At 39.1% G+C, this 143,714-nt stretch overlaps 6 protein-coding genes and 1 pseudogene across 8 annotated transcripts; 3 read left to right on the top strand and 4 right to left on the bottom strand.

The window, feature by feature from the left end:
- Positions 1-10,500: 10,500 nt before the first annotated feature.
- Positions 10,501-16,854, bottom strand: LOC134805337 (deformed epidermal autoregulatory factor 1). Of its 3 annotated transcripts, none has more exons than XR_010146266.1 (6): positions 15,847-16,854; positions 14,612-14,857; positions 12,101-12,318; positions 11,188-11,374; positions 10,826-10,881; positions 10,501-10,558 (listed from the first exon to the last, which is right to left on the bottom strand). XR_010146266.1 is itself a non-coding variant. In XM_063778668.1 (5 exons), exons 1-4 carry the CDS (start codon positions 16,529-16,531, stop codon positions 11,192-11,194), a joined length of 1,332 nt encoding a protein of 443 aa, XP_063634738.1. In that variant the 5' UTR covers positions 16,532-16,851; the 3' UTR covers positions 10,700-10,881; positions 11,188-11,191. The 3 variants fall into 3 exon arrangements, 1 of the variants encoding a protein (XP_063634738.1); XR_010146265.1 differs by having other exon boundaries at positions 10,510-10,646; XM_063778668.1 differs by lacking the exon at positions 10,501-10,558 and having other exon boundaries at positions 10,700-10,881; positions 15,847-16,851.
- A 349-nt stretch (positions 16,855-17,203) lies between these two features.
- Positions 17,204-51,841, top strand: LOC134805149 (uncharacterized). Its single transcript, XM_063778451.1, has 22 exons — positions 17,204-17,531; positions 20,096-20,209; positions 21,958-22,175; positions 22,544-22,749; positions 27,361-27,466; positions 29,227-29,351; positions 29,437-29,529; positions 29,613-29,705; positions 29,791-29,883; positions 29,967-30,059; positions 30,145-30,237; positions 30,321-30,413; positions 30,492-30,587; positions 30,671-30,763; positions 30,808-30,935; positions 35,516-35,600; positions 35,717-35,847; positions 36,677-36,735; positions 46,550-46,730; positions 49,235-49,326; positions 51,027-51,137; positions 51,649-51,841. Exons 1-22 carry the CDS (start codon positions 17,454-17,456, stop codon positions 51,839-51,841), a joined length of 2,574 nt encoding a protein of 857 aa, XP_063634521.1. The 5' UTR covers positions 17,204-17,453.
- A 16,113-nt stretch (positions 51,842-67,954) lies between these two features.
- Positions 67,955-69,594, bottom strand: LOC134804485 (uncharacterized; annotated as a pseudogene).
- Positions 69,595-71,533: 1,939 nt separating this feature from the next.
- On the bottom strand, positions 71,534-85,112 carry LOC134804126 (enkurin). The gene is made up of 5 exons (XM_063777069.1): positions 84,931-85,112; positions 82,838-82,962; positions 82,315-82,477; positions 81,013-81,229; positions 71,534-72,012 (listed from the first exon to the last, which is right to left on the bottom strand). The coding sequence occupies exons 1-5, from the start codon at positions 85,014-85,016 to the stop codon at positions 71,845-71,847; spliced, it is 759 nt and encodes a 252-aa protein (XP_063633139.1). The 5' UTR covers positions 85,017-85,112; the 3' UTR covers positions 71,534-71,844.
- A 243-nt stretch (positions 85,113-85,355) lies between these two features.
- On the top strand, positions 85,356-128,264 carry LOC134804149 (pyruvate dehydrogenase phosphatase regulatory subunit, mitochondrial). Its single transcript, XM_063777094.1, has 17 exons — positions 85,356-85,913; positions 88,697-88,909; positions 89,719-89,882; positions 91,212-91,345; positions 92,021-92,123; positions 92,888-92,989; positions 95,247-95,419; positions 110,952-111,144; positions 112,133-112,282; positions 118,210-118,373; positions 119,208-119,356; positions 120,974-121,181; positions 122,518-122,607; positions 122,929-123,108; positions 124,900-125,100; positions 125,788-125,894; positions 127,244-128,264. The coding sequence occupies exons 1-17, from the start codon at positions 85,666-85,668 to the stop codon at positions 127,365-127,367; spliced, it is 2,703 nt and encodes a 900-aa protein (XP_063633164.1). The 5' UTR covers positions 85,356-85,665; the 3' UTR covers positions 127,368-128,264.
- A 2,591-nt stretch (positions 128,265-130,855) lies between these two features.
- On the bottom strand, positions 130,856-132,479 carry LOC134804082 (cytochrome b-c1 complex subunit 1, mitochondrial-like). Its single transcript, XM_063776991.1, has one exon. It carries the CDS (start codon positions 132,462-132,464, stop codon positions 131,088-131,090), a length of 1,377 nt encoding a protein of 458 aa, XP_063633061.1. The 5' UTR covers positions 132,465-132,479; the 3' UTR covers positions 130,856-131,087.
- Positions 132,480-138,412: 5,933 nt separating this feature from the next.
- LOC134804549 (mitochondrial-processing peptidase subunit beta-like) lies at positions 138,413-140,528 on the top strand. The gene is made up of 2 exons (XM_063777654.1): positions 138,413-138,835; positions 139,155-140,528. The coding sequence occupies exons 1-2, from the start codon at positions 138,526-138,528 to the stop codon at positions 140,234-140,236; spliced, it is 1,392 nt and encodes a 463-aa protein (XP_063633724.1). The 5' UTR covers positions 138,413-138,525; the 3' UTR covers positions 140,237-140,528.
- The last annotated feature ends 3,186 nt before the right edge of the window (positions 140,529-143,714 follow it).

Here is a 143,714-nt window from a genome sequence, read left to right as displayed (position 1 = left end):
GCTGGGGGCTAAGTCCGGACTATACGGTGGGTGAGTAACAGTTTCAAACCCACATTCAACAATAGCTGCCTTGGCAATATGAGCAGTATGGACGGGGGCGTTGTCACACAGAAGCAGAACACCTTTGGTTAACTTTCCTCGCCTCTTTTCTTTGATTGCATCCTTTAATTGACGTAGAATGTTAGCGTAGTACTGTCGTGTGATATTTACACCTTTTTCTTTATAATCGATTAGTAATATTCCTTTACAATCCCAAAATATCGTGGCCATGACCTTGCCAGCTGAAGGGACGACCTTGAACTTTTTGGGATGAGCTGAACCCTTAATGTGCCACTGCATGGACTCTTGTTTACTCTCTGGGTCATAATGATGAACCCAGGTTTCATCTCCAGTAACTATTCTTTGCAGCACCTCATTAGGATTTTCACCGCACAGGTCAATAACATCGGAACAACACGCTACACGCATGTCTTTTTGAAGCCGAGTCAGCATTCGCGGAACCCATCTTGCACTTACTTTTGACATATTAAGATGGTCATGGATAATATCATGTACGATACCAATAGAAAGATTGGTTACTTGAGCTATAGATTTTACCTTCACTCGACCATCTTCCAATATAAGTTTTTCCACTTTATCAATATTTTCTTGTGAAGTAGCTACTACAGGCCGACCAGGTCTAGGGTCATCTTCAATACTCTCCCTTCCACGTTTAAATTCGCTTGACCACTTTTGAATGGTAGATAAAGAAGGAGCAGACTCACGGTAAACACAATCCATTTCCTCTTTTATGGTTTTTTGATTTTTACCCTGTTTTGTCGAGAATCTTATGACGCATTGATGTTCTAATTTAGTTAACATGGTCAATTCGCACATGATGTTCATGTTTGTTCAGCAATTGCAGAAAAACAAAAGAACATCTCGGTTCCAATTATATTTTTTTTTAATGTCAATGAATAAACCTTAGCGGCCAGTAACGAAAGAAATTTAAGAAGAGGTTGTAAGATATCAATACCGAGAATATTTTGAACGCCCCTCGTAGGTTCGCCTATCGGGACTTTGACGGTCTTTCTATATCCATTGGCCATTTATATGGCTCAAAATTGAGAGAGCAGTTATCTTACTGTTATCAACTCACTGAACACAATGTAGTATGTAGTATTAATGTAACAAGTATTGAAGTACAAATAGGGTAAACCTACCTATCGTGGACACGTATTACTGTAATAGACTTGGATAATTTAATATGTAATTTTTTCATTAAATGTCAATAATATGTTGCCATTGTATTATTGTCATGGACTCACACATTTAGAAATGTCTTAGAGTCCGTCTAAGCTAACTTTGCACCGAATTGAACAGAACAAAGTGAGGTAGTGTCATTATGCTCATTATAAACGTTATATTTTCATAGATATGAGATTTTTTGCCCAAAACTTATTTCTTTTCGTTTGGCGTGTCGATGTACCATCGTCCACACTTAACTGTACATCGGCGGGCCTTATGTATGTTGTAATAAGGTCCACCGATGTACAGTCATCTTGGCTAGGCATCAGATGTGTACAACACGTTTACTAATTTGGGATTTTATCCAATAACTATATTATTGGTCTATGGCTATGATCACAACGTTTAGGGACTTGGATGGACCTTAGATGGTTGTATTGCTATTTTTAGGTATTTTTAATTTACATGAACAATTTATTTAGTTAGATCAGGTAGAATAATTAGATGTAATACTATGAATTATTGTAATTAATTGATAAATAAATGCTAAAATCTTTAATAAACAAGATTTTTAATTGCACTTCTCCTGTTCTTGTATTGTAAGGTGCGGGGAGGGGGGGATTTAGACTGCGGGGTAATTTATCCGTAACGTAGTTAGTGTCACGCGGACCGTCCGTGCGGAACTTAATACATATCGGTCCGGTGCGGAGCGATCCGCACGGACGGTCCGCGTGACACTAACTAAAACCAGCCTTATTAATTCAGAAGAAAATTTTATATAATTTATACAAAGGCATACGGAGGGTTAAGCCACAATTAGGTAATTTATATTGTCAAAATGACATAGAAATAAAAAACATGAAACGTTGAACAAATTTTATTAAGACTGTATTACACCAATAAAACAACCTTAGCACTAATGTAGGTATTTACAGTAATAAAATAGTATTAAAGAAGTTTCGTTTAGGTTAGAAAAATTAACGTGATTTATGCAGCTGGTGAATTTTAGGATGGCGGGTTATAATATACATACATATGATTTCGCGATGTTTTTCTATCGAGCCAACTTTAATCTTTTAAAGTTTTAATTGGACTCTGCCCTTGTAAATATAGTCTATTTTCCGTTTATATTCTTTTACAGTACATATGGTGCTACTTTACCGCACTAGTGCGATAATAAGCATATTACGTACGTAACTATGTCGAACATTTAAAGGGCCATATATACTGTAAAACGTTGTACGATACATGTGCGAATAGATAATTCGTAACTCGTATCAATGTAAAACACTTCCTCCGGTCGTGTTTTAATTTATCGCCACTCGTTGCGGATTTCCTATTTTTCTCAATTTTATTGTAATGTAGTATTATGGCATTTGCCCTTGATTGAGATGGGTATAAATATTCACTATAAAAACTACAATTTTGCGTATCTTAAGTAATTTGTAGTAAGTACCTATACAATACATATATGTACTTAGGTATACATACACCCGCCGTCTTAAGGCTCACAAAACAGAAATTATTGAGGAATATCACAATTAGAGAAGCATTCGCGCTACCAGTGTTGAAAAATAAATGTGAAAATAGCTATGTACTTTTGTGATACCTGATAGCACAACGTTACTTTTGTGCTATTTTGCAATTAATACTATTATAGTATTTAAGTAAATTTAATTATAAATCGACTCACCAAACAATTCTATACAGGGTGATTCATGAGACGTGGGCAGGACTAATCCTGCACACTCAGTAACTGATAATTAATCGATCACCGTAGTATTTAGGTGAAACAACCACACTTTTCCCATTTTTTTAACTTTTTGGTGAGGGCAAATTTAATTATGTACAATCATGGTCACCCTACAAGACCGACCTAAACATAAAATCTTACCGTAATGACAGCATTTTGATTACGAAGAAAATAAACTGTGAAACTTGAGTGAGATACGAGTTTTCAAAAGTAACCAGACCGTGATGACAGTGATGACATTCAATTTGACACAGAATATCGGTAGTTTAGCATTCTAATTTTAGGGTGACCATGCATGTCGTAAATAACACTTTTTTCAACACGACTAGAAAATTAACGTTAACCTCACTAATACTGATACGAAACAGTTGCTTATAATTTACGAAATGCGCAGTGTTAGTCCTGCTCACGTCTCCTGAATCACCCTGTATATTGTAAAATTCCGATGTCCTAAATTTATACACCTATTAGTATCTTTTTTTTGGAATTGATTAGCTTTTTTATACGGGTAATGTTGATGTATATCAACGTATGTAGATTTCTGTTACATGATCATATTACAGCAAAATGTAAATGTTTTTTTAATTACCTCAATTGATTGAAGACATTTTAAATGTACAGATGTACCCCCTTATTCATAAACGTTTACTAAATTTGACAAGCCGATAATAATCGTTTGTCCCTTTCCATCATATCAATGCGTCGGAAAGGGACAAACGATTATTATTGGCTTGTCAACTTTAGTAAACGTTTATGAATAAGGGGGGTAGTGCATAATTGTTTCCCATCGTATTTTCTCGAAAAAGTTCGTATTTGTCTTGTAATTCAGTCAACCTCAGTACTTTTTGTACTGAGACTGACTGAAATAGCAAGACAAATTAGTACGTGAAAATAGGATGGAAAATAATTATGCACTACAAGTACTACAACTGTATTTCTATAGGAACCGTGCGCGTTGTAGGGTCTGCCATCTTGTGGCCTGAATCGGAAACATATGTGCACATGTACTTGCCAAATCAAGTGCTACCATCTACCGTTCTCGTCGATATGTTTCCTTGTGCATAGTAGCTAGGTTCTACCATCTTGTGGGCTACATCGGAAGCATAAACGACACATTTATCGCGCCAAAAATCTGACGGCTCCTATGCTGCCCCCTATAGCCTCTAGCCGCCAATACGTCAAACCTTGCCAAGCAAAATGAAATTTTATTTTGTCAACACAAAGTTCAAATTAGAATGGAACAGGAGACCTTTTTATAGGTCTCTGGGCGGCTAGAGGATAGATCATGCACGGGGCCTATACTGATTAATTGACAATCGGCGCTCAGGAAAGTTTTAAAATTACGCTGTCGTTAAAAACCATAAAAAAGAACACACACTAATAAGGACATAATTGTAAATTGTGTAAGACCGGTTCTGTCCAAAATAAATTTACATCATATCTTCACAGGCATACGCTTATTTACAACAATATAACTAAAAATATCTTCAACGACTACAGTAAATTTTGTTCTAATGATTGAAATAAAAAATCGACCTATTTAAAAAGGTGTCAATTGCTTAGGCGAACTTTCTGGTAACACTAGTATTTTATTTACTATAGTAACGGCATATCGTAGTGTTAGCTAAAAGAATGTTGATATTTATTGCAAGATTTGATTATTTTTTGACACTGGGCTACATGCATGAAAAATATTTTACAATAAACACATTCAACAATACCAAAATAATCCATCAATGTGCTACACGCATTTTTTGTGAATAGTTTAAAAACGTAAAATTGTAATATATTCTTTGATTACCCTAATGTATATTAAAGATTTATTGGTTCTTTGTTATGACGAGAAAAAAATTATGGTAACGCCATGGTATAATAATATACTCCGCCTGGTACTCTCTTCCCGTCTTTTCGTGGTCACGTGACTGACACAAGCCTACGTCATCATGCGACAGCGCTATATGATAATATGCGATAGCGCTATATAAAGTGGCAATGTTATTGTGATGGCTCCTCTTCACGTTGGGCCAACGCCAACGCCAACGAGGGACGCATTTATGCGTTAGAGGGAGCAAGTGATATTGCTATCTCATTCTACCGTATGGCTGCTCCCTCGTTGGCGTTGGCGTTGGCCCAACGTGAAGAGGAGCCATGACGTAGGCTTGTGTCACTCTGGGAAGAGAAGACCATGTTTTATTAGACTATGGGTAACGCATTTTATTACGGCGCGAATAACGAAAAACTTATTTTTGGGTTATTCCCACTAGTTACCACCAAGTTCTTACCAGTGGTAACTACTGGGAATTTTTTTCCCACGTTTTACCACTGGTAACTACTGGGGAAAAAAATTACCACTAGTTACCACCAACTCGGCTTGGTGGTAACTACTGGGAATTTTTATTCCCAGTAGTTACCACTGGTAAAAGGTGGGAATTTTTATTCCCAGTAGTTACCACCAAAATATTGTTAGAATTCAATACTAATAAAAACAGTATAAATAGTATAGTATAAATGTAGCGTGCTGTAATAAATAATTATGTGTCAGTTAGTGATTCAGTAAACTGCTTTAAAAGTGATCAAAAATATTAAAACAGTTTTACCGGTATAAGTGTAAAAACTAAAATAGAAGAGTCTCATTCTAGTTAAATAGAAATTAACTTATTATCCGGATTAAATTTATCTTATTAACTTAATTGAATAAAAACGAACAAACAAATCAGTCAAAATCCGACTGAACAGATTTCGTTTTATTATTTACCGCTACTTCATTTCGTTCTATTATAATACGACGCAAACCTGGAATATGTAGGTATTCATAATTTGTACTCAGGCTAAATAATTAAAGGGCATGGTTGTTATTAAAACCGCTTAGGGCGCGCTTCGGATGGGCTGGCTGCTCGGACTATCCAGCATAGGCTCGCATTCCAATTACGCTCGGGTAGTACATCGCTCGGTCATGTTACGCTGGTTGGCTCGATTGCTTAAACACCCACGCTAGCGGGATGGTAATGACACTCTACCAGAGGGGCATCATTTTTTTGTATTTAACTTTTATTCTTTTGGAAAATATGTTTATTGGAAGAACGTGTAAGACTGTAAGTATATAAAATTAAAATACTGTCGGTTTTTGACTGATTTGTTTGTATAAATATGTAATTCAATTTACAGTTAATAAGATAAATTTAGTCCGGATAATAAGTTAATTTCTACTTAACTAGAATGAGACTCTTCTATTTTAGTTTTTACACTTATACCGGTAAAACTGTTTTAATATTTTTGATCACTTTTAAAGCAGTTTACTGAATCACTAACTGACACATAATAATTTATTACAGCACGCTACATTTATTCTATACTATTTATACTGTTTTTATTAGTATTGAATTCTAACAATATTTTGGTGGTAACTACTGGGAATAAAAATTCCCACCTTTTACCAGTGGTAACTACTGGGAATAAAAATTCCCAGTAGTTACCACCAAGCCGAGTTGGTGGTAACTAGTGGGATTTTTTTTCCCAGTAGTTACCAGTGGCAAAAGGTGGGAATAAAATTCCCAGTAGTTACCACTGGTAAGAACTTGGTGGTAACTAGTGGGAATAACCCTTATTTTTCATGATTCATTTACATACACTTCGGCGCAGCCGTGAGTGCTGTGACGTCACAGGGTGCGCTTTGTTACTCATTGCGCGCGCTATATTTATGTCGTAATTTGGAAGTTTGCGGGATGCAATACCTACAGATGTAGTGCATCATTATTTTCACGGAAACGTACGAACGTATCTTGCTATTTCAGTTAGTCTCGGTACAAAAAGTACTGAGGTTGACTGAAGTAGCTTGACAAATCGTGACTACTTTAAAAAAAAGAACTCGTATATTTTTATGTCAATTAAAAGTAAAACGTGGTAACTATGTATGGTATGCATACAGAGTTACTGCGTTTTATCTTTGAGAAGCAGTGCGAGATACGAGATATTTTTCTTCATAGTGGTGACGAAATACGAACGTTTCCGAGAAAATGCGACGGCAAACAATTATGCACTACATTGTAGCAGGTTTATCAGAAACATTTGAATCTCTCGGGGAGTAGAATCGATTGAAAAATTCATGCATGTAGCTAATTTGGCCCCCAATGGTTCGACCCTTTAAGAGCCCATCAACGTGCACACTAGCGCCACTGTTAATAATCGTGATTATTTAAATTTAAAGACAGATATTTAAAAAAGGGGGCCGCTACGTAGTGTATTTTGTATTTAAGTACATTTTGAATACATCAAACTAGTTTTTATGTTGCTGGTTTCGTCGATCTATTATGAACTCAAAACAAAAAAACGGCCGTTTTAACTTTGGACGCATAGAATGACGAAACCAGCAACATAAAAACTAGTTAGATGTATTCAAAAGGTACTTAAATACAAAATACAGTACGTAGCGGCCCTCTTTTTTAAATACCTATCCTTAAATTTAAATAATCACGATTATTTAGGAGTGGCGCTAGTGTGCACGTTGATGGGCTCTTAACATTTAACTGATAGCATAGATTCTGTTCTGATTATAAGATGTGTAAACTGTAAGACAAATCGTGCTTCGAACTTGATAGCTTATGAATATGGCGTTGTATGGCTCCGTACATTATGCGGTTGCCAAAAGTTGCCGTTTGACAGTTCAGCTACCACAAGTCACAACCCACAACACATATGGCGCTGTATTAGCCATCATTTTCAGTTGTCAAATTCGGGGCAGTTTTTTTTAGATTTGACACATTTTATACAACCAATGAATCTTTGCTTAAAAGGTTGTTGTTCTTTAAATGTTGACATTCCTACAAAAATAGAGACTAATAAATTATGGTTGTAATTTATAATGACATTATAATGGTTATTTAGGGTGAATCATTGGGCAATTTACATATACAGGGTGTTTATCTAGCCACTTGGAATAATTTACGGGGTGAATATATAGGTTATACTAAGCAACTTTTACTATGGGACCAACCCCGTAATCGCGAAAACAAATTGGCTGTTTCAAACATTTTGGCGGTCTGACCTTGACATTTTCTATGGGAGAGTAATTTTTTTATTGTAATTAAAGTTGCTCAGTATGACCTATATTATATATTCACCCCGTAAATTATCGTGGGTGACTAAATAAATAAACAACCTGTATATCAAGTCAACATCCTTAAAGCACACTCTAATTCATAATTATTTACACGATCATACAAATTAATACTAAGTTAATATTTGGTAACGGAAGTACATTTTTACTAGCTATTCGGTAGCGTCTCTTCATAAAACAACTACCGTAAAACGGGGTGAAAAGACACGATTTTCAACTTCAAGGACGATTTTCGCCAATAATCCAAATGATAAAAGTAATAATTTTGATATCATTTTTTGAGTCTTGGTTAGTTCTTCAATTTTGCATTGTGAAATAAATTTTTACCTACCCAATGCAGAGAAAATCAAAGAAAACTACCTGTTTTCTCCATATCCTTAAAACGGGGTCGATAGACACAAGAAAGGGGTGAATAGAAATATTAAGTTTTAGTTGTCATAGGCATCGAATTTGGTCATTATTATGTGGATACTCTATTGGCAAATGGTATATAGTATCTGTTAAACAGCTATTTGACACAAAGTTATTTTTTCGTGTCTTATAACCCCCAAGGCGTGTCTTTACACCCCTTTGTTGTATCTAATCACCCCCTATGGCGTAACTGTTCACCCCATATGCGTGTCCACTGACCCCTTTATCACGTAGATTTGCTTGTTATTGGTTTTTTGCAAAAAAATGCTTTATTATAGAGAAAATTAGTGATATTATATATCATTTAAGTACTACAGATACTATATTATCAGGTTAGCTAACTTTTACTTAGTTAATTTCAAAACGTTTACCACTAGAACAAAGTTCAGACAGGCTTCATTTCTTACCTCGGCGAGACCTTACTTTAGAGTCAAAAAAATCTAACTTTTAGGCAGTTTGATTAAGTTCTTTTGGCATCAATGTAGAGAATAAATAGTCTACTATATACGCAATCCAAAAAATCTAATTTTAGAGATGTACGTTTTTAAATATAACAACTTGAAAGAAAAAGTTTAAAATTTCTCTATTCACCCCGCGATTTCTGTTGACCCCGTTTTACGGTACATCATCAGGTTTTTCGAGAAACTAACAAATTTTGGGTTAATTCGACCCAGAATCACGAGAACAATTGATAAAAAATAATAGAAAGGTGGTGTGTGTTGTAGGTGTCAGTTGTTTTGTGACGGTCAATATACAAAATGTATGTGAAAATGCGTCAAAACAGTCAATTTTTTCGGACACTTTTTTTTCTTTTTAAATTGAAGTCAAGTTATTCTGAGTAGAATTAACCCATATATTATATAGTTTCCGAAAAAAAGTAAATGATACACTTTTTGGGAAAATGCCCATGACTGAATATGGAAATGCCACTAATATTTTGGGGATTTGACGTTTACGGTGGCACTTCCACATTCCGTCGCTTGCCATTGCCACGTCGGTGCAGACTTATCCTTATTAATAAAACTTTACATTTACAAGCCTCAATTAGTTAATTTATGTTCTGCCCCCTTCTTTTATTTGTAATACAAAAGTCAATAATATAACAGATTGAGGGCCAGTTGCATCAACCACATTTAACGGGCTGATCAGCACGCAGCAGTCAACTATGAAACTTCTCATACAATAAAATATAGCGAACGTGTTTGGTGCAACTGACCCTAAAACAAACAAAATATCGAATTTTTAATCGAGTTAATGAATTAATAAAATATTTTACCAAAAATATATTTCATAATTAGAAATTAAATGTCAACCGTTTTTAAACATATTTAGAAATCTGTTCTCAGAAAAAAAAATTCGATCGATTAACCCTTTGAACTCCACGCCTATCGTGCGCGGCGCGTCATCTTGAGCCTAGTCGGAATGCACGAAGGTCAAAGGGTTAATAGCTAATTGAGGCTTGTAACGCCCTTAGCCCGGTTCTAACATCGGGAGCCCTTTAACTTTGGCCCTATACTCAATCTTAAATAACTTTGCCTAATCCAGGTAAGTGTGCGTGTATTTGAACCAGCTGGAAATCGGTTAAACATTTATCCTTAGAGCGTTTTCACATTATCCGATCCGATATTAGGTCTGGTAGCGGTATAAATGTCCGTATTCTGACAGAAGTCACTGTGAGTTCGCTGGCCCAATATTACAGGCTTCTATTCACTTTTATCGAACTGAAATTTGAAAGTGTCATAGGGGCACACTGATTACCAGTCCGCCGGACGATATCGGCCTGTCAGTTAAACGCAAAATTTGACAGCTCCGAACAACTGACAGGCCGACATCGTCCAGCGAACTGGTAATCTGTGGGCCCCTTTAGTCGAATTTCAACTACCTTGAAAATGTAACATAGAACTTTGTAATCTCGAGCCAGCGAGTTGTTAGGGCTTGTGAAGCCCCTATTCTGACAGGAGCTGAGGTCTGGCAGCGGTATAAAATGTCCGTATTCTGGCAGAAGTCACTGTGAGTTGTTATGACTTGTAGTGAAGCCCCTATTCTGGCAGGGGTTTAAGTCTGGTAGCGGTATAAATGTCCGTATTCTGACAGAAGTCACAGTTGTTAGGGCATTTAGTGGAGCCCCTATTCTGGCAGGGGTAGGTCTGGTAGCGGTATAAACGCCCGTATTCTGACAGAAGTCACGGTTGGGTCGGGTTGGGCTTGTAGTGAAGCCACTTTTCTGGCAGGGGTTTAGGTCTGGCAGTGGTATAAATATCCGTATTCTGACAGTTGTCACTGTTGTCAGGGCTTGTAGTGAGCCCCTATTCTGGCAGGGGCGGGCTTTGTCATCTCCGACGTAGGACACTCGGGCGAAGCCTCTCCAGATTAGGCTCTGTGGACAACAAAGTATTATTAGTTAAGTTTCATTTCTCTGTGCAGATAGTTATACTACAAAAAGAAAGCCCCTACGCCTTATGCCAAAAAATCCATTTCATGCCAAAAATGCCTTAAATCAGTTTGGAAAAGAGTGGATACTCTTTGAACTGTGGACCGATTTCTATCAAACAGCTAAGAACTACCGCAAGGAAACTCGCTTTCACATCGAAATCGGTCCATCCTGGTAGAGCATGTTGTTTCAAATCCCAAGTTTTTATTTTGGCAGTACATGGAGCCGGGGTGTCAATAAAGTGAGACCCACCTCGCTATTGGTGCTGGCTCTCCACGATGAGCATGATGGACTGGTGCTGGTCGTGGATGGTGGGCACGGAGCGGAGACACTCAATCTGGTGGGAGGCCCAGTCTTTCTTCTGGCAGTAGGTGGAGCAGTAAGGGGTGCGGCGGCAGAGCGAGCACTCTGCTGACGCCTCGCGATTGCAGTTTGCACACTGGGGATAAATAAAACTATCGTTTATCATATGTACATGCTTGTAACGACGAAAAGTGAAGCTCATTCTATGATCAGTTGTAGAAACTTTATGAGACACGCCATTATGTGGGGGTTTTCAGAAAAAATGGTACCATTTACTTTCTTTTTCGAAAAACCACTTCTACTTTAGAGTTATTTGGACTCAGAATCACGGGTACTATTGAATGAGACAAAGAAAAAAGTGCCCGCAATATTTCATACAAATCTTGGTGTCAGTTTTGTGACGGTCCATACAAAATGTATGTGAAAATGCGTCATAAAACTGTCTTTTTAGGGTTCCGTACCCAAAGGGTAAAACGGGACCCTATTACTAAGACTCCGCTGTCCGTCCGTCCGTCCGTCCGTCTGTCACCAGGCTGTATCTCACGAACCGTGATAGCTAGACAGTTGAAATTTTCACAGATGATGTATTTCTGTTGCCGCTATAACAACAAATACTAAAAACAGAATAAAATAAAGATATAAGTGGCTCCCATACAACAAACGTGATTTTTGACCGAAGTTAAGCAACGTCGGGCGGGGTCAGTACTTGGATGGGTGACCGTTTTTATAGATAATGGTACGGAACCCTTCGTTTGCGAGTCCGACTCGCACTTGGCCGGTTTTTATTTTTTGAGACTATCTTTAAAAGTAAATGGTACACTTTTAAGTGAAAATGCCCATGTTCAGTACACCAGACACCTACCTTCTTAGACTCAGCGTCGTCAGCGCTATGTAGCGCCGCATCGGCGTGCTCCACCGCGTGCAACAACGCCCCCGCCCTCTCCTGTTCTATCCTCGCGAGCTGCCGCGCGGAGACTCCCCTGACGTCCTCCACACACTGCTTCAACTCGGTGGCTAGTCGTGACAGTGTCGACCCGATGTCGTCGAGACGCTTCAGCACGCCACTCATGTCTGGTAGATCTAGCGGTCAGAATAAGGTACTTTATAACGTCTAAAATATAGTAAAGGGTCTTTGTTACTAAAACAAAGTACTGTTGTAGAGCATTATTATTTTCCATCGTATTTTCAGGGAAACGTACGAACGTATCTTGCTATTTCAGTCAGTCTCGCTACCAAAAGTACTGAGGTTGATTGAAGTAGCATGAGAAATACGAGAAAATACGATGGAATACAATAATGCACTACATCTGTAACACAGAGAATGCAAATAGAGTAGGAACGCTAAGCATGAAGAAAATCGTGCATTGACCTGCCTGTTCTTATCTCTATCGCACGCGCATAATTATTATATTACTGTACCGCTCGCACACTCGCATTGGCCGCCGGCATCATGGGCAACAAAGCCATTAGCTTGCCACCATTTTTATCATACACCACACATTTGTATGCAGAGACAAAGGCATTAACCTCCTAAAACCTAAGGTCCTACCTATAGCACCTCTTCGATGAAATTTAAATCCTATTCAATTGGAACATAGTCGCTTTTGCTTTGTTTCGTTCAATATTCCAACAACGCAAAATCAACTCTATTTCCTACACTATAGGTTCTAATTTCAATAGCAAATTTTGGATTTTTCATTTGTATGGCTAGGCCTTAGGAGGTTAAGGTAGTGTATAAATATTTCTGGCCCTTAATTCGTATCGATAATTTAGACCTTGACTGTACTTTTGTGTTTACCCTTAACTAATTTAAATAAAATTCTTATGATTCTAATAAAACAAGCAACGCAAAAGAATTCGCTTTGACGTTTTCTAATTCGCTTTGCCTTTTTGCCTGAATCAAGAAATAACTTCAAGGTTATTATATTTCAAATTTTACTAAATATAACGGCATCCTTGAAAACGTCGTGAGGAAACCTGCAAACATAAGTATGCAGGTTTCTTCACTATGTTTACATATATATATATATATATGTGTGTAATAATTCAGCCAATATACGTCCCACTGGTGAGCCAGGCCTCTCATGCGCGAGAGGGCTTGGACTATAGTCCCCACGCTGGCCCAATGCGGATATCACATCAGCACATCACATACACCTTTGAATTTCTTCGCGGATGTATGCAGGTTTCCTCAGGTTGTTTTCCTTCAACGAAAAGCTAGTGGTAAATACCAAGTGCTATTCCGAACATGTTCCAAAAAACTATTGTTACTCAACATACTTATGATGATGAATAGTGCTAATGTTGGCCTTTATCATGTGTCAACTGTCAATTTCTGTCAAGTGTGTCAGAACGAGACGAAGGCTATCCTTATCGCACTACTAACATGAAAAAAAAAAACGCAGTTAATTCGCTAATTGGTTCAATGTTGAAAAAATCGCATTGCACAGTAATTATTATTATAATCGCATGGCATTTATAAAATTTTGACGACCGGTCTGGCCTAGTGGATAGTGACCCTGTCTGCTAAGCCGATGGTCCTGGGTTCGTATCCCAGTAAGGGCATTTATTTGTGTGATGAACACTAATATTTGTTCCTGAGTCATGGTTGTTTTCTATGTATATAAGTATGTATTTATCTATACAAGTATGTATATCGTCGCCTAGTACCCATAGTACAAGCTTTGCTTAGTTTGGGGCTAGGTTTGATCTGTGTAAGATGTCCCCTAATATTTATTTATTTATATTTATTTATTTATTTATTTATAAAAAAAAAAAAATTACGTTTATTCGTTTGTTCTTGTCAAATATTAACCGAAAAAATTGATTGGGCCACTTTCCAACTAATAAATAAAATATCAAAGTCAAATTTCGCATTTATTGATTGGTATTTCGCAGAAGCATTGGTTTGTAAAATAGTATTTAAAAGATAAGATAAATTACCTACTGCATAAACTTTAGATTTAATTAATAAAATACATTCTATTTTAATATATTATGTTAAAATTGCCTCTTAGTAGTCTCACACCCTGGCAGGATGCATTACCAAATCTATAGTCTGTTTTTTTTTAAACTTGGAAGTTAGTTACCATGCCGCGGGATCTGACAAGCAAATTTTTAAACAGAAGTATATTTTCACAGTAATTGAGATAAAATCCCTCGCGACGGACAAATCTTCCGTCGCAAGATTAGCGCGGCGTGCCATATCTTTAGTCCCCTTCTCATTTCATGGTTTTTGCCCCCTCTTAAATGCTACTTGTTACGTATACGTACGTGTGCTGGCTTGCTAGCTAGAACCCAACTGGGGGTACCCGCAGATCTTCTCATTTACCCACATGTCAATATATAACACTACTATAGATAACAAACTCACTGGCAGTAGGATCGTTGCTCGCGTCCGGCGCCTCCAGCAGATGATAGTCCGCATTACTCTCCAAGCCCTCCGCTATGGTCTGCCAGGCCTCCTTCGAGTGGCTGTTGTTGCTCGTGTTGTGTATGTTGTCCATGTCGCTGTCCCCGAGACTGCTGTCTCGCTTTATCTTGGGCTTCTTCTCGGTGCCCTCATCTTGGTTGCGTCTCCGTCGCTTGTAGGGTGTGAAGAGACGGACTGGGCCCATAGCTGGAAAAGTAAAGTAGTATTTAGTTGGTGGTTTGTAACATTATAGACTCGAAAAAACAGGTAAATTGTGCGTAATTGGAAAGCCTTGGTGCACAAACAGGGTTGCAACCCGGATCCGAAAGATATGAAATTATATGGTACTGGATGCAGAATATCCAGATCCGCGGATCTTCCCATACATTTCAGATCCATTGTGCAAACCCTATGCACAAAACACCGTCTTTATGTGGTCGCGGCAATCAGTCTTGAGAAAAACAAGGAAGAATACAGCATAGAATAATGATTATAAAAACTTTCTACCAAATTTTGCTATGGCGAAGTTGGGCACCAACGGCAAAGTTAGGACTCCCTATGATACTTCTGCCAAGCCTGATTATCAATGAATTGCAATATTGATAGCAGGGTTTGCTTATCAAGTTGTACATAAGATCATAATAAATAAAATAAAAACCCTGGTACTCTCTCAGAGAAAATTTGTCAGTGCAATCATGTTTTGATTTAGTAAATACTACTTATTTATCTCCATTTTATTTGTACTTTGATTCTTTTAATATAATAAGGGCCGGACAGATTGCAACCTGACTGCAACTGTTGTGTGACAGTTCCCATACAAATTGCAGTTGGGTTGCAGTCCGTTTGTATCGTCTCTTTGAGGCTAAATATTTTACAGAAGGGGGACCAACCTATTACCCATATTCTTTTAATGTTAGTAATTCTAAGTTGTTAGAATACTTGTTAGTTTCTAGGTTTCATATCAATAAGATTGCAGGCATATTTTACCACTGTCACTTAGGAATGCTACTTTCTTGATTTCAGTAGTATTTTTAAACAACACTAAATAAAATGCTCCAAAAGCAAACAATCTGGTAGTATTCTAACTTACAGAACAGACTAAGTCTGTTCAATTCTGTTGTGTAAGTTGTTAGAATACTTATTAGTATCTAGGCTTCACATATTTACTAATGTGCAACTGGTGAAACACAACTCACCGGACTGATCGTCGCAGCACGCGCCGCATGTGCAGCTGGTGGCGTGCGGCGTCAAAACGCCCTCATCTATCAGCGCCTGGATGCTCCTCCCGCCGAACCTTATCGAGCGCTTCCAGTCCTTGCTCGACGCCCGCCCGCACAACGCCTCGAACTCGCTCGGCGTGTACCACTCCAGTCCGTACTTAATACACCTCCCGCGGCCTCCCGAACCGAACCGCTGCTTGTGCAACTCTGCAGACGTATTTTTACACCGCACCGGCAGAATGGGCATGTTCGCCGTCTCTGCCCACGAGCGCGCGCTCGCTCGCGCTGGCGCCTGGGAACCCTCATCGTGCCGCGGCGACGGCGGGTTTTGTATCACTATATGTGTCGCTTTTATATCCTCGTTCACCGGCCCGCCTGATATGAAGCCGTTGTCCACGCAGAGCATCGGCTTAAAATGCCCCGGCAGCTGGTCAGATGTGATCACATTGAAGGTCGTTCCCGTTATAAGAGTCCCGACTGGTAGGGACACGGGCACGGTCACCACGCCGTTGGAATCGGCGAGACGGGCCGCTTTGAGCGCGCCGCCGTCGCGCTCCAGCCTCTCGACTTCGCGCTCGCTCGCCGCCGCCAGTGGATCGGGCTCGGTCACTTCGGTAATGTCCGGCATAACGACGTCTACCGAACCCCTGTTCTCCGCCATCGCCGAACGCCGCCCACCCGATACTCCCCGACCGCCTCTGCACTTATTTATCGAAGCACATCAACGTTTCAACGAATTATTTGCACTCCGGATGGAAAAATGAACTTCGCTCAGCCACAGTCCGCCATAATTAATCGAAATATGAAAACATTTCACACACGTACGCTCCGAGGTTATGGCGGCAAATTCGAAATTCAATTGTAATCACTTTAGACAGGAGGAAGCAGCCTATTTTTTTTATTTAAATTATTGTAGTACGGTTCCAAATACTTGTAAACTTGCATGACAATCATAATTTATGAAAACTAAATCAATATTACTTTTACACTTACACTACTCTCTGCTTTGAGTGCTTTGCAAACCATTGCAAACAGTAGGTGTTGTGTTGAGTGATCAATGTGATCATACACACACAGTTGATTGGTCATAATTATTTTCTGTATTATATGATAGTAGCCCAGAATAGTTTTACAGGGTAATTTACGTAGTTAAATTTACAGATATAATACGTCCTAAATTAATTTCTTATTCATTTATTTTTATACGAAACGATTATTGCGAACGCTTCTCAAACTAAATTATTGATTTTTTGAACGCCATGTTCTTACGCAATATTAACCGACAAAATTGGGCAGGGCTGCGTTAAATGCCGCTCATGGATAGGTGATACATACATTTGAATTCTGCTGGCATACACGCGTTAGCTTTCCGTTTTACGACACTCGTATCTGCCAAACAAAATAATAATAAAGGAGGGAAATATTCAAATATATTATGGTATTTGCTAGTTATCTCCTTATTTTTCGTTAAATATCATGTAAGAATGTTTTGTGTATTGTTTTATTGAGAAAATGTGAATGTTTTGTTTATAACGGACAGGTAGTCAAGTGTCGTTAGAAGTTTAATCGAAAAGAAAATTAAAATGGATGAGTTGCGGTCGAAACATAAGTCCCTGCACAATGCCGCTCACCACATCGCCTTGGAGTGTATTAATCCTCAGGTACCATTACTTTTTAATATGTACACATATATATTTACAAACTACTAATTAATGAAAACTATATGTAGGTTCGTTCAAAAATCTACCTGCCTGCTACCTGCGCACTTTTCAATTTATTGACGCTGTTGCGATTATTAGTCGCGTTGAGTGGAAATCAAATACAAAATTAACAGCCTGCTTAAATCCAACAACAACACACAATACATTTGTTTAATTTTTATAACAAACATTTAAAAAAGCTAGGTAACTTATATTTCTATTATTATTGTGATGCCTACTAAGGTCAGTGGACTTTACTATACCTGTCCTTTGTTTTCTGCAATTTTCCAAGAACCTCTTTATTGTTGTTTGTCTAAAATCGCTACCTGCTGACAATCTACGCTGCATTGCATTATTGTTAACTCGTTATTTTTTAATCTGCCAAGCAATTCATTACCTTCACAATAGTATTTCTCAATATATCCTGTGTTTAAACCAGTGTTGGGCAAAGTTACCTTTTCTCTCCCTAAGTCTCTTTGATCACATATTTGAGCAAAGAAGTATTTTGTTGATTTAATTTAGCTGTCTGGTAGGGGTCACTGACATTAGTCAGACAACCAGTATTTTTTTGAATGTAGATACATTCAAAAATGTGTCCAAAGAAATTTGCTGTTCGAAACTCCTGGTATAATGATCCCTCTATGATTATATTGGACTGTTTTTTAAAGTACGGACACCATGTACAAAGAATTTTCTACATAGACCTGCCTGACCCTATCTCTAGTCACGTTTACACAGTTGCATAGATCACCGCCATTATGGGCAGGACAGCAATACAATAGGGTATTTGACTGTATCAAAAATAAATTATTTTACACCATGCATAAAATAAAGCACCAGAAGATTAATAGAGAAACGTAGATAGCAGTTATAGATGGTGAAGCAAATCTTGTCAGTAGAAAAAGGCTCGAAATTCAAATTTTCTATGAGACGATATCCCTTTGCGCCTACATTTTTCAAAATTGCCGCCTTTTTCTACTGACAAGATCTGATCGACCAACTATATTTTTAGACACAATTTCTATTTTAAAACCCATATAAAACTATAAAGAGTAGGTGATTTGATTGTGACGTCACATGCTAGTGTTTCATATAAATTCCATAGTAGCAGAATTGTATTGACAGTTTGAAAAAAGAAACTGATTCGACTAGTAGTCAAACCTACTACGCTTGTGTGATTGAGATAGGAACAGATGGGTCAACGTACGAAATTCTTCATGCTTAGTGTCCTTATTCTACTAAAGCAACCATTTTAGTATATTTTAGTAACTGGTAAGGGCATTTATTTGTGTAATGAACACAAATAAATATCTGTTCCTGAGTCATAGGTGCTTCCTATGTATGTGAGTATGTATTTATCTATACATAGAAGTATGTATACTTTCTTCTAGCACCCTTACAATGCGTACAAGCTTTGCTTAGTTTGGGGCTCTAGGTTCATCTATGTAAGATGACCTCTATTTTTTTTTATTTGGGCTTAAAAAGTGTAATTTATTGTTAGTTTATAATCATGTTATTATTTCCAGAGAATGAATTAGCATAGAAACATGAAGAACAGGTTGTACCCGGAGCATCATGGCCTGCAGACGGATAGAGTACATAATACTTACTAAAACTGTTGTGGCACACGCTTTTAAGAAACATTAACATTATAGTCAGGCCACGCTAAGTTTTCATGTGCTATGTCAAGTATGGCAATAGGCAGGTCTCGTGGCGTGCCTCGGTCACATTGCCTCGGGCGAGGCACGTCTCCACCGACTGAGCTGTTTCACACGGCAATTTTCTCGCGAGGCTGCTCGCTCTGTGTGGACCCGCCTAATCCCATATCTTGTATCCCTTATTATAGCTTTGTCTTGGAAATATAGACTTTACAAAAGAGATGCCTGTTTAATATGCATCACTTTGAGTTACTGGATCAAGTTTCTATGTTGTTGGTGTTTTAATCTTACAGATAAAACTAATTTTTTTTCTACAAAGTCTATATTTTATTCACAAGTGTGTTGCACAAAATTAGGATTATTTCTGAAGAGTGACCATGACCATACATGACCAATTTTACTTGAAGCTAAATGTACAATATTCCAATTTTGTCTGTCTCCTAAAATGCATTTTTTTGCGTTCAATATGGTTTCTTATTAATAGCTGGCTGGATTTAATTTAACTAGAGTCTGTGCGGAACCCATACATTCTACGACTCTTCTCTTTCCGCACAGACTCTACATTGTCTTTAATGGCGATTCTAGTTATTTAGTGGAATAAAGGATATCCACCAAACCAATGAAAAAAACCAGAAAGTTAAGTCATTGACCTTTTGTTCACCATACATATTTTATACTAAAACTTCACTCACACGCCAGCATTACGGGCGCAAGTATAACATTTATAAGTAACCATTTTGATCAGCATTTTAGTGTTCAGACATGTCATTCACCGATTTCGCACACCACTATGCTTCCTACACATGTGTGATACGCACAGGCCTGTTCACAGTGTGTGTTGTCCCACCATGTCTGTGCTCGGAGCAGTCGCACTCGCCGTACCATGTGCACCCGTACCCGAGCCCCGTGCGGCTGCAGCACGCCTTCCAGAGCCAGAATAGCCCCAAGATGTTCCACCCTAAAGGGCTCAAGCCTCATATCGTAAGTATATGTCTGTCTGTGTTGTTCCAACCTGTGATTCCTGTGTGCTCGGAGCAGTCGCACTCGCCGTCCCGTGTGCACCCGTACCCGAGCCCCGTGCGGCTGCATCACGCCTTCCAGAGCCAGAATAGCCCCAAGAAGTTCCACCCTAAAGGGCTCAAGCCTCATATCGTAAGTATATGTCTGTCTGTGTTGTTCCCTCCTGTGATTCCTGTATGCTCGAAGCAGTCGCACTCGCCGTACCATGTGCACCCGTACCCGAGCCCCGTGCGGCTGCAGCATGCCTTCCAGAGCCAGAATAGCCCCAAGATGTTCCACCCTAAAGGGCTCAAGCCTCATATTGTAAGTATATATATATGTCTGTCTGTGTTGTTCCATCCTGTGATTCCTGTGTGCTCGAAGCAGTCGCACTCGCCGTCCCGTGTGCACCCGTACCCGAGCCCCGTGCGGCTGCAGCACGCCTTCCAGAGCCAGAATAGCCCCAAGATGTTCCACCCTAAAGGGCTCAAGCCTCATATCGTAAGTATATGTCTGTCTGTGTTGTTCCATCCTATGATTCCTGTGTGCTAGAGCAGTCGCACTCGCCGTACCATGTGCACCCGTACCCGAGCCCCGTGCGGCTGCAGCACGCCTTCCAGAGCCAGAATAGCCCCAAGATGTTCCACCCTAAAGGGCTCAAGCCTCATATCGTAAGTATATGTCTGTCTGTGTTGTTCCATCCTGTGATTCCTGTGTGCTCGAGCAGTCGCACTCGCCGTACCATGTGCACCAGTACCCGAGCCCCGTGCGGCTGCAGCACGCCTTCCAGAGCCAGAATAGCCCCAAGATGTTCCACCCTAAAGAGCTCAAGCCTCATATCGTAAGTATCTATATGTCTGTCTCTGTTGTTCCATCCTGTGATTCCTGTGTGCTCGAAGCAATCGTACTCGCCGTCCCGTGTGCACCAGTACCCGAGCCCCGTGCGGCTGCAGCATGCCTTCCAGAGCCAGAATAGCCCCAAGATGTTCCACCCTAAAGGGCTCAAGCCTCATATCGTGAGTGTGTCTGTGTGTTGTTCCATCCTGTATGCTCGAAGCAATTGCACCCGCGTCGTCAATAGTAGCGGATGAAACAAGGCACCGAAAGTATCTACCACCCTAATTTTTTTTTTTTCAAATAGAGATAAATCTATATAGAGTTCGCATTCAGAAGTAGGGTAATTCGCCACTGTTAGTAATTGGCCTCTCAACCAATTTTTGAACAAGCAGATACGTCTGCGAGCGATATTCCAAATTTTATATTAAAGGAAAACATGGAAAAAGTTACGCTTCCGGCAGGACTTGAACCCGCAATCTCCGCAATCTGTGCGTTGGTGCGTTAATATAAAATTGGGAATACATATTTATTTTTGTTAAGCTGTTGACGCGTAGTCTGATCGGCTACTTTGGATGCTTACTGTACCACCACCAGCCTAAAGCTTGACTGTATATTGTGAGTACCAAATATTATCGGCACCTTATGACCACGAGACCATGACCAGCCAGTCACGACCGGTATGCCAGTATAGGTTATCGTCTGAAATAAAACTAAGGAGTTATTGCACCTAAATTTATTTAGGTGTAATTCTTGTATTCATTCTTTGTCTATATGACAAAGCAATAACAATTTCATTAACTTTATGTTGCCACTAACACACTTTACTGAAATATGCTTAAACATAACTTCTTTTTAACAACACCTAAGTCACCTAACACCCGTTCTATCTCCAGGACGGGCGCGCGTACAGCACACCAAACGACAGCCCGATACTCGGGCGCGCCCTCTGCCTCACGCCCCGCGGCAGCCCCCTCCCGGGCCGAGTCTCGCATCTCAGCGACAAGTTTCAAGACTCGCTCACTCTGGCGTCGGACACGGACGCTCTCGTCGCTAAGATCAGCACCATGTTCCCTACTGTCAGCGAGACGCATATCAAGATACTGCTGAAGAAGTAAGTATATTTAACAAGAAGCGAGTTGATATAAATCGAAAAACTAATACCAGACATAGATATATGTAACTTCAATTGTATGGGAGCGGCTTTTTGGCGGCGGGATCTTGTGACTCTTATGAAGATCACAAAGTCAGCCTTAACTATGATCAGTTGTATAAAATGTCTTAAATGACCTTTGCCCAGAGTTTTGGTCCCAATAAGGCGCTACAAAATTCTATACATATCATATTTTGTTTGAAAGGAGCCACTTTATCCTTTGAAGCACAAACTACTCCTATAATGCTTAGATATTTATGGTTTTACCTCACCAAAGAGCGCCGATGACTTTAAATGTTGTATTGAATACGTATGCATCTTTTCCCCAGATACTACAATCGCGAAGCCGTCGTAATAAGCGCTCTCCAAGTCGAGAAGCATCCCATAACGACCCCGGGACCTCTCACCATGTCCCCCATGGCGGCTCGCATGCAAAAGGGGGCTATGGGGGTCTATTCGGCCCTACAACTGGCCAAGGGAGTGTCAGGCTCCATACACTCTGCTCATTTTACCCCGCTGACTGGGACACCTCAAGGTAACATTATGAAACAGACTTGAAAAGCCAATCTAACGAGATTGTTTATTCTGTCTCTCATTTAGTCGGCCTTAGTTTAGTAGATTATCTTTTTCCTTTTATGAAAATTCGGTGCCCTATAATGAATCCTGGGCCTGAGGCCCGATTTTAGAATTTCGACCGCTCGATTTCGTGTATTTCGTTCAATAATATCTCCAGTGCCCGGCATTTAAATTCTACTAATAGAATTGAAAACGAGAGGTCAATACCACTCGATTCCCAATTTCTATCGCACGTATTTCAAAAGTTAGCGTTTCTCCGTTTTCCACCGATTTTCGATTGCCGAAATCGAGCGATCGGAATTCAAAAATCGGCCCCCTGGGAGTGTTTTCCGCCCTGGAGTTGGCTATGGAAAGGAGGAAGGGAGGGTAGGGAGGCCAATTACCAGCCATTTAATTTTTTTTAATGTTTTTTTCTAACTCATTATTGCATTGGTGGGCATCAAATGAATAATCATTTCTTCTCGTGAAAACTCGGTAATCGGACTTCCAAAAGGTGTGGACAGCATCTACGGAAATTGGCGTAGGTATTTAATAATGATTAAAAACGAAACTTTTGGGATTGCCGAATGTAAGAGATAAGGCCTTTTTACACATTGATTAGTGTTAGGTAAGCCTTTTTATACATTGGTTAGTGTTTAGTACGAGTTAATATTTTGCTGCTTTCGATTTGTGGCAAATGAAAAAACTCGCACTAAACATGAATCAATGTGGCAACAGGCCCATAGAGAGATATAATGTCAAATCGTAGATTTTGATCATTTAGAATTGATAACTTCATAATATGGTTAGATGAGATCATGAGATTTGACTTTTCATGATGTGACCAACTGATCATTTCATGAAATGATTGCCACATCATAAAATGATAAATTCTAAGATTGGGCCACGACATTTGAAAAACCGCAATCAAAGTCTGTACAAAGATGAGTCAGGCTTTTATCTGCGTTATCTCGCAGATATAGATAAAAATAACAAATCTATATATTTTTTATATCCAAATGCATAAACTAGTCGGTCTGTTCGTTCAGATTAATTTAGATTTTATTGACGCTTAATCCCTAGGTTTATATTTATATACTTTCTGATATAAAATATTGTCTAAATGTTGTGTGTAGGTAAATCGCTTATTTTCAACTGTTTATTTATCGGACCTATTTCTCATGCTGACCGAATTGTCCAAAAGGACTTTCTTCTTGTCTTTCCTTTCCAAATATCCAATATAACATTTTTCTGGTCTTCATAATTCACTTTACCAACATATTTTATCACGAAGCGCTGGTGGCTTAGCGTAGAGCGTGCGACTTTGAATCCGGAGGTCGCGAGTTCAAACCCCGGTCAGATGGCAGTCACTTTCGTAAAAAACTAGTGCATATGCCAATTCTTGGGATCAGTTTGTCAAGCGGACTCCAGGCTCCCATGAGCCGTGGCAAAATGCCGGGATAACGCGAGGAAGATGAATGAACATATTTTATGATTTTATCGCAGATCGGACAAAGTCTGGGCGGTATGCTTAGCAATATAACTGGAAACAACGTTAGTTTACTATAAACCGTGCTTGTGCTAGAAGTGTTAGCTAGATAATGGTTCAGCAAAAAATCATGTGGCTATCTGATGAGGTGTTCTATAAGTCGTCCAGGAAGTTCAAGTTTCATTGCGCGTTGGGTAAATAATGAACTATATTACAATATTAATGCGGTGGTGGCCGAGTGGATCTGACGTCCGACTTTCAATCCGGACTATCCGGAGGTCGTGGGTTCAAATCCTGGCTCGTACCAATGAGTTTTTCGGAACTTTTGAACGGAATATCATTTGATATTTATATACCACTAGCTTTTCGGTGAAGGCAAACATCGTGAGGAAACCTGCATACATCCGCGAAGAAATTCAAACGTGTATGTGAAGTCCCCATCCCGCATTGGGCCAGCGTGGGGACTATAGCCTAAACCCTCTCGTGCTTGAGAGGAGGCCTGTGCCCAGCAGTGGCGCGTATATAGGCTATATTTTTTGTTATTACAATATTTTTAATCCAGCCTCTTTATTTAATAGGGCTACAAATATGCAGGCAGGCATTTTTTCACAATGGTTTAAATTTCAACTCGATACCGCTACGCGTTACCGTTCTTGATAGCCAGACGGACGGACGGATGACAAAGTGAGTATAAGGGTTCCGTATTTTCCTTTTGAGGCACGGATCTCTAAAAAAAGTTCCTTTCAGCAGATTCAGCTATCTCAACATTTTAAATTAGTTTTTCTAGAGGAACTTTCAGCAAGTCAAGCTTTCGTTCTTGTTTCTGGTAACAGAGTAAAATATTGACATTCTTGTACAGCATAGCCCTGTCCTATAAACGCCAAATCTCGCTAATAGGGGATATTACTGCAATGTTTTGTCGCCAGAGTGCAGCACTACCGACTCAGTAAATTCATAGACTAACTTATACATACTGTGCCTTAAACTGTTTTTTGACAAGTTTTCACAGACAATAAAATATGACATTGATGCATCAAGGCGGTTTGTTAACAAGGGCCTACCGGTAAACGCGAAAATCGAAATTTAGTTATCTGCCTCTTTATCGCTCGAATATGCAAGAGTGATAGAGAGATTAGATAACGAAATTTCGATTTTCTTGTTTCGCGTTAGGCCATCTGATTGGCGTGACGTGTGATGTGTCAATGTGGTTTGTTTACTGTATGTGCCACACTGAAATATGAAACCTATGGAAGTGAAACGTCAACGAATAATGCGTGCCACTGTGACGTCATCTTAGAACTAAACATGGCGGTTTTAGTGCTGCCCAGAAGATTTTTACTGTTACTAGGTTTTATCGATACATCGATAACTTTTTAACGTTCTCGGCTCATTTTATTTAAAATACTAAGTATGTATTATTTGTGGAGTTTATGTTTTAATAGGAAGTAAGTAAATAAATAAAAATTCTTTATTAGTATATTGTTATGTGAAAAGATACTTTGATTGAGTAATATGTGTGGAGTCTAGGACAATTTCGTGCTTCAAATTTGACAGGTAAACGAGATGACGCTGTACTACTCAATACATATTGCGATTTTTGCGGTAACTCTGATTTTCAAAAGTTGACGTTTGACAACTTAGTGACCGCAAAACACATGGCGCAGTACAGCGCCATCCGTTTTGGATGTCAGAATAAGTGTACGTGTTTTTCTTGGACTTTACCTCTCCATTACAATCAATTTTGTTGTGTTGCTAACCCTAAAGTCTGTAACACACTACCGCACTGCACCTCGACCTTGGTGCGCCGTATCTATAAGTGAGAGCGATACAAAATTCAAGCTTATTAAGCGACGGGTGAAAAAAAAAACAAAACACCTTCAGAACATTTTTTTTATTACAAAAATAAGGAATGACTTCCGCTCTTCAACTTCTTCAACATTTATTCAGCAAATAGGCCACAAGGGCATTTTTATACGTCAACATTGAATTTACATACAAGCAAAAATAATAACAATACATTAACCATTTTATAAATTACAACTATATGTAAGTATATGGTCTCTTAATGTCGAATCATATAAAAAAAATATAATAATGATATAAAAAAGCCCGCAGGGCAGCTTGTGGAGTAACGACCCCACGGCCCCGAGTTACCCTAGTGCTCCCGAGAGTCGGTCAGGATCTCCATCTCCAGACACTTTATTTTTATGTTCATTTCTTGGTAACCTATAAAAAATGATTTAATTATTAAATTAAGATAATTTAGTTGGTTTGAAGCGGGGTAGCATGATAAAATAAGAAAATATAAATAGGCAATCATAATATATCGATATCAAAGTCGATAAATAAAGTACAACCCTAGCTGAAATGTTTACATTATTTAAGCGTAAAAATATAGTAAAATAAATCCAATCACTTCATGATCTATAACTGCACAGAAGAACCTTGCTATTTATAATGTGAAACATCCTTACATTTCCCAGGAACATTAACAATAACCAATATTTTTCATGTAAATGATAGCGTACCTGTGTAAGGTTAAAGATGGCAAATTTGGTGGTTTTCTTATGCCGCACCCTAATACACTACACACTGGCATATTCGCGACGTAATTATTCACATTTGGCTTCAATTATTTTCAATCACAAGCAAAATATTGAAAGATAATTAATAATTTTAATTTTCACCACGACTTTTTGACAGGACAAGTACCGGCTGAACTGACAGACAATGACATTTGCGTGACTAAACATGGCGGATTTTCGGCCGCATTAGGTATTTACGTATTTTCATGGAACACTTTATGTCCGTACTGAAATACTGTCACCTTTTTTGCTATGGGTTACAGTACTGAGTAAAAACGAGATAGATATATATTTATGTGTGTGCCGTCAAAATGGGTGCTATTTCTATAAGCAATTGTACGTATAGAACAATATGTCTTGTCCCTATTATATAGGTCTATGATGTGCCACAAAGGTGCCCCCTACGCAGAGCTTTGCCTAATATTCCCTATTTGTATTGAAATGACAGGTGTCATCCTAATCCTACCCTTCGAGTTTGAAATATATAATACATGGATGACAGTTAAGCCTCTTGCAGGGTCTCCGAGCCTGCTGCGGCCAGCGTCCGGAGCCTCCAGCCATTACGGCGCCCGATCAACCAGCAGTCAACCCACGCGGCACCAATCACCGAAGATGAAGCTTAAGTAAGTAAAGAATAGGTGTACAGAATACACACCTTAGGCAGGCGTGGCTCACTCCGCGATTTCGTCGCGTCACAACAAGTACATCCGTCCCACACCAATTTTGGTGGCTAGCCATAGACCGCGCGTGGCGCTTGTGCCACCTAGCGGTCATATCTGTCCTAATCGTAACAGACGCGTTTTGTTAGAGAGTGAATATTCTGTACCTAGTACTATTATTTATTCTGTGCCTTAAGGTCGGTTGCACCAACCGTCTGTCACCGGTAAAGTGATCACTAAATTTTAACATACGTTTGTTGTATATTTGTAACCTAAAACTTATATTCGGCAACCCCAAAAGATTAAAAATACACGCTAAAATCAAAACAGGAAATAGTACATTTCAATGCAAGTGTGGAAAGTATGTTATTATTTACGAGTCCCTAGAAAAGACACGGGAGTGTTATTATTTACTAATAACACTTTCACACGTATATTGAACGACGTTTTTTAATACATTTGCGAAAAAATCACAATAAAACAAATATTGGTAACATGAGTATTACACTTACAATTACGAATTTTCCCTTGAACTTGAATGATGTTGTATATTATCTATTATTCAGCACTATAAACTACGTTCAGCGTTGATTTACATTGCCTAAATTAATCACAATAACTCATTTAATACAAAAACACTCTTACAGTTGCAATTTAAGATAATTATTTTGATACAACTAAATTTCAAGTAAAAATGGCGGGCGCCGGTTTTACTTTTTCATTTTTTCTGTTAACGACAAACGCCAACGTGGCAATGATATAGTTGCATTCAGCCAAATAATAAAAAAGATTTTAGTGAAATATCGTATTTTATAACGTATTATTTATATAATAACAAATAAATATTTACTTTATATCGTGTAACAATACTTTTTGTACCTACGTAATAAATGTGCAATGGCAAAATAAAAATATATAAAGTTTTTGAATATCCAAACTCTTTGGTGTGGACGTATCGAATACGGTCAAAATTAAATTTAAAAAGCTGGAAAACTAAAAAGCACTAGTTCGCAAAAAACAACTTTGCGAACGCTAAACAGCTACGTAAAGTAGCACTTTTTGAGCAACTGTATCAAAAAGGTTTTTGATTGCCTTACAAAATGTTGAACTGGCAACTATCATAGTCAAGTCAGGATTTTTGTAATTTAATTGTTCTTTTATTATTTATCAATTGTCAATGAGTAAGTACCACAGCTTGGCAAAAAAGAGTAGAAATTAGAAAGTGGCAACACTGTAGTGTCGTCCCGTTTTCTTATATAAATTGGTTTGAAAGGGACGACACTACAGTGTTGCCACTTTTTAATTGCTACTCTTTTTTGCCAAGCTGTATGAGTAGTATAAAATCCGTCGCTTAAAAAAACTCAATTTTTATTGTCATATAAGCTTGTTTACATACTATTGGCCGGGATGTGTAAATTTATACATGAAATAAATCATTACATAATGGATCTACCTTTTTTTGCTAAAATTGCAATTTAGTGCAAAGTTGCCATCTATGGCAAAGTTGCCGTCTAGGGCAAAGTCGCTGTCTAGGGCAAAGTTTAATAAAATTTGCCCTAAAATACAACAACTCTGTTAAATACAACTTTGCCCTAGACAGCGACTTTGCCCCAGATGGCAACATTGCCCCAGATAGCAATTTTGCCCTATATTGCTACTTTGCACTAACTTGCAATTTTACCTAGGGCAAATTCGCAATATCTTACCTAAATATGATATGACAGATACCTGAAGAGCGTATTCCCGAAGGCGGAAGAAACGCTGATTCTGGACGTGCTCGCGAACAAGGACAACAACGTGCAGAAGGCTAGCGAGGAGCTGCTGACCATGGGGTTCACTAAGAAGGCAAGTCGCTCCTAGCCAACATGACTCTCTCTCTCTCTCGCTTCTGAGAGCGTTTTCACATTATCCGATCCGATATCGGATGTCGGAAGAAACGCTGATTCTGGACGTGCTCGCGAACAAGGACAACAACGTGCAGAAGGCTAGCGAGGCGCTGCTGACCATGGGGTTCACTAAGAAGGCAAGTCGCTCCTAGCCAACATGACTCTCTCTCTCTCGCTTCTGAGAGCGTTTTCACATTATCCGATCCGATATCGGATGTCGGAAGAAACGCTGATTCTGGACGTGCTCGCGAACAAGGACAACAACGTGCAGAAGGCTAGCGAGGAGCTGCTGACCATGGGGTTCACTAAGAAGGCAAGTCGCTCCTAGCCAACATGACTCTCTCTCTCTCTCGCTTCTGAGAGCGTTTTCACATTATCCGATCCGATATCGGATGTCGGAAGAAACGCTGATTCTGGACGTGCTCGCGAACAAGGACAACAACGTGCAGAAGGCTAGCGAGGCGCTGCTGACCATGGGGTTCACTAAGAAGGCAAGTCGCTCCTAGCCAACATGACTCTCTCTCTCTCGCTTCTGAGAGCGTTTTCACATTATCCGATCCGATATCGGATGTCGGAAGAAACGCTGATTCTGGACGTGCTCGCGAACAAGGACAACAACGTGCAGAAGGCTAGCGAGGAGCTGCTGACCATGGGGTTCACTAAGAAGGCAAGTCGCTCCTAGCCAACATGACTCTCTCTCTCTCTCGCTTCTGAGAGCGTTTTCACATTATCCGATCCGATATCGGATGTCGTAAGAAACGCTGATTCTGGTCGTGCTCGCGAACAAGGACAACAACGTGCAGAAGGCTAGCGAGGAGCTGCTGACCATGGGGTTCACTAAGAAGGCAAGTCGCTCCTAGCCAACATGACTCTCTCTCTCTCGCTTCTGAGAGCGTTTTCACATTATCCGGTCCGATATCGGATGTCGGAAGAAACGCTGATTCTGGACGTGCTCGCGAACAAGGACAACAACGTGCAGAAGGCTAGCGAGGAGCTGCTGACCATGGGGTTCACTAAGAAGGCAAGTCGCTCCTAGCCAACATGACTCTCTCTCTCGCTTCTGAGAGCGTTTTCACATTATACGATCCGATATCGGATGTCAGAAGAAACGCTGATTCTGGACGTGCTCGCGAACAAGGACAACAACGTGCAGAAGGCTAGCGAGGAGCTGCTGACCATGGGGTTCACTAAGAAGGCAAGTCGCTCCTAGCCAACATGACTCTCTCTCTCTCGCTTCTGAGAGCGTTTTCACATTATCCGATCCGATATCGGATGTCGGAAGAAACGCTGATTCTGGACGTGCTCGCGAACAAGGACAACAACGTGCAGAAGGCTAGCGAGGAGCTGCTGACCATGGGTTTCACTAAGAAGGCAAGTCGCTCCTAGCCAACATGACTCTCTCTCTCTCGCTTCTGAGAGCGTTTTCACATTATCCGATCCGATATCGGATGTCGGAAGAAACGCTGATTCTGGACGTGCTCGCGAACAAGGACAACAACGTGCAGAAGGCTAGCGAGGAGCTGCTCACCATGGGGTTCACTAAGAAGGCAAGTCGCTCCTAGCCAACATGACCGTCTCTCTCTCTCTTCTGAGAGCGTTTTCACACTATCCGATCCTATATCGGATGTCGGAAGGAAGTAAAATGTAATATAATATGTGTTTCTCTGTATTTATTTATGCATATAAAAAATAAATCATTATTACTAAAAAACGATAGATAACGCAAAAAAGGCGGACTTAATGCAAACAGCACTCTCCTGCAGCTGTTTTTATCATTGCCACCTTCCGACATCCGATATCGGAACGGCGCTTCCGATAATTTTAGCCATGTCGGAAAACTCTCTGACCGATTTCGGCCACAGGGACTGCATTATATCAATTATCCTCATGCGTGATTTTTTTTTAAATTTAAATCATTATTTATATCGTTAGAACACCAGAAAGAATAAAAATACTTTTATAAACCTTCCCATAATATTATTATAAAATATTTAAAATGTTGAAAAATTTTAAGAGATTGAAACGCTCATAATTTTTGGCGAGAATTCGACAGAACTGATGACGTCACTCGGTGTAGACGCAACTGAGGGCCCACCGCCTACCGCGAACCACGTTCGACTTGTTGCCTCCCTGTCACACTTACGGACGAATTTACAAATGCGACAGAGAGGCAACACGTCGAACGTGGTTCGCGGTAGGCCCTCTGACGTTTGCTACTTAGTGGTTTCACTCTTGGTTGGTCTTAACAATTTGTTTAAACGAGTGATGTCACGTGGCGTTTCAACTAATGGCGTTGCGTTTCGCTCACTAGCTTTACGCGGGCAAATTTTTGTACTCTTATTTATTATTTTACACAATTAAATGATAATTTAATAACGGAAATGCATTAGTAACATGATATAACGGCAACCAACATCCGAATAAAAAATATTTCGTTCAAATATAAACTTCATAATAATGCAGCCTATATACGTCCCACTGCTGGGCACAGGCCTCCTCTCATACCCGAAAGGGCTTGGGCTATAGTCCCCACGCTAGCCCAATGCGGATTGGGGACATCACATACACCTTTGAATTTCTTCGCAGATGTATGCAGGTTTCCTCACAATATTTTCGTACATAAGTTCCAAAAAACTCATTGGTACGAGCCAGGATTAGAACCCGCGACCTCCGGATTGAAAGTCAGACGTCATATCCACTCGGCCACCACCGCTTAGAAACTTCATGCATGAGGCTAATTATATGCCTAGGAGCGGGACCTCCCGTGCGCCCTAATGTGGCTGCAGTATCCAATCTTCCAGTGCTCGTCCACATCGAGGGCAGGAAAGGTAGTAGGTGGTCGGGCCTTCAGAGCATCTCGTTTACCGTCCTCCTTCGCTCTTCGAAATCATCTACCTTTGATTGTCTTCTTCTTCGTTACACTCTGACAGAGTGGTCGTGGCCATTATGTAGACTTTTGAGCGACTTGTTTAATGACACCTCGCTGTTCCTCCCGTAGACCTGCTTTCCGTGAGCATTCGCTTACTGTGGCCGACACACTGGCTTTGATTTGGTCGGTCCATCTCATTGGCGATCTTCCTCTAGCCCTGTCACCTCCCACTCTTCCTTGCACAACTAGGCGTTCTATGGATGTTCCATCTCGCCGATACACGTGTCCAAAGAAGTTGAGGATTCTTTGATTGTACGGTCACATAATAAATAATAGTACTACCCTACAGAAATGACACTTCCTCCAAAACCGAAGTTTGACAGCGATTCAGGGACGAATCATGGTGTCCCTTTCTAATCCCACTATCCCTTTCGGCTATTTTGGGTTGTCAAAATTCAAGTCATTATCTTATCTGTGGGCGTGCACGCAAAGGGACGTCAAGTTGTGCCATCCTTAATAATTGCTCGGAGCAATGATGAGCCGAATGGAGCCGAGAATGCCCGAAGGAGGGGTTTCGCCCCACTGATACGGTCACGGACTTTAATTGCTGAGCCATTTAGGGTTCAAGCTAATTTGGTTGTCAATACTAACGGTATGAACTGTCCAATGCAAAGTGAACCCTAAATGGCTTAACAATTAAAGTGCGTGAGTGTACATTGACAACGCCAAACGAAAAGATATTTAAAATAAGTTTTTGGCAAAAATGTCATTTTTGGTACAAGCTTTTATCACTGACTGTACTCTTTCCACAGGCAACTAATATTCATCGAGACAATTCTAACAATCCCAAACAGAAAACACTAAATAAAAATTTCCTTCCGACTGGCACCAAGGTTCTCCTTGTTCAGGCTCTTGTGTTACCTATTGTAGACTATGCTGATGTGTGTTACGCGAATATCACAGAAGTCTCTCTGAGCAAACTAGATCGGCTTCTTAATAACAGCATCAGATTTATTTTCGGACTCCGCAAATATGACCACATATCTGCATATCGCCGTCGACTTAACTGGCTTCCTATTCGTGAACGGAGGTCCTTACGTATTCTGTGCACACTATACACTCTTTTATTTGATCCAAATACGCCAGACTATCTTGGATCCAAATTTCATTTTATCACCGCCCGAGCAGGTTGCACCCTTCGTGAGTCCCGTAGTCTCAAGCTTTCTTTTCCTTCTCATCGTACCGGTTTTATCTCTAACTCCTTCACCGTTCAGGCGATCCGGCTTTGGAATGATCTCCCACTCAATATCAGACAGGCTCAAACCAAGCTTTCATTTAAGCGCATGTTACGCAAGCATTTTTTCGACAAACTCACTGGTTGATTGTCCATCGTAGGCATAGTATTCTTTGCACTGGGTACATAAAGCAATATATATGTAAGTTTATTTAATTATAGTATGTATATGTAAGTTTATTTTCGTTAGTATGTATTATATATCGCTATTTTTTAGGGTTCCGTACCCAAAGGGTAAAACGGGACCCTATTACTAAGACTTCGCTGTCCGTCCGTCCGTCCGTCCGTCCGTCCGTCTGTCTGTCACCAGGCTGTATCTCACGAACCGTGATAGCTAGACAGTTGAAATTTTCACAGATGATGTATTTCTGTTGCCGCTATAACAACAAATACTAAAAACAGAATAAAAGAAAGATTTAAATGGGGCTCCCATACAACCAACGTGATTTTTGACCAAAGTTAAGCAACGTCGGGAGTGGTCAGTACTTGGATGGGTGACCGTTTTTTTTTGCATTATGGTACGGAACCCTTCGTGCGCGAATCCGACTCGCACTTGCCCGGTTTTTTTGTCTTAAGTTACCTATTCTGCGTTTTTTTTTGTTTAATGCCTGCACCTACTACTGTTTCTGTTTAGCCTGGTGGTTGACTGGTAGAGAATGCCTTTAGGCATTAAGTCCGCCATTTGTACTTTATTTGTTATATTGTGCAATAAAGTTTAAATAAAATAAATAAATAAAACACTGGTTTCCGTTGTTTTATCACAGAGTTACATGGCCACCTCCTGTCTCCATCGACAGATCAGACCGACCATGTCATCATAGTATTGCATTGTAATCCGATTTACATATGCATGCAAAATTTCAGCTCAATCGGAAATCGGGAAGTTGATCAAATTTAGCACCACGATTTGACCTACACTAACATAGAGTTAGACCAAGAAAAGTCTGCAGCGATGTTGATAGCCCACGCAGTGCAAGTGTTATTTATACGTCATAATTTCATAGAAGTTTGACGTTTAAAATAACACTTGCACTGCGTGGGCTCGAAATCGTTGCAGACTTTACTTGGTCTTACTCTACTAACGTATAAAATGTTTCGGGATGACGGATGCTACGAAAACTCACGTGAGTACATGGTATAATAATATACTCCGCCTGGTACTCTCTTCCCGTCTTTTCGTGGTCACGTGACTGACACAAGCCTACGTCATCATGCGACAGCACTTTATTATAATATGCGATAGCGCTATATATAGCGGCCATGTTATTGTGACGTAGGCTTGTGTCACTCTGGGAAGAGAAGACCATGTTTTATTAGACTATGCGTGACTATTTCCATACATTAGGGGTTGTGCACAAATCACGCAAGGTGTTTTCGGCTACTTTTTGACCAACCCCCCCCCCCCCCCCCCCCTGGTGATATTTGGTGAGGTTTTTGGCTACCCCCCTCCCACATAACCTCACGTGTATTTTTTTTGAAATGTGTATTTCACGTGAAATTTTTCCATCCGGCCGGTCGAGGCCACGTGCTCCAAAATTTCGTAAAATAGACTCGCTATTTTGAAGTGCGGAGTGAAGATTTGAGTATGTTTAACGAAACCGAGAAAAAGTATCTACTCATGTGGTGGATATTTTTTCTTAGTTTCGTTCACTGTAGAAAAATACAGTGAATACAGTGATGTGAGGTCTCCTTATACCCCGCCTCCCCCAACGTGATCTGTCGTGATTTTTTCGTGTCCCCACTCCCCTCCTATCGAACCTCGCGTGATTTGTGCACAAGCCCTTATTTAAATTTCGATTGGCGTTTTCTATCTACGATTGTCGTCATGGTTAAGCCTCCTGGCTTTGATCGCTTTTTCGTAGTTAACATGTAACGTAGCTACACAAAAGAAGGCCCTACGACCAGATAATTTGATCTGTGTTACACCTTACAATTAAAACGAATTGTAATTTTATTTTCCACAGGAGATTGTAAAGAAAAAAGAAGAAACGCCCCAGCCTGTAAAAAAAGTTGTCACCATCGTGAAAACAGCAGAGGAGAAAAACGAATGTATGTACATTTTTTTCTTTTTAGAATGAATAAAGCGAAGAGAAAATGTGAACGCAAAATAGAAGTTTAAATATTGACACAATAGAAAAAACACAAAAACAAGTCTATTGTTACAGTAAAGAAGAAACTCCAAAAGAAATACAGCTCTGTGGCTGAGCGCGTCATATCCATAGCGCTCGACAGCGTCGATTACAATGAGGAGCGCGCCGAGCAGATACTCGCCGCTGTACTAACGGAGGAGCCCAAGGTACTATTACTCTCTTACTCTTACATTACTACAATATGAGTGAACAGGATAGCAATACACAGCTCGACAGCGTAGATTACAATGAGGAGCGCGCCGAGCAGATACTCGCCGCTGTACTAACGGAGGAGCCCAAGGTACTATTACTCTCTTACTCTTACATTACTACAATATGAGTGAACAGGATAGCAATACACAGCTCGACAGCGTAGATTACAATGAGGAGCGCGCCGAGCAGATACTCGCCGCTGTACTAACGGAGGAGCCCAAGGTACCATTACTCTCTTACTCTTACATTACTACAATATGAGTGAACAGGATAGCAATACACAGCTCGACAGCGTAGATTACAATGAGGAGCGCGCCGAGCAGATACTCGCCGCTGTACTAACGGAGGAGCCCAAGGTACTATTACTCTCTTACTCTTACATTACTACAATATGAGTGAACAGGATAGCAATACACAGCTCGACAGCGTAGATTACGAGGAGCGCGCCGAGCAGATACTCGCCGCTGTACTAACGGAGGAGCCCAAGGTACTATTACTCTCTTACTCTTACATTACTACAATATGAGTGAACAGGATAGCAATACACAGCTCGACAGCGTAGATTACGAGGAGCGCGCCGAGCAGATACTCGCCGCTGTACTAACGGAGGAGCCCAGGGTACTATTACTCTCTTACTCTTTCATTACTACAATATGAGTGAACAGGATAGCAATACACAGCTCGACAGCGTAAAATTTGTTCCCTAAGTTGTATTTATTTCTCAGTAATTTGAATTTAATTTAAGCTTTACAATAAACTACTCCATTGTGACCTCTTTTTCAGATCAAAACGGAGCCCACGACGCCGAAACGGTCTCGGACACCTGAAGTGAAACCTCCTGGGTAAGAATATGTAAATTATTGATTCACTTAATTAGTAAATACCTACTACACTCATCTACACGACTCATCGTTACATTTTAATGATGCTTAATACCACAAACATTGTGTTGGGAATGAATGATATGGTTATCATGGGCTCGAACAATTCATGCGGATGACGTCAAACCACTCATAGAATGATTTCAAATAGTATTTTCATAAACAATTTTAAATTTTTTTCCGTCAATCAATTGAGGAAGAAAAATTCATTAAAGCATTTAAGTCTGTGACAACAATTATACATAGACTTGTTAGAAAAATAGTTTTATATCTGTGTATAATTTAAATAATAAAATAAAATTGTCTTTTTTTTATAATGTAGGTACCTTGCGGTAACAAGTTTCGTAACATTTATTTTATTCACGACATTATTCTGCCATCTTGTATAAATTTCATGGATTCCCGATTATTTTGGTACTTCGTGGAACATGTCACACGGAAGTTTAATTAAATATAAACATCATCCTGTGTGCAAAATTACGTATTTTTTACGTCATCCGCATGAATTGTTCGAGCCCTGGACCCCTATTCGACAAGCGACGTTTTACGTATCGTGTTGATCTCCCGTTGATGTGGGAAAAATGTTCCCGAATACATAGAATGTCAAAATTTGACATATTACAATTCACAGTTAGGTGGCAACCAAACCAAACCGAACCACCCCGAGTTTAGAGTTGAGTTTTGGTTGTACCAAATGATATTATCCACCGTTGACGGAATCAACACTTGATAGAATCAACATGAAATAAAATCGTTGATTTGACTCGGATGCGAAATCTGACAGTTGGATATGTCGAATTTCGCCCCCTTATGATAATTTACGGACATCAGCTTGATGTCTTGATGACTTGATGATGATGGCTTGATGTCTGCACCGGTAGCACGGTCGCATTTTTATCGGTCGTCACCATGCATGTCACGTTCTAACAAGTATGTAAGAGTGACGGACATAGTGACAGGCGATAAAAATGGAACCATGCTGCGCCCGGTGCACCGTTCACGTTCGATTAGGCCTGAAAGTCTGGCAACGCTCCTACGAACCTCATAATTTCATACAGTAAGGAGGCTAAGCTAATTACGTGACCCGCGATTTCCTATGGGCGATTGTGCACTACAATGAATTTTACTGTCCGGCAGTCCGAGTTTTTACGGTCAGAGAAACACAGGGTGGGGTAAGAGAAACACAGGGGCAAGAGACACACTTGTTGAGAAAATAAACAGAGATACTTAAAGATATTAAAAACTAAATTAAATGATAATACTCAAAATAAAACTAATGGCTGATTTAAACGGCGCGCGAACTCGCATGCGATTTTAGTTTCATTGCGGACTGTTGGTTACCATTGGTTACGTACAATTAATCCTAACGATCAAAAACCGCAATGTAATGAAACTCGCATGCGAGTTCTCGCATCGTGTAAATGAGCCCTAATGCACAAATAAGATTTACAAATACTTACGTACTGATGTAGTGCATAATTGTTTTCCATTTTATGTCCTCGGAAACGTTCGTATTTGTCATGCTACTTCAGTCAACCTCAGTACTTTTTGTACCGAGACTGACTGAAATAGCAAGACACGTTCGTACGTTTCCGTGAAAATACGATGGTTAATATTTATGCACTACATGTGTAGAAGGACTTTCCTTATAATATTTCTCTTGCCCCGAGCTAAATAACTATTTTTCTGTCACCCCACCTGTGCCCTGTTTATCATAAGCTTGTAACTTGTAATACAAGTGGAAGTCCCTTTCTAACAGAAGCTGTCAAAAAGAGACTTCCTTATAACAATGTTTATCTAAATCAAGGCACAAGCACAAGGCCGATTTTCATTCGCCGAGCTTTTTATCTCACTCTAATGAATAGTGCTGTACGTTTCTTTGTGAACCTCCAGTACTGTTCGATCATACATCATTCTTGTGTTTCGACAGTGCGTATAATTTTGTAACGTGGATGAGTGTAACAATTGTGCCTACAACTTTGCCCACCTTTTGTAACTTTGCCCATATACAAAAATATATGAAAAAAACAACTGTAATACTTATCTATTCTCTATTAGTTGCATGAAAGTCATTTGTTTTTTGTGGGCAGTCACATTCAGTTGGGTATACTTGTGTGGAAGTTTAATGACGACTGCGCAATGTAGAAAAATGCAAGTCTATCTCCGACTAGCGTTTGTGTTTTCTCGGTAGTTTGTGTGAATTCCAAGCGACAAGCAAGGAAATACGACTAACGCTAAACATGTTTCATCACGGCCTCGAGGCACCAAAACAGTGATAATTTACTATTGTGTTACGCGAGCGTTCGGGATTAACTCTATTATGTCGTGAAACTATTCACTTTTTACTTTGCAGGTTATTTGATTATACTAAAATGAATTTTCAATAGGAAAATTCACCTACTGTTATAAACTGAAATTACTAAAGAAAAAGTAACTAAGCCCTCCAGTTGCCAACACTTGATTATAACAGGGCTTGTCAACTTTCGACCACATCTAGGCCACCCAATACCCATTCACTATCTGTGTCCGGTTCGATTCCGGTCTTGGCCACTTTTTCTGCTTGGTCACTTGTTCTTTAATGTTCGACATCTATTTGATTCGTTGCCTGGTTGTTTCCTTCTATGACAAAAAGAGACAGTTTCACGGCACTTTTCATACGGCACTGATACGGTATTATGAACTAGGGAGGAGTGGAAAGCGGTGCAGCCGTGTGTTATACCCGTCGCGCGACTACCGTACGTCTAAATTTATTACTAGATCCCGTCTCTTTTTCAGTCACGTAAACTTACAATTACTCAGGATTATGCTTCTAAGGTTCACGGCCTACCCGTAGTTCTAATTACTTCAGTGTACACAGAAATACATTTATTTTGTTTTATTCGATTTCAGAATTAAAGAAATTCAACCATATTTTCAACACCATGGTTTCAAATATAACTTTCCTCATAAAACAAAACCTTATTTTTTTTGGTTTTTGCTATACGGCATAACAAAGCTTTTGGTATATCGTTTATGCTTTATGACTTTTGTGAGGTCAAAGTTATCGTTGAAAAATATGTAAATACGAAGTTTAGTGACTTGAAATAAGAGGCTGACTATCTATTTCGATGCGGCTGGTCCATATGTTGAAAGTGCTCTAAATATATAGGTATTCATTGGCCATACATAGCATTATTTTGTATCAAATTGCAATTTAATTAAAACCAATCTCTTACTTTTAGATTTCTTATACAAAAAAGTAATCAGATACTTACCTTAACAAAAAAAAATACTTGTTACAATACTTATTTTTTGATAAAATCGTTGCAGGGAACATTTTACTATAAGTACCTATACATACTGATAGCTTCTCCTAACATGTCGACCAGCCGTGATGTCTTCCCCGTCCCCAAGCGTAGTAATTCTTAGGGCCGACCTACAGGCCCATATGTACTTCATGCATCTTGCACTTTATGTATCATGGCATAACGTCGCTTACATTTTAAATGGTCGCCGAGTAATCAGCCATCGCAAGGGCCTTTGTTCCTGTTTTAACTCATTCACTGCTACAGTACAGTTGATAACATTTCCCGGTATATAGCGAAAACGGCAGCGTGTCATGATTAGCGCTGAGTGAGTTAAGCGACAAGAACAGATCGTAGAATTTAATTTTCATCAGTCTTTGGGCCCTAGCTCGATCCCATATAGGATGAATAAATCGTAATGCGAAACCTACGAATCTGTGGATATTGTAAGGATCATTATTTATTAATAGCTTATATTTTGATCATTCTTAATTTTGTTTATGAATAATTTATAAAAGAGTATCAATTGACTCATACTTGTCACTGGTTCCCGCCATGTTGAATTGTTATAAAAAGTGGGTACAGCAGTGACAAGTGGCCAGTTCGAGTACGGACAAGTTAGAGTGAAGACGTCTTGAGTATTTTATTGTAAATTGGTTTTATTATGTTTATAACAAATGAATAAAGTTAAAATATTGGTACAAGTATTAGTTTTCATCATCAACCCGGTAATAACCCAACAATTTCAGAAGTTGGATCTAACAAAAATCGATAGGATTTTTGCCACGCCGCACGAACGTAAGGTTTTCTTTTCTTTTTAGTTTGTATCAGTAAGTAAACTATGTTTACCGGAAAGTGTATTAAATTTTGGTAAGTCATTTCTTTATATATTTTTTTACTCCCTTTCATTTTAAATAAAATTGGTTTAAGAACCTACCGTCATATCTGTATTAAATATACTGTATATATTATTAACGATCATGATGATGATTTGCCCAATTTTGGTATTTGTATGTGTAGAAAGAACGTACGAACGGATGCCAGGTAGTCTCACTTATAATAAAAATATGAAATTTAAAATCTACAGTTGTCATTTAAGCGTTTTTGAATATTACATATGAGTCAGTGAAATTTAGATCAAATGTCATTATAATGTTTCTATATTATCAAACTCGATTGTATGATGGTGTACCACATCGATTATTTCAAACTCAGGCTAAGGACTCATTATTTAGTTCTGTTGCGTAGCAAAATAGCATAGTACAACTGTAGTAGCAAACTACAGTAGGATATTGTTTTATGTACATTAAGATTTACGATCTGTTGCACCTTTTGAGGTCAGTTTGCGGTACTAAAATTGTATGAATACACTGGCTTTGTAACTGTGACACCGATGAGTAAACTAAAAATTAAATCTTGCCAATTGAATACCTCTGAAGCAAACCCCTGTTGAGTTTGTATTAGCAATGCCTCTAGTATGAAGTTTTTAAACGCGATTGGCGTCAGTGTATAACTTAATATTGTTACGAATGCATCTAAGATATTGCTTTTATTAAAATGTTGGGCATTATAATATATGCTGCACAAGACCTTATTTAAAAGAAAATAACGTGACGATCTAAGTCCAAATTGGAAACCATAATGCAGGGTTACGTTATGTAACTTGTGTACCTAGTGCTATTAGCTATTACCATGTTTTTTTTTAACCTAGTGCTTTTATACCGATATCGGTTTTCATTCAGCGACGCTGCCCAACGCAGCATTACTTATGAAAGCCTCGATGAAGCTAAATTACTAGAACACGTAGTTATAATTATTTTCCCTTCTTGTATGGAAATACAACACCTTTATGACATATCGGATATTAAACGTATTAATAGTATGAATCAGAGTTGGGCACTTATAATTGCAATCTGTGATTAAACTAAAATAAAGCTCAGTCAAATGATTTCATAAGGAATAAAGGAAGTAGCGGTCGTAAAACGAACCTTATTCTAACTTTATCAACTAAAACGTTAGTTTGAATAACCATGATAACCATCTGCTCGAATAATTAAAATACTTCCAAAACCATGTCGATGATAAATCCATAAGTGTCATGTCGAATTCAAGCTAATTGGTAAACTCATGATAAATTGACAAAATAAGTTGCCGTTATTAAACATAACGTTACCATTCTCATTTTAATAATAATTTAACAAATTTTGCCCAACTCTGGTATGAACATACATTATTAAATCTCCATGTCATGGAGCGTATGTCGTTTGTTGAATACACGAGTAGTAACTCGTTAACGAATGTACTTATGTAATATTTTTCTATTGTTTTTCTATTGCACACTCCTCAAGATACGTAACTCGTAACTTTGTGCGCTGAGCATTAAGTATTTTTTGTGTCAATTAACACATACTAGATGTCGTGAACTTGCATCTCAATGGATTCAATTTAATAACCTGTCACCTTTTGTTTAGACTGTATGATTGTATGTCATCAAGTCTTAATGTAATCAGTTTTATCATAACAACCTTGTAAGGGCCAGTAATTTTGGCAGGAGTACTTAATCAATGTATATAAATGTATGTGTGTTACCATGATGATCATGGAGAAATGCGAGGTCGATGGGACATCGATATGCTTAACTATTTGATATAATATTTGATTGCGAGCTACGCATACTTTAAACATTTAGAAACTCATTTACCCCTTTATTTATAGGATGTGAATATTTTGAATGACGTTAAGTCTTGCAAACCAATAATAATCTCCTGTGTTTTATCTGACAGGACAGTATCGTTTGCTACATTTTTATTATTTTTGTTTTTCTGTAATAAATTCGTAATAAAAGTAGTAAATTCAAATCATACTTAGGTACTTAAATAAAAAACAAAGGACCTTAATTGGAATAATAGTGTATTCTGTGGATATCTTTGAAGTTGCGTGTAGTACTGTAAAGTTGTAACTTAAAACTACGCTTATGCGTAATATGTAGAGTCATATGTAGAGTCATATGTAGAGTCATATGTAGAGTCATATGTAGAGTCATATGTAGAGTCATATGTAGAGTCATATGTAGAGTCATATGTAGAGTCATATGTAGAGTCATATGTAGAGTCATATGTAGAGTCATATGTAGAGTCATATGTAGAGTCATATGTAGAGTCATATGTAGAGTCATATGTAGAGTCATATGTAGAGTCATATGTAGAGTCATATGTAGAGTCATATGTAGAGTCATATGTAGAGTCATATGTAGAGTCATATGTAGAGTCATATGTAGAGTCATATGTAGAGTCATATGTAGAGTCATATGTAGAGTCATATGTAGAGTCATATGTAGAGTCATATGTAGAGTCATATGTAGAGTCATATGTAGAGTCATATGTAGAGTCATATGTAGAGTCATATGTAGAGCCATATGTAGAGTCATATGTAGAGCCATATGTAGAGCCATATGTAGAGCCATATGTAGAGCCATATGTAGAGCCATATGTAGAGCCATATGTAGAGCCATATTTAGAGCCATATGTAGAGCCATATGTAGAGCCATATGTAGAGCCATATGTAGAGCCATATGTAGAGCCATATGTAGAGCCATATGTAGAGCCATATGTAGAGCCATATGTAGAGCCATATGTAGAGCCATATGTAGAGCCATATGTAGAGCCATATGTAGAGTCAGAGCTATACGTTGAGTGGTTTTCATATAAAGAGTCGATGACATATGTGCAGACACTAGTATCAGTAGATAAGAAGCGCCATGTTAATCTTGTGGAATCGATGTGTTTGTGTAGGTATACACAATATACAACGCACGTGGATGGACGTGTGAGACTTTAATGCGCGTGGATGAACGTGCGAGACTTAAACGCACGTGGATGAACGCGTGAGACTTGACGCGCGTGGATGAATGCGCTAGACTTTTATTCCAACTTTCATAAATATATTTACAACAATTTAAAATAATTAGTCAACCATATATCAGTATAATTTAATCATAAAAACATAATAAACAGTAATAATAAGCAAAGAAAAATTAATAAAATTTCTACACGTCTCTTATTAATATGTTGAGTTCTCATCTGAGTGCAGTTTAGATTAAAACGGTATGAATTATCATATTATGTGTGTTATACACGAGTTGCTAAAATCCTAAGATTGTAATAATACTTTTATATTCACAAAAAAAAAGAGACGAAGGAATTAGATAACGACACTTGATTAATAAAGGAAACAACGATTATCGCTCGTTCGTAAATATAAAATGACATGTAATGGAAATCGATATACGCGTAGATTAATGATACCCGTTTTCTTAATGTTCAACTTGAACTTGGCTGGGCGCGTGAGCCATAGAGATTAGACATTCATAATGTAAAATATATATAAAACCAATGGTTATTACTGAGGAATATACGGTAAATTCTCTGCAAAAGAAGTAAATGTTGTTATGTTTAACTCATAAGTAAAGCTTTTAAATTTACACGGGAACTCATTTCTTCCATTATTTAAACCACCATAGTACAACATCATTATGAACTTTTATATATCAAATAATAATTGATAAGATGCTTCGCTTTTAATATACTGTCAAACTGTTCAATATTACTTGACAATTAAACATGATTATTATGCATATGTGAATTTACATATTTTTATATGTATTCTAATACCGTGTTCGATAATCGATCATTCATAAGAAAGTCCCATTTATTTGAATGTCAATTTCAATACAAGTTATAAAGTTACAAAAATTAAATATATAGTTTTTATTTAATGAGGCTTCAGAAAACGGTTCTTAATTTGTCTCACATTAATTATGTAAGAATATCTCGATCTAGTAAAATAGTATTATAAATAATATGCAAGATAAACTGTATTCTATATAGCCACACTTTATTGTGTCCGGGGTTTTATACGTGAATTATAACAGTAATAATATTTTCCTTATGACTAACGAATTAATTTATTAATAAGTCTTATTTTCGTAAAACCAGAATAATTTTAATAATAAACATACTCCAAGCATACATACATAATTACATGCATTAATTGTCGAATCTGATTTAATTGGTATTATCATTAATTCTTTAGATATGTCCGAATAAGGAATTATGATAACAAATGCACCGTAATACCTATTAGACTTTAGTTTCTGAAAAAAAAAAAAAACACGCCTATAGCTGGAAATTAAATATTTGGTATTCAAACTCAACTACAATAATAAACTTGTTGGTTCAGATAAAACCTGTTGAAAAAAAAAAAACATAGTATTTCTTAGTCACTTTGTAACATGAATATTATTCGATCTAGATTCGCTAAGAGTATTGTTATAATGACCAAATACTTTTAAAAATAAATCGCAATGTAGATGTTCATCATTCATGTGGAATAATGAATTAACTAGTTTATGTCTGATGTTTAAATCCATTTTATGTGATGAGGAATTTGTTCTTGTAATGAAGTTATGAACTTCTGTAATAAAATTATTCATTCGTTCATTCAAATTTATAAAACCTAACGGTTACTTAGTTTATGTTCTTATACCTACTTGATGGATCTTTAATGGCTATATTTATGACCTAAGGCGTGTAAGCGGTTCGAATGAGGATTAGTCGGTCGCATTCATATTAAAATATAAAACTTTGACTGTTGATAATAACAGGTTAATAGAACTACCTCTACAATAAGATATCTTAATAAAAAAAATCGTTGGCAACAGGTAACGTTCGAAGTAATATCAAAAGTTTGTGTTAATTTAAATCAACATATTATATCATCAGATAATCAGTAGCCCAAACAAAAAAAACATAATCTGTCACTTTTATGATTGCATTCATGTCTACTACGGGCTGGGCCCGAAGATATAAAATCAGAACCATGCATTCTTTATAGAGATGTGACACTTATGTCCTATTTTCATTATTAAACCTTATTGCGCAATACATGATATAGTGAATTGTGGACTATTTTATTTACAAATATTATAATAATTAATACAAATTAGGTACAATTTGGTAGCCATGTCGTTTATGTACTAAAATAATTGAAACGTGAAACAATAAATTCATAACATGCTTAAATCGATATAACGATTAAAATATAAAGATTAATGATTAAATAAATCAATGAAATAAAACCACGAGTATTCAATAATAATTTAAAAAAGAAAGTTTTAATTTCATATATCTAAAGAAAGTCTTGAAAGTTTCAGAACGACCCAGGAGCGTCCAGGTGAAAGGGCCAGGGTTTGGTATTCCATTACCACCCAGGAGTGCCCAGGTGAGAGGGTCGGGGTGTGGAATCACTTCCGACCCAGGAGTGCCTAGGTGAGATGGCCAGGGTGATGTCATTCCTGTTTCTTAGCAGAACTAAGATGCTTCTACGCAGAAGTACGATCGTTAACTACACGGCAGAGTCTTCGAATGCTGGCATCATGGCACGCGAAGCTGCGGCTAGTAGTGTCACGAGATCCGGTGCCCCGTGTTGCGCAGCATCAGCGTGGTTGGCGGCATCTTCATCGAGGACAGCTTCAGATGTGTCGACGGCACTATCGCAGTGGGCAGAGCTTGCGTGGTCGGTGGCACCATTGCAGTTAATGAGAACGTGGCGTCGGTTAGGCAGACGGCGCAACCCGCGGTGACGCAACTATCTTCTGTTGGGGAAGTGATCCATGTATAGCGGTTTGAATATTTACGTGCGAAAGTGAATGGTGTTGTGTACGTATATTATATTATATTTCTTGATCATAATTATTGAAATTTAACAAGTGTTAAAGAAAACTTAATAATGCTAGATTGCGTAATCTTACTATTACATAAAGAAACATAGTGTACCGTCTATTACGCTTATCGTATGAATTTTCTATTGTTTAATATTTTGTTATATTTCTGCAGGCCGAACTAATTAAATTTATTCGTTTCTATGATGACATATAGTTTCTATAACCTTGATAACAGACTTGTGAAAATTCTTCGAAAACCATAATTTGAACGATTAATAATATTATGTTCTGGTATCGGCCACCTATTTCCTAATTATCATTAATTATCATTTTATTAATGCCTAATAATTAGCAATAATACACATTATAATTATAATCTTATTAATAGTATATATCGTGCAATCATGAGTGCACATGAGTATTACGTGTTTGTAATTTTATTTTCTCTTGTTACTTACTTATTATTATTGAATAAGCATATTATGTGCATAAATATCATTCACATAGTAATATTGGATCAGTGAATCTTGGTTTGTTTTAATGTATAAGTACATTTTGATTAATTATTTTCATAAATTTGTCTTTATTTTTATAATTTTAACTATTTTATATTAAGGTTTGGCGAAGGGTCTCGCCTCGAACAGGATGGCCGAGCTGTAAGGATCATTATTTATTAATAGCTTATATTTTGATCATTCTTAATTTTGTTTATGAATAATTTATAAAAGAGTATCAATTGACTCATACTTGTCACTGGTTCCCGCCATGTTGAATTGTTATAAAAAGTGGGTACAGCAGTGACAAGTGGCCAGTTCGAGTACGGACAAGTTAGAGTGAAGACGTCTTGAGTATTTTATTGTAAATTGGTTTTATTATGTTTATAACAAATGAATAAAGTTAAAATATTGGTACAAGTATTAGTTTTCATCATCAACCCGGTAATAACCCAACAATATTGATATATCTCGTTGGCGCGGCTACGGTTAGGTACTTATGAAGACATCAACGCCGAAACGTAGTTGGAACGTCACGTTTAAATAGATAGAACCGAGAACACACGAAGTCAGTGAACCGGGTTTTTGGTGGATTTTTTCGTTGGACGTCACCATACAGAAAACGCCAAAAAGAGTTCGTATCCTCCTATCTTGGAAATAACTGAATTTCTTTCTTCTTAGTAAATTTATTCAGAACGTGTATTACGTGCTATCACAGTGATTTGCTGTACTCATCGTTAAAATCGATAAATTAAGAGAGAATATTTAGATTATTAAGAAAACACATTGATGTTAACGCAGGCGTGTTTCGTTACTGGTATCTAACCTTAAGCATGTTCTCATCACACACTCCTACGACGTGTATAAGGAACTTTTCTATCTTAACGATTGGTGAGCTGGGCCGTTTCTTAGGTTTGAGTTACGATTTAAGGTACACCTTGGATTAGCGGCTTTCGCATGTGACCTTAGCATGTTAAAATTAATTTTTATATACTCTCTACATCGCAACTTTGCCCGGTCTTTAAGCTTAGTTACAAAAACATGATTTTATTACCTTCTTGATACAAAATAAAATAAAATAAATTAGTCATGTGACATGGACGGGCAATGTTGAACGGATTTTCGAATAACATACAGTACACATTATAAATAATAATTGAAAAAAGTATACGAGTAATACAGATCAACCTAACACTGTTATCTTGCTTCGTATCCTATAATTTTACTTCAATATGATAATTCTTAAACATATTAATGCTTTGCCTGTTGTACATACATAGTACACATGAAATTGTTTACAAATAATACATCGATTCATCGAAGCTGGTGTAAACAAATTAAAACGTGTGTATAAAATAATCTACTATATGGGTGTATGTTAATGTGAATAGATGGTTATATTCAGTCAAAAAGCGTGAAGATGAAGATTATTTGAGATTAATATATTTTTTTCCAACTTGATGGTTACTACCAATTTGGCAATATAGTTATGTAAACCGTCAATTAAAATTAAAAATCGACGACGGCCTGTATTATTCGCGCATTTTAACAAATACTATAGGTACTCAATAATAAGTGAAATTGACTCACCCCAGCTTATGTGAATTGGACTAAAACATTTCTTTAAATTATTTATAACACTTTACCTTTGTAAGTTGATGTTAAGAATATATACTTTTTACTCAGTGCATTATTTAAGATCTCTGTGTAAATATATACTTAAATTGACTTAACATCTAAAAATCCAATTTCCGAAAATGATTTTACTAACCTTATTATAGTTATTATATTTATTGTAATATTATAATTTCGAAAGCAACTCTTGTTTGTTTATAAAATACCGACGTACTGATTCCATTCTATCTTTCATTTACATTTGAATTTTGTCAAATGTCAAAAACGAGATATAAAAAATCATTCCTGGATTGGATTTTTCCTTTTGATTGGACTATTAAATAAAACATAATAAGCAACATACGCTTCACCTGTACAGGAATGAGACAGCAAGCATACACGACACGCTTGACGTATTAGATGACGTTGTGACTTCTTGGTAAATATCTTCTTTTCTTTTGCATGCTGTTGTCTTCTGTTTAAGGACTTGTCAAAGGGTGTCTGTAATGTCAACTTAACAAAAATAATTAACAAAATAATACTGTATTTCTTGCATTTTGTATATTAAATAGTCTAAACTGTTTTATTTTTCGAATTGATTTCGTTTCCGTATACCGTCACCGGCTAAAAAACTGTTCAATCAATTTCATAATGGGGCTTTTGCATGCCTATGTACGAATACGAATATAGCAACTTAGCAATTAAAAGAGGAATCCCAATTTTGTTAGGAATCATACACATTTTTATTTGCCACCGTGTTTTATCTTTGCCTATTTGCAGCGTTAAGAATACTTTTATATTTATTTTCTGGGCAAAGTTAAAACGAATGGGAAATAATGACAGGGTTTTGACTTACAGTAGCACGAAAATAAGTAGGAGTAGGAATTACATGTGTAGTGGAGTGTGATTTTACATATAGTTTGTGAAATGTCGTTTTTTTTTTGTGATGTGTTTTTAATGTTGTGATGTCAATTGTGCGCCATTTATATTGTTACAGTAAGCATGTTTAATGTTTGTTTAACACAACTGGATATAATATAATGTATGTATATAGCTGTCATTCATGATCATCTTATATTTAGTTTAGCAGTAAATATTATTTATTTATTTTTCAATATTAAAATTACACTTTAATGACTTAGAAAAAATATCATTTAAAAATCACTTAATATTTATGAAGAATTGCAATCTTTGAGGTAAACCTCCTAAGGCCCAAGGTCCTACCTATAGTACTTATTCAGTTCAATGAAATTTAAATCATATTCGATTGGAACAGAGTTGCTTTTGCTTTGTTTCGTTCAGTTTTTAATCAACGCAAAATCAACTAATCTAGTAATCTACTTCCTAAACTAAAGGTTCAAATATCTGTGGCAATTTTTGCATTTTCATTTGTTAGGCTTGGCCTTAGGAGGTTAAATCATTACAAAACCAATTTAAATACAATTAGTTTATCATAGTATAGAATAGTAAGCAAATAACTTTATATGAGTTAATAGTGTTAATACTCAATTCACGGCTGCATGAAAAATCTTAAGGCTATTTTAGAAACGGTTTTGACTACCTAATTAGTGTTACATACCACTACACATCGGTAACTCGTGGCACTTGACAGTTTCTAACAGACTAGTGATGTGATAATGTTCTTCCTATACGATTCAAGAAAAAGAAACCACTAAAAAAGGAATTAATTAAACTAATCTTTTAAGTGCTACCTAAATGCCACGAGTTACCGATGTGTACATATCACATTCCATGTAAATGAACATCCCTTTGATTACCAGTCTTATACCGCTCCTAAAATAAGCAGTTAGTGATAAATCATACTTGTGTTTATCATGCAGTAATATCAAGTTCTTTAAATATTTGTTATTAGAAAATTAGGCAAGCTTCGTCTTGAGACCACCTGAGGCCCCGTATTTGCATATTTGTTATTTATAATGCATACAGCAGAAGGCTCATCTTAACTCCTTGAATTATAAATATATTTTCTTGTTTTACAAGCCAGAAAACATTCATGAAACATGCCCACAATTAAATTCTGAAAAGTAATCGTATTCATTTCAAAACTGCATGTAACCGCAATTGTGATGTCATGTTTTCAAAAAACAAGCTACTAATTACATTGCGTTTATGTTGCAGGCCGATCTTGAAGACGAGCGTCGCCGACACCAAATATAAGTCGCAGTACACGGTAGCGGGTGCCGGGCCCAACCCGGTGCTCAGGCGTGGCCCGAAGGACAATCTTTTACTGTAAGTATGAATGTATAACCTATGGTTCCCAGTTGGTTTTATATGGTCCATTGTATTTGTAAAAGAGTCATGGTTCTTGTTGAAGCTTTTAAAAGAATACTTTAAGTATTGTCATAAAAATATATATAATGAATTTTAAAGCTGCTGCATGTATAAAATACGAAGCGCGACGTTTTATATTTAAGTAATGTATGATTGGGTAAGTTATGCGGGCTGTACACACTCGTCGGGGACCCCGAGACAGGTCGAAAACCAGAGTGTACATGCTGTTCCCTTCTCGTCTCGCTCATCCTTGTCTCGTATCGCGCTTCTCCGATTGGATCGGAGCGGTCCCGAGACTCGGCGAGAGGCTCTCGACGAGTGTGTACAACCGATATTAACCTTCCAATCCCTATCAATCTTATATAATATAGCAAATATATTAGCAGTGTTCTAATAAATATATGGTGGTATTTTTTTCCTTGACTGACGAAGGTAGCTTGAGTTAAACGGAAATCCTCACTTTTTCCAGTGAGGACTACATGGCCTGGAAGGGCCCTAACCCCGACCTCCGCAAGGGGCCCTGCGTGCGGCCCTCGGGCCCCGAGCCCCGCGAAAGGGGCTTCTCGTTAGCGCGGGGGCCCGCCGAGCTCGCCAGTGGCCCCGCCGGTCTAAACAAGGGCTCCATATATCAGAAGATGAATAAGAAGACGGCAAAAATGTGAGTATGTTTTACACCGATAGCATTGCTACGAGATATAATAATATTAGTGTAGTTATTGTTATTCAGTTTTCGTAATAATATAGGAGTTTTGTATTTATTTGCTCGATTTCATATTTTGGTTAGACTGCATCAATCATTTTAATCATTAAAGTAGTGTGTTATGTGCGCTGAATTATGCGTTGAAGATCTTCAAAACACATTTTCATTATTCAGTGAATTCATTCATCAATAGTACCTATTTTCAGATCATTCATATTTGGTATTAATATTCTTTATTTTTTGTTTTTAGCGACCCATTCATAAGAATGTTATGGCCAGAACACTTCCCGTCGCCTTAGTCGTAGCGTTAAGCCATTGCAGTAGCTTGAGTACGTTTTCTCGTTTTTTGTTTATCTTGTTAGAACCAGCTTCGTTTTAGTTTTATTTAATGCTTTACTATTACGGTACAGTCAACGGTAAAAATAAGGGTGTACAAATCATTTCAAAAATATGTCCCATAACTCTTATGTCAGTGAATTTTTGAGTAAGTTGTCTACACCCATATTTTTACCGTTGACTGTACTTATACCAATAAGTTCTATGTCTGTGCTTTAATTTTATTTTTGTCTTTTTATTAGTGTTAACGGATTAAAATAAGTGATATGTGCATTTAAATAACATTAAATCTTATTAATACGAATTACTAATCCAAATCCGTACTTTACACATACATATGTAGCACTAATATATTGGATAAATAAAAATTAATATGCCCAACTTAACTTCAATTTTACGTCATACTTTATGAAAAACCAAAACATTATAATCTGGGCAAAGTTTAAACAAAAGGGCAAAGTTGTAAATAATGTTTTCTTTTTCTCATTACGTTTAATTGTTTTTTTGTTACAGTGTTGCATAAATCGGAAAGTATTATAATTATAAGTAATGTCCAGGTATGATCCATTTTATTAATGATTCTTGAATGAAATGATTCTTATTATAACTGTATAGTTTTTGGCCCTGTTATATACTACACTAATTTGGGTGGGACCCTTACAACGGGTAGAAATAAAATGAAACGTTTTGTATAATAAATACGTGACCTGTAATAGATCTCAATAGTTTTAATATTATTGTTTATTTATTATAGTTTTAACATAAATAAGTCAGGGAAATAAGTTATTAAATTAGGTATATTATTGTATGAAAGGTTTCTTTGTTAGACGTACTCGTAAGCAATATGTCAAAAGAAATATATAGTAAATTTTTAGTCCTTTGTCACTTTAACTAGTTCAAATTTGCGAACTCTTGATGATGGATTAGAAGTCTAACCCCCTTATTCTTAAACGCGCTACTAACCTCAATTAGCTAATAATCGTTTGTCTTTATCAGTAATCTTGACTTATGTATTTGTAAGAAAGGGATAAAATATAATTTAACTAAATCACGCCCGAAAAGTTTTATGAATAAGGGGGTTAGTCGATTAAATCTTGCTACTGTGACCTTAGAGAAATAAGTATCATTACCATAGTCTAATAAAACATGGTCTTCTCATCCCAGAGTGACACAAGCCTACGTCACAATAACATTGCCACTTTGTATAGCGCTATTGCATACTATTATATAGCGATGTCGCACGTAGGCTTGTGTCAGTCACGTCGTCGGAAGAGAGTACCAGGCGGAGTATATTATTATACCATTGAACGCAGTAAAATCTGTAATGGCTCTTCTATACGATGGGCCAGCGCCGGCCACTCCAAGGGACGCAGCCATGCGGTAGAATGAGATAGCAATATCACTTGCTCCCTCTAACGCATAAATGCGTCCCTTGGATTGGTCGGCGCTGGCCCATCGTGTAGAGGAGCCTTAATTTTAGAGTGCTCGCTTTGCTACGAATTATACAATGAGTGTATATTAGATAATTATATAATGAGTGCTCACTCCATACATCAGTTTCCTTGCTTAATAACAATATGTTGTATAACATTGTTATGGCAGGTGTCCGACCTCTCTACAATAGCCCAGTCTCATTGTCCACCCAAACTTCAAGCTATAGACCGGTATACTGTTCACTTTTTCTACAATAGTCCCAATGCCTGCTGCGACCGGTTCATGGGTGTCTATTGTTGCACCTGTGAACGGGTTCCAACAGGCGTTCTACATGACATTAAGGCACTTGTCCCACCAAGAGCGAGTAAGCGATTAACTATCGGCGATTTTCTCGCCCAAGAAACGAACAAAAGATTAGGATCCTGTGTTAGTAAAAGAGACACATAATAGTTCATCGCTGGCTGTTCACTCTGCTACTATAGTAGAGCGAGTGTTCTCGCCGGCAGTAGTTTGTCGCCGCGATAAGATAAAACTAGCTCAGCGGTACTCGCTCGGCGATGCTCGCTTCGTAGTTAGAACTCAAGCTGCGAGACCAATCAGTCTGCGTGTTCGGCTACGCTGCACCGCCCGAGCGAGTGACGCGAGTAATAGCCCGTCGCACTCGAACACTCGCCTAATAGCCGAGCGACAAAACTATTGGAGCTAACACTCGCTTCACGCCGCTCGCCCACTCGTTTCTAGTTTATCGTTCTACTCGCTTATCGCTCATCGTCGGCGGTGGGACAAGTGCCTTAAGCTCTCTAAGTGGCCTCTATTACGTGTTGGATATATATCTCCACGCAAGCCTATCAGAAGACCGGGATTTATAGGCCCGTGAAATCGAAGGGGGTACCTAATGATTCTCCGATAAACTTTTAGCAGATCATCGATTCGCCGACAACGATTCGCCGAACATCGTTTCGCAGAGTCATTTATTTGTCAATGTAACTTCTGGTCAACTAACGTTACGTAGACTCTTGGTTCACATACCGTTCAGTTTGCTTCTGTGTAAATTCGCAGAACTATTATTGGTCGATTTCCATTTGGCAGAATAATCGTTTCGTTTAAGCAATGTTTAGTCGAATAACGTTTCACATTTTACATATAAGTCGTTATTTTCGAAACAAAAGAATGAAATAAAATTTTATCATTTTTTAAGTAAATGCGTTAAGTATATGTATATAAAGTTACGAAGAAGTTAGCGAATATGTGGTGTCAAACTCGTGGTAAGGCTACAGTTGCACTTCATGAAATTGGTGGATTTCAGGAGGAAATGATTGAGTTACTTTAGAAAATACCGAAATCATAATACACATGCCTTTAAAAATTGAGGGGTTCCGTCAATTCCTCATGGATTACAACATCAGATCAGAACCAAAATTGTTATGGGAATACCTCGTAGGTAACTTTTTTCAAACAAAAAAAGAATAACTCAAATCGGACCATGGGTGCTGGAGTAATCGCTAAACATACTACTTTAAAAAAATCATCATCATTATCATCAACAATCATCATCAGGTGCACTTCATCAATAATTGAAATCTCACCTTATTTTATAATTTTTTTTTAGCATTAGAAAGAAGGTAAGCGAAGTTGACATGTCTTTTAATTGAAAAACGCTTTTTAGGGTTCCGTACCCAAAGGGTAAAACGGGACCCTATTACTAAGACTTCGCTGTCCGTCCGTCCGTCCGTCCGTCCGTCTGTCACCAGGCTGTATCTCACGAACCGTGATAGCTAGACAGTTGAAATTTTCACAGATGATGTATTTCTGTTGCCGCTATAACAACAAATACTAAAAACAGAATAAAATAAAGATTTAAATGGGGCTCCCATACAACAAACGTGATTTTTGACCAAAGTTAAGCAACGTCGGGAGTGGTCAGTATTTGGATGGGTGACCGTCTTTTTTTTGTTTTTTTTTTTTTGCATTATGGTACGGAACCCTTCGTGTGCGAGTCCGACTCGCACTTGCCCGGTTTTTAAAAATCAGTAACTAAGTATTACTTATGAAAGCAGAAGAATATAAATGATCGTATTAGATTCGTGAATGTTACATATTTGCCATGACTTATTTTTAAAAAGAGTTTTTCAATTAAAAGACACGTCAAGATTGTTTACTTACCTTTTTTCTAATGCTAAAAAAACGAACATTCAATATTAATGCCAAATGAACATTCGACCTATTGTGTTTCGACCAATGGTTTCTCGGGTAATTATGACAGTTACTAAATGATTATTCTACGAATAGTAAATATGCGTATCAATGTTCTGCTTATTGACTACTCTCGCAATCGACTATTATGCGTAACGAGATTCGGCGAATCGTTACTCTGCCAAACAACCCGTCTGCGAATTGTTGTCGGCGAAACAAAAATCGGCGTATTTTTTTTTCGGAATATCAATAGGGCACCAATCGAAGGAGATACAAATAATATGTTGTATGGGAGTGTGAGGTTGGGCGTTAAAGGAAAACAACTAGCTTCGAGTATAGACGTATAATGACTTAAATAACACGTACGTGCACTTATATACGTTGGCTATGCTTGTGTGTGGGTGAGGCATAGCACACACACTACAGGAGGTATGGTAATTCGTATTATTAATAAGTTTAAAACTCGCTTATTTTAATACTTATTTCTCTATAGGGTTACTGTAAATGAACCCTTTGACCACCAAATATGTCCACAGACACGCACGGTTAACGTTTCATATTAAACCTTAATCTATCTATCTAATACCTTTAAACGAGCAATTCTTGTTTATTTAGTAAATATACAGGGTGTTTGGTACATCGTTTGCCAAATGAAAACGGCAGATAGGTTGAGTCATTTGCTATCTTCCCAGGCATAGAAATTTTTAATTTTGCGTACGTTATTTTTTCAGCTCTATGCCAGTTTATCGTAAATTTCAAATGTTTACTTGCGCAGTAGTAAAAAAAACATAGGCAATTTTTTTTTCTAGGCATGAGTAGATTAGATAGCAAATGACTCAACCTATCTGCCGTTTTAATTTGGCAAACGATGTACCAAACACCCTGTATATTTCGGGGATCTCGGAAACGGCTCTAACGATTTCGATGGAATTTGCTATATAGGAGGTTTTCGGGGGCGATAAATCGATCTAGAGCAAAGCTCGGTCACCCAGATATTGCATTCTGTAATAAGGTTTACTATGGATTTGAAGTATTTTGGAGTGTTATTATAAAGTGGCCGTGGCGTTCAATGGGTTAAAGCGACATATATAAGCGATATGTATTTTGTTACTTTAGAATAACTAAATTCCCCTAGATTAGAGTATCGTCAGTATCTATCGTGCAATATGGTTTTATATTAATGGTTATGTTTTTGTGTTAAACTAGATGTTTTGTATAACCTTTAGTTATGTTATTTCAACTACCGTACTCAGCGATACATATTGCACATCGGCCTTTGGAAATATTAATATTGCGGTGTATATCTTAGTTTGACACTAGGTACATTGTAAAGTACCAGCCGGGCTAGCACATGATTGGCGCGACAGTATCTCGCCGCGAGATATACTACCCGTCCCTCTTTAATTAATACAGTTAGAAAAAGACGGATAGTCTATCTCGCGGCCTTTGACCGGCCAAGACGTCAACTGACGCGCGCGGCTTCAGCTTAATATCATGTGCAGTGTGCAGTCACAAAATAAGTAATATAGCCTGGCAAGCCATTTCCGTCAGTAGGAAAAGGCGGCAAATTTAAAAAATGTAGGCGCGCAGGTAATCGGCCCATAGAAAATGTTAATTTAGGAAAAGTCCTACTGACAAAGTTGTTTGACCGGCTATCTATAGTATTATCATTCGTCTCGTGCATTCTGACATGGTTTACCATGACACCCCGCGCACGACAGGCGCACAGTGGATGGAACCACGGAATACTTGTGGTTGGACATGAGATTTTTTTGTTTTCCGACGATAACTTTTTATTGTTCTAACAACGGCCTCCTAGCCTAGTCGGTAGTGACCCTGCCTATGAAGCAGGAGGTCCCGGGTTCGAATCCTGGTAAGGACATTTATTTGTGTGTTTATCACAAATATTTGTTCCTGAGTTATGGATGTTTTCTATGTATATAAGTATTTATACTATGTAATTATATATTATATATATCGTCGTCTAGTACCCACAACACAAGCCTTATTGAGCTTACTGTGGGACTAGGTCGATCTGTGTAAAATTGTCCTATAATATTTATAACACAAATCTACGAAGTTCTGGAAGGATCTTGGGAATCTGTTCACAACTATCCCTCCCAAACTACGATTTTTTATCAACACCGTATAAAGTTATCATCGAAAAACAGAAAATTCTCATGTCCAACCACAAGTAGGTACGGCGTCGTTGCACAGTGAGGCGTGGCTTTCAAATGGTCAAAGAAAAACCTCGAGAATTTTTATTGTGTTTTTAACAGCATAATGTTATCAAAAGAATATTTTTCTCGTGTACCGTACGTGTAAATATAAAGCGGATGATTTTAGTTTAATTTTTAACATGTGTAAAGTGGTACAAAATGGCGTAGCCGCAGTCAGATATGTTTTGTGGTATATTTTGTCATATGTTTGCATTAGTAATAAGACTAATACGTGTAAATAAATTCTAGTAACTGCATTAGGAAGGAAAAAAATATTCGCGGCTTTAGTTTTGTCATATAATAAATTATCAATCTTTATTAGCACATTTATAATTATTACTAACTCTAATTACTTATTTACTTCAAAATTTTACCGCATAAAGTGCCTGATTTAGAGCCTCGTGCTTACTTCTGCGTAGGTCTTACTAATCTTGACCTGGTAAGGCCCAATGTGCATTACAATGTTCACGTTTCAATAGCATTTCTTTTGTTTCATTGCTTTCTCAAGCAAACGAAATTCATCCCAATTTACAATGCAAAAAGGTTCACATTTAAAATAGAAAAGAAGGTTTAATAAAATGGAGTATAACAGGATTGTCAAACGGCAGCGCATAATGTACGGGGCCGTCTATCTGCTCCAGCTGTCAATTTTGCGCGAACAATATTTTGTGCCACTTTACGCATTATGTAAACTAAAATTAGCCACGATGGACTTTCTCTGAAACGTTTAGAGATACTATCAAAGGACATAATCAAAAGACCTGCCCTATAAATTTAGGGTTGGGTTATATTTTTTGGAATTTGTATTTATGCAAGTATGTTAGTTAATATCGTGTTAATGCCACGTTTAAGGTTCTTATAGACTACCAGTAGACATCCGAATCAAATTAACACTAAAAATTACACTTATAGAGCTTAACTTTAACCCTTTGGACGCTTTACGTCATAAACAAAAACGTCGCTCACACGCCATGGTCACGGCCGGAAGCGAGCTAATCTAAACTTTACTTGAAAGTGTGAAGGTTACTTTTTCAGCGTACGCCATAAGACTTATGTGTTCATTGGCGATGTGGGCACGACTAGTTTATGACGCCTTTAGGTGTTCTTGGCGTTCATAAGGTTAAAGACCGCTATAAATGTCAATATGTGTGAAAAACTGTTTTAATTATTTTATTAAGAGCTATAATAAATTAATAAGTCCCCAATATATTTCAAACAACTTTAGAACGTAAGTTAAACATTGTCGCGCGTCGCGTGAAGAAAAATTGTTTTTTCTGTGTCTATTTTATTTGGTTCGGATAAATTTATGGTGTCTTTATGAATAATACTAGTCAAATAGATAGATAATAACATTGCTACGCGAGCTACGTACAACATAATATTGTAACTTAAGTTATTAGGCACTATAATATATAATTTTACGTATAAAAGTTATAGCCATGAATATGAATTATAAATATTGCCTATGCTCGCGTGGCAACCATTTTGAATTTATCTTGATAACAGTTGCCAAATTGAAACTGTAGTACGCTCGATTTTATATTCTTTAGGTATCAGAGTCACAATGTGGGTTGTGTTACAGCGTTTTGAGTAAAAGCGGCGGCAGCGTAGAAAATTCTTAATGGTTGATTTAATACTATTAAATGCAAGTAGGTACATAAATAAAGTGTGAACAAATATATGTATGTACCTATGTGACATTAGTACCTATGTTAAAGTGAAAAAAAAAAAATGTTTACCTTTTAGTAAATCGAGCGTGCTAAAGTCGAGATACCGATTCGTTGTGCCCGTTCTTCCGCCGCACTTAGACTGTAATATAGCTAGAATAGTATGCACCGCCCAGGTAGACTCGGTACCGTGCCGTGTATAGTGTGTAGCTTTCAAATAGAGCTCGACGGCTAATCCTATTGTCTATTGTTAAGTAAAACCGCACGTGCTACTTACCTGCAAAAAAGGGTCTTAATTATTCTATTTGGCACTAGAATAATTAAGACCCTGAGCGCGGGCTAGTCCAACGCTCAAAAAACCAGTGTAGGTGCGCTCTCCGATAACGCGCCTTTGTTACGCATCTCGATGACACATTTTAGACTGGTTCTGTAGCGTTTGACTCGCCGGCACTCAGTAACCAGTTTATGCAGGTGGTTGTGGCACGTGGCACGAGCGGTTTTACTTAACAATAGAATTAGCCGTCGAGCTCTATTTGAAAACTACACACTATAACCGCGGCGAGATAATAAATGTTTTAAGCCAAAGACGGCCACAGAATCTTACCATCGCCTACACTGTTAACTGTACATCGGTGGACCTTATGCCTTTTGTAATAACTTAAGGTCCACTGATGTACAGTTAGGAGTGTTGCTGTTTGTGCGGTCACAGATTAATTTCAAGCGTTTTCAGATATTTTTGCGTTCAAAAGTATAAAGCTATTTGATTGTTCTACATATGGAAACATATAATAGAAACATATCTCATTTTGTTAAGCAATCAGGGAATGGTAGATACTTTTGACGCATACTCTGATACATGATGATGATTACACTACATTTTGATGCTGACTGTACCTAGATTCATTCCAATAGCTCGATTACTCGATAGTTATTAGCAATTTATTATAGCTAGGTAACCTGAAAGGTGATAGACGCTTTGTACGCTCCATTATACGTTACAAGAACACAGATATGTCACAAAAATGTATAAAAAAATTAGGGGAAAAATTTTGTTCACATTTATGTACCCATCACGCTCCGCGATTGTTGCGTCATTTAGAGTCACTAGCTAAATTGGTTTTTCAATACTTACACTATACAATTTCCAATTTAGCAAGAACCCTGAATGGCATAACAATCCCTTGTGGTGACTGTACCTACTTTATAGCATACAACATACTTAACCTTTGACCGCCTAGTTATTTTTTTACAAAATTTAGCCGTTACTTCTTGACGTGTTTTTCGCTCTTGTTGCGCAGACATAAAGCTCTTTATATCGGCTTTTGCCAAATGCGCGTCGATATATGGGACGTTATCTACGAAAAGGGACCTTATTGTCGATGGCGCTTACGCCATTATTAACGATGTCACACATGTGTGTGTTTCTCAGATAGAAATACAATGTCGCACGACGCTGTGCAGCGTAAGCGCCATCGACAATAAGGTCCCTTTTCATAGATAATGCCCCATATCTGGGGAGACCCTAAGGCTAACCGCAGACGTACGAAATTTTCATTCGGTTTCCGTACGCAATGACAGGTGGGAACGGGACGTCGCTCAACACATGCATAGCGCTACATCGCTTGCGCATGTCATTCCGTACGGAAAATTCCGTGCGTCTGCGTAAGCGGTCAAAGGGTCACACTCACACTAAATTTCTGTGTTCTTGAGACGATTGTGGACTACCGCTTCTCCATACAAACGTAGTCGTCATTTCAGGGGCAAACTATCCCTCCATCCCATCGAAACTGCTAAAATATAATCCTACTTATTTTTATACAGTGACTACGGTTAATAGGTATATATAGTGGTTTTGTAAATAATTAGAATACCTACGTTACTTTTACAAGGCGTTGGATAGACACTGTTTTATTTTTTAACATTTTATTAACACGTTGGCTGCCATGAGCATCACCGGGGAGATCACGTAATCTTCTCTGTGTGGTCATGCGACTCATGTCATGAGCATCCCCAGTGCACTGACATGTTTGTAATGCAGTAACCATTGTTACTGATTTATTTTAACAGGGGTTAAATATTTGTGTAAAGTGTTTTACTACTACTTACTACTACTATTACGATATTCACGCTTTGGATTCCATATCATTGAAATATATATGGAGTTAACCCATCTTATATTCTATGATTATTTGTAAGTCTTAAAGTAGGTACCTGCATGGGAAAAAGGCGGTACCTGGGTCAAACAAAATTAATACCTACATTAGTATTTCTGGACTTAATTTTAATAATTTCGTGGTTCGGGGAACTTGTTATCACTCAGCCGTAAAAAATATCTGGAACAAAAATATATATGGAATAATAATAGGACTTTGTCCTTCAGTACACCTGCATGAAATAAGGTATTTTTCGGGCAAGTATGATGAAAAACATGGTGTGTAACTCAATAATAGACTCTCGTACAGTATTCCACTTATGCTCTGGTTTCCTAGGATAGCGGTGCCGTCATATAGCGGCCGTCTCCATATAAATACTACGACATCCATATTTAGCCGTATTATTTAGATGAAGGCACCGCTATCCTAGGAAAACCGATCTCTACCCCCCACGTTGCACAATGTACTATTAAATTGTTCATCTGGGCGCCGCCTTTTATTTCCGTCCCGTATTATTTAAAAGCGTAAACATTTCCTAAACGCTAGGTTCCGAAATATCAGAGTTTCAAACTTATGACCTTAATATCTCACTCACACTCTAAAGATCCTGGGGGCGAGAGCGAATCTTCGGACTAGAAACTCTATTAGCGCGCCCGTGAGGGACAGGGCTATAACCGCGAAAACCGAAGTTCGCAAATTGCGGGCATTTTTCTCTGTCACTCTAATTACGCTTTCATTGGAGTAAAAGAGAAAGATCCCCGCAATTTGCGAATTTCGGTTTTCGCGGTAGCCCCTCAGAACATGATGCCTGTGCCAGCGGGACAGCAATATAATTACGCGCGTGCGATAGAAATAGGAAATAGCTGGTCAGTACGAATTTTTTTGTGCATAGCGTTAATATTAACTAGGTTATTTTAGACCTCTGATATTTTGGCCCAGTGTGAAAAGGACATATCCCGAGTGCAGCGCTCGGTCTAGTCGCAAATTTAGTCAATTAGCATAACCATAATAGATATGTAGGTGCAATTCAACATTCCATATTTTTGTGAAAATGTAAATGATTTGTCAAAATAAAGTTGTTGGTTTGTCCTATTGTCGTTGTTTTTATGGAATACAGGTGAAATCCCCCCCCCCCCCCCCCCCCCGAAAATTTCCATATCATATCCCCGCCGGTAGAGAAGAAGGGAAAAAAACACATTTCTGTCTGTAGCATGGGTGATGTCAGTGGCGGATTTCAAGGCCCAGACCCCAGTATATTGCCTGTAACTTCTATGAAATTATGACGTTTAAATAACACTTGCACAGTCTGGACTATCTATCAGACTCGCTTCACTCGCTGCCAACATAGCTTGCTCTAACTCTAGTAACCTTTTCACTACGGAATATGTTATATATTATATAATATATATTCTGTGGTTCATATTTTAAGTGGGAGTTATAATATTCTAGTTTGTACCTATTAATAATGTTGGCGTGTGCGTGTAATTTTATACTATAAGTAATGGCGGTCTAAAGGCTAAGGTAATAATATTATAATTGTACATAACATAAATAAAACTACAAATAAAATAATTTTTAGCGAGTTTTCTTAGTAACATCTAATAAAAACAGTTGAATCACAGACATTGCTCTATATCCATAGCATGTGTGGTTGCCACTAAAACACCATCACAGGAGAGGACAGATCTAAGTATATTTATTTGCATTACCTAGGTACATTTTCAAAGTTATAAATGAGATTGAAATCAAGATTGTTGTATTAGAATTTAGTTGTTATACTTATAATAATAATAACCAAAGAGTTTGGTTGTAGAAGAGGTAACATGGCTATGACTTAAATCAAATAAATTATTATTATTTAATTATTAATGACAAAGATATCACTTTACAATAAATGTGTTAATTGTACACTTATGCTTAGGTACATATAAATAACAAAAGTAATTAATTCATAACTGAACAGTTGCTTGAAAAGAGAATGTCACATAATCAATCTTTAAGACAATTTTCCATTTTTATGAATATAGTCTAATATAGTAATCAAATTTTAATAATAGCCACGTCAAATTAAGCCGTATTTGGGCAATCTGCGGAAATAATTCGTGTAGTTTTGAAAATTGGTACAGGCATACCTTGTAGTGTCCAGATAAACATATTAAAAGTCCTCGAGGGTAGGGGGTGTGCTGAGGGTGATGTGCGGGGGGGGGGGGGGTTTAAGGTACCTTTTTTCATATTTTTGCTCATATCTCGAATATCTGTACGAATAGCATTATAGATACTTCGGACAAAAGTTTTAACATTAAATTTCCTACAAATTTGGTTATGTTTATTTTTACTCTGCGATCAATACTTTAGGAGCTACAGGCTGTTAAAGTTAAATAAGAGATAAAAAATAGACGGTTTAAGAAAACGTCGTTTTTTCGTAATTGTTCATCATAAATTTAAAAATTAGTTTAGAATAAGCAAGCTAAGCAACTTGCTGATAAAATATTAAAAAAACGGCCAAGAGCATGTCGGGCCATGCTCAGTGTAGGGTTCCGTAGTTACCCGTCCGTCAAAATAGACTATTTGCAAAAACTCAAAAACTGCTAGACCGATTAGGTTCGCTATATTTTTCCTTGAAAGTCTTTACTAAGCTTTACTTTTACGATTTTTTTTCATATTTTTTGGACCCATGGTTCAAAATGAAGCTAATGAAGGTTGGGAGCTAAAGTGGAAAACACAACTTTTTTTTCTTTCAGATCGATTATTTCCGAAAATATTAAGTTGATCAAAAAATGGTCCTTAAAGACCCGTATTCGTTTTAAAAGACCTATCCAACGACACCCCACACATACACACACCACACACATAGGGTGGAAGCGAAAAAAAAATTCAATCCCACTTTAATGTAGGGCAGCGACCATAAAAAAATATTTTTTTCTAATTTTTATAATTAAATTTGACACGAATATATAAATCAGGTACGCTGACAAAGTCGTAAAATATAAACCAGACAATATGTCTGCCTATCGCACCTCCCCTGAAAAGGTAGGGGGTTCCCGCCCCTGAAAAGAACACTATTGGTGATACAAATTTTACTCTATTCCTATGTACTAAATAATCTGTATTATTTTTAATTACCTTTAAATTTGAACCTATAATGTCTTTTATTTTATATGGTCCTAAATATAGGTCATTTAATTTATTGTAACATTCATTCTTAATCAATACTAAATCACCTATCTTAAAATTAACAATGTTTGACTTATAATATAATATTTAATATGTTACCTACATACTTTGATTTAAAAAAAATATTTCTAACACAAACATTGCATTTCACACTTAATATTTCACATTTCAAAGTTATAATATACTTGTCTTACATCCTGCTTTATCCAAGTCCAAGTAATCTAAAAAAATCTTCTCAAAAGATGTTGTAGCTGTGGTAGGTAGCTATAATTATAAAAATATTATCTCGCGTTTGTCTACTGCTAAACTTCTGCGTTTTATATAATCCAGTTTTTCCAATGATACTCGTGCTTCTAGATACCGTCAATCCGTTTAGTACTACCAGCATGTCCACTAGTTAGTAACAATAATAATCCTTTAGTATAACTTCTATCATTTCCCAATCGGTAATTTTCGTTAACAACGAAATAATTCATACATAACCTAGGTAATTCATCTTGTCCCGCGCGAAAGACCTTACTTAGTTCACCTCGTAACATAATTTTTTTTTGAGCTCATCTTTAATATATAACAACTGTACTATATTCAACCTTTTCCACAATGAGCCATAACCCTAATGTCTGCATTGGGACCTTCCCATAACATAATCAAGTCTCGTAACGATACGTCTAAGCGTGCCTTCGTTCATGGAGAATCTTGATTCATATAAATTGTAGAGTTCACACAAACAACATTATCAGTATCATTTTTACGGTTCGCTATTACGCATCTTCCATCAATCATTGTCCTACTCAATTATTTACTCGAGCAAATTATTAATTATGTGTCCTTTTTATGATATCTACTACTCTAGGCTGGGCAAGCTCCAAAGACGTAGTACCAGAGTGTCGTGTCCAACTGTCCAGTTTATTTGTTTAAGTATAATCCGTTAGAATCCTAAACTAGCAACTCTTAACTTAAGTCTGATAATTTCCTTATTTGAACAAGTTACCACTACGTGATTACTAGTATTATAAGACCACATATTTACATAATCTTCGTTAGACATGAAAAAAAAAACAAATTCATTACGTTTGTCATCTAAGTCACGTGCTGAATAACATTGACATTACACCCCGTCTGACCTACAGAAACTGTTCGATTTCTGCCTACTCGCGAAAATACCCCCGTTCTCGACCTTGCTGACTCGCACTAATCGTACCGCGAGTATAGTTTGAGTGTGCAAAAAATAAATTCGCTACAATCATTTTTACAATGCAAAGAAAGATGCGTCGTTACATAAAAATCGGTAATTTTCGATACCGTATCCGTCCTTCTCCTGAATCTCTAATCGTAAATACTCAAATCTCTCTACCGTTTTTAACGCGACTATTAAAATCCACAGCTGCAACTTCTTTACAATTATCTTTAACTAATAAATACACTTATCTCCTGTCAATAACTTATTTCTACTTTTATAACACGTAATACTTCTAATAAATCCTTAAAGTTAACTAAGTAGAAAAATAATACACATAAAAAAAATACAAAACGCGCTAAATACCCTTAAAAATTTCCACCTCGCTCGACGCGACGCTCCCAGCACCCGGCAGCAATGCGTAACCAGACGCGTAGCCTCCATCTCGGACCTCCGTCAAATCCAAACCCGCCGAATCCAATGAAGCGATGTTGATACTGGCCGCGGTCACTATTACGACCTCATTCTTCGGTTTCTGACCACCCATTTTGGTACTGTTGATTACCAATTAACAAGACAAACACTGGGTAAGTCCGACGCCGCCGGCTTGTCCTCAAAGTCCTCCTCACTGTCGTCGTCCATGATGATTTTATACTCGCAGTATCCTCAAGTCCTCACGTGTCACGGTCGCCATGTAATAGGCGGAGCGCCGGGGTGGAGGGGTTGATTCACCAAACACAGTTTACAGGTTAACAGATGTATTGTCTTCCAGCTTGTACACTCTAATCCCCCTAATACTTACTATTCTATCATTATATATAATTATTCTACGTGACCGAAGAGGAAATCCCTTATCGAGTGGAGGCGCAATATCTACATTTAATGTGCTGATCACTCAATATGCACAGACGTGCCAATATGAATGTCTGCCTATCGCACTCCCCTACATTAAAGTGAGGATGTAATTTTTTTTCGCTTTCACCCTATAGTGTGGGGTGTCGTTGGATAGGTCTTTTAAAACGAATACGGGTCTTCAAGAACCATTTTATGATCAACTTAATATTTTCAGTAAGGAAAAAAGTTGTGTTTTACCCTTTAGTTCCCCTAACTTTTGAACCATGGGTCCAAAAAATATGAAAAAATCGTGAAAACATAGCTTAGTAAAGACTTTCAAGGAAAAATATAGTGAACCTAATCGGTATAGCTGTTTTTGAGTTTCGGCAAATAGTCTATTTTGACAGACGGGTAACTACGGAACCCTACACTGAGCATGGCCCGACATGCCCATGGCCTGTTTTTTTTATATTTTATCAGCAGGTCGCTTAGCTTGCTTACTCTACACTAAAATTTTTATATATGATGAACAATTACAAAAAAATTACGTTTTATTAAAGCGTCTATTTTTTATCTCTTATTTAACTTTAACAGCCTGTAGCTCCTAAATTATTGATTGTAGCGTAAAAATAAACATAACCAAATTTGTAGTAAATTTTATGTTAAAACTTTTGTCCGAAGTAATTATAATGCTATTCATACAGATATTCGAGATATGAGCAAAAATATGAAAAAAGGTACCTTCAACCCCCCCTACATCCTCAGCACACCCCCTACCCTCGAGGAGTTTTAGTATGTTTATCTGGACACCACAAGGTATACCTGTACCAATTTTCAAAACTACACGAATAATTTCTGCAGATTTTTCTAATTTGCTAAGGCTAAGTATAATAAAGTTTCATATTTCATTTCTGAGTGTTAGATATAGTTACTATACTAGGCATATCAAGTTGATATCCAACCTTTTTAACTGTTATCATACATTCATGTCCTGGATACAGGAATCTGTGTAATTCATCATCCCAAACTTGTTTCTCATCGGCTGTGCAATAGATGGCCATTGCCGGTCTCAAAAAATAATACTCCCTTGACATTGTTTTCAGTCTAGTTGCATCCATGTCTATGTCGGCCTTAATACCCCAGTCAAATAGCTGAGCGACAGCTTTTTTCTCTGGAATAACAACATCCATTATAACTGCTCACTCATACCTCGAATACCAGTTGAAAAACACAGCGACAGCTTTACCACGCTTCAAGTTTTCAGCAGCAAAGTCCTGCTCTAAATGATAGTATTCTCTCAAGTTGTTTAACTCCTTAACATATTGGTTGTGATCTTCAATTTCACAAACATAAAAATTCTTTAACGAATTTCCAGATTGTACTCTCACATTTAAAGTATCTCCTACTTTAACTTTTTTATATGTATAGTACAGTTTTGGGTGGTCTATGATGGGCATTCGGCTTATAACATTGTTCCCATAACCGAAACATGTGTATTCTGTTAATGCCTGATATTATTACACATAATATTATCACTACTTGTAACGCAGAGTCCCTTGTGAATAAAATAGATATTAAATAATAAATTTAGATTTAATTTATTATGTAAAATTAAAACATCAACAAAGAACAAAAAACACAGACAGTTACGCAGCATGACACTTGATAGAATAGTATTTTCAAATACGATTTAATATGAAATTACAGAATACAAAATGCGGCCAGTACTCTGGCGCCAAACCTCTTTTGACCATTCTAACAATGCCAACATAGTTGCAATGTCTTCAGGGCATGTATTGATCAGTTGCACTATGTATTTGTCTCCAGAAATTCCTTGGACTATTATTTTAGCTCTTTCGTCACCTACATAGTAGACCATAGCTTCAATCGCTTCTTCATCAAAAGAACCATTGTTCTTTGGTTGGCAATCTCCAAGTTGACAATGTAAGACAACAGATGGCACTGGGCATTCATTTAGAGGCTTCCTCAAATTTTTTATAGCAACAGCTTGCTCGGTAAACCCGTAATCTAGAGTGAATATGTCATATAAAGTTGTTTCATTCTCATTTCTTTCGTTTCTAATTTGTCCTCTAAGATGATGTTTATTTGTTTTTGATTTTTAAACACATCAGTTGAAGTTTCGTAGGGTCAGCAGGTCCTTGATGTTGTTTTAAAATAGGCAAGTAATCTCTGAAAGCTGTTGGACGGACGTAGAAATCGCCAGGATCGGTTATATGTGTTACGTTCACCCAATGTTGTGAGCCGATGGAATATTGTGTAGTACTAAGTTTCTGCATTAATTCTGTCAGAGACAGAGAGACAGCCATTTTTATTAGTTACCTAAAACCAAGGAGGCATTAATTAAGACAAAAACAGTGATGTCCTTTTTGAAATGGTTGTAGGCTATAAAACCTCACTATTCTCACTTAATTTAAAAAAATGCTTTGATATAGATCGACATGATGAAAATTTAAGTTTATACTTACAGTGCTATCCACGCTGTTTCCACGGGAAGTAATCAGCTTTCAATATCAATACTAATAGAAAATAATAAGTAATAATAACATTGCATTTATGGAGGGTAGAGGTACTTTTGAATTGAACTCATTGTGTGATTAAGTTTGAAGTGACACTGACACTTCAAACTTTTGTGACACTGACAGATCCCGGTCATGTCGGGGCATGAATCTAGTATTAAACTGGATTGGGCATGAGTGGTGGGAATAAGTGACAGAACGGGATAGTCTTACGTATCTTTCAGTAGGAGTAGCAGAGAAAGCGCTATTATTGTTTGTCCTTATCACAGTCTCACATATTTTTTGTTCCCCACCTTTTTTTAGTATGGATAATGGTGGGCAACAAATAAATTCGACCAATCACAGTGTCACATTTGCGTATGTTTTGTCCCTCACGGAGGCACGCGTATACCACTTCTATACGATCCTACCTTCTATGTGTCGGGGAAGTTTTGTTTTTTTAGGCCCGTCCAGACGGGATAATCAAATTGTCAAGGTATGATCAGAAAAAGAATTGGCATCAATCTCATCTAGCGTCCACATTCACACGTACACAATTTCTTAGTGGGATTGGTGAGCCAATGCCTTATAATTATAAAATTTAGGTATATTTAATTTTATTCCTGGTTAGGCCAAGCGCGCACCACGACTTTTTGTCGCGCGATAATTTAGTCGCAGAAATGTAACGTATGTGTTTATATGGCAGTGCGCGCATATGCGACAAAAAAATCGCAGCGATTTTAAAATTGTGATTTGTCACATTTTTCCGCGACTGCTCGCGACGCGATTGTCGCAAAGTGAATTGCAGCATACGGAGTTGTATGGCCCTGCGCGCACTGCGATAATAAAATCGCACTCCGGACCTCAGTCGGCACTTCGCTCTCCAAGCCTCAACATGTCGGAAACTGCTTCTCCGAAGGAGTCTCAAGATGAGACGCTAGATGTTGACCATTTAATTATGGAAATAGAAGGAGATCACCTTCTTTGTGGTATAAATACTCAAAGTTATACGGCGAACGCATATTAAAGACACGTTTCATGACAAACGACTGGTACGAAATCCATGTTGAGAATGAACAAATCGTCGACTTTTTCATCGCAGTGCGCGCAGTGAATTTTCTGCGATATATTACAGCGCGATTCTAAAATTAAAATCGTGGTGCGTGCTTGGCCTTATGGATGTTAAGGCTTCTACAAACGTCGCTATTAAGTGGTATCCAGACGGGACTGACCAAATCGGTTGATTTTATCAGAAATGAAATTGGCGTCAAACTCCAATTTTAGATTTATGGTGATATTAGAGCCCTCTGAGCCCTCTATATTGAAAAATGCCCCAGAACGAAAATACTGGCCTCACAAATTGGTATTCTTGCGTCCGTACCTCATTTTATCGGTAATATCGGTCATTATCGGCGGTTGGATTCGGCGAGCCAAATTGGTATTTGCGTCCGCACCTCCTGATTCAATCGGGCAATTCAATCAGATTGGCGAAAAATTGACTAATCTGGATATATACGCCTTTAATCGCATTGACAATAATCCAATACGATATTATAGCTCTCTCGTTTCACCGCGTTATAGCGTAGGTATCTAGCAAATAGCCTTATGTAGGTACTAACCAACTTATTTCCAATACAATTTGTCCACAGCGGACAGGTAAAAGCCACAACGTACCTAAAGCCCCCATTCCCACGGGCGCTTTTACAACGCGCGTTAAAAAAGCGTTTAAATGACACAAATGGATACACATTGGATACATGTGTTTTTATTCACACGGTGGCGCTTTTTATCAAGCGTTGTTGGATTTTCGACTATAAGCCTTTTTTAACGCGCGTTGAAAAAGCTCTCGTGCTTATGGGGGCAAAGGATGCGATAAACGCTGGCTACAGAAGGCCTACCGCGAACAGGCATCTCAACGTTGAATTTCGCTTTCGAAAATGAAACAAATACCTATTCCACACACAGTTTTATTTCACACGCACATTCCATCACCTTTCCATATAATAACATTAATAAATAATAACAAAAGAGATTCTCTGACAAGAGTAGGTACTTACTCAAAGGCCCCTGTACACAATGGGCCAGCGCCGGCCACTCCAAGGGACGCAGCCATGCGGTAGAATGAGAAAGCAATATCACTTGCTCCCTCTAACGCATAAATGCGTCCCCCAGACTGGCCCACGCTGGCCCATTGTGTACTGGGGCCTTAAAATTAGAATCGACCTCCTGAGATAAATTTATTTGCGTCCGTATTATGTACACTCAATAAATGTAAATATACGGGTTAGACTCGACGAGCTGTATGTCCTTCTCGAGCTGTTTCAGCTCCTGCTCCATCTTAACTTTCTTCGTGATCTTCGGCACCGTGTCTGTGAGCATCGGTAGCTGGAGGAACGCCTTCTGCTTCAGCTGCCATTTGGCTTTCAGGTCCTGGAACAACACAAATCGGTAACCTTTTTTACCCGACTGCGCGACGCAAAGGAGGGTAATGTGTTTATCAGCCTATATATTTACCCGACTGCGCGACGCAAAGGAGGGTAATGTGTTTATCAGCCTATATATGTATGTATGTATGTATGTATGTATGTATGTATGTATGTATGTATGTATGTATGTTTGTTCCTATGTGGCACTCCAGAGACCAAACGCGTGAACCGATTTTGATAATTCTTACGTCAATCGAACCGTCTTACTTTTGCGTGTGTCACTAAAGACATGACAGTAATCAAAATTCAATATGGCGACAACCAGACGCCAAAATTGAAAAAAAAAAAAAAAAAAGTTGACGAAATATGTCGAGTGGGGTATCACTGAATAGGTATTTAAAAAATAGTTATAGGTTTCTTTTACAGTTTTTCATTTAGAGTGACCATTTAAAATCTATAACGTTATAAAGTTATAGTAATTCTGTTCAGTATTAATACTGCACTGCGCGACGCAAAGGAGGCCAATTGTGACTATGTGACTAATGACTATCCTATAATATAAATAAAAATATTATAATGAAGCCTATATGTACGTACGTATTTATTTAAGTATGTATGTATGTATGCAAGTATAAAAAGTTGACATACTATTTGCTATATGTCAAGTGGTGTCATATCGTTATGTATAAGTACCTATTTAAATTATATTTTTTACGTTTCCCTTATCATTAAATTTGATTAGAATAGGTTCCTAAGAAAAATTTAATAAGCTTCGTGACCTAAACGCGGTACTCGGTTGAAAAAGCTGTCATTAGATCACGATTGTATAAAATACTATTGACAAACCCAGAGTGCTTCTGCTTCGAAAGATAGTTTTAACGACCTAAAGCGTCACTTACAGGCTACAGCTTACGGTGAGATATTACTTCATTTGGAATAAATCTTCTATACATATAATAAAGCTGAAGAGGGTCGAAAGTCTGTACATGGAAGATATTTGAAAAAAAGTTGGCTGGGAATACTTAGAATTGATAACAGAACACGTTCCAACAGTTTTTAGAATTTTTGTCTGTCTGTTTATCTGTTTGTCTGTTTATTTGAACGCGCATCACGTGAAAACGGCTGAACGGATTTTGATGAAAACTTTACTAATCTGTCGAGAAAATCCCAGGCCAGGTTATAGGCTACAACACTCGATTGACTTAAGTTTGCTCCTGAATCGTATGCCTACTTAGGAAGGAGGGGCAAACTTTTTTCAAATATGTGCTAACACTATAGAGTACCCTGGTAAACTAACAGATGGCGCTGAATTTAATACGATGTGGCATAAATAAGCCACCGAGGAAGGATTTTGCTAAATTAACTCTAAGTTTAGAAGACCCCTCTTCTAAAAATTCAATCAATCGTACGGATAAAACAATTGAATTGATAATTGTGTTGATTTAATAATACAACAAAATTAAACGACAGTAAATTAATTGCCCCCTCATTGCACAGTGCCATCTTTTGGGGAGCTGAGTAAACATTAAGTAACCAAGACAACTAAAAATGAGTTTACATAGTTACGTTGTGGTAAAAAAATAAACACACATATCAACACGCGTATAATTGCATAAAATTATTTAAAATTATTTATTTTCTCCGTCATGAATTATACCTAATCGTAATTATATCGCATCAAATCCATGTTCATACGTATCGCCTCCTTAAGCACTTAATAATGGCCACGAAGGTGGGTACTTTGAAAAAAAAAAATCATTGACCTCTGTCATTTGCAGTGCCGGATTAACCCTTTTAAGCAAAATAAGCACTTGCTTAGGGCACCATGTCTAGGGGGCACCAAAAATTATCGAAAAATTTACGCGTTCGCTTCGCTCGCGTTTTCAATAACTTTCTAAGATATGATAAATGTGACATTCGGTTGGCGACTGCAGCAGCATTACTCTGCTGCAACGTTACTGTTGCAGCACTGTCGATTTTCGTGATAAAATGATGTGACTGATTTCCTTACTAAAAATAAAAATGTACAACTGTCTATCAAATTGCGTTTTTGAAGTGAAAACTTCTTTAGCGGCGCTGAGCACTTTTTGAGGTGGGGTAAAAATGATAAACTCGTACCGTAACGACATTCAATTTTCGTGATATAATGATGTGACTGATTTCCATACTAAAAGTAAAAATGTCCAACTGTCTATCGAATTGCGTTTTTTTATATCGAAAAATTGTCGCGCTCGCTTCGCTCGCGTTTTCAATAACTTTCTAAGTTATGATAAAGGTGACATTCGGGTGGTGACTGCAGTAGCATTAGGTACTCTGTTGCAACGTTACTGCTGCGGCACTGTCAATTTTCGTGATAAACTGATGTGACTGATTTCCACACTAAAAGTAAAAATGTACAACTGTCTATCAAATTGCGTTTTTTTATATCGAAAAATTATCGCGCTCGCTTCGCTCGCGTTTTCGATAACTTTCTAAGGTACAATAAAGGTGACATTCGGGTGGCGACTGCATCAGCATTAGGTACCCATACAACCATTTCCAGTCGCCGTTACGACGCGGTGTTGACACATCTTGTGTCGACACCGTCTGTTTCGGTCACAATTCCAGTCGCAGAGTCGTCGCCGTGTCGACACAGTTACCAGAAATGGGGAAGGGTCGACACATGACACAAAGTGACATAAAGTGTGGTCGCCGTGTGCACACATTGTTTCGGGTTTGCGACTACTTTATGCCAAAATCATTCGTTCATTCGTTCATTTTGTTCCTGTCAAATGGAAACTGTCAGATGGAAAAATACTTAAATAAAAATAAGTGACATTAATACGCCATCTCTAAAACGGATTACAAGACGTAATTATATATTGTTTGCATTTATATTACAATATGACTTAAATTATTATGGGGAATTAAACTGCTCGAGTGATTTGATAAACTAAGTGTAATATAATCAACGCGCCACCACATTGTTTTAGTTTAGCCGGAAATGAAATTGTTTACTTCTCAGTGCCTGTGTTCATAACTATATTATTTGAAGCATTTTTAGTACTTCGATGCGTATACTATACTTAAATAACAGAAATAACGCTTTACATACTACGAAACTTGTTAATTATGATGTATAAATATGGTTTAAGGCTGAGAAATATTGCAGTCACAAAGTAGTTGCAATGTTTCGACTTTGTGTCGACTCTGTGTTGACACATGACACGCGCTGTCAAAAGTAATAACAAAGTTACTGGATTTGCAAAATGGCTCCTTGTGTTGATTTGTTTTCAGATATTCTCAAAGTGTAAAAATGCCGTGGTCAGAGATGGGCATTAATCGATTAACTGTTTATTCGACTAATTAATGGAATAAAAAAGTTAATTCTCAAATTTTAATCGCGATTACTTTAGTCGACCTAACATAGATTGAAATTGAATTAATCTGAATATTAATCGAATAAATTATCGATTAAATCTCGATTGAAAGTTGACAGGGGGCCATTTTTGTACGTAAAAATAATAGAAATGTCTTGCATGCAGATGGTAGCAAAACACTTTGTCATAAAAGTCGAGATGGGTGTCGATATATAGGTTTTAGGGAGTGCCGATTTCGAAAATAATGACCATTTTGGAATCCGAAATGGCGGCCATGCACTGTGTCATAAAAGTCGTCATGGATGTCGTTTTATACGTTTTAGGGGGCCCCAATTTTGAAAATGATGACCATTTTGGAATCCAAAATGGCGGCCATGCACTATGCCATAAAAGTCGTCATGGGTGTCGTTTTATAGGTTTTAGGGGGCGCAGATTTCGAAAATGATAACCATTTTGGATTCCAAGATGGCGGCCATGCACTATGTCATAAAAGTCGTCATGGATGTCGTTTTATAGGTTTTAGGGGGCCCCGATTTAGAAAATGATGACCATTTTGAAATCCAAAATGGCGGCCATGCACTATGTCATAAAAGTCGTCATGGGTGTCGTTTTATAGGTTTTGGGGGGCGCAGATTTAGAAAATGATAACCATTTTGGATTCCAAAATGGCGGCCATGCACTATGTCATAAAAGTCGTCATGGGTGTCGTTTTATAGGTTTTAGGGGGCGCAGATTTCGAAAATGATGACCATTTTGGATTCCAAGATGGCGGCCATGCACTATGTCATAAAAGTCGTCATGTATGTCGTTTTATAGGTTTTAGGGGGCCCCGCTTTCGAAAATGATGACCATTTTGGAATCCAAAATGGCGGCCATGCACTATGTCATAAAAGTCGTCATGGGTGTCGTTTTATAGGTTTTGGGGGGCGCAGATTTCGAAAATGATAACATTTTCAATTTAAAAATGGCGGCAATGCACTATGTCATAAAAGTCGTCATGGATATCGTTTTATAGGTTTTAGGGGGCGCAGATTTCGAAAATGATGACTATTTTGGATTCCAAGATGGCGGCCATGCACTATGTCATAAAAGTCGTCATGGATGTCATTTTATAGGTTTTAGGGGGCGCAGATTTCGAAAATGATGACTATTTTGGATTCCACTTTTATGACAAAATACGTAGCCGCCATCATGGATTATAAAATGATCATCGTTTTCGAATTCTGCACTCCCTAAAACCTATAAATCGACATCCGTGACGACGCAAGTTATCTTTATTTTCAGATCTAACAAATTGCTACAGAATACAAAGGACAAAAAAGAAGCGAGGAGGTAATGAAACAAGCAAAAATACAGATGATTCCTCGACGCAATTGGGTGATTCTTAAATTGCGTCCAGATTTTTTTTGTCATAAAAGTTTATATTTTTCACATATTACTCTCACAAGTTCCGTGACATTTCGACTTTGTAATTTTTTAAGTAAATGTTTTTGTTTATCTATGAGGATCTCACTAGAATAGTATAATCAAGGTATGTTTATATTTGATGAATGAAATAGTAACGCAAAAAAAAAAAATATTTGTGTCTTATATTCCTGCCGAAGACTTTTATTTTACCTTTTCCTTCTACACAAGTTTGGCCAAGTAATAAGAATTTAGGGCTCTCAATTTTATTTTGACTTCTACAACAGTAAAGCTACGAGGCCATGTTTTGGTATCGTTTTCGTATAAATTCGCAGTACCAAATTTAGTTAAGGTATCACATTGACACCATTCCGAAGTAAAAACATATAAACTTATTAAAATACTTTCTTTTAAACTCCTCTTCACGCTTAAACTGCTGAACAGTTTTAATTTAAATTTGGTACACATATATTTTGAGTCCCGAGACAGGATATAATAAGTTATCTCAAAAATCATCCTTTAAAGGTGTGAAATGAGGTGTAGGGGGGGAATTCAGAATTGACTTCTTGAAGTTAATACTGTTTAAGTTTAGGTTTGAAGTCATGTTTTTTCATCATTTTTAACTAAATCAAAGATGTAGACCATCCCAAATTTCATATAAATCGGTTCAGCGGTTATTGATTTCCCGTACAAATTTCCACGCCACTTTTCATACCTTCAAAAGATGATTTTGGTTATAAGATCTATCCTATGTCCTGTTCCGGGACGCAAACTATTCCTATACCAAATTTCAACGAAATCGGTTCAGCGGTTAAGCGTCAAGAAGAGTTTCAAAAAAACCGGCCAAGTGCGAGTCGGACTCGCGTATTAAGGGTTCCGTACATTAAGTCCGACTCGCGCTTGACTGCACATTTCTAATAGGTTTTCCTGTCATCTATAGGTAAAGAACTATTTTGTGTATTCAGACGGACATACATACAGACGCACGAGTGATCCTATAAGGGTTCCGTTTTTTCCTTTTGAGGTACGGAACCCTAAAAAGATTTATTTTTATTTTGTGGAATGGTGTCAATGTGATATCATAAATGGATTCAGCACCCCAGATTTATACGAAAACGATACCAAACACGGCCTAGCACCTTCACTGATATAGATATATCAAGATAAAATTTAGAGCCCTAAATAAACTTTCAAGAGCGGATATCTCAAAAACTATTCAACATATCGAAAAAATTGACTGAATAAACTTGTAACAAATTAAATTAACTTTCATTTTGAATAAGTGGCCATGTCGCTGAGATGCATAGTTTCCGAGATATAATCGAAAAACGGGAAAATGGGACCTTCAAAGCCCCCTCTCTCCCCCCCGCTCAAGGGCTACGGCCGGGGACTTTTGATATGTTCACCTCCTAACTTGTCAAACCGAGTTACGGAGTCAAAAATTGTGTTCCGAGCATTTCCCTCTACAACTTTTGGAGCATTCGTTGCCTGACCTAAGTAGCTTATTGAATTTCTTTAAAAACTTTTCTGTAAAAGGTTGACGGGTGTTGGGTGTTTATATGGTTTCGGTCGATTATTATCATTTGCATTGCCCATGATGACTTACTAGAATTACGAGCACACGAGACACTAATAGTAGTTTGACAAACCTTGGTTTTCAAGAGGTATTTTATATTGACATTTGCTGTCAGATTTAGTCGCAAACCGCACGCAAAGTGCACACAAATGTGTCGACACCTTGTTACGGAAAAGTGTAGACACGGCGACGACACTTTGTTTCGAAACAATTCTAGACACATTGTGTGGACTCTCGTTACGACACATCTGACATTTAGTTACCACTTTGTGATTCTGCGACTGGAATGGTTATATGGGTACTCTGATGCAACGTTGCTGCTGCGGCACTGTCAATTTTCGTGATAAAATGATGTGACTGATTTCCATACTAAAAGTAAAAATTTACAACTGTCTATCAAAATGCGTTTTTTATATCGAAAAATTTTCGCGCTCGATTCGCTCGCGTTTTCAATAACTTTCTAACATATTATAAAGGTGACATTCAATTTTCGTGATCTAATGATGTGACTGATTTCCATACTAAAAGTAAAAATGTCCAACTGTCTATCGAAATGCGTTTTTTTTATATCGAAAAATTGTCGCGCTCGCTTCGCTCGCGTTTCCAATAACTTTCTAAGTTATGATAAAGGTGACATTCGGGTGGGGACTGCAGCAGCATTACTCTGATGCAACGTTACTGCTGCAGCACTGTCAATTTTCGTGATAAAATGATGTGACTGATTTCCACACTAAAAGTAAAAATGTACAACTGTCTATCAAATTGCGTTTTATTATATCGAAAAATTATCGCGCTCGCTTCGCTCGCGTTTTCGATAACTTTCTAAGGTATGATAAAGGTGACATTCGGGTGGCGACTGCATCAGCATTAGGTACTCTGATGCAACGTTACTGCTGCGGCACTGTCAATTTTCGTGATAAATTACAACTGTCTATCAAAATGCGATTTTTATATCGAAAAATTTATACCTTACTGTATCGTCCGACGACAAAGCTATTAAAAAAAAAATGTTCCTGGAGTAGGCGTAAGAATCGAACCATCGACGACAGAATTCGATGCACTTCGTGGACAGGGCAAAATAGAGAGAAAAATGTTGCCATTGATATTGTGCTGGGGTGTTACTGTACATAAGCTACAAGGAACGACTTTAGACCGAGCTGTGGTCGATTTAAGTTCTCGCATTTTTGCAAAAGGTCAAGCATATGTAGCTTTGAGCCGCGTTAGGTCTCTAAATGGATTAATTATCAGTAGTTTAGACCACCGCAAGCTACTTAATAATCCTCACGATATTAACTCCCTCAATGAAATGACAAGATTGCGAAATTTGCCGTCTTTTAATATTAGGTCATTACCTATGAAATTGGCGTTTTGTTCGGAGAATTTCAACGAAACACGAATTTCCATACAATTAATTTTGCGGATATTTTTTTGATGGCTAATTCAAACCAAACAAAATTTTTCCAGTAATTTTTGACACCTTTAAGGTATGTTTTCAATATCTCCATTTCTTAAAAATTGGTACCATTAGAAAAATATAAGTAATTTTAATACTCGAACCGACAGCACATGAAAAGACCTATTTTCAAGGCTTAATTCTGAACACTTAACAATAAAAAATAACAATTAATTGTATGTAAAATCGTTGTTTATTGAGTGCACTGTAGTTTTATTGTAATTGTGTATGTACTTTTGTAAAAAAAAAAAACTAGGATCAGACTTATATCTATGAACAAAAACGCCAATTTCATAGGTAAGGACCCAATACTAACTAAAAAGTGTTCAATAAAAAAAAGATAATTTAGAAAATAAAAAAACCCGACTGCAAAAAAAAGCTATCTTTAGAAAAAAATAAAAAAAACTGAAAAGAAAAAAACAAGTTCAGTAGTCGAGAACATTGAATCAGTTTCATGATTAATATTTCGTATGTCAATTTGGACCTTGGAGTTTAAAAATAATGTCCAAATCGCTTGTGACGGATCCGGAACGAGGCATACGAATCGTTATGACACATATAAAACAAACTATACATACTTATACGAAACAGCAACTTCAACAGTCGGGACCCATTATTGTCGTCAACATTAGTGCCGCAGCCTAGACTTTTAATGGGTCCCGACTGTTGAAGTTGCTGTTTCGTATAAGAATGTTTAGTTTGTTTTATCTGTGTCATAACGATTCGTATGCCTCGTTCCGGATCCGTCACAAGCGATTTGGACATTATTTTTAAACTCCAAGGTCCAAATTGACATACGAAATATTAATCATGAAACTGATTCAATGTTCTCGACTACTGCACTTGTTTTTTTCTTTTCAGTTTTTTTATTTTTTTTCTAAAGATAGCTTTTTTTTTGCAGTCGGGTTTTTTTATTTTTTATCAAGTAAAAAAGCACACCTGTGACACCTCAGTTTCAGTCAAACGTGTAGGTCAAAATCAATTATAAATATAAATCAAAATCACGAGGCCTATTGAATCGATCGATCGAGTAACTAGGTACACATGTAGCATCGACGGCTCCCCAGTTAAAAGGAAGCAACTTCTCATAAACTCAGAGCAGTACCTATATCTACTGTACCTAGGTTAGGGTCTCGGCTCTTTCTCACAGTAGCATTGAGCTACTTACGACCCGTACGCACCATAATCCCTCAATATACATTTTCCTCGTACCTTGAGCAGTTTCTCCCTCTCCTCATCAGCAAGCTGCTTGCACAGACTCTCCTTATGATCATCAGCGTACTGCATGGCTTCCAATTCCATTCTGATTCTCCTGTTGCGACGCACCAGGTAAGCCGGCATACGCCCGAAGTCCGGTCGGAGACAGTATTCCGGGACTTCACCTGAGCCCTTGATCTTCTTTATGTGGCCGTCGCGGGTGTCTACTAGTCTGAAAACGTTAATATTATAAACTGAAATAAACGTCATATACTAAGAAAAGGGCCTCTAGTGCCCCAGGCTGGAATCGAACCAGCGTCCTCTGCTATCGCGGCAGGTGCCTAAGCCACTCGGCCACCGGGCCACAGCGGCATAGGTCAAATTTTCCAAGTATATGCACTTCTTACTGAAGGCTTATGGCTTATGGAACGTTAATATTGGTCAAGAAGCTTATTAGATTTGACGCACACACACACATCGCACTGACGCTCGCGCATACAATAATAAATGAATATATGTAATTGATTCCTTCTTGTAAAACTTTATACCTGTGTGCTTGACCACTGCTTCTTAGCTAGTCGGTAGTGACCCTGTCTTGAAGCTTGAGGTCCTGGGATCGAATCCCGGTAAGGGAATTTATTTCACTGTTTATGACGAGCAATCGTAGGTCGGAATTATAACAAAAACTGTCTACTTCATTCAATAAGAGTTTTTGAATGAATTTGCATTTGTTGATGAAAATAACAAATCGCTATATGTATGCCTATAACCTCGGAGTAATTAACAATGGAGCCGCCATTAACAGGCGTTCCCCTCTGTCGAAAATAGGCGGCCAATGGTCAACCACATGTCAACCATATGTATGGACTAACGTTTATCTGACATGACGTACCTATACATTTGATGTGCCCCTCCCCCGCAAAAAACGGCAGACTATTTTGTACCGAAAATTTTAGACATGGCGTCTCCGTTGGCTATAACGGCTATAACATTTGAGGAATTCCTCATAAATCCCATCATCAGAACTGGATTATTACAAAAAATGGGACCAAAATGGAACTATACTGTATACATATACTTTTAATCAGAAAAATTCGTTTACCAAATCGGTTCAGAAATGATGGCGAACAAACATACAAAAATTACGGTCGAATTGATGGCCCCCCTTTTTGATGTCGGGTAAAAGTAGAACGTACATCAGTCAGCAAAACTACTACCTAGTTTAGCACTCTGCATACAAATGTGTGTGCAGGGGTACCAAGCTAACAGCTTTGCCGACTGTACTTACGAGTATTAAAACAAACAATAAAGTCATACCTCGGCTCCACGGGTTTACCCTTAACCTTGACGGCTTTCTTAATGTTGAGTACCCTAAAGTTGACCTTAGGTTTTTCTGGCCCCTTTCCTGGCGGGGGTCGCCTCGGCACGGCGGGTAAGTCGCCCTTGATGCATTTGTGGTCCGACTTCTTTACGGGTGGACCTGGACAAAGGGAAGTTATATTAAATAAGTTTTTGTCTCCATAATCAACCCGAAATTCAACCTAGGACATCATAGGACAGTATCAGTTCAGTATCTACATCTACAACGGACAGTCTGGAGCATTGATGATATCTATAAAAAAAAGATATCTATATATCGGTGGCGGATCGTAAAATCAGGCAGATCATGAAATTCCTAGGTAATAAGAATATCGTGAATCGTGAAAATCACTGTCACGTTCTATGAGTCGACGGAGCCCCGCTACGTGGGGCTCCTATTTCTAGACAGTTTGCCCTTCCAAGTTTGCGTTCTAAGACTTCTAAGCCTAACTAAACCTACTCAAGATGAAAGAGAACTCACTATATCCTTCCCCCTTCTTAAGGAACTGGTCAGGAGGGTTGACAGGCGTCTCCGCGTACCCAAATGTCCGACGCAGTTGGGGTATCTTTCGGGCCTTCAGCTGTTTCTCTAGCTCAGAGTGGTACCTGGTGAACATAGGCAAATATTATGATCTAAAAGTATCCTGCTCATGCGGATCCTGGGCTCATGAGTCATGAGAGTAAAGATTCATGAAATGACCCCCCAGGCCCCATGGCTGGATTAAAACGGCGCTACTGCATCTTGATATTCTTGACAACCGCGCGTTTGTATCGCTATTGTATTCGCTTCTGAAGCGCGTTGCATAATGCGACAAGGGCATGTCGCATGTTCACGAAACGCCGCAAAAACTCTCCATGTTCGACCTCTCAGAGTCTACAGGACCGGGAACGCAACAATGCGCTGGTGCCTGGTATGTATGAACCTAATTGTTAAAATGTCCTTCGCGCTACGGTTTTCCACGGCAGACCCGAGAGGTAAATTATTGAATGACTACGCTACGCAATAAATAGTTATTTACGATACAAGTGCGGAAAAGAGGAACTCGTGTCGATTTAAAACACTCCCTTCGGTCGTGTTGTAATTTATCGCTACTCGTTTCGAATTACCTTTTCGCACGTGTATCGTACAACGTTTTACAGTACATATGGCCCTTTAAACTTTTGACATACGCACGAAAAGTGTAATTTTACGCACTAGTGCGGGAAAATAGGACCATATGTATTGTAAAATATTTTTCATCACACTCGCTCAGTAAATGTGGAATTGCACGCAGGTTTAGCGGGAGTTATAGAAAAATCGTTCTCTCTAGGGAGTTATGAAGTTTCTAGTGCCATAATTAACAGTTTTTTTTTCTTTATACTTAATTTTTGTATTCGCAAGTGATGAAAAACATTGTGTGTAACTCGGGGCGTAATAATATTGCAAACTCGAGTCTATAAATCGCTCCGGCAAGCCGTCCCGATTTAACTTACTCTCGTTTGCAATATTCAACTTACGCCCCATGTTGCACAATTTACTATTACATTAAAATATTTTAGATGTCTATGAATCTACACTATACCTATACCCTCTTATTCATAAACGTTTACTAAAGTTGACAAGCCGATAATAATCGTTTGTCCCTTTCCGACGTATAGGTATGATGGAAAGGGACAAACGATTATTATCGGATTGTATGTAAGAATACAATTCTGAGAGATGAGAAGTCGGATTTGTCGCTCGACCGATCCGCAATTTGTACTGAGCTAGCAAAATCGATAAATCCAACAATTACATGACTAAAATATAATAATTGTGTTTGAATGTAATTAAACGTATGATATGTAAAAAAAATATTACATGTGAAATGTAACACTTTCTTTTTGTAAATTTGATGTCCCTGACCTCTTTTTATAACAAAAAACCGAGCAAACAGGCATTTTTGTGCAGCAGTGTTCACGCGCGCGTCTGGACTCGGTCTAGTGAAAAATCCAAGTGCAACTAGTTTTATTACCCGCGCTAGATTAGATTGACGCGCTAATCTTGTAACCTCGGCAGAGGGGAAATAGTGCGAATGCCGCCTCCCTTCCGTGTTGCTCGAAGTCAACTTTAGTAAACGTTTATGAATAAGGGGGATAGTTTTTGTCGAACCGCGAGTTCTCAGTTCGAGGCGAACTACTAGTATTATAAATGCGATGCGAAAGAACGTAGGTAACTCTGCCTGTCTGTCTGTTACCCTATACCTGTCAACCGCTGAACATGCGCTGAACCGATTTAGATGGTATGGAGATAGTTTGAGGTTGCGGCCCGAGGGAGTACATAAAATAGTTTTATCTAGTTGCATTATTAAAGACGGTCTAATTGGACCAATTATCACTTCATCTTGACGTCATCATCATCATCATCTTTATCTCTAGGTAGTCTAGTTAACACAACATTAGGTAAAAGTAAACAAAGTGTAATCACTAGAGAGAGATTGGTGTAGGTAACTAAAGTAAAAAATTAATAGGAACATTAATTTACTGTATGAGTATGGACATTTTCTTTAATTTAGGTTGGTCATGGGTTGGTCATGTAGGAGGTATTTCACAAACCTGGGTGTCTTCGGTGGATCCGGTGGGGGTTTGTCGAGAATGGTGTAAATGACTTCGTTATGGTGTGCGATTTCCACTATCGACATGCCTTTACCTATATAAAATAACTAGCAAAAATATATTATGATTTACCGTAAATATACTAAGGCCTAACGCCAAACACTCCACCGGTTTCCATGGAAACGAGTTGAAAAGTATAATGGAGACTTGGACACAAACCAAACTTGGACAACTGTTTTATAAATTGTTTTATTTAAAGCGAGAAAACATATAATAGTTACAATTAACTTAATTAGAAGACATATTGTATAGGTGTTAAATTAGAGTTAGAGTTAAATGTTAGCACAATTTCGATAATATTTAAAACTGAACGCTATATTGGCGCACTACCTTACATTAATGCTTTCAGCTTTTGCGGGTGGCAAAAAAAGGAACTAGAGAATATTCGATGCAATTTCTTTGTGTTTCCATTGAAAATGGAAATGCGCATGTCCAATGCAATTTAATTTGAATGCTGGCGCCACACCACACCCGCAGATAGATCGTGATTGGCTCGAGGGTTGGACTGGGAAATATTTCATCTGACAACACAGTTACCCAATTGTCAAAACAAAATGTCTTTTTATTCGTGTTGATTCTTCCCTGAATATTATTTTTAGACATTTTACGTTTTATCCAATGCAGTTTTTCCGGAAAGATCTTTTCATTTTCATTTTGAGGTGATAACCGGTGAAGATGTTGATAAGACGGGTGCACAGGCGCGACGTTTCGCGGTGCATAAGCCTATTCGGCGCGGGGCACCGTCAGTTTTCGAGTCGCTTAGATGGCCTGGATCATGAAGAGAAGCTGGACGGGTGCCTGGAGAAGCTGCCGGCGGAGGCGAAGGTGGTGATATGCGGCGGGGGTGTGATGGGGGCGGCGGTGGCGTACCACCTGGCGAAAAGAGGCTGGGGCGACAAGACTATACTTATCGAGAAAGAGAAGTAAGCGTTTTTGAATAAATTAACTTTTGTAACGTAAAAATCTGCCGGTTAAGCCTTATTTGCCGTTTGGAAGTGAGTTTTTTGGATGTTTAGAATACTTTTTTAGCTAGTGCTGCCAAATGTGTCGTAAATTGGTGATATGATAATTTGTTCATTGATTTTTTGGTGCCAATTCGATATGTAGGTATGTAGTGACAGTTGTGCATCGGGCGCTAGGAGGTCGGTTGCGTAGTGCGAGCCAATTGCATTCACAATTGCATTGTTAAAAGATTTGCTTCTTGTCACCTTGTGAGACTTCCTTTCAATGCTTTAGACAGTTTGAATAAGGAAAATGCTGGCTTGTTGCGCAAAAGTGCAAGTGCATATTGAAAATAGATGAATCAATACAAAGAAATCTTAAGCACCTGTGGATATGAAGGTAGATTTGAATTGTAGTATTGATTGGGTTAATTTTTTTTTTCAATTAATTAAAATTTTAACTTATCAAGTTATCATACATCAAAACTTTACTTTGTAAGTATGTTTTATTAGGCTCTCAATGTCTTTAATTAATTTTACCATTTATTCTGTATTGAGGGCCCAATTTTGAATCAATGGTGGGTAGTTTCATGTCAAAACCAGGACCCTATTACTAAGACTCCACTGTCCATCTGTCCGCCACCAGGCTGTATCTCATGAACCGTGATAGCTAGACAGTTGAAATTTTCACTGTGATGTATTTCTGTTGCTGCGGGGTCTGCCTCGCACTTGTCCAGTTTTTTTATTTATTTCTATTTTTTTTTACTAGTTGATGTTATTGCATGTAAATTGAATTGCTGCATCTTTGCTATTTCTATAATTTTGCGTGTTTTTGCCCCTGCGACTTTTATTTTGTTGATATTGTCATTCTGTTAATGAACAAATACATTTTATTTAAGAGGTAATAGCTTCAGCCTGTAACTTCCCAGGACTCAAAATACCAGATCGCTATATATACAGGGTGGAAAGGCACGACGATCCTTCCCGGAAGTATTAGGTCGTTTAAGTGATACAGAGACTATTGGTAATGGTAAGAATCGTTAATTGAGTAAAAAATAAAAATTGCAAAAATACTACTTTTTAACTGTGGTGATAACCCTATAGCATGTGCACATGACGGCTAGATTAAGGATCTCCGTCGGGAAAGCTCGGGACTTTACACTTTTTTCCGATCGTTGACAGTATCGCAATGATGTATGAATGACGCATAAATGTCAAATAAATCAAATGCATGCAAAAATATTACAAACAATTTTATTACTTTCTTAGATAATTACTTTTTTCCAATATTTAATACTATCTTCTTTTCACATACGGTGTTCAAATGTACCTCCGTGTATTACAACGCCGCCGCAGCCCGTACCCGAGTATGTCGATGCACATGCGATATAGTGTATGCTCTTCGTCATTTATCCTCCGCAGAAAGCACCAATTAGCCTTTGTCTCATTTCGTCCGCAGTTTCACATTCCGTTTGGTTTGGTACACCATATCTTTTACACAGCCCCACAAATTTAAATAGCCACGAGCATCTAACATTTTTATTTGAAGAATATGACATTCAATAAGTATAGTTCAATGAAAATTTAATTTCAAACATCAGACGTCTTGTCTATTTCCTACCACGCAAGAAGGTTTGTTAGTTAGGTATTTAAGAAGTATTTATTCTTGATTTATTCTTAGTATTTAATTTTTGCAAGTTCATTTGGTGCAACTAACACAACCTACTTGTTATTTTTAATTATTTTAGATAGTTTCCAATTATTCGAAAATAATTTTGTGAAACGTGTTAAGAAACTAAAACCTTTTTATCAGTCAAGGAAACCAGAGATATTTATAAGACGATTGCGTACTTTTGAGTGGTTGTCAATGTCACCATTTGAACTGTCGTTGTAAACAATGTTGTGGTTAGTATTATTAATATTAAGGAATAACATAACTATTTCATTCAAGTATTGAACAAGTGGAACCACTAAGAAAGCGAAAATCCTGCAATGATTCTTACCGTGCTGTAAGCAGACCTAAAAATGGTTAGATGGCAACAAATTAGCATAATTTCCTGTCGAATACTGATTGTTTACAAGTAAGTTCATTGACCCTGTCACCTGTTAGGGTTAGAACAAAGTAGTTTTTTGCGTGGATGTTTAAAAGGTCATAATTTAGAAACGGTTGCCCATATTAACATAGTTTCTATAGAGAAAATATAGAGCTTAGGCTAAACTATCTCCCATTTCCGGAAAGGATCGTCGTGCCTTTCCACCCTGTATATATATATATATATATATATCTAACTATTCCCTATAAAATGTCAAGTGTCAAGAGGTAACGGAAAGACAATATTAGTAGGAGTTTTGATATGACTAACTACATAATTTATAACTTCACAAGGTTTCCTAAAAGGGGTACTAATATTTTTTATATAATTTCATTTTCTCAAAACATAGGTTATAGGTTCTCGCGGGCTTGGTTTCCGCAACTCGACTTCATATTATTGCGCCTATTTTGCATGATGGGTTGGCGGCACTATTCTTGCCAACCCAACTCTACCAAGAAGCCTAGCAGACCCTTGACGTTGCTGACGACTTCTGGGAGGGATCCGGTGAACCGAGGTGTTGTGCCTGGTACTCAAAACATATTTCTAGATGTTTAAGTAATGACGTTAAGCGGTTTAAGCGTGAAGGTAACAGATAGACAGGAGGAATTACTTTTGCATTGATAAATTTTAAAATATTATGTAGGGATAAACTATTTGTATTTGCTATCACAGGGTCGGTGCCGGCAGCCGCTGGCACTCCTCAGGGCTCATTGGCGCTTTCAAACCGTCCCTGGCCCAGGTCAAGCTGGCGCAGTCCTCTATCAAACTCCTCGAGGAGTTGGAGACGGCTGGACGGAACACGGGGTGGAAGCAGTGCGGGTCCCTGCTGCTGGCGAGGAATAGGGATCGCATGACGGTATATAGGAGGATGAAGAGCCAGTCTGTGTAAGTACGTATACCTACTATAAGCCTGTGTGACGCACAGGGCCTTCGGCCTTCGCAATAAACGGAATCAAATAATCCAGTGCTAAAATATCAGGAACTCTCAAAAACAATTTCTCCAAGCTTGTACATATTTTCCAAGATGGTGGTGGTTTCTCGAGGTCCCCAAATGTCAAATAGTGTGGACATGAAAAAGAGACCTTTAATTAACATACATACCAAATTTCAGGACTGTTCTAGAGATTTCGAGGTTAGTTCTAGTGCTATATTAGTAAGGCCAGTCAAGACGGGACAATTTTTCACTCAATCTGATTAAATTGTCTAATCAAATTAGGTGCCAGGTGTGGACCCAAAAAAGAAATTTGAGGGCGCAGATCGCTGTGCAGAGTCAGTCATACCTACTGGGTGTAGGGTGATATGTGAATACGAGTATTATCAAAGTTTATAAGACATTTCGAAATCATCCACGTGGGTTTGGGCGATCCACTTACGCAAGGAACAGATATGGGTATAACATGACATCTTCTCAGTTACACTTTGGTTACACGTAAGATGCCGCTCCGGAGATTTTGCCCGGAACCGTGTTATTTCCGGCTCAGCTGTTATCCGATTGAATTTTATTCGTTCGCTACAAGTTTGACAAGTTTAACGGCGTATACAAATTTTACAAGCCTCTCGTATAACCTCAGCCAGCCGTAACATAAAGTATAATGTAAACTCGATTGAATTTTAATAGCGTAAATTATTTTTTAACCAACTTTTTTACAATTAAAAATCGTACATCGTATCGTAATCGTAAATTTTTCGTACAGTTCATGGGGCATCCCTTGCGAGCTAGTCTCCTCCGCTCGCTGCCGGGAGCTCTGCCCGCTCCTGAACGTGGAAGACATCTTGGGCGGCCTCTGGATACCTGGCGACGGTGTAGCTGACCCTCATCTAGTTTGCATGGCGCTTATTAGAGAGGCTGTAGCTAAGGGTAAGCGATGACGAAGCCTTAAGCCGGATACTCATTAGCGAGCCGTAACTGTAATCGTACTTTGGAATGCGTACATCGTGCCTCGTACGTCGGGCTACGCCCGACTCTTTTAGTATGAGGGCGCCGAAAGCGCCCAGCTTTGGAACGCGTACATCGTGCCTGGTACTTCGGGCTACGCCCGACTCTTTTAGTATGAGGGTGCCGAAGGCGCCCGGCTTTGGAACGCGTACATCAGGCCTCGTACGTTGGGCTACTCCCGACTCTTTTAGTACGACTCTTTTAGGACGATACGAGCCGTAACTGTAATCGTTGCATGTACTTGTAACCAAGAAACATAGTGTGTACGTGGTTCGCAAATCTGCGAACGGTTACGGCTCGCTAATGAGTATCCGGCTTTAAAGGGGCAACGCCCCTTCTGATCGTGGAAAACATTTTAAACAGTCTCTGCATACATGGAGATGGTGTAGATGATCCTCATCTAATTTGCATCGCGTTGATGAGACTGATGAGAGATATGTGTCTTTAGGGGCATCGCTCCATTCTGAAGTTCATGATATTTTAGGCGGTCTCTGGATATTTAGGCATGGCGTTGATGAGAGAAACCGTGGATAAGGGTAAGTCCTAAATGTATCAGTCAATCAATCCATACTAGAGGAGCTACGCATAAAACGCCGGTTGTCAACGATATGCCAGGACCAAATGCTGTCATACTTCGGACACCTCTCACGACGCTCTCCAGATAGCCTGGAAAGAGTAATAATGACGGGCAAAGTTGAAGGCACGACACCTCAGGGCCCTCCTCCTACTAGATGGTGTGCTCAAATTACGGCACCTATGCAATTAAAACTGCACAAGGCCATGCGCTTAGCGGGGAACAGAACCCTATGGAGGAACCTGGTCTTCAACAGAAGGATATGATGTCACGATCCTCAGTATTGAGGGACCGACTGAAGAAGAAATGTATCCAGTGGGGCATCGCCCCGTTCTGAATGTTGACGGTATTTTGGGGGGTCTCTGTGGCGTCGCTGATCCTCATTTAGTGTGTATGGAGTTGATGCGGCGTTATGTTTCGTATGTGGTTTTATTGAGACAACCATAAAATACCTACACCAATTAAATAAGCTAAATCTCAACGTCAGACGAAAGAATCTTATGTCTATAATATGTACTCTTACCCCCTTATTCACAAAAATTTAGCAATCCGCTGTTAAGTTTTACCCTTTCTACCAAACATAAATGTGTAAATTACAGATAGACTATCCACGGCTGACTTGAACTTGGCATTATTTTATTATATTATTTTGCGAAATAACTAACGAATGCCCTCAGGTGTCGGCGTAATGGAGAACTGCTCCTTAACCGCCGTGCACTCCAAAGACGACCGAGTGGCGGGCGTGGAAACCAGCCACGGGTCCATACAGTGCCAACACTTTGTCAACTGCGCGGGCTTCTGGGCGAGGCAGGTGAGTGATGCCCACGAGGCAGGTGAATAGGCCGCGAGTGCGTTTGCTTCTCCCGAGGCACGTACGAGTATACACAGACCGAGCTGCTCGCGGGGCGATTTCCTCGCGAGGCAGCTCGTTCTGTGTAGACCCGCCAGAAAAAGCCATTGGTCCATACAGTGCGAACACTTCATCAACTGCGCGGGCTTCTGGCCGAGGCAGATAAGTGATGCCCACGAGGCAGGTATAATTGAAATTATCCGAGGCGATATTTCGGCTCAAACCTTCCGTTAAACGAAAGGCATTGCTTCTTTTATGCAGTGCGGCTAGCTAGAGTAGCTAACGAATCTCTTATGAGTGAAAAGAACTAGCCCGTTTAAAAATCAATTTTACAGTAACTAAACTACTTATGGCGTTATTCATAAACGCGTTACTGGCCTGAATTAGCTATGAATCGTTTGTCTTTATCTGTCATTTTGACTGATGTATTTGTAAGAAAAGGATAAAACATAATTTAACTAAATTAGGCCCGAAAAATTTATGAATAAGGGGGTTAGTACTTATACTTGTATAGTTCAAATTGGTATTTGACAGGCAATTTTATTAATTGTGGGTTGTGTTTTGCACTGTTAACATTGCGACATACTTATGTTTTGCTACAATGTATAACAACTTATATTTATTATTAATTAAAAGGTGGGACAGCTCGCGAAGCCCCAAGTGAAAGTGCCTCTACTGCCTTGCGAGCATTACTATCTGCACACGAAACCGATTGACGGACTCGACCCCATGACACCAGGTAAAACTAAATATCTTTTATGTGATTTGTTGAAAAAGTAATTTTTTATACGATTTCTTTTATCTCAGACTGTATTTTTTCTTAATCCTTTGACCGCCACCGACTTAGAGGATATAACGAACGGAGACGCCATGTCTATAATTTTCGGTACAAAATAGTCTGTCCATTTTTGCGGCGGAGGGGCACATCAAATGTATAAGTAACGTAAACATAGCCATTAGCCATGTCAGACAAATGTGATTGACATGTCGTTGACCATTGGCCGCCTATTTTCGACAGACGGGAACGCCTGTTAATGACCACTCCGTTGGTTATATTCTCTAAGGCCACAGTCGTCAACTGACGCGCGCGGCTCCAGGCCAATATCAACCTTCATGCATTCCGACTAGGTTCAGTTTGGCGCGCCGCGCACGATAGGTGGGTGACGTACGCGTTTGCTAATAAGTGTCATTTTGTATGGGATTTAGAGTTTCCTCCAGAGACAACGTCCCGCTTGGCGCGCTGTTCAAAATCCAATACAAAAATAGACATAACGCAAACGCGAACGCCCATCACGCTATCGAATGAAATTTACACTAGGGGTTCTATGTGGCTACCATTAGTTTGGCACTCACATGAACGCTATCGAGAACGTAACTCACTTTCTATGCATCTCGCTTGTACTCGCATATTAGTGCGAGCGAGAGGTGTAGAAAGTAAATTTACTGATGTTGATGACTAATTTAATGTCTTGTAGTTGAGATGAAAGTATTTCATTCCCGCAGTGGTACGAGACCCGGACGGGTACATATATATGCGGGAGAGGGACGGCTGCATTCTAGCGGGCGGGTTTGAACCTGTCGCCAAGCCTGTCAACGAGGAGGAAAGTAAGTTCTTAAAAAAACTTTATAAATAAATCGTCAGGGGACAACCAGAGGGCCAATTTTTTAATTTAGAGCGCTCTATTTCATGTGGCTCCCTTTAATACTCTCTCCACTACTAGGCATTTAAATTCTAGTAATATAATTGAATACGAATGGCCAATACCACAAGATTCCCAATTTCTACCGCTCTTATTTCAAAAATAGCATTTCGCCGTTTTCCACAGATTTTCGAGTGACGTAATCGAGCGGTCGAAATTAAAAAATCGGTCCCCGGAACTAAGGAATTGCTGCCACAAATTCAGAGCCACATTGAACCGTACTAGTAACAAAACAAGGTTGATTTTAGTTTAAACATTTTTATGCAGTTAAGTAGTGAGCTTTGCAATATTATGATTACTGACATCATATTAATAGATGCGTGTGCGATGTGTTAAGTTAGTTGTGTGTTACCGTATGCTATAGACTTATATGTGTACGAATTAAGTACAATAATTACAATACAATACAATTTATACAGATAATTTTCGTAACACAAATGAATCAATTAAGTTAAGACTAATCACAGCTTCTTAACTGCGCTTAATTACGTACAATTTTATTTGCAATTCAGTCATATATATATATTTTTAGACCACTATATACTCTGCTAACAAATATTTTGTATTTTTTTGTATATTAAACATTGTTTTTAGTTCTTACTTTCCAGGCTTGCATATCAAAATAATTAACCTAACGAACTTATTTACCCCAGTTGTCCTACATTCTGTCCTACAAAATCTGTCTATTCCAACACCGGTCTTGAAATAACCCAGACCTCATTGAAATCTGTGTCGACATCTAGACCTTAAACGGGATACGAAAATTTGAAATGACTACAAAGTTATCTAACACCGTCGGTGATGTGACACACTTAGACTTGTCTAGTACTGACTGTATGGACGCCGGTTTATAGTTGGCCGCTGGCGACGGCGTATGTATGTTGGTAAACTAGAATAAAATAGGTCAGGTTAGTTTACAGATGTCTTCGATGTTTTTAATAGTTCAGTGCATTTTGTAGAGCCGACTAGGGCAGTCGGAAGCGCAGGTGATGTCACAGAAATATAAATACATATAAGGTGAAGCGCTGGTGGCCTGGCGGTTAGAGCGTTCGACTTTCAATCCGGAGGTTGCGGGTTCAGACCCCGGCTCGTACCAATGAGTTTTTCGGAACTTATGTACGAAATATCATTTGATATTTGTTAGTCGCTTTTCGGTGAAGGAAAACATCGTGAGGAAACCGGACTAATCTCAATAAGGCCTAGTTTCCCCTCCGGGTTGGAGGGTCAGATGGCAGTCGCTTTCGTAAAAACTAGTGCCTACGTTAAATCATGGGATTAGTTGTCAAGCGGACCCCAGGCTCCCATGAGCCGTGGCAAAATGCCGGGACAGCGCGAGGAAGAAGAAGGAGAAGTGGTTTGACAACTAAAAGCCTGTCTCTAATTCCTGATCCATTTGATCAGAAAACATGATTGCAATGTCAGTGACTTGACAATTGTTGTTGGTATATTAACAATATAAAATGCCGGTTTCTGCCTTTATTACCTGTATAAATCGCAGTACAACCCATGTACAACCATAAATTCTAGTAATAGGTTATTTGACTACTAGTCAAATCAGTTTCTTTTTTCGAACTGTCAAAACCATTCTGCTAGTATGGAATTTATATGAAACACTAGCATGTGACGTCACAATCAAATCACCTACACTTTATAATTTTATACGGGTTTTAAAATAGAAATTGTGTCTAAAAATAACTGCTGTCTACGTTTCTCTATTAATCTTCTGGTGCTTTATTTCTTGCATTGTGTAAAATAATTTATTTTAAATACAGCCAAATACCCTATTATTGGTTTACTAATCAAATTTTAGATTTAATTTTAGCATATAAACCACATAAAATAATTAAATACGTTTCTTATGTTCTGTTAAAGTGGTATCCATTCATTTTTTATATTTCTTAAATATTTGATATTTATGTATATTTTCCTCGCAATTGAAGTAAAGTAGAGATTATATCATTCGGGCATAAATGTTTATTTTATCCTCGACCATATACATATAAAGCACTAAAAGGTCGCATGTTCTAGTCTTGCCGGAAGCGGTGATATTTTTCCTTTATTCCTTTAATATATACATTAGTGATATGGCTGGCAGACGTATCTGCTTAATAAAATTAGTATACATAGAGAAGTTTGTCCAAAAAGAGTAATCGGTTTTTTAGTTGACACGGTGGCCCGAAGATGCGTCCAAGAAGACTGGGACCACTTCCACGTGTTGCTGCAACAGTTGCTGCGTCGCGCGCCGAGCCTCGCCCAAGCGCAGCTGCACAAACTGTGCAACGGGCTGGAAGCCTTCTCGCCGGACTGCAAGTGGATCGTGGGCGAGGCGCCTGAGGTATGTTGTTGTAGCTGTTGCTGTAACATGCCCCGAACACAAGCGGTGCAACGAGCTGGAAGCCTTCTCGCCGGACTGCAAGTGGATCGTTGGCGAGGCGCCTGAGGTATGTTGTTGTAGCTGTTGCTGTAACATGCCCCGAACACAAGCGGTGCAACGAGCTGGAAGCCTTCTCACCCGACTGCAAGTGGATCGTTGGCGAGGCGCCCGAGGTGAGCATTAGATAGATAGATGGGCGATTTTTGACCGTAACGTAGACCTTCACGTTTTCTCGTATCTCGTGAAATTTTTTGACCAGATTATATGATTAAATAGATTTTTTGGTCGATCCGGTTTTCGGAAATATTCAAAAATTGCGGAGTCGTGATCGTGATACCTCGCGCCTAAACAAATAGTAGTATCGATATCATAAGAGTTTTGTTCTTTTGGAGACATGTTTACAGAGTAAATGGCAAATAATGCAGAAAAATTGTATTGCTGGTTTAGGCGATAATAAGATATTGACTCGAGAATAAGTAGCCAAATTTCGTCAGGTTAGCTAAGAACTATCATGGCGCATTTTGCAAACATTCGCCTTTTACAAGCTTTAAGGTGGTTCTACTTGCTCGAATTTCATACAAACTTTCTTGTTAACTCACTACTATTCTGTAGGGTGTCTTCACTTGAATACGTAATGTTTGGGTAGTATATATGTATATTTCTTATTGCGCCAAAGTAACAAAATACTAGAAATTGATTAATATTATCGCATTAATATGATCGCAGTTAGCGATCGACCGCGCGAGCGACCGGTTATGTTTCTTATTGTTAACTCACTTAACTGCGTATTTAAACTGCTCCATTCAACTTTGAACCATATTATCTGCCCGTTACGGTCGTCCGGTAATTTGTCGTTGAGATGTCTCTCTGTAATAAGTGCGGTGAAGTTTTTAATGGTGATGGTGATGTGCCGTGTTCACAATGTGGAGGATCCTATCACTTTCGGTGCTCTGGAGTACAGGAGAACACTTATAAAAGAATGACCGCGGATAAAAAAGCAAGTTGGCGGTGTATCTCGTGCCGTCAGCCGGACAGTAATGACCCTTTAACTGAATTGGTTAAGGAGGTTAAGGGCTTCAAGACACAATTGCAAAAAATGCAAAACGGACTAGACCAGGCGAATCAAGGTATTACCAGCATTGAGGGAAAGCTCAGTTCGATGGAAACCCGGCTGGAGGATTTCAACGTGCGGCTTACTCTCACGAAAAGTAAACTTGACCATCTTCCGTCCATCGAAGTGAAATTAAAGCAGCTGGAGACTGACTTCGCATCACTAAGAGCCAATGAGCGTGACAGGGACCAGTATTGCCGACTCAATAACATTGAAATCAGTGGCGTTCCCTTTAAAAATGGCGAGAATTTGATGTCCATTCTAAGTAGTATTTCAGTCACAGTCGGTTTTGAGTTGCGAGAAACGGATGTGGACTCAATTCATCGTGTGCGCCGTTTTACGTCATCTGTGGGCGGCGGGGACCGCGCGGACCCCAGACCCCCTGCTATCATCGTTCGTTTCTGCCAGCGCCGCCGCAAGGACGAGCTGCTGGCGGCTGCGCGCGCGCGCCGTAACCTCACCAGCGCCGACGCCGGCCTATCGGGCCCAGCAGTCGCTATTTATGTGAATGAACACCTCACCGTGGTCAATAAGATGCTTCTTAGGCGAGCTCGTGACAGAAAAAACGAACTGAATTTCAACTACCTATGGGTTAGACAGTGTAAAATACATTTGCGCAAAAGTGATAGCTCAAAAGTATTCGTTATCAGCAATGACGACGATTTAAAGAAACTTAAATGACTATCTTCAAAGATTTTCGTTGGTTTTTCTGAGTATGTTGATATAGTGGATATTATATTATTGTTATCTTTTGTAAACTTGTGGTATCGGATACCCATAATAATCCAAGCCTGCTACTTTTGTTTCATAATGCGTAAAACTCAGTTAACTGATTTACGATCTCGATGTTTAATAAATTATAGAATGATTAGGCCATGCCGCTCGTCTGAGATAAGGATATGCCATGTACAAGTTCCAATATTTATAAACTTATATTTCCTATATAACTGTTTTTTATTCTTCAGTCATAAGTAGTAATAACATCTCAATTTATTATCAGAACGTAAGGGGGTTGCGGACTAAATCACATGCTTTCTTATCTTGTGTTATTAATTCTAATTATGATCTAATTTGTCTATCCGAAACTTGGTTAAATCCTGACTTCTTCAGTAGTGAATACTTTGATAGCAGGTATGAAGTATACAGGCGTGATCGTGAGGGGCGCTCTACACAGCGAGGGGGCGGCGTGCTGGTGGCGGCGAGGCGCGGGCTCAGCGTGTCGCGCCGGGACGAGTGGTGCGCGGCGCAGCGGCACGAGGTCCACGAGGAGATATGGCTCACCGTGGAGCCGCGGGCCTGCGCCGGCGCTACGCTCCACCCTTCCCGCGCCGCGCCGCCCGGCCGCCGCCGACCGGCTGGGCCGCTATTACATATAGCGTGTGTTTATTTTCCTCACAATGATAACCATATCAATTCATTACGCTGTTTTTTCGATAATGCCGCTAGGATAATGCTCGCAAATCCTGATGACATTTTTGTTTTTGTAGGAGACTATAATGTATCTCATGCCTGTTGGTCCCTATGCCCAGACTCAAATAGTCTTACTATGGAGTCCAGTGTTGACGCAACTGCAATCGTTCTTTCCGATTTTATCGCTTTGACTGGATTATGTCAATTTAATTCGTGTTATAATATAAATGAGCGAGTGCTTGATCTCGTTATGGCTAACGTAAGTTGTGAGGTTAGTGCTAGTTCATCCCCGCTTACGCTGGAGGATCCACAGCATAAGGCGTTGCATATATCTCTGGCTCCCAATTTGTTAAATTATTTACCTCAATTGAAACCTAACCATACAACTAAGCCGGTTTTCCGCCGTGGCGACTATAATTTAGTGTCCGACCGAAGGTTCGGTTTCGGTTTCGGTTTCGGCCAGATTCGGCCAAAAAATCATGTTTCGGCTGTAGTTTTGGTTTCGGCCAAAAAACGGCCGAACCTTTCGGCCGGGCCGAAACTTACGAAATGGTACTTCGTACTATGTGACAAAGACCAAAAGTTGGGGAATAAGTAGGACAACAATATTAATATGTAATACCTACATATACTGATTCATGTATAGGTATAGACATTAATTGGTTAATTATTATTATTAATTGTATAAAACACAATTCCACTAATGAGGGCGCCACTAGACGGTCGACGCAGTCTTAAGAGGCTGTTAATACCTATAACGCGCACACTGTCTAATTGTATCGGAGTAAATGAGATAGCACTGTCGCATGTTACTGGGCCTGGGCAAAGGAATAATAAGAAAACTCATCATCTTCCTCGCGTAATCCCGGAATTTTTGCCACGGCCACGGCTCATGGGAGCCTGGGGTCAAATTGACAACTAATCCCAAGAATTGGCGTAGGCACTAGTTTTTACGAAAGCGACTGCCATCAGACTGACCTTCGAACCCAGAGAGTAAACTAGGCTTTATCGGGACTAGTCCGGCTTCCTCACGATGTTTTTCCTTCACCGAAAAGAAAATAGTAAATATCAAATGATATTTCGTATATAACTTTCGAAAAACTTATTGGTACGAGCCGGGGTTTGTACCTGCGACCTTCGGATTAAAAGTCGCACGCTCTTACCGCTAGGCCACCAGCGCTCAAGGAAATATGTATCTCGCTTTTTAATACAATGGACATTGGTTGGAGTCTGTGCTCAACTATATACTTATCCTAAAGCCTGAAGCACGGCTTTGACTTCGCATGAAAGTTCGCCTCACTGAGGCACTTCGGACGTTTAGGCCCAGGTGAAGATCGGTAGCCGGCCTTGCGATATTGTCAACAAAAAATTCGCGCTCGCTGCGCTCGCGTTTTTGTTTGACCCTGTATCTACATGTTGGCTTGACTGGTGAATGAATAGAGTTAGACCAAGAAAATTCTGCAATTATTTTGATAGCATACGCAGTGCAACTAGTGCAAATGTTATTTATACGTCATAATTTCATAAAAGTTTTGACGTTTAAAATAAAATAATCGTTGCAGAATTATCTTGGTCTAACTCTAGTAATTTTCTTAAAAAACTGCTTAAGTAACATCAATTTCAAGGACATTGGGTGTTGACAGCCCCATAATATGTGTGTAAAAACGGTTTTATGACATTTTTTCAACGATTTTAACAAGTCTACAAAAGGTTCGGTTTCGGTTTCGGCCGAAACTAGAGCCAAAGCCGAACATTCGGTTTCGGTTTCGGTTTCGGCAATAAAACATGTTTCGGTCGGACACTACTATAATTCTATCCGTAAGGAACTGTCCGAAACCGATTGGTCATGCTTACTAAATATGGATGTTGAGAGATCTGTCTCTTATTTTTATTCGGTTTTAAATAGACTTATATTAAATTATATTCCTCATAAATGTGTTAATTCGAAAAATGGGTACCCGCCATGGTTTTCCAGATCACTAATAAAGATTCGTAAACAAAAAGTATCGGTACATAAGCGATGGAAAAAGTATAGAAATCCCCTTGATAAAGCGGAGTTCGCGCTCTTAAGATCCAGGGAGCATAAGATGGCTACTGAGTGTTATAAAAAATATAAATCGCTAACCGAGGACAAAATTCACAGTAATCCATCATATTTTTGGTCTTTTATGAAATCTAAATTTCCAAGTAATCTTGTACCCGATCAAATGTCTTACCTGCATGATACATCCAAGGATGGTCTCACTATAAGTAATTACTTCAATGACTTTTTCAACTCAGTTTTTGTTCCTGATCATTCCGTTTCTCCCGACTGCCTACCTGTACCTGAAGACTCACTCATAGATCTTAGTAGTATAGATGTCACAGAGGACTGTGTTTATGGGTTTTTGAAGAGAGTAAATGCTGGGAAGGGTAGTGGTACCGACATGATCCATCCTTATTTCATTATTATGTGTGCCCAAGAGTTAGCAGCACCTCTAACTCAGATTTATAAAAAATCATTGTCAGGTGGTCATTTCCCAATGGTATGGAAAAAAGCTCTGATTACGTCTATTTACAAAAGCGGGGATGCTCACCTAGTGACAAACTATAGGCCAATTAGTAAATTAAATATTTTCGCAAAAATCTTGGAAAAAATAGTTTATAACAAAATTGCAGCTGCTTTTTGCCAACATATCGCGCCCAGTCAACATGGTTTTTGCCAAGGTAGAAGTGTTGAAACGAATTTACTTACCTTTTCTGATTTTATTATTAACAAGTTAGCCTCTGGTAGCCAGGTGGATGCCGTGTATACCGATTTTTCGAAGTGTTTTGATAAAATTAATCATAATAATTTGATCATGAAACTACTCGACCACGGTATACACGGTGACCTCCTGAGGTGGATTAAATCTTATCTGTCTAATCGTAGCCAAGCTGTGGCCTTAAAAGGTTATACATCTCGTTTTCTCCCCATCCCCTCTGGAGTACCTCAGGGGTCGCACCTTGGTCCTTTATTATTTATCTTATATACTAGTGGCTCTGTGAGCTGTAGACCTCGCGAGCAGAGTTTAAAACTGAATAAATGTATGGTTCCGTTGTTTTGAAGAATTTAGAGAATCTAATTTGACCATAAAAACTTAACTATCAATTGCTTACAAATTCGGGAATTGGTTTAGATATGTGACCTGTAGAGTAGAACATATATGGACATACGAAACGATTTTTGGCTAACAGGCCAATTCAAACTTACACTGATATCAGAAAGACATCTAACTGATGTCATTTAGTTATCGTGCACTTCACTCGTTCTTGTCCGTACATGTATTGGCGCAAGCGAGACGCACGATGACTACTAAATAACATGATAAAAATATCATCCCGATGTCAGTGTACGGTCGATGCCCCTTAAGTATACACGTCGCCATACTAATTGTATAGAAAAGTGGATAGAGTTAGACCAAGAAAAGTCTGCAGAGATTTTGACAGCACACGCAGTGCCAATGTTATTTGTGCCAGTGTCAAAATCTCTGCAGACTTTTCTTGGTCTAACTCTACTTATGTTAGGAAACCAACATTACCTTTGAATTAACCTGTAAACTGCAACTAAGAAGCTTCGTGCGCGAGTGTGGCCCATAATTTCCGAAAATCATTTTTTCTTCGAGGCAATTACTCCGTTCTCATATTTTGCGTTGCCCATAATTTCCCGAAATCATTCATTCTCGGTAGCAATTACTCCGTTCCCATATTTTCCCAATGGTTTTCTTCCGCAATCGCCTATTTTTAATATTTTTAAATTAATCTTTTCCGTATAGTTTTCGTTCTTTTAAATATCTAGGATAATATTTTCTTGTTACTGTATGTTAATAGTGTAGTAATTATATTTGTTACTTGTAGGTATTTCACATACAACAAATATCAAAAACACTACAATTAAAGCATAATCTAAAAAACTACAAGTAAAAAACCAAACGCTGTCAGCCAATAACTCTAACCTACCTCTGGGAGCAGATTCGTTTTTAGGGTCATCAAAAAAAAATAACCCTAACCTACCTATCTCTGGGAGCAGTTTCGTTTTTAGGGTCATCAAAAAAAATAACCCTAACCTACCTATCTCTGGGAGCAGTTACGTTTTTAGGGTCATCAAAAAAAATAACCCTAACCTACCTATTTGAAAAAAACCTGGTTATTTTTACCACTAGCATTAAAAAAAAGAGAAAATATGGAGATAGAGAATATTTAGTTAGTGAAAAAAAAAACCTACTGGTTATTTTAACTACTAGGATTAAAAATAAAAGGGAATAAATTGAGAAAAGGAAAATTTAGTTTATGAAAACATGTACACGAAAAATTAAATAAAGCGAAGAAATTCCACTGGGAAAAAATGAGAACGGAGTAATATTGCCTCGAAGAAAAAATGATTTCCGGAAATTATGGGCCATTTTAGCGAGGCGATCCAAATTAAAAGGCTCAAAGTCTAACTAACATTATTGTTAGTTAGACTTTGAGCCCGGGAAAGCGCAACGTACGAGCAACCTACAGCTAGTTCCCTGAGCCCAAGGTCGACCACTACCCTAGGCAATGTTAACCCCTGCGATTTATGGATGGTGACCGCCCATGCTATAAACGTAAGTGGAAATTGACTCCTGGAACAGCCATGCCCTTGAACTAAAACCGCTAAAAAAATGTTCAAACAAAAACTCAAACGAATACGCTTACCTCGCGCTTCGCGCTCGCTTGATCAATCAGCAATACGATGTTTAAGTGCAAAAAAAAATAAAAAAAAATTGCATTTACTGGGGATCGAACCGGGTAGGTACCTACCCCATATCCTTGCTTGTAAGCGTCTTTCCAACTGCGCTATGATAGCATTTAGATGAGCTGACGAAATTTGGTTACTTATTCTCGAGTAAGAATTTAAATATCTAATCTAAAGAGAATAAAGTGTATAGGGAACGTGCATGAACTATAGGGGGAAGCACAGGAGCCGTCAGATCTTTGGCGCGAAGCGTAGATGAGTAGTTTATGATTCCGATGTAGCCCGCGAGATGGCAGAACCTACTATGCACAAGGAAACGTACTTACGAGAACGGTAGATGGTAGCACTTGCTTTGGCAATGTACATGTGCACATATGTTTCCGATTCAGGCCACAAGATGGCAGGCCCTCCAACGCGCACGGTCCCTATAGTGGGCGCGCGTGAACTATAGGGGGTAGCATAGGAGCCGTCAGATTTTTGGCGTGAGGCGTAAATGTGACGTTCATGCTTCCGATGTAGCCCACAAGATGACAGAACCTACTATGCATAAGGAAACGTACTACAAGAACGGTAGATGGTAGAACTTGTTTTGGCAATGTACATGTTTCCGATTCAGGCCACAAGATGGCAGACCCTCCAACGCACATGGTCCCTATATGTCAAAGACATATGTAACTTCGTATAAGACGAATAAAGTCTAAGGAAAAAACGTGCCTCGGAATTCAAGCAAAAGTCATTCTCGAATAGATGGCGCACACACCTTTAGCCTATCCTCGGCTAGATGGCGTGACGACACCGTTTCATAATTAACAATTTTAACACATAGATATCAGTGAATGAACATGGATCAAAATGATATAAAAATAATAAAATCATTTATCCATATATATACATTTTTTGATAACTTTATACGATTTCATTTTGAGTTTTAGTAGTGTGTCGATAGATGGCAGTAAATTTACAGTGACTACACAATTTACAATGACAGGACCCCTCTATACTATCTATTCTTTTTGCTTTATACGTTTTCATTTTGAGTTTTAGTCGTGTGTCGATAGATGGCAGTAAATTGACAGTGACTACAAAATTTACAATGACAGGACCCCTCTATACTATCTATTCTTTTTGCTATATGTAGTAGAGGGTTATTGTCATACTAAATTTTGTAGTCACAGTAAATTTACTGCCATCTTTCGATACAGGATTAAAATGAAAATGAAAAAAATATCAATAAATGTATATATGTATGGATAAATGATGTTTTTTATTTTTACTGATATGAGTAAAAATTGTTAAATATAAAATGGTGTCGCCATCTAGACGAGCATAGGCCAAAGGTATGGCGCCGTATATTCAAGAATCAAATTTTCTTTAAAGCGCAAAAAGCCATCATCTCTTGCAAAAAATAAACGAATGCGCTTAGCCCGCGCTTGATAAATAAAAAATACGATTTTTTTCATTTTTTCAAAATAAAAATATAAAATAAAAAACAACAATTGATACGAAATTTAAGTATAAAAAAATACAAAAAGTTATGTAGCAGCATACAATTACTGGGGATGGAACCAGGGACCTCCCTATGCAAACAAAAAAGCGAACGTTTGCAAAATGCGCCATGATAGTTCTTACTAAAGCTGACGAAATTTAGCTACTCATTCTCAAGTAAAAACTAAATATCTAAATACCGCAGAAACCAGCGATACAAATTTTCTGAATTTTTGGCCATTTAATCTATAAGCATATATCAAAAAGAAAAAACTCTTATGATATCGATACGACTATTTGTTTAGGCGACAGGTATCACGACTCCGCCATTTTTAAAAATTTCCAAAAACCGGATTGACAAAAAAATTTTATTTAGTCATAGAATCTGGTCACAAAATTTCATGAGAATCGGTTAAGAATTGCGACCTGTAGAGGAGAACATCCGGAAATACAAAACTAAATATCTAAATACCGCCTAAACCAGCTATATTTTTTTTCTGCATTTTTTGCTATTAACTCTGTAAAGATGTCTCAAAAAGAAAAAACTCTTATGATATCGATACGACTATTTGTTTAGGCGCCAGGTATCACGACTCCGCCATTTTTAAAAATTTCCAAAAACCGGATTGACAAAAAAAAATTATTTAGTCATAAAATTCGGTCACAAAATTTCACGAGAATCGGTTAAGAATTGCGACCTGTAGAGGAGAACATCCGGACATACGAAAGCAAAATGCCCGAGTCAAAACGTAGACCTTCGCTTCGCTTCGGTCAATCAATGATATGGCGGCCTGTTTTCGTAGCTCTGAACACCTTATATACGCCGATGACACAAAGATTTATAAAGCTGTGTCTTCGGAAGCGGACTGCCTATTGTTGCAAAAAGATCTAGATAATTTTGTCCAATATTGCTCTAATAATCATTTGTTTTTAAACACAGAAAAATGTTTTGTTATAAGTTTTAATCGAAAACACAATCCGATAGTATATAATTATAATTTATCTGGTAATAACATAGCACGAGTCTCTTCCACTAAAGACTTAGGTGTCACTATGGACTCGCAACTAAACTTTAACGAGCATATTGATAACTTATGTAAACGTGCATATAAAAGGTTAGGAATGATTCTTCGTGTCGGACAACCGTTCACGCGGCCAAATACTTATAAATTATTATTTTATTCTTTTGTTAGGAGTATCCTCGAATTCGGGACTGTAATTTGGACACCTCAGTATCAAGTCCATATTGACCGTTTGGAGAGAATTCAAAACATTTTCTTAAAATCGTTAAGTTATAGAACAGGCACTTATTTTGTAAATTCTACCTTGGCCGCAAAACATTTTCGTGTACCTTCCCTTTTTAACCGTAGGATATACTTGGACGTTATGTTTTTGTTTAAAATTCTTAAAAATATTATTAATTGTCCTAATCTCCTAAGATTAGTTACTTTCAGTTGTCCGCATCACCCCTTACGCCCTCGATCGCTGTTTCATATTAGTTTTTCTCAAGAACTATTCCAGGCATACCTTTTTCAGACGGGTTCCTAGTTACTATAATAAACATCTCTCCGAAATAGATTGCTTTCAAAATTCGATATCTAGTCTAAAAACCATAGTTAAACGTAAGTTGTTTTAGTACCTAAGTACTGATAGCAGTTTTTTCTATCTGGTATTAATATGCAGTAGTTATAATTGTACTTACACAGTTAACATAATTTATAATTTATGAACCTCCAGGTCTTTTTTATTGTATCTTTTGTTGCAGTACATCGTGTATTGTATTTTTGATATGTTTATATGACTGTTTGGTTTTCTCAATAAATAAAAAAAAAAATATTATTAAGAAAAAGGCCTTTGAATTTTAGTAAAATTTTGCCCCATTGCTTGTTTGTGTGAGTGATGCTTATAGTATAGGTGTAATTCTAACATGGCGACTTCTTTGACAAGCAATCATTTTTAATTTATCAAAGGTGTAACAGATGGCATTTTAAAACCGGAACACAGGTTACCTGTGTATTTTGTTTTATCTTCACTGAATAGAGGGAGATACATTTAATGCACAAAGCATGTTATGAGTATACTCATTTAAGAGTTTCCTTTTTCTGATATAATTTCATTCCTTTATATAACTATACATTTAATAGAATTAAAGGTCAGTCCAAACAATCATTCGCGTAACGGTCGTCCACCGAAAAGCCTTGTGAATTCTGTTTTCGTCTCGGCAGAAATATAAATAAATGTTCTCTGGAAGCCTATATTTATTCTTACAATGATTTTTAAACTAAAGTAGCTATATTTTTCTCGAAAATATATATTGGGAGCAAAATTTCATCTTCATGGTCGCACTCCACCCTCTTCAGTGGTCGCACCGTCAACTACCCACAACTGACTTTGTGTGGAGACATCCAGGTTGTTAGGCTCGTAAGGTTCTTGGGTTTCCAACTTGATAAAACGCTTTCATGGAAGCCTCACGTCAAGCTAGTATGCAACAAGTTGGCTACCTCTATATATGTACTGCGTGAGCTTAGCAGACTGGTGTCGCCAAAAACACTCCTGCAGGTGTATTATGCCTATATACATTCCATCATATCCTACGGCGTTATCCTTTGGGGTAACTCATCGGATAGTAAAAGAGTGCTAATTTTACAAAAAAAAGCTCTTCGTATCGTAGCGGGTGTTCCCAGAAATACGTCTTGCCGAGATTTGTTTAAATCAATAATAATATTAACTGTATGCTCGATGTATATACACGATACAGTGATGAATGTGAAGCGAAACTTGAAAACATTCAAACGAGTCGATGAAGTCCACAATTATAACACACGAAACGCTCATCGCCTCACGAATATTCGTAAAAGGCTGGCCCTATGTACAAAAGATCCAAGGGTGATGGGACCATCCCTATATGAAAAGTTACCTAAACGTGTGAAAGACATAGCCAGTGTGTCGGAATTTCAGTCCCAACTAAAGCAAATACTGCTAGGAAATACAATATATTGTATGGACGAATTCATGAGACCTTAAACTATGTATTGTTTGTTAGAAAATACCGTATTTAATAATGTACTTTTGACGATCATAATATTAATTCTTATATATTAACATAATAATTTATAATGCAATGTAATATTATGAAATAAATAAATATCATATCATATCATATCATGTAAATAAACAAGATTCTATATGTTCTGCTTGCGCATAACAATAGTACATTCTTAACCAAGGGATCATTTCTGCCGAAATCATCAATGATCACCTCGGCAGAAATGATGCCTTTCACCCGAGTTAAACACTTCGCATACAAGGAAAGTAAAATGCATGTGCTTTTTTTAAAACATGACTAAGTATAAATAGTTTTTATAGTATTTTTTTAGGATACTTTCAATTAACAATTTAGCCAAAAGTATCGTTATTTATGGAATGGGGAGTCAAATATCAGAATGGAAATTATATGAAAAATCCATTTATACCCAAATTTCAATTGCTTATCGTAAAAAAAAATCGTACTTGGAATTGGAACCAAAAATGCTCTAGTGCAGAAACGTATCATTTTCTGCACAACTTTTAGAATAACAATGACCCTCTTTCAAAGCATGAGAAATGATAACGGATATTTCTTGTTTTCTTTGCAAGCATTTTTCTCTCAATAATTTAATCAATTTGCAGCATAGAAAATCGTCATAAATTTATAATCATAAATATCAAAATACAAAAGGACATACATTTTTAGAAGATTTCTAGTTATTCCCCGGGCGACGTTGCCAAATGGTTTGAAAAGGCAACATGCTCGCAACGTTCGGATGTCGGTAAGTCGACAATGAAAAATTCTATTTCAAACTTGATATTTTTGACAGTAATGGGTTACTTAAATATAATAAGAAGACCTTATGCGACTGGCAAATATCAATGGATATTTAAAAAAAAAACAATTTTTTATTGAGGAACAGATGATAATGATACGAAAAGTTTAGTAGGAAATACAATATGTAATATAAGCAAAAAAATATATAAACTAAAATTATAAACTACATAAAGCTAAAACTAACTACAACATAAACTAAAATTCAAAAAAATCTAAATATGTATATTTATTTGACAACTTGAATTACAGAGGGGCAGTACCTACAGTGATCCCCACACTAGGTTTAGCCTGTAACGTGGGGATCTAAGCGAAATACAAATTATTATTTCGTACATAAGTTCCGAAAAACTCATTGGTACGAGCCGGGGATTGAACCCGCGACCTCCGGATTGAAAGTCGCACGCTCTTACCGCTAGGCCATCAGCGCTTCTATGTGCAACCATATATAGGCAAATAAACGAGTTCGCATCCCATCATAATCACAATATTATATTGTGTTTAAAGAACACTATTCTGTTTTTTTCTGTTTCTCATTACTTCCCCAGAAATGTGACTCACACGCCAGCTTACTTAGTAGTGTTAGTACAGTCGCCATCAGATATATCGGAGCGTCCGAGGTGCTCACAAATATCTGAACACGCACTCTAATGCCTTGACAATAGAGGCGTGTTCAGATATTTGTGAGCGCCTTATCCGCCCCGATATATCTGAGGGCGACTGTACTAAGCTAACATTAAAAGCGTTTTTGTAATTTTAGGTAAAATAATTTGCGTCATTTTCAATTGATAATAAGAATAAAAACATATAATCTATAAAACTTTTTATAAAATAATAAAAAAAAACTAAGCACTGTCGGGATTTGAACCCAGATTCATTGATACTCTAGCTAAAATTTATTCAAAACAGATGTTGTGGGTGCCACAAGCACATGACAATCAACGTCTGAAAATACGTATCAGTTGGTTCTAAGTTACTTTTCAATGTCTCAAATAAGAATTTAAATTCTAAATTGTTATTCCTAAAAATATTCATGCGCTGCACTGCGCCCTCTAGGTTACTTTACTGTAACATTACAAATCTACTGACATTAGACACTGACTTTAGGTATGTGAGAGTGCGTGAATGCAAGGTATTGCAATATTTTGCAGTTTTTTTCTCTGATTATTTAGATTAGACACTGTTGAGTATAACATGTTTCGATTTGGACGTAATATTTTTTATTGTTTTCGCCAATATCAACACATCTTATGAAACTGTTTATATTTTGGGAGAAACGGTGCAAATCCACAATTCGTGCACACTGACGCCATCTTTTGGCTGATAATCGGCATCCCATCCCTAGACATCCACCTTAATTTAGTTTCACCTGACCGTTGTCTGTCTGTCGGTAATCAAATCTTGCAAATTAAATTAGATCCACTTGCCGGTTTCCGATTGAGCTGAGATTTTGCATACATGTATAAATCAGATGACAATGCAATATTATGGTACCATCGAGCTGATCTGATGATGGAGACAAGAGGTGGCCATAGGAACTCTGTGATGAAACAACGCAACCTAATTGTGTTAGGGGTTTTTAGAATTGTCTCGATGAGTATTAGTTGTCTGTCGTAAGAAAAGTACAGTCAGCGATAAAAGCCTGTACCAAAAATGAAATTTTTGCCAAAAACTTATTTTGTTTATACACGGCAGGTCCCCGGTTCGATCCCTAGTAATTGAATGCTAGGTCATAACTTTTTGTTCTTTTTTACACTCAAATTTCGTATTGTTTTTTCTTTTAAGAATAAATTTAAAATTTCGTATAGTTGAATGATCAAACCGCTGTGTGGCGCTGTCGTCGTGCACAGTGGGATAAACTATGCTCGCGAGGTCTAAAGCTCACATAGCCACTAGTTATTTTATGGCCCAATTTTTTTTTGAAATCAGTATATTAGACAGCTAATCAAGACCTGGACCTGGAACCTCTGAAAGTACCTTCAGACAGCTAATCAAGACCTGAAACCCATGAAAATATCTTCAGACAGCTAATCAAGACCTGCAAACAGAATCCTTTGACGGGTATGAAAGACCTGGAAGAGCTGGAAACCCAGCGCTCTCGGCTCGTTCGATCTCGCGTAACTTGGCCGTGTCCGTGCGCTAAATTCGTGACATCGAACGTTCCGTGGTCGCTGTCAGCGACGTGAAGACGATACAAGATAATTGGAAGATGCAACAAATAAATGATTACGATTATGAAGAATATGTGAAACTATAATACAACTGCAGACTACGTGTTCCGATGGATATGTTCTCGTCTAGTCACAGCAATTTCTGAAGTTCTCCCATTTTGTCAAAGTCAATAGTGTAGATCAGCATTTCCCAAACTATGGGTCGCGAGCGAAATTTGAGTGGGCCCTGATACATAAGATGACATGCCAACCGATCGGGTTAACAGCCGATACTAATAATTATTCATGCTCCCTATTTAAGACGGCCAAGAAGAGTTGAATCCCGAACTTGGCACTTTTTTTTTGGTGTGTCGCAGTCCAGGCAACTTTGGGTGTAGATTAAAAAAAAAACAATAATGTTTAAGACTAACGGCCGTATTCGAACAAAGCTTATAAGATATCACAGCGATACGATACCGATCTGCCAGTGTCAAAAGTTACGATCCTATAAGCATTGTTCGAATATGGCCGTAATACTAATGTAGTTAAATTTTACATGGAAATATTGAGTTTAACAAAATTTTAATATCTTGTTTTTTATATTATTTCGGGTAGGAATTTAACAGAATATGTAAAAAGGGCTATTATTAGGGAAAGCATTAACCTGATATCGATTCGAAGTCGAAGCGATAGGAACTAAAGTATCAAAATCTTCCATAAAATGTTTGCGCCCGCAGATGTTCAATTACCACGTAGCGGCCGGCATGAAGACCGTAGGCATATCAGCGGCCGGCGGCGTAGCCGAGGCGACCGTAGAGCAACTCACGGACGGCTACACGCGCTACGATATGCACGAGCTCGACATCAACCGGTTTCTGGGCCTGCACAACAACAAGCGCTTCCTGAGGGACCGGATCAAAGAGGTGCCTGGTCAGTTCATACTTAAAATATTCTTGCCTACCTTTGCTACGGCGTATCCGATACCAGCGTAGAACACTCACGGACGGTTCTACTAATTCTGAGTGAGTGTCAGGATGGCGGGTGTACATCAACAAATGGAGCTGCGGTATACGTCAGGAGTTAGTGCTAGCAATGTGCCAAATGTGCGCCAAAATTGGAGCAATGTGCTGTTTAAACTCCAGAGATATTTAAGAAATAGATGACGCCCGCCATCCTGACGTCAGGTTGGCGGACGCATTTCCAGTTCCAGCTAATGGCTGCCTACTCAAGGGTGAAAGTACTGCCTAAGGTTAGTGCTCGCAATGTGCTTCCACATGTATGAAGCACAATGAAATTCAGAGAGCGGTTAACGAGTAATATGGAATTGAATAAAAATATATATAGACGAACGCTACGAACGGTTAAAAGTGCTACGACATAGCCGATGCTACCGTAGAAACACCGCCCGATTCGAACTTTAAGCAAAAATTTCACTTCTGACACTGATACATCTAATTCATATCGTTTCTAGATCTATTAATTGGTCGTACGTAATACGTCAGTATCTTAAAATTCCAATCGCGCCGACAGCTCATGAACGGATTGAACGGTTCTACTAATTCTGTTACGTTACGAATGGCTTTGTAGCCATTGCTGCAACGTAGCCGATGCCACCGTAGAGCAGCTCACGGACGGTTATTTTATCTACTTCTGATACTTTGAAAGAGGTGCTCTCTCAGTTCATACTTAAAAATAATATTCTGATATTTTATTATATTGGTTGGTCTTAGCAGTGTAAGACAGTGGAAATAGGAAGCAAGTTACATAAATCCACAAAGAATCGTGATTAACGAAATCTATGCGTTAAAATAAAGACAATTTTGAAGTGATTTAAGTTAGTTAAATAGCTAGTGCCTATCTACTGTCAAGTCAGAGATTCCTATTTAACAATACAATTAAAACATCTTTGTTTTCACAGGTGTCCACTACGGCCTACCGTACCCGTTCCACGAGTTTCAAACCGGTCGAAATCTGCGCATGTCCCCCATATACCCCACATTACGTGACAACGGGGCCGTGTTCGGCCAAGTCATGGGCTACGAGCGGCCCACGTGGTTCGAGCCCGTCGGTGAGTGTGAACCGTATAACTCCCACAAGCCTGTAAGAGACAGCATCTACGTGACAACGGGGCCGTGTTCAGCCAAGTCATGGGCTACGAGCGGCCCACGTGGTTCGAGCCCGTCGGTGAGTGTGAACCGTATAACTCCCACAAGCCTGTAAGAGACAGCATCTACGTGACAACGGGGCCGTGTTCGGCAAAGTCATGGGCCGCGAGCGGCCCACGTGGTTCGAGCCCGTCGGTGAGTGTGAACCGTATAACTCCCACAAGCCTGTAAGAGACAGCATCTACGTGACAACGGGGCCGTGTTCAGCCAAGTCATGGGCTACGAGCGGCCCACGTGGTTCGAGCCCGTCGGTGAGTGTGAACCGTATAACTCCCACAAGCCTGTAAGAGACAGCATCTACGTGACAACGGGGCCGTGTTCGGCAAAGTCATGGGCCGCGAGCGGCCCACGTGGTTCGAGCCCGTCGGTGAGTGTGAACCGTATAACTCCCACAAGCCTGTAAGAGACAGCATCTACGTGACAACGGGGCCGTGTTCAGCCAAGTCATGGGCTACGAGCGGCCCACGTGGTTCGAGCCCGTCGGTGAGTGTGAACTATATTACACCCACAACACAAGCCTTTAGGAATCAGCATCTACGGGACAACGGGGCCGTGTTCGGCCAAGTCATGGGCTACGAGCGGCCCACGTGGTTCGAGCCCGTTGGTGAGTGTGAACCGTATAACTCCCACAAGCCTGTAAGAGACAGCATCTACGTGACAACGGGGCCGTCTTCGGCAAAGTCATGGGCCGCGAGCGGCCCACGTGGTTCGAGCCCGTCGGTGAGTGTGAACCGTATAACTCCCACAAGCCTGTAAGAGACAGCATCTACGGGACAACGGGGCCGTGTTCAGCCAAGTCATGGGCTACGAGCGGCCCACGTGGTTCGAGCCCGTCGGTGAGTGTGAACCGTATAACTCCCACAATCCTGTAAGAGACAGCATCTACGTGACAACGGGGCCGTGTTCAGCCAAGTCATGGGCTACGAGCGGCCCACGTGGTTCGAGCCCGTCGGTGAGTGTGAACCGTATAACTCCCACAAGCCTGTAAGAGACAGCATCTACGTGACAACGGGGCCGTGTTCAGCCAAGTCATGGGCTACGAGCGGCCCACGTGGTTTGAGCCCGTCGGTGAGTGTGAACCTATAACTCCCACAAGCCTGTAAGAGACAGCATCTACGTGACAACGGGGCCGTGTTCAGCCAAGTCATGGGCCGCGAGCGGCCCACGTGGTTCGAGCCCGTCGGTGAGTGTGAACCGTATAACTCCCACAAGCCTGTAAGAGACAGCATCTACGTGACAACGGGGCCGTGTTCAGCCAAGTCATGGGCTACGAGCGGCCCACGTGGTTCGAGCCCGTCGGTGAGTGTGAACTATATTACACCCACAACACAAGCCTTTAGGAATCAGCATCTACGGGACAACGGGGCCGTGTTCGGCCAAGTCATGGGCTACGAGCGGCCCACGTGGTTCGAGCCCGTCGGTGAGTGTGAACCGTATAACTCCCACAAGCCTGTAAGAGACAGCATCTACGTGACAACGGGGCCGTCTTCGGCAAAGTCATGGGCCGCGAGCGGCCCACGTGGTTCGAGCCCGTCGGTGAGTGTGAACCGTATAACTCCCACAAGCCTGTAAGAGACAGCATCTACGTGACAACGGGGCCGTGTTCAGCCAAGTCATGGGCCGCGAGCGGCCCACGTGGTTCGAGCCCGTCGGTGAGTGTGAACCGTATAACTCCCACAAGCCTGTAAGAGACAGCATCTACGTGACAACGGGGCCGTGTTCAGCCAAGTCATGGGCTACGAGCGGCCCACGTGGTTCGAGCCCGTCGGTGAGTGTGAACCGTATAACTCCCACAAGCCTGTAAGAGACAGCATCTACGTGACAACGGGGCCGTGTTCAGCCAAGTCATGGGCCGCGAGCGGCCCACGTGGTTCGAGCCCGTCGGTGAGTGTGAACCGTATAACTCCCACAAGCCTGTAAGAGACAGCATCTACGTGACAACGGGGCCGTGTTCAGCCAAGTCATGGGCTACGAGCGGCCCACGTGGTTCGAGCCCGTCGGTGAGTGTGAACCGTATAACTCCCACAAGCCTGTAAGAGACAGCATCTACGTGACAACGGGGCCGTGTTCGGCAAAGTCATGGGCCGCGAGCGGCCCACGTGGTTCGAGCCCGTCGGTGAGTGTGAACCGTATAACTCCCACAAGCCTGTAAGAGACAGCATCTACGTGACAACGGGGCCGTGTTCAGCCAAGTCATGGGCTACGAGCGGCCCACGTGGTTCGAGCCCGTCGGTGAGTGTGAACCGTATAACTCCCACAAGCCTGTAAGAGACAGCATCTACGTGACAACGGGGCCGTGTTCGGCAAAGTCATGGGCCGCGAGCGGCCCACGTGGTTCGAGCCCGTCGGTGAGTGTGAACCGTATAACTCCCACAAGCCTGTAAGAGACAGCATCTACGTGACAACGGGGCCGTGTTCAGCCAAGTCATGGGCTACGAGCGGCCCACGTGGTTCGAGCCCGTCGGTGAGTGTGAACCGTATAACTCCCACAAGCCTGTAAGAGACAGCATCTACGTGACAACGGGGCCGTGTTCGGCAAAGTCATGGGCCGCGAGCGGCCCACCTGTTTCGAGCCCGTCGGTGAGTGTGAACCGTATAACTCCCACAAGCCTGTAAGAGACAGCATCTACGTGACAACGGGGCCGTGTTCAGCCAAGTCATGGGCTACGAGTGGCCCACGTGGTTCGAGCCCGTCGGTGAGTGTGAACCGTATAACTCCCGTAGCCTGTAAGAGACAGCATCTACGTGACAACAGGGCCGTGTTCGGCAAAGTCATGGGCCGCGAGCGGCCCACGTGGTTCGAGCCCGTCGGTGAGTGTGAACCGTATAACTCCCACAAGCCTGTAAGAGACAGCATCTACGTGACAACGGGGCCGTGTTCAGCCAAGTCATGGGCTACGAGCGGCCCACGTGGTTCGAGCCCGTCGGTGAGTGTGAACTATATTACACCCACAACACAAGCCTTTAGGAATCAGCATCTACGGGACAACGGGGCCGTGTTCGGCCAAGTCATGGGCTACGAGCGGCCCACGTGGTTCGAGCCCGTCGGTGAGTGTGAACCGTATAACTCCCACAAGCCTGTAAGAGACAGCATCTACGTGACAACGGGGCCGTCTTCGGCAAAGTCATGGGCCGCGAGCGGCCCACGTGGTTCGAGCCCGTCGGTGAGTGTGAACCGTATAACTCCCACAAGCCTGTAAGAGACAGCATCTACGTGACAACGGGGCCGTGTTCAGCCAAGTCATGGGCTACGAGCGGCCCACGTGGTTCGAGCCCGTCGGTGAGTGTGAACTATATTACACCCACAACACAAGCCTTTAGGAATCAGCATCTACGGGACAACGGGGCCGTGTTCGGCCAAGTCATGGGCTACGAGCGGCCCAAGTGGTTCGAGCCCGTCGGTGAGTGTGAACCGTATAACTCCCACAAGCCTGTAAGAGACAGCATCTACGTGACAACGGGGCCGTCTTCGGTAAAGTCATGGGCCGCGAGCGGCCCACGTGGTTCGAGCCCGTCGGTGAGTGTGAACTATATTACACCCACAACACAAGCCTTTAGGAATCAGCATCTACGGGACAACGGGGCCGTGTTCGGCCAAGTCATGGGCTACGAGCGGCCCACGTGGTTCGAGCCCGTCGGTGAGTGTGAACTATATTACACCCACAACACAAGCCTTTAGGAATCAGCATCTACGGGACAACGGGGCCGTGTTCGGCCAAGTCATGGGCTACGAGCGGCCCACGTGATTAAGGCCCGTCGGTGCCATATCTTCCGTCGCAAGTTTCGCGCTGCGCCACATCTTTTGTCCCCTTCTAATTTCTAATTAATTAAAACTAAAAATTTTGACAAATACTGGAATACCTGAAACTCGAAAGGCGGTGAAGAAACAGCTCGCACGGCGTGTCCGATCTCGCGATACTTGGCCGTGCCTTTGTGCTAAATTCGTGACATCGGACGCTCGGTGCAGCTTACACTAGCTACCGAAGCGACGGAGATCCGAAGAATAATTATACATATTTAGTTTCACCGCACCAGCTCGTAAATAATCTTCTTTAAAAAACTGAGAAGGTTGCATTCTGTCCTCAGGGTTAATGCAAATTGAGTTATTTCCTCATGTTGGCTAGTAGAATTGACTTTTAAATTATGCTTTTGAATACACAATCCAAATGAACAGTTTAATTTGGATTTAATTCGTGATACGGTTTGTTAGTGCACGACACCTTGCACTTTGTGACTATGCGCTGAAACTTGGCACAGTTGATTCTTAGCTGGTCTTGAGCAGATACAGACCGGTAGACATCGAGAGCCACGTCTCATTTAGTGGGGGGGAGGGGGGAAGTTCGACGCCGCCGCGCTTAACTTGGAGCAACATTTCTCTAAAAATATACGTATTAGGGCATATGATATATCATTTTTGGATAAATTAAGGATGAAAAATCTAGTTTTGGAACAAAAACAATGCACATTGTAACAAAAAAAAAAGCATAAACTAGAAAAGACTAAAAAACGTATTAGTATTTTTTTCATAATTACCAATTTTTTTTAAAGTGTAGCAGGAATCTGAAAACAAAAAATACAGTTGTAAAGCTACACTTATTACGCTTAAGAAAATATATATTTTATTATACAAAACTGTTGATAATCTTTTACGTAAATAATCTGTTTCAGATTTCTTATAAAGTAAGTTCTACTTTTTTTCGGTAAGATCAATATATAAAAAAATATTGAAGGGAGAAAATAAATACTCCCCTTTCCCCCCTGCCCCTTGTCTCCTTTTTTAGTCATTCGTAAATAACTCGTAAAGGATGGCCAATACATACTACTATATACAAAATAATACATACTGCCATAATACTTCCCACATTCATAATATTTTGTATTGAGATCACTCTGACCCACGCTTAATATTATTTTTTATCTCCCATTTATCAACAGTTTTGTATAATAAAATATATATTTTCTTAAGCGTAATAAGTGTAGCTTTACAACTGTATTTTTTGTTTTCAGATTCCTGCTACACTTTAAAAAAAAATTGGTAATTATGAAAAAAATCACAAATACGTTTTTTAGTCTTTTCTACTTTATGCTTTTTTTTGTTAGAAAGTGCATTGTTTTTGTTCCAAAACTAGATTTTTCATCCTTAATTTATCCAAAAATGATATATCATATGCCCTAATACGTATATTTTTAGAGAAATGTTGCTCCAAATGAAGCGCGGCGGCGTCGAACTTCCCCCCCTCCTTTTTTGTTTTCAGATTCCTGCTACACTTTAAAAAAAAATTGGTAATTATGATAAAATCTCAAATACGTTTTTTAGTCTTTTCTACTTTATGCTTTTTTTGTTAGGAAGTGCATTGTTTTTGTTCCAAAACTAGATTTCTTATCCTTAATTTATCCGATAATGATATATCACGTGCCCTAATAGGTATTAGTTTTAGAGAAATGTTGCTCCAAGTGTAGCGCGGCGGCGTCGAACTTCCCCCCTCCCTCCCACTAAATGAGAGGTGGCTCTCGACGTCTACCGGTCTGTTTCTGCTCAAGACCAGCTAACAATCAACTGTGCCAAGTTTCAGCGCATAGTCTCAAAGTGCAAGGTCCCCATACAACCGTGTGCACTAACAAACCAGCTATGATATTTTACTGTTAGTATTTTCCTCGAGTTGGCTGGTGAGAAATTTAGACTTCTGAATATTTTTATTATTGCATAGAAAACATATATGCATACATGCACATAAATATTCTTTATATGTTTTCTCGACATTTATACAAGACATTACAAATTTAATTGTGTTTAAATAATACAATGATGATCACAAAATACATTGTGCAGAAAAATCACCCGACGACACGCTAAAACCTCGCCCGTTCAAGATCGCCTACACGATGACGTTCGGCAAGCCGCACTGGTTCGACACAGTGCAGCGCGAGTACTGGGCCTGCAGGGAGGCCGTGGGCCTTGCGGATTACTCCTCATTCACGAAGATAGACCTGCAGGTAATGTGACACACACGCTATGACAAACCGCACTGGTTCGACACAGTGCAGCGCGAGTACTGGGCCTGTAGGGAGGCCGTGGGCCTCGCGGATTACTCCTCGTTCACCAAGATAGACCTGCAGGTAATGTGCAGAGATCGGCGGGGTGAGCTATTTACCTTATAATTTGACATGTCTTACGTCATATTACGTCATATTATATGACAAATAGCTGACCCCCGCCGATCTCTGGTAATGTGACACACACGCTATGACAAACCGCACTGGTACGACACAATGCAGCGCGAGTACTGGGCCTGTTGGGAGCCGTGGGCCTCGCGGATTACTCCTCATTCACGAAGATAGACCTGCAGGTAATGTGACACACACACCACCCTAAATTGAAAAATAAAAAAATCGGGCAAGTGCGAGTCGGACTCGCGCACGAAGGGTTCCGTACCATATATAAAAAAAAAAAGAAAAAAAAAGAAAAGCAAAAAAAAAAACGGTCACCCATCCAAGTACTGACCACTCCCGACGTTGCTTAACTTTGGTCAAAAATCACGTTTGTTGTATGGGAGCCCCATTTAAATCTTTATTTTATTCTGTTTTTAGTATTTGTTGTTATAGCGGCAACAGAAATACATCATCTGTGAAAATTTCAACTGTCTAGCTATCACGGTTCGTGAGATACAGCCTGGTGACAGACGGACGGACGGACGGACGGACAGCGAAGTCTTAGTAATAGGGTCCCGTTTTACCCTTTGGGTACGGAACCCTAAAAACAGCCTTAACAAAATTTGACGCTCATGTGCATCATCGACATTAACACTTGTTTTATGGTTTCTTCAACAGTCGAAAGGCCGCGAGGTCGTCGACCTACTCCAATACCTGTGCTCCAACGACGTGGACGTGCCCGTCGGCTCCATCATACACACGGGCATGCAGAACGAGAGGGGCGGATACGAGAACGACTGCAGCCTAGCCAGGATATCGGACAACCAGTGAGTGTTTCAACATTAACACTTACAATTCCTCCAACAGTCTGAGGTCTGTCGGCTCCATCATACACACGGGCATGCAGAACGAGAGGGGCGGATACGAGAACGACTGCAGCCTAGCCAGGATATCGGACAACCAGTGAGTGTTTCAACATTAACACTTACAATTCCTCCAACAGTCTGAGGTCTGTTGGCTCCATCATACACACGGGCATGCAGAACGAGAGGGGCGGATACGAGAACGACTGCAGCCTAGCCAGGATATCGGACAACCAGTGAGTGTTTCAACATTAACACTTACAATTCCTCCAACAGTCTGAGGTCTGTCGGCTCCATCATACACAGGGGCATGCAGAACGAGAGGGACGGATACGAGAACGACTGCAGCCTTGCCAGGATATCGGACAACCAGTGAGTGTTTCAACATTAACACTTACAATTCCTCCAACAGTCTGAGGTTTGTCGGCTCCATCATACACACGGACATGCAGGACGAGAGGGGCGGATACGAGAACGACTGCAGCCTAGCCAGGATATCGGACAACCAGTGAGTGTTTCAACATTAACACTTACAATGCCTCCAACAGTCTGAGGTCTGTCGGCTCCGTCATACACACGGGCATGCAGAACGAGAGGGGCGGATACGAGAACGACTGCAGCCTAGCCAGGATATCGGACAACCAGTGAGTGTTTCAACATTAACACTTACAATGCCTCCAACAGTCTGAGGTCTGTCGGCTCCATCATACACACGGGCATGCAGAACGAGAGGGGCGGATACGAGAACGACTGCAGCCTAGCCAGGATATCGGACAACCAGTGAGTGTTTCAACATTAACACTTATAATGCCTCCAACAGTCTGAGGTCTGTCGGCTCCATCATACACACGGGCATGCAGAACGAGAGGGGCGGATACGAGAACGACTGCAGCCTAGCCAGGATATCGGACAACCAGTGAGTGTTTCAACATTAACACTTACAATTCCTCCAACAGTCTGAGGTCTGTCGGCTTCATCATACACACGGGTATGCAGGACGAGAGGGGCGGATACGAAAACGACTGCAGCCTAGCCAGCATATCGGACAACCAGTGAGTATTTCAACATTAACACTTACAATTCCTGCATTAAAAATATTCTCTCCGTGCATGAATGTGGCGCCGCCCTAGCGGATGTGGGATTGCTTATTTGACAGTTGGCAGCTTTCAAATAGTACGAAGATGTCGTCCCATGAAAGTTCATGTTTTCACCATTCCCCATCCACCAATTACACACATAGCCAATTTCAAACTTGACATACACTCCAAGACTCGGAAACCGGTTAAATTTCCAAATCGTTATCTTGTACTTGGCGCAAAACCTTTTAATTTTGGTTTCGCTCGAAAACCGTTATTTTTAAACCGGGTTTTTGAAGAACATTTACATAAAGTTCTTGTCTAATTAACCGTTTTAGAACAATAAACACCGTCGAATAAACCGGTTTATTTAGGTTACAATAAAGTTCTTAAAAAGTTCGCGTTATTTTTAAGGTTCGGAGGAAAACCTAAATAAACCGGTAAATACCGGTATTTCATAAACCGGTTCCGAGCCTAGATAAGCTCACCTTTGATTCATTTTCAGCTACATGATGATAGCCCCGACAATCCAACAAACCCGCTGCAAGGTGTGGATAAAGCGGCACCTGCCCCGCGACGGCTCCGTGACGCTCTCCGACGTGACGCCGATGTACACCGCCATCTGCGTCATGGGGCCCTTCACCAGGAACCTCATGTCCGAGCTCACCGACACGGATCTGTCGCCGAGCAACTTCCCCTTCTTCACCTTTAAGGTATGATGCCTATGTGATTCATGGAGCAAAAAATGCGCGTTTACAGTAGAACCTCGATCTATGAATTATATGAATACCCCTTACATACACCCCAGACCAAAAGTATGTAAACAAGCTTATATATCACAATAAAATAAAAAAACTGATTTTTATTGTCACCCGAGTTTTCCTCACCCGGCTTGGGATGAACCCGTACGAAAATCACGGATTATTAAAGTTTTTAAAATAACTAAAAAACCTTGCAGATCCAACTCTGCCAAAATATATTAGTGACATAAAAACGATGGATTTTTACTACAATTAGAAAACAAAATAGTAAATATGATAATAGGTATATTGTTTTAATACATATGATGCAGGGATGTTGCGGGTGCAGATTTTTTAACATCCGCGGATGCGGATGCGGATATTTAAAGCCTCACATCCGCGGATGCGGATGAGGATGTCAAAATTTGGTACTTAAAAAACGTCAATTATTACATTTTTAGTAATTTTTATTTAAAAAAACGAAACGTTTAGTATTTGAGCAAGAATATGGGTGCGTTTTATTTAATAAACAGTAACTTGGTCGACTTTTGCAGTTTTATTCTTTTTAAAAATAAAGGAATGTCTCCTTTAAGTAAAATGAGCCAGCTTAAGGATTTAAGGTAGTTTCCCTCCAGGGCCCGACTTATCTTTCCACCCTGTATATAATGACGAAATTACCTAGCCTTACACCGCCGCTAAGACGTTCCTGTTACCGACTCGGTCGACATCCGCATCCGCATGAGCTCCCCATCGATTTTATGCGGATGCGGATGCAGAGGCGGATGTTGAAAATAATGCGGATGTTCCGCGGATGCGGATATTCGCAACATCCCTGATATGAGATATTTTTAATCATGTGGTATGGCATAATTAATGTAAGTTTTTGGTTATACGTACCAATATACAATAATAATAATAGAATCATCTGATATTAAAGAAAAAAACGTTTAAGTATTCCATACTTTTGGCTTGGGGTGGATATTTTTTATTTTTTTTATTTTATAGCCTTCCTTCCTTGTATCAGAATATGTGGTATCGTTAGTTTAATTATTTTCCATTGCTAATTCTGTGTGCCCTTTGGCAAAGGCCTCCCCCCAACACTTTCCAATCTTCTCTCTTCTGTGCCAGTCTATTCCAGGTTTTGCCAGCTGTCTTTACCAGATCATCCTCCCATCTTCTGCAAGGTTTTCCTCTCTTTCTCTTGCCCTCTCTTGGGTACCATAGTGTTGCTGATTTAAGTGATTTATTCCATTTGTCTTCTCCTCTAATTACATGGGGTGTATATACTATTATTAACGTTTGTTGTCAGGAGTTGGACGTGGGTCTGGCGAACGGCATTAGAGCCATGAATCTCACTCACACCGGCGAACTTGGCTACGTACTCTACATACCTAACGAGGTAAGGAAAACTGTATGAGACTTGGCGACGTACCGTGTAGTAGCCGTAGCGAATTTTATAACGATTTGTAGGTATAGGAGTTTCTTTTATACTAAGAGAAAGAATAAAAAAAAATTGTAAGTACGTTTTTCTCCATATCAATATACATAAAATTTGCACGAGTTTTTTTATGTGTTTATCATATTTTCAGATAGGAGTTTTTTTATGGGTCAAATAATTAAGCTCAAAAATAATTATTGACTTAAAAAACTGAAAAAATGTGCACGAAATCTAGTGAATTTTTTCGAAAGTCTAAAAAAAACCATTTCCATACTTGTTCAGTTCGCGCTGCACGTGTACCAACGCATCATGGCGGCCGGGGCCAAGTATGGCATAAGCCACGTCGGCTACTACGCGTCGCGCGCTCTACGCGTGGAGAAGTTCTTCGCGTTTTGGGGCCAAGACCTGGACACCACCACCACGCCCCTGGAGTGTGGGAGGACTTGGCGCGTCAAGTTCCAGGTGAATCAAAAATAGTTAAATGATAGTAATTTTTTAGGGTATTTATAAAAGAGAAATTTACCTGTCGTCTACCAAGCTGTCAAAAAAAGCACCCCGCTAACTACCCCGGCCGGAGATCTCCGTCTATTATTATTTATTAGTTTGTACCCCGTATTTGTTACGGCCGGAGGCCCAGTGGAAAAAAAACAACGGGTTGCACTCCGGGAGTGCCGGCAGAAGTGAAAACTCTATGACATTGTAACAGTTTTTCGATCAGGTCACGTGTCCGTCTTACGTCTTAAGAATCTTACGGTCACGTGACCTCTCGCGAGTTTAACATTTTTTTCCCATCACAAAAAGTGCACAGCGCCGCTAAAGAAGTTTTCACTTCAAAAAGTTTTTTTTTAATGAAGTTAAAGCTGCTTTTCACCTGCCAATTATCTCGGGTACAGAAAAATCGGTCATAACAAATACGGGGTCTCCGGCGTGCGTGGGGAGCGGGAGACAAGGGTAACGAACAATTGGCCGGAGATCTCCGGCCTGGGTAGACGACGGATTAAAAAATAATAAAATAAGTAATAAGCCACGGCTACGAGGCCTCGCTCGCGCTCCGCATTAACCCTTTAAACGCCAAACGGCGCATCCATTTGCCGTGCCACTGACGCCACGGAGGTAAAATTTAGTTTTGTGAATAAATAATGCCAACCTAAAAGTGGGGTGTTTTTCAGTAGATTTTCATAAAAAAACGATTGACGTCAAATGCCGTCTTTGGCGTCGTTGTCACGATTTTGCGTTGACGTCAATTGCCGTCTGTGGCGTTTAAAAGGTTAAGAAGACCTAGACACTATACCTTACTACTACTGGCGCAGCGTCAATTGTTCACGGGCAATGTAAGCAGGGTTTATGTAGTTCCGACAGTTCCGTGCTTTAACATATACCGAAGAGAATTTGAAATAGAGGCGTAGGGGCTGTCCATAAATTACGTCATCGATTTTTGACGATTTTTGACCCCCCCCCCCTATAATCATCCAAAAATGACCCCATTTCCTCCTACTTCATGCTACCGTCATCCGATGTCCAGACCCCCCCCCCCCCCTAATTTGAAATGACGTAATTTATGAATAGCCCCGTATTGTCAATGTAAATTTTGTAGTCACAGTAAATTTACTGCCATCTTTCGATACAGGATTAAAACTTTTAGAACGCCATTTGACTTTGACCCTTGTTCTTTCACTGATATGTGTTAAATTTGTTAAATATCAAAGACAAATGGCGTTCTAAAAGTTTTAATTCTGTGTCGAAAGATGGCAGTAAATTTACTGTGACTACACAATTTACTTTGACAATAGTAAATTAATATACTATACTAAATTCTCTTTGCTTATACCAAAGAGAATAGATAGTATAGAGGGGTCCTGTCATAGTAAATTATGTAGTCACAGTAAATTAACTGCCATATATTGACACACGACTAAAACTCAAAATGAAAACGTATAAAATTATAAAAAAAAATGTATATATATGGATAAATGATTTTATTATTTTTATATCATTTTGACCCATGTTCATTCACTGATATCTATGTGTTAAAATTGTTAAATATGAAACGGTGTCGTCACGCCATCTAGCCGACCATAGGCCAAAGGTGTGTGCGCCATCTATCCGAGAATGACTTTTTCTTGATTTCCGAGGCACGTTTTTTCCTTAGACTTTATTCATCTTATACGAAGTTACATATGTCTTTGCTTATACCTACTCCTTGACTACGATATTTTCGCAAAAAAACCCTCAACTTATACATTTTGAATACAGAAAGACATCCCGTTCATCGGTCGCGCGGCGCTCGAACGCCAACGCTCGGAAGGCATCCGCCGGCAATACGTCCAGCTGCTACTGACCGACCACGAGCACGAGCTGGACCCGTGGTGCTGGGGCGGCGAGCCCATCTACCGCGACGGCGTGCAGTGCGGCTCCACCACCACCACCAGCCACGGGTTCACCTTCAAGAAACAGGTACACTCACCACACGGGATTGTTATGACATTTAAGGGGCCCACTGATTACCAGTTCGCCGGACGATATCAGCCTGTCCGTTAAACGCAAAGGAGCATTCCACGGGCTGTCTCATACAAACGCATTTTATTTCCTGTGTTGCGACTTTTTTTCGGCATTTAAAGCAGGCGATTATTTTTGATAGAAAAGGAAACTCTTATACCTGCAATTCTTCAGATAATTCGCGTTTGTTCGGGACAAACGGTAGACAATTTCATGGGATGCTCCAAAATCTGACAACAACTCCGAACAACCGACAGGCTGATATCGTCCGACGAACTGGTAATCTGTGGGCCCCTGAGTTCTTGCTAAATTGGAAATATTGAACAACCAATTTAGCTGGGACCCTAAATGGCGCAACAATCGCGGAGCGTGATGGCACAAGGTACAACTGTTACTGACGGACCAACAGCACGAGTTGGACCCGTAGTGCTGGGGCGGAGGCCCCTGATACAGCCTACCCTATTTAATTTACACGAGTACTGACGTAATATGTAGTGAGCTCAACTGAAATAAGCGGTCGCGCTCCCACACTAAATTTGTACGGGAGCGCTTATGGGTGGTGACCTCGATTCTCTTATATCCATGCACCGTACTTGAGGTGTTCTGTGGTCTATATAATTACGTAATCGACTGCTTTGCCTTTAGGTGTGTCTCGGTTTCGTCCAGAATCTTGACGAAAATGGCGTCGCGCAACGAGTCACCAACGACTACGTGCTCGGCGGACATTACGAAGTTGACATAGCCGGGATCAGGTAACACGTCTTATTATACCGAGTTATTAGAGTTTCGGCAAAAAACTGATTAGATCGGAGAAGGGAGAGACGAAACCAGGCGTGGCTCACTCCGCGATTTCGTCGCTTTGCTACAGGTAGCTAAAAGTACATCCGTTCCGCCCCAATTTTGGGGAAAGCCATAATCCGCGCGTGGCGCTGTCGCCACCTAGCGGCCATATCTGTGCTTATCGTAACATACGCGTTTTGTTAGAGTGTGAGTCTTCTGTGCCTTTTTTTTTATTGGGAGGAAATTCCGTTATGGATACCTCCGCACCGCAGGGACAGCGCGGAGGTTATGTCGGACTTTCACCGACTAAAAACCTCCCAGTAGTCCTCCTCGGCGCATTTCGGACGGCTCTGGGATCTCCAATGAACGCGCCAGTGCCGTCCTAGCGCTATGCCCCTTTGTGGGTCCCCTCTTTTTTCAGTCGCAGTCCCTAGCTGCGACCGTCTCCGACCCCGAGAACCCCTTTTAGTCGCCTTTTACGACAGGCAGGGGATACCGTAGCCGTATTCTTACGCCCGGGCTAGTACTATTATTTATTCTGTGACGAAAGTTAAAATCCTCAAAAACCCCTCACGTAATGGTCGCCTTATATAATCTGTGCTATGGCTCACGACAAGCGCAAGACCTCACACGAGATGGGCAGACGATATAACACAAATAGCTGGGTTGGGCCCTGCTGGCCACAAATAGCTCAGGTTAGAGAAAAATGGATTTGGAACATGTCGAGCGTTTTTCGACTTAAAATACGTGAGTGACCCGTTTTTAATATATTTAATATGTCTGTGTCTCACGGAAGTTTTGTTATTAAAAATGGATTTCTTTAGAGGAGGCCTTCACCTTCACATGAGGAGGGGTTCGTGCATAACAATAAACCTAAAACTAGATAATTAATATTACACCGCTCAATATAAAATATTACTTTCTTTTTATCTTATGTTTTCCAAAACTGTGTACTTAACTTTTATTACTTGCATGAAATAAAAGGCTTTTTATTTTAATTTTATTTATGGCTCACGACATAATAAATTCTCACTTTCGTAGTCTCTTGTCAGGCGTGGCTCACTCCGCGATTTTGCCACGTCGCTACAAGTACATGCGGCCCACACCAAGTTTGGTGTCTAGCTGTAGTAGTTGCCGCGCACCGCTACGGAACGGACGCCTGCTCGCGCTTGGCGCAAGCATCATATCTGTCGTAATAGACGCGTTTTAATAGAGTGTGATAATTCTTTACCTACAACTATTATTTATTCTGTGCTCTTGTGTAGAGTTCTATCATTCATAATCTAATCCTATATTATTAACCAAACTGTTGTTCACACAGATACGCAGCGAAAGTGAATCTCCATTCGCCCAACTTGCCGACCAAGTACCCGGATAAGGAGCGCGACGTGTACCAGGCAACCAGGAAACACGACCAACACCTGGGCAGGCACTACCAGCCCTAGTTTTCCAAAATATGCTGTTAAAACTTTTTGAAACTTTCCCGAGAATTGTAATTTTAAAAAGGTAAGCAAGGCTTGGAACCGGTTTTTTCTTCGTACAAAAAATACCGGTATTATTACGTTCTTTTTCGTTATTTGGTTTTTTATTTCAATTTTAATGGGACAATGTAATAATACGAAGTTGTTACCTAAATACATGATTTAGTCCTATGTAAAGAGCATAAAATATTTAATAATATCGGGCCATATCGGGGTTTAGAAAAAAAACCGGCTCCGAGCCTTGAAGGTAGGTTCCTGTTTTGAATAGATTCGCGTAGGACGTGAGAAAATTCAGAAGTTTCCGTGTTAAGGTTGTTTAGCAATTTGAAAACTTGGTATTAAAAAAGAATTGGTATTTGCACATAATGTACATGGCTGTCGAGTTTAATACCTAAAAGCGGAGAAGGCTAGAGTCTGACCCTCTGTTTGTTCTATTCAATCGGTGCAAAATTAGGTTAGACGGGGTCTAGTTGGCACTTTATGTTTTACCTGTTAGGATTTGTGTAAATATGTACCCCCTTATTCATAAACGCGCTACAAACCGCAATTAGCTAATAATCGTTTGTCCTTATCTGTCATTTTGACTTATGTATTTGTAAGAATGGGATAAAACATAATTTAACTAAATCAGGCTCGTAAAGTTTTATGAATAAGGGGGTTAAATAAACTGTATATAATCATTCTTTGATATGTATATTATCATTATAACAGAATTTTATAAATAATATATAAATGACGCCAAGCGTCAATCTTGCCTTATTATGGACTAGCTCAATTTTTGAACTGTATTATTAGTTGAAATTAAGCAATAAGAAGCCAATTGTGAGTAGGTAAGTGTCAATTTTATGAGTAATTAATAAATGTTAGATAAAAGATTATGTTTTATTTTTATTAACTCTATTCGACACAAAACCGGACATGTGCGACTCGGACTCGCCCAACGAGGGTTCCGTACTTTTTAGTATTTGTTTATACAATATTGGAAAAGGGTTAATGAAAGAAATAATCCCTATTGAATTCTTAACAAAATGGTTATATAAACTTTATTATTAATTTCACATACAATATATATACAGTGGTACTACTAAACGAAATTAATAACTAGCTTAAATCTAAAATAGGCCCCTGAGGCATTGTACCAAGGATGCTGGCGGCATTTCCTCGCTGTATCGCGATGCTGATACGTTGTGCGAGGTAGCCGCCAATGGTTATATAATTTTTTTTGATATGATGGACCATATTCATGTTAATAGCTAATTGAACTTCGACAAAATTTAACCGATGAACAAGCTGGTTTTCCCCATACTATTTCTTTTAGTACTTTCACGTACTATGTTATATTGAATTTCAACAAGTTAATAAATTAATATGCTGAATCAAGGCTGAATCTTACCATAAGTTGCATATAACCTTTTTTGTTTAAAGGACCATGGGCAACTTTGTATGGAACCTGGACCCAACGCCAACAGAAATGAGAGTAAGGTCATTAGATAGGTATTTCTATGTACTTCATTTTGTTCTATGGGCACCAAGCGGAATTCCATTGCAAAACTGAGATATTGGTAATTTAGCAATAATGTCGTCACCCTTATTACCTAGGCAATAGAGACTGAGTAAGTAAATTAATTGCTGCAGGGTAGATGTTCGCGCACCGCAGGGCGAGCACACCGAATGATTTGCCGCGCTCGCCCGGCGGTGGACTCTATTGCCTAGGCAATAAGGGTGACGACATTTTGACTAAAATACCAATTACTCAGTTTTGCAATGGAATTTCGCGTGGCGCCCATAGAACGAAATAAAGTACAGAGAAATACCTATCTAATGACCTAACTCTCAACTCTGTTGGTTTTGGGGCAATTTTGACGCATAGTCCTTTATTAAGGATTATTTCTTACCTTGACACTTTTTTCCTAAATCTAATACTTTTCTCAAAAATAAAAATAAAACCGGCCGAGTGCTACTCGGACGTGCGCACGAAGGGTTCCGTCCCATTACGCAAAAAACGGCAAATAAAATCACGTTTGTTTTATGGGTGCCCCACTTAAATATTTATTTTATTTTGTTTTTAGTATCTGTTGTTACAGCGGCGGTGAAAAATTTCAACTGTCTATCTATCACGGATAATGAGTTACAGCTTGCAGCCTGGTGACAGACAGACGGACGGACAGACCAACAGCGGAGTCTTAGGGCCAGTTGCACCAACCACATTTGACAGACTGATCAACGTCAGCCGGCGCGCCCCGGCGCTTTGCTATGAAACTTTCCATACATAAAAATTTAGCGAACTCTTTAACGATACGAACAGTTTGGTGCAACCGACCCTTAGTAATAGGGTCCCATTTTTACCCATTGGGTACGGAACCCTAAAAACCGTCAACCGGGACATATTTCATGCTGAAATGGGGGGTTGCGTCAGGGGGAAAGGATGAGAGGGGATGGGCACTAGAGGGCGTAAAGCACCATACCCAAAGGTATCATACTACATTCATGAATGCTGACTATAATTTGTTTGTCTTCCTATACATTAGTTAGAACATAACTTCACCGAATCAAAAATCTCTGGATCTATTTTAACCTAAAACTTTAATTTATTACGCATATGCCTGCTAGACCCTTTATTCTAAATAGCATCGTTCGTAGACGTTTCTGCTTGTTAAAAATTTAAATTACAAGCGGTTGCTTGTAAAGTATAAAAAAAATGAGAAGAAAAATAAAATGTTTTTTTTTTATATAATGAAGTATAAGGACATGATGTAGGTTAAAATATAATTTTGTTTGGTTAATCTAACTTGAACAGTTTACAAAATATGTCACTTTCAATGATACACTGATTATTTTACATAGAATAACTCGAAAACAAAAGAAGATCGAGGACTGATATTAAGCATAGATTGTTCTTAGGACCTGCCAGTACACCACCTGAAAGAATGACCAAATCCGTCGTTGGGGGCACTTCTTGTTCGCTTAGCCTGCTAGACCCTTTAAAAGTGGTAAAAAATACTGTCTTACGTGAAGTGTAACGCTCTTACGGTAGATGTCGCTAGGGTCCCCTTGACCCATATGGTGGAAAGATTTGCTGGCTATGGATGAGGTCTTGGTGGCTCTGGAGTATCGATCCAAAGGCCGTGAGTTCAAGTCACACATAAGACAGTAATTATTCCACTTTTAAATTTATTCTAAGCTCAACCACTTGTAGTTAAGGTAAGGACGCTAATCACGAATCATTTAGTACATTGACGCGCCTGCCCTGTTCCCACTCATCTCTATTGCACGCGTACAGTTACCTATATTGCTGCCTCGCCCATGATGCCGGAGGGCAATGCTGATAACACACGGATACCAAGTAAGTTTATTAATAGGTTTTGCAAATTAACAAAAGAATGGTGGATGAATAAAATTACGCAGTAATCTCGATTTCGCCTTCATTATAATTTATTAATTTCGATCGCCTTCACTTTGTTAATAAATCAACGTCATTTCGTTTTAGTCTTAGTTTAATTAAACTTTATGAATTGAATGGTACAAAACGGAGAGAGCAGGTGATAAAATTAAATTTTAAATGGCGCTGACAGATTCATGGATACAAGGCGTGTAACGGTCTTGTTATTTGTATTCTCCCTACGGTTAATTCGTTCTCTTTGATGTCTACGGGGCAACGTAGTTTTAATGTTTTACTAAAAAAAATTACAATCGAATCCAATACTGACTAGCAGCGATCCTGTTATAGTCCGGTAAACATTCCGTCGGGCCCGCGGCCGATATGACCGGCTGCGCGTTGTAGATCATCTTGTAGGCTAAATCCTGCAGCTCATACGTCTGCAAGATGTCCACGGCATGTCCGTAATCCTTCAGCGATGGCCGCATGCCCCTATACAAGATCTCTTTACCCATAGAGACGCTCGAGTTGTAAGCGCCTGCTCGTTCTTTATACAGCTCCAACTTCGTCGCCCACTTCGCACGCATAGCGTCGCTATTTTTCAAATAGCAACACATAGATTTCAAAACATCCTGCCAATTGTGTAAGAAATCTTCCGAGTCCATCTTATCGCACACGAAGTAAACTCCCCAAAGACCGACGTCACCAAAAGTTATGTAAAAGCTCTCGAAGCTATTACAGAGTTCCGTGTCAACGCAACGCATGGCGAGCTCCGGCCACGCCCCGATCATAGAGTCCGACTTACTCCAAGATCCGATAACATTCTTAAGTATTCGCATAGACATGTAATCCTCGCTTAAAAAACCAGGTGCTTCAAAAGCCACTGCCACATGAACAAATTCTTTAGAATCGTCACGGAAAATGACAGAAGAGCCTGTGTATCGACTGCCGCCACGGTCGGAGTCCGGACAGGTCGTGGGCATGGAATTAAGCATGTTACATACGTCGGCGAGTATGAACCCGTTGTAAACGGGAGCAGAGCTTGCGAACGCCAGTCTCCAAGGCTGGTAGTGAGAGCTCATGTACGTCTGAACCATGCTGCTATCAAATCGGGCTATATTCGTCGACGACCCGACCACCTTCTGACCAAGACTCGTACCTTGAAACGCTGACTGTATCAAGTTCTCAAAAACGATTGTTTTGAAATTCCTGTCTCCGTCTTGCAGCTCTAGGCAGATATTGTCTTTTTCTCGTTCGACCTCGCAGTCGTCCAATTCCAATTGGTCGACTATTCCGCAGAGTAGGAGAGTAGCAGTCTTAATCCACTCGGGATTGCACGTGACGGTGAATCTTTGGTACTCCTGCATAGTTCGAGCGTCCAGGCGCGAGCCGGATGCGTAGAAGTTTTCTAGCCTGCAAGTTGAACCTTTGAAAGCCATGTGTTCTATAAAGTGGTTTATTCCATTGTATTCACGATTCTCGTATCGCGGGCCTGTCTGGATGAAGAGGGAAATGCAGGCGAGAGGAAAACACGTCTGCTCAGTGCATACTCTAATCCCATTGTCTGTAGTCGCCATTACAGTCTCAGGCTCGTAATAATCTGCAGGAAGTGGACATTCTACATAACGTTTGCTTGAGAATGTCAGCCGATGAACTTTTAAAAGGTTTCTAGCAATCCTGTTCATTGTTTCAAAATAAAGATTATATAAGTTTTTCGGATACTGACGACAAAATGTCAATGTTTAAATCAAAGAGTATTTTTTTAATCATTTATTTGGAGCATAAGAGTAAAGCATGGAGTATAGATTTGGTATAGATCAAAGGCGTGTTCAAAGAGTAGTATGATCTTCGAGCAACACGGAAGGGAGGCGGCATTCGCACTATTTCCCTTCTGCCGAGGTACAAGATTAGCGCGTCAATCTAATCTAGCGCGGGTAATAAAACTAGTTGCACTTGGATTTTTCACTAGACCGAGTCCAGACGCGCGCGTGAACACTGCTGCACAAAAATGCCTGTTTGCTCGGTTTTTTGTTATAAAAAGAGGTCGGGGACATCAAATTTACAAAAAGAAAGTGTGAAATGTAACACACTTTCTTTTTGTGTAATATTGTTACACAAAAAGACATGTAATATTTTTTTTTTTACATATCATACGTTTAATTAAAGCCTGACAACAGTTTATATAACCCTGAGATAGTGTCGCTGCAAACAGCTTACGTATGGCAATAATGTGCGTACGTCATGTATAGTCGGGGTAGTGGGCATTGGCTTCATGTTGATACTCGTATAATGTCAAAACATTGATTACAGAGAATTCGGTTCTTTCAATTTACCTATTCATCAAAATCTGATTCTAAATATTCAATATTTATATATTCTTCGTTTTCTGACTCTGACGAAGTCTGATTTTCATCAGATGTTGTGTCGCTTTCAGGACCACCAACCTCGATTATAAAACGTTCAGTCTCCAATTCGATTATAGGATTTATTATTTATTATTTATTTATTATTATTTCGAAACGGCGAAGAAGAAGAACGACGCCAAAGCGAGGTCAATAATAGTGCAATGCTTAGGTGATAAATATATTGAAATAGTAAAAACATGCACGACCGCTGTTGAAATGATAACGAAATTAGAAGATATTTTTGAAAGAAAAAGTGTATGTAACAAACTGAGACTGAAACGCCAACTCATCATATTGAAATGTGGCTCTAAAGAAAAACTACAAGATTACTTCCTGAAATTCGACACCCTGATAGGAGAATTGAAAGCTATTGGATCCGAAGTAGACAAAATGGACCAGGTATGCTATCTACTCTCATCACTACCCGCAGCGTACGACAATGTCATCACAGCGATTGAAACGCTAATCACAGATAAGTCAGACAGCCAAATCGAAGTAGATACAGTGAAAGCTAGATTGCTAGACGCAGAATTGAAGCTAGGCCAAGAAGACGCCACCAACATTAATGAAGAGGCGTTCCTCGTATGTCACAGATGTGGGAAACACGGGCATATGATGCGAGACTGCGAGTCATGGACTGATTCCTACAATCCTCACTCATTCCAAGACGGACCACCGCATAGAGGCTACCATCGTGGAAGATCTCTATCCAGAGGCTACCAACGTCCCTCCAGATTTAGAAGCAGTTCCGGCCGCGCACATGCTCCACGCTACCATGGATCAAGATCATCAAGCAACACAGCGTCAACCAGCGATGACGTGATCGTGTCGTTCACAGCGTATGAAGCGTTCCAGGCAGGAGTACACGGTCATCCAACTAATGGCCATCTGCAATTCATCGTCGACTCCGGTGCGACAGAACATCTTCTAAGGTCTGAGTATCAAGAATATATGTCAAATGTAATAAAATTGGATAAAGTTGTCAAAATTTATGTTGCTAATGGACAATATTTAACATGTAGTCATAAAGGTACATTATTTTTAAATTTTAATGGCATTCCAGTGACAATTGAAGGGCTAATAGTTCCAAATCTCTCTCACAACTTGTTATCTGTCAGAAAATTATTAGAAAAAGGTTTTGATGTCAAGTTTAATAGATACAATGTGTCAGTTTACAACAGAACTTACAATATTATGGGAAATCTGATAGGAAACCTGTATGTTATACCTTTGCAATTAGACACTCACAATTTAGGTATGCTGACTGCAAATGAAAACATTTGGCACCAGAGACTCGGTCATGCTAACCGAAAACATCTGAGCATCATGAAGCTACCCTACAGTGAGACACCGTGCGGGCCCTGCATGCAAGGTAAGTCAACTAGATTACCATTTTATCCCACTCCAAAGCCACGTTCTAGACGAATTGGTGAGCTTATTCACACTGACATCTCAGGTCCAGTAAGTACCCCTACAGCTGATGGTGAAGTTTATTATCAAACCTTAATAGATGACTACACACATTTTTGCGAAGTACAACTACTGAAAAGGAAGAGTGAAGCTACACAGAAGTTAATTGAGTACATAAACAAGATTGAAACACAAACTGGCAACAAAGTTCAAAAGATTAAGTGTGACAATGGAGGTGAGTTCAAGAATGAGATCCTTAGTAACTTCTGCAAGGAGAAAGGCATCATTATGTTATACACAATACCTTACAGCCCACAATCGAACGGTGTGGCGGAACGTATGAACTTAACTATCTACAACCGAGCCAGGACTCTTTTGGTTGAGACAGGACTCCCAAAGACACTATGGGGTGAAGCAGTCAGGTGCGCAGTTTATCAGATCAACCGTTGTCCTTCCTCAGCTATCAATTTCCATACTCCAGCTGAAATGATGATTGGACACAGAGATTTAGCCAAGCTGAGAGTATTTGGATCCAAAGTGTGGGTACACATTTTACCAAGACAGAGTAAACTTGAAGAAAGAGCAAGAACTATGATATTTGTAGGATACGCCCCAAATGGCTATCGTGTATGGAACCCTGAAACAAATGAAATAACAGTAGCAAGAGACGTCAGGTTTGATGAGACTCAATTTAAATATGAAGAAATAAAGCCAAAGAAAAGAGAAGAAGGATATAGGTACTACAATGATGATGAACAGGAAGAACAAGAAGATGAAAATAACAGAAAAGAACAGCATGAAGATGAAAATGATAAAAAAGAACATGAAGAAGATGATAAGTATGAAGACAGTATTCAAGAGATTCAAGATGACAAAAATGGAAGCGCAGAAGAAGATAAAGAAGAGAATAACGAAGAACATACGGAAGATCCAGTTGAATATAGAACAAGGTCAGGAAGACAAATAAAGAAACCGAAGATGTTACAAGATTATGACTCAAACTATGCAGCATACTGCTTACTATCCGGAGATCCTGAAAATTTTGAAGAAGCTATAGAAAATGAAGAGTGGATAACTGCAATCACCAAAGAACTAGACTCACAAAAGAAGTTAGAAACATGGGAAGAAGCAACATTACCAGAAGAAAGCAAAGCTATAGACACAAAGTGGATTTTCAGAACAAAACAAGATGGAACTAAAAAGGCAAGACTCGTAGCCAAGGGTTTTCAACAAAGTAGCTCTTACAACAACTATGCTCCAGTAGCTAAACTGTCAACACTGAGGCTCTTACTGAGTATTGCTGTTCAACTTGATAAACCACTAATACAGCTAGATGTGCCAACTGCATTTTTAAATGGATACTTGGATAAAGATGTGTACATCAAATGCCCAAAAGGTTTAAAAATAATGGAAGGAAAGGTGCTCAAACTAAAGAAAGCATTATATGGACTAAAAGAAGCTCCCAAATGTTGGAATAATAGATTTCATGAATACATAACAGGAAATGGGTACATACAATCAAAATATGACTCTTGCCTATACCGGAAAGGTGAAACATGGCTTTTACTATATGTCGATGACATTTTAATACTTGGAAATGACAATGAAACACTCAATCTATTGAAGAAAGAATTTAAAGTAAGAGAATTAGGAGAAGTGAAGAACTACTTAGGATTGGAAGTCACAAGAAAGAAAGACAGATTGGAAGTGAGACAGAGTGAGATGATACAGAAACTTTTAGAAAAATTCAAGATGCAAGACTGTAAGAAAGTAAATACCCCCATGGAAGTAAACTACAATGCAGATGTCAGCGCAGAGGTAATAAGTGTTCCTTTTAAAGAATTAGTTGGTTCACTACTCTACATATCAACCAACAGTCGACCTGACATAACCTATGCTGTCTCCTATTTAAGCAGATTTTTGGACAGACCTACGGAAGACTTGTGGAAAGCAGGTAAGCGTGTCCTACGTTACCTCAAGGGTACAGCTGACAAGGGCCTACTCTACGTGAAGTCGGAGAATCCTACTCTTATAGCCTACTCTGATGCAGACTGGGCTGCTGATAAGGTGGATCGCAAAAGCACCAGTGGCTGCGTTATCTTTCACGGTAAAAATATTATTTCATGGTTCTCTCGCAAGCAGACTTGCACAGCTCTTAGTACATCCGAAGCAGAATTTATAGCGGGTGCACATACTGTAAGTGAGCTCATGCACATCAAAGGTATTCTGTCAGAGTTCTCACTTGGTGCAATTAATGTTCCCTGTTTGCTCATTGACAACCAGAGTACTATAAAACTGATTCAAAACCAAATTAATACAAAAGCCTCTAAACATATAGCGATTAAATATCATTATATTAAAGATATTGCCAATAAAAAACTTATAACAATTTCATATGTGCCTACTGATGAAAATGTGTCAGATATTTTTACTAAGTCGCTACCAAATGTCAAACATGTTTATTTTGTGAACAAGTTAAATATCATATAGATATTGTATGAATATATATTGCATATATTCTGTGTTTCATGCACAAGCATAAAGTATATGCATAATTGTTTTAATATGTTGTTATAATATAGTGGTCGGCAGACTGATCCCAAGACTTTAGTCGTAGGGCTATATTATATTGTATTCTAGCACAGAAGTATGTGATTTTAAAAGTTGTTTAACTTATTGCTATGTTACTTTAAGTTGTTTAACTTATTGCTATGTTACTTTAAGTTGTTTAACTTATTGCTATGTTATTACAAGTTCTATAACTAGAGTTCTAGACTTGAGGGGGTGTGTTGAGGTTATATTGTTTGTCTGTGGTAAAGCTGCCACCACAAGATGTTCCAGATTCGAATATTTGAATTAGGAGTATGTCTACTCTATATTATCTATGGTTGTAACAATTGCCTGTTGCTCTGCGAATAAAAATGGCTAACGAACAAGACGCGTTTTAATTAAGCCTAATTTTAACATTATCGTCGATCTACATAAACCTTAAATGAAATATTAAAGTTTAAACCAAACAACTAACCAGTTCAATTAAACCGCACTATATAATGTCAATACCGGTCATGTCAACAACCAACTTTAAAACATTGTTTATTGGAATGCTATGTAATCCTTCGTCTTTTTTAAGCTAAGTATTTGATTGCATTCACTACAATTTTTTTCGCATCTTTGGTAATTTTTTTGGCATTTTTGTAATAAAATCGTTTATATTTGAATATATTCGTAGATATTTTCCGTTTGTTTACATCGGTGACATTCGATGACATCCAACGTTCGTTGTCAAAGAGTACTTGTTGCCAGTAAAAGAAATTAGTACCATTGAAAATCCGCAAAATGGCGAGGGTCAAATAAACTGTTGTCAGGCTTTACATTCAAACACAATTATTATATTTTAGTCTCATGTAATTGTTGGATTTATCGATTTTGCTCGCTCAGTACAAATTGCGGATCGGTCGAGCGACAAATCCGACTTCTCATCTCTCAGAATACAATAACATACTTCAACGAAAATGTGTTAGTGTGCGTGTTGTGACACTTGTCACTCGTCCGTACACAAAAAGAGATCGAGGTTTGCAAGATTTGTCTTTGACGTGTGTCATTTTTCTATGTATTTGTGTCGTCATTACAGATTGGATTTTGTATGTAAGTGTGAGAAGTGCGACTGTGGTACGGTGAGATATCGCTTGGGCCCCTCCCTTCCGATGTGTCGGAAGCCGGTGTTGCTCGAAGAGTATAATATATACTGTATATGAGAGTAGGTAGGTAGGTATCAAGTAGGTGTAGGTATTATATTCTTTGGGTTTAATACTTCGTGATCATAAATAGGATAGAAGAAATAACACTTTAATCTATGGCACTTTGACAATACCTGACAGAAAATATTGTCAAAAGCTCATAAGTCAACTATTTTTTTCAATATCACAGCAAAATGCAAAGATTACTACTCCACCATTTCATTCCCACGCTTTCTTTTACTCGCCAATATCGCTATCCAACTACCTTCCTCCAGTACCTTCGAAACCAGCCCGAGCCCCAACATACTCAGCTGTCTAATGGTGTCAATGTTGTGACAATGCAGACAGAGGGATGTAAAGCATGTGTGGGCATATTTGCGGACATTGGATCGCGGTACGAGTTGGAATTCGAGAATGGCATAGCCCACCTGTTCGAGCATATCGTTTTTAAGACTACTAAGTGTACATCAAGGGTGAATATGAGGAGGAAGATTAATGATTTAGGTTTGGTATTTACAATCATATATATTTATAATTCAGATTAATAACGTATGAGCATAGGTCACTTCGGCAAGCCCGTGGAGATTCTAGGAGGACCCTGCGATTCTGGATTGTGTGTTTTGACGTGCGGCTAGAGCATAGGCAAACGGATAATTAGTTAGCGTCATTTAACTCATTTACCGCCGTAGACTTTTTTAAACTAAAAACTATTACACAGCCACCTTTTAGTTTCTGTAAAATTAGAATTCGTTCAAGTTTTGAGAACATGAAATTGTAGAGCTAAAATCAAACTTGCTTGCGCTAAGTAATCGTAATTTTCCAGGCATAAAATTACACGCGTTCACAACTCGAGAGATGGTAGGCTACTACGCCTACTGCCTGCCGGAGAACGTAGGCGACGCCATCACCATCCTATCCGAGTGCGTCATTAACAACGCCCTCGCCGACAACGACATCTGCTGCGAGAAACTCACCATCTACGAGGAAATCATCAAGCAAGACACGGACCCTAAATCCTTAGTCTTCGACTACCTACATTCCACCGCTTTTCAAGGCACCGGGCTAGCCAACACTGTACTCGGCACCACAAGAAATCTTTACAACATAGACCGGGCCCTAACAAGCCAGTATTTGCTTAGAATCATGCATCCGTGTAGATTCTGCTTATGTGCTGTAGGCGCTGTGTGTCATGAGCCGATAGTCCAGCTGGCGAGCAATTTTTTATGTTGGTCCGTACCAAGTACGTGTACGGAAACACTGTACAGATATACCGGGTCGGATGTACGCTACAGGAACGACGCAATGCCAAAAGCGTACGTAGCTTACGCCTTAGAAGGTCCAGCGTTTTCTAACATTGATACGGTGTTTATGGACTTGGCTGCGACTTTGATAGGTGGTTGGGATAAAACACAAATCGGAGACCAAAATCATGGAGTGAGTGTCGCTAGGAGAGCTTCGCTCGGCGACTTCTGCGATTCTTACAAATCGTTCAACATAAAGTATAAGGACACTTCGCTTTGGGGTGTTCAGTTTATATCCTCCACGTTGCAACTGGAAGACATGATTTACACCCTTCAGGACTCCTTGCTCGGTATATGCACGATAGTTACTGAAGGCGAATTGGAGAGAGCTAAAGAGCAATTGAAGAGTAAGTTACTGTACGAAAACTCGACTTGCTACGGCGCAGCGAAAGACTTGGCGACTCACATGTTGTTTAATTCTTGTCAGTGGCAAGCGATACCAGACAGGTTGGCATTTATAGACAAGATATCAATGGAGGACTTCAAGAGTACGTTGTATGACTATATTTACAATAAATGCCCAGTCATCTCGGCAGTGGGCCCCACTGAAGGTTTGCCAGATTATATCAGGATTAGAGGTGGCCAATACTGGCTTAGACTTTAATATTAGCATTGTGCCTTCTGCTCTTTAACGCAGCATCTTGGTACGTTTTACAATTGTTTTGGTGAATGACAAAAGGGTTCTCACGAAATTATTGTACTATTTTTACATCGGCAATTGATACATGTAAAAAACTGTAAAAAGTCACTTGTTCGCTAAAATGTTTAATGATAATGACCCGTATTGCTTTCCGCGACGTTCCAAACTTTAAGAAGATTACGACTGACCAGCAGCTACGTTGTTGTTATATATTTTTTTAACAATTCCTAAATATGTATTAGAAATACAAAAATATTCAATACATTTTTCTTTGTTTTATCTACTGTGTTATTACAATGTAACAAAGAAAAAATCGTTTCCCGAAATCGACACCCGATATAATTAAAAGTAGATAGCGGCATGTTTTGTAGTAGCTGAATTTATAAAACTTGACAACGCCTACCACGTACAATCGCCATCAGATATATCGAAGCGGCCAAGGTGCTCACAAATACCCGAACACGTCGCTATTGTCAGGGCGCTGGAGTGACGATTAATTAGATGGAAACGGAGTGTAGGTACATTGTAATGCAAAATGGGCATTACGAGCTAGGATAACTCTGATGGATATGAAGATCGCAAAGGCAGCTTAGCATTATTAATAAGCACAGCAAACAAAGAAATCATCGCTTTGCACAAATATTTCGCCGAAAGCTCGAAATCATAGACATTCGCCGAACAATCATCTAATAAAGATGTAGTGCATAATTGTTTTCCTTCGTATCTTCTCGGAAACGTTCGTATTTGTCATGCCACTTCAATCAACCTCACTACTTTTTGTACCGAGACTGACTGAAATAGCAAGACACGTTCTTAAGTTTCCGTAAAAATACGAAGGAAAATGATTATATGCACCACATCTGATCTGTACGTGAAAGCTTCTAAGACAGAGGTCTTTGAGGCCCTACCGCGAACATCGCAAATCGAGTTTTCATAATCTGCCTCTATCGCTCTAGTATTGCAAGCAGATAACGAAATTTCGATCGCGTTCGCTTTAGTTCGATCTGGCTCATATTTTTTGTGTGTACATATATCCAAATGCTAGTTTTACATGATATACATATAATTAATTTAATTAATTTCATTCATACCAGCTTCGCATGAAGACAAATCACATTTACATATTATTGAAAGAGCCTTACACTATTAATATCTAAAACGTTATAAGAAGTGAATTAAAATCAAACAACTTCTTACAAAATTATAATTTATTACGTTAAGACTAACATATAAAAATATAAAAAAATGATTGAGTACACAAAGACTGAGTTCCAACTAGATACAAGACAAATATATACATAAAAGACAACAAATGACACCGTTTAAGTGGGATAGAGATTCATTGAGAATACTTTAACCTAAAATCGAATGGAAACTTGTGATCAGGTTAAACATGTATATTTTTCACATAATTTTAACCTTTTTTACACTTTCGTCTTTTATTAGGTTAAAATTACGTAAATCTAGCTGATTTTTTTTGTTCATGAATTTATGAATGTTTTTTTAATTGATTCAAACAGTAAACTTGAGCACCGTTCCTGTATATTTCATATATCGTTTAATATATTTACCAAAAATTGTACCACTGTTATTACGTATCAGTTCAAAAAAGTGCATTGAAACGTTGTGTATACATATGTTTGTGAATAGAATGTCGTTTAGAATACGTAATTATTTCGAAATGACGATGCTTAAAATAGCTCAGACTTTAAATAATACTAATTTATATTCAGGCATAACAGACTTGCAAAAATATTGATTATACCATCGAAAAGTTACAAAACTGAATGTTAAATAATTTTTAGCATAAACATTTGAACGCACTATATGAAACAAAAATTATTAAAAAAAGGTATATATTAACGATCACTTCATGATTGACAATGATTACAGACACTTATACAAATGTTGTTGATCTAAAAGACATAAATAGACATTCAAATACTAAATTGACATATATAATTGAGAATTTTACTTCATCGAGAACAAGTTTGGTTCATACTTTCAAGATTTAGTGATTTAGTATCAGTATTGTATAAAATATCTAATATTGAATGAATTACGAAGTTCATAGAATCTATCTTTTCAATCACAAACAGAGAGTAAATAAGGTATATTAAGATAAAATTGAGACAGTATTAGAAAAAGACCTTGTAAAAGATTATCATTCGAACGTAAACTTGTTCTTTTTCACAAAATCGTTTAAAACGAGTATTCTTAATATAACGATATCGTTCACAGTAGACAATAGTCCGTTACAGTAGTATAACTAGAGTTGAAGAGAGCATTACATGCGCCAGGTTACGGCCAAACGAGAACGCGGTTAGTACAGTCAGCATAAATAGTAGCTGATGAAACAACGCGCCAAATGTATCCGCCACCCTGGATTACTTTTCCAAATAGGTATATATCTCCACAGTTCGCATTCAAAAGTATCTGTTATAATCTATATGTTATATGTACATACATATAAAAAACATCTCTTTTCTAAGTTATTAGAAAGTTGTACATAGATCCTTTTGACGCGCAGTCTGACCCACTACCAATTTGTGGCTTGACGTTTATAACACATTATAACTTCGTCGACGTGGCGGCGAAAAGGTTGATGCTGACTGTACCACTAACTATACGCAAAACTCTTAACTGAACATTTGTGTACCTTATGTCTTTACAATGAGGTCTACAAGTTGACAGTTAACAGTGTGCGACAGTACATTCGATATTTAATTATGAGTTCTGAGTACCTGGTCGATTATCTATATTATGAAGATTTAGAGAGCATTCGCGGTAAAAACATCGATGTACAACATCAAATACAAATTTACTAACAAATATTTTACGCAAAATCTCGTATGAAACTTGATTGTGTTAAGTGCGGTAAGCGTCAGTGCAATTTGCAGAAACTGTTCCTTAAATACCCCTTGTTTTATTTTAGTCAACACGATATTATAGTTCTTTGCACTGACTACAAAAAATTACCTATTTTAAAACCAACTCTCAATGGGCCCTTCTTTAATTTGTTCCAATTTATAGTTATGAAAATGTTAAAAGCTTTTCCTTTAATCAGTCCCCCATGCCATAGATCACAACCGTTTTTCTATTCAAAGATTAAATGCTTAACACCCTGTCAAAATTATTACTATAATTCGTACTTTTAACCTGTTTTCACATTTTAGCCGCCATCTTGTTTTTTTAACCTTTTTAGGTTACAAAGAAGCGTTAACATTAAATAACGGGTGCGAATAACGCGTTCTGTATACTCCTAAAATGTTCAAAACCTACCTTTTTAATCACAACATTCGAAACTGTATCACAACTTTGTTTACAATGTATACCAGCCTTTAGTTACGTTGAGATTCTATCTCTTCTGCACCTCAATACATGTTCAATACTGGCCAGTTACATTTTAAAATGTTCAAATTTCATCCGATAAACGTACTTA

Source organism: Cydia splendana, chromosome Z (assembly GCF_910591565.1).
Source record: "Cydia splendana chromosome Z, ilCydSple1.2, whole genome shotgun sequence".
NCBI classification, from domain to species: domain Eukaryota; kingdom Metazoa; phylum Arthropoda; class Insecta; order Lepidoptera; family Tortricidae; genus Cydia; species Cydia splendana.
This window is presented reverse-complemented; position numbering and strand designations above follow the sequence as displayed.

What these genes read in the sequence shown, in the direction of transcription:
- LOC134805337 (XM_063778668.1), bottom strand. Translation starts at nt 16,531, where the DNA reads ATGGCGGAGAACAGGGGTTCGGTAGACGTCGTTATGCCGGACATTACC. An exon ending in GAGCAACGATCCTACTGCCA is followed by an intron (nt 12,319 to 14,611) that starts GTGAGTTTGTTA and finishes TCTGACCGCTAG; the next exon opens with ATCTACCAGACATGAGTGGC. An exon ending in ACGACGCTGAGTCTAAGAAG is followed by an intron (nt 11,375 to 12,100) that starts GTAGGTGTCTGG and finishes ATTTATCCCCAG; the next exon opens with TGTGCAAACTGCAATCGCGA.
- LOC134805149 (XM_063778451.1), top strand. Translation starts at nt 17,454, where the DNA reads ATGGATGAGTTGCGGTCGAAACATAAGTCCCTGCACAATGCCGCTCAC. An exon ending in GGGGTTCACTAAGAAGGCAA is followed by an intron (nt 29,530 to 29,612) that starts GTCGCTCCTAGC and finishes GGATGTCGGAAG; the next exon opens with AAACGCTGATTCTGGACGTG. An exon ending in CTGTTGGGGAAGTGATCCAT is followed by an intron (nt 46,731 to 49,234) that starts GTATAGCGGTTT and finishes TATTAAATAAAA; the next exon opens with CATAATAAGCAACATACGCT.
- LOC134804126 (XM_063777069.1), bottom strand. Translation starts at nt 85,016, where the DNA reads ATGTCGATAGTGGAAATCGCACACCATAACGAAGTCATTTACACCATT. An exon ending in GATCCACCGAAGACACCCAG is followed by an intron (nt 82,963 to 84,930) that starts GTTTGTGAAATA and finishes TATGTTCACCAG; the next exon opens with GTACCACTCTGAGCTAGAGA. An exon ending in TAAGAAGGGGGAAGGATATA is followed by an intron (nt 82,478 to 82,837) that starts GTGAGTTCTCTT and finishes CCCTTTGTCCAG; the next exon opens with GTCCACCCGTAAAGAAGTCG.
- LOC134804149 (XM_063777094.1), top strand. Translation starts at nt 85,666, where the DNA reads ATGTTGATAAGACGGGTGCACAGGCGCGACGTTTCGCGGTGCATAAGC. An exon ending in TAGAGAGGCTGTAGCTAAGG is followed by an intron (nt 89,883 to 91,211) that starts GTAAGCGATGAC and finishes GAATGCCCTCAG; the next exon opens with GTGTCGGCGTAATGGAGAAC. An exon ending in TCACGAAGATAGACCTGCAG is followed by an intron (nt 118,374 to 119,207) that starts GTAATGTGACAC and finishes TTTCTTCAACAG; the next exon opens with TCGAAAGGCCGCGAGGTCGT.
- LOC134804082 (XM_063776991.1), bottom strand. Translation starts at nt 132,464, where the DNA reads ATGAACAGGATTGCTAGAAACCTTTTAAAAGTTCATCGGCTGACATTC.
- LOC134804549 (XM_063777654.1), top strand. Translation starts at nt 138,526, where the DNA reads ATGCAAAGATTACTACTCCACCATTTCATTCCCACGCTTTCTTTTACT. An exon ending in GAGGAAGATTAATGATTTAG is followed by an intron (nt 138,836 to 139,154) that starts GTTTGGTATTTA and finishes GTAATTTTCCAG; the next exon opens with GCATAAAATTACACGCGTTC.